This window comes from Melospiza melodia, chromosome 24, assembly GCF_035770615.1.
Source record: "Melospiza melodia melodia isolate bMelMel2 chromosome 24, bMelMel2.pri, whole genome shotgun sequence".
Classification (NCBI taxonomy): domain Eukaryota; kingdom Metazoa; phylum Chordata; class Aves; order Passeriformes; family Passerellidae; genus Melospiza; species Melospiza melodia.
Window position 1 is genome coordinate 8,168,533 of NC_086217.1, and position 122,329 is coordinate 8,290,861.

At 45.3% G+C, this 122,329-nt stretch overlaps 3 protein-coding genes and 2 long non-coding RNA genes across 6 annotated transcripts; 3 read left to right on the forward strand and 2 right to left on the reverse strand.

Annotated features, from left to right (window-relative positions):
• The first annotated feature begins 2,670 nt into the window (after positions 1–2,670).
• HLF (HLF transcription factor, PAR bZIP family member) lies at positions 2,671–39,046 on the forward strand. The gene is made up of 4 exons (XM_063176023.1): positions 2,671–2,896; positions 4,104–4,439; positions 31,774–31,994; positions 34,872–39,046. Exons 1-4 carry the CDS (start codon positions 2,791–2,793, stop codon positions 35,085–35,087), a joined length of 879 nt encoding a protein of 292 aa, XP_063032093.1. The 5' UTR covers positions 2,671–2,790; the 3' UTR covers positions 35,088–39,046.
• Positions 39,047–46,352: 7,306 nt separating this feature from the next.
• MMD (monocyte to macrophage differentiation associated) lies at positions 46,353–64,411 on the reverse strand. The gene is made up of 7 exons (XM_063175934.1): positions 64,314–64,411; positions 58,225–58,306; positions 51,395–51,555; positions 50,206–50,280; positions 49,708–49,809; positions 49,251–49,320; positions 46,353–48,515 (listed from the first exon to the last, which is right to left on the reverse strand). The coding sequence occupies exons 1-7, from the start codon at positions 64,340–64,342 to the stop codon at positions 48,315–48,317; spliced, it is 720 nt and encodes a 239-aa protein (XP_063032004.1). The 5' UTR covers positions 64,343–64,411; the 3' UTR covers positions 46,353–48,314.
• A 409-nt stretch (positions 64,412–64,820) lies between these two features.
• LOC134428756 (uncharacterized) lies at positions 64,821–66,672 on the forward strand. 2 transcript variants are annotated; one of them, XR_010030452.1, is made up of 3 exons: positions 64,843–65,972; positions 66,071–66,379; positions 66,464–66,672. It is a non-coding gene; the product is annotated as an uncharacterized LOC134428756 (long non-coding RNA). The 2 variants fall into 2 exon arrangements; XR_010030451.1 differs by having other exon boundaries at positions 64,821–65,972; positions 66,071–66,672.
• A 10,762-nt stretch (positions 66,673–77,434) lies between these two features.
• On the forward strand, positions 77,435–83,057 carry LOC134428907 (uncharacterized). Its single transcript, XR_010030500.1, has 2 exons — positions 77,435–77,752; positions 81,927–83,057. It is a non-coding gene; the product is annotated as an uncharacterized LOC134428907 (long non-coding RNA).
• A 5,327-nt stretch (positions 83,058–88,384) lies between these two features.
• On the reverse strand, positions 88,385–88,669 carry SMIM36 (small integral membrane protein 36). The gene has a single exon (XM_063176094.1). The coding sequence runs from the start codon at positions 88,667–88,669 to the stop codon at positions 88,385–88,387; it is 285 nt and encodes a 94-aa protein (XP_063032164.1).
• Between the last annotated feature and the right edge of the window lie 33,660 nt (positions 88,670–122,329).

A 122,329-nucleotide genomic window follows, 5' to 3' on the forward strand; every position in this document is an offset into this window, starting at 1 on the left:
AATGCAGGGTCTGTAACTACACACAGTGCTCAGAGAGGCTTCCTTTTGTTCCACATTTGCACTGATCTACCTATGATTTACCCCATTCGGTGAAGCAGTGAAGGTTTCCTGTCCTTCTGTGGTGTTGAAAATGCTGTTTCTTTCTGTTGAGTTGGGTCAATAATCATAAAAGCACAAGTAGTTTAGCTTCCACCAGAAACTAATCTTGTTACGGGTGTTTCCCAGTATCCCCATTACTTTTCCATCTTCTGTTCTATTTACTCTTCTTTGCTGCTTATCGTATCTCCCAAATGTAAATCGTATCTCTATTTTTCTTTAGGCAGCAGAGAAGAAACATTCTGTACCACATCTGCATATGGATTGGCAATCTCCCTAATCTTTGTGTCACTCATCTGTACCTCTGTAATTAAAGGTTTCCACTACCCAGCAATTTGGCCGTCTGAGGCAACGTTGGTACGTGTACAGTCATTTAATAATCCACAGCTTTTTTCCTTGCTTGGGTGACACCTAAAACTCCTGTGCTGCTGCTATCACACCCCTGCTCCAGTTGTGAACCATGTGGCATCTGTGGCATCCCAAGATTCTCCCAAGCCCTGCTCAGCCGTGCCCTGAGTCTGTTCTGTCACTTGTCTCTGGTTCTGCAGGGCCTGATGGTCACAATCCCCAGACTTCATGTTTTTGGTTGTGCCAGTGCAGTTTTATTGATTTGAGTGTACTTTGGACTTCCATCAGCTTGTTTTAGGCAGTTCATTTAACAAGACACCTAATAATAGATGATAGAATTATAGAATCTCCTGATTTGGAAGGGACTGACAAGGATCATTGAGTCCAACCCCTCTGCACAGACACCCCAACAATCCCACCCTGTGCATCCTGAGAGAATTGTCCAAAGGCTCCTGGAGCTCTGGCAGCCTTGGGGCTGGGCCAGTTCCCTGGGGAGCCTGGGCAGTGCCCAGCACCTTCTGGGGGAAGAACCTTTTCCTGATATCCAGCCTAACTAACCCTCCCTGACACAGCTCCAGCTGTTCCTGTTCCTGTTCCTGGGCACACATGTAAAAGATACAGTAGATACACAAGGGGAGAACATAACTGTTCCTCAGGCAGCTTATATTTCTAAATACTGGGCAGTTTATGCACATAGCTTATCTTTATTTGCTTCTAGAGAATATTTATGATTATTTATATTTGTTGATGGTTAAAAGCTGACTTTTGAAGAAAGAGTCACAAATAAACACAGATGGTAAAACTTTGCAAAATGCGATTCAAAAGAAAACCCAAATGAGGATAAGGGAGATACAAATGCCCACAGGCACCTGAAGGGTGAAGTTACTCTGGGTCTAATGCAGTTCTTGCACAGCCTGCATGGGCTGAAGGCCAGAGCAGATGGAAAGTCATCCGTGCTTGAATGAGGATCATGGTGAGTGGGGAGGAAAGTCCCACTTGAGCAAAAACGGGGCCTGGGAGTCTTAGTGGATGACAAGTTGACCATGAGCTGGCAATGTGCCCTGGGGGGCAGTGGTATCCTGGGGTGCTTTAGGAAGAGTGTGACCTCTCCCTCTACTCGACCCTGATAGGCACATCTGCAATGTTGGTTCTCATCCTGGCTTGCTCAGGACAAGAGAGACAAGGAGCTGCTGGAGAAGGTCAAGCACAGGCCCAAAGATGATTTGGGGTCAGGAGCGTCTCTTACAAGAAGAGTCTGAAGCAAGCTGGGCCTCTTTGGTCTGGAGAAGACTGAGAGGGGATCTCATCAATGCCTGTAAGTATCTCCAAGGCAGGTGCCAGGAGGATGGGTCCAGACACACCCTCCTGGCACCTGCCTTGGTGGTGCCCAGTGACAGGATGAGGAAAAATGGCCATAAACTAAAACACAAAATGTTTCACCTCAGTGTGAGGAAAGCTTCTTTCCATGGAGGTGGCAGAGCCCTGGAACAGCTGCTCAGGGAGGCTGTGGAGTCTCCCTCTCTGGAGATGTTCCAAACCCACCTGGACACGTTCCTGTGCCCCCTGCCCCGGGTGGGACTGGCTGATCTCCAGGGGTCCCTTCCAGCCCGGAGGATTCTGTGAGGCGGTGAGAGCCCTGCTCGTGCTGGTGACAGCGCTGTCACCCCAGGGTGACACCTGGCAGAGGGGCAGGGGGAGCTCGGTGGGAGACGCGCGCAGAGCCCACGGCCGGTTCCCTTAGACACTGCTGGGACCCGCCGTGCCCCGCAGCCCGGACCCCTCACACCGCGGCAGCGCCGGGTCCCGCTGCCCCGGGGGAGCCGCCGCGCTCGGATGCCCCGGGCGGGGTCAAACGTTCAGGCTCATTAACATGTCATTAACACATTCCTCCCGGTTACCGGGGAGGCGCTGCGGCCCGCGGGGGGTTCGGGGCGGGTGTCCCGGGGTGCCCCCCCGGTACCGGCCGCACGCGTGCCGGGGCGGGGCGCACGGGGGGCGGGGCCGCTACCGGGGAGGGGCGTGGCCGGCGCGCCAATGGCGGGGCCGCTCTCGGCCGTGACGTCAGCGGCGGCGGCGGCTGCACGTGGGCGCGGGGCGGGCGGGCGCAGAGCGGCGCAGAGCGGGCGGCGGGAGCGGCGGCGGCGGCGGAGCAGCTGCGCGGCGGAGGGGCCTGACCCGCGCCCGGTCCGCGCCCTGTCCCGCGGCCCCAGCGCCCCTCGCCACCGGCGCTCGGTCCGGCCCCACGCCCGGCTCACCCGCGCCGCGACAGCGGCTACAGCAAGGGGGAAGGAACCGCTCGCCGCGCAGCTGCCCCCTCCCCGCCGCCGCGGGCAGCCCCCACCGACCATGTCGCGGCCGCTCCCGCTGAACCCCCCGTTCCTGCCGCCCACCTACGGCGTGCTGAAGTCCCTGCTGGAAAACCCGCTCAAGCTGCCGCTCGCTCACGAAGACGGTGAGGCTTCCCTGGGACCCCTCGCAGTGCGCCTCGGTCCCGCTGTCACTCGGGGCCGCCCCACGGCTTTCCCTTTCTCCCGTCCCTCTGCGGCCCCCCCGCCCCGGGTGCTTCCCCGGCGATAGAGCCCCGGGACGCCTCGCTCGGGGCGCTCTGCGGGAGTGGCGGCCGCCCCAGCTCCATCTAACGGGACGCGCTCGGTGCTCCCATCGCCGGCCCCGGTGGATGGACGCCAAGGGCGCTCGGTGCCTCGGGGAAAGGGGGCCGGCATCCCCATCCCAGGCCCCACAACAAACCGCTCCCGGCCCCGCGTCCCCCGGTTCACCGGGAGAAAGTTGTGGTTTCCCCGGGAAGGGAGGCAGCTCGGGAATACCCGTACCGCGTATGGCGAGCGGATCGAGCGCGCACGAAAAGCAGAAACCCAGGGAAGGTCTCGCAGTTCTGCCTCCTCGTCTTTCCGAGTTCCACTGCCAAGCGCCTCGCAGGATTTCACCGGGGCTGTTGTATGAGGTTAAAAATAAAATGCTGCGAAGGCTTGGTAGCTGACAGGAAGCTTTAGGAGTTCAGATTCTTGCAGATCTTGCAGAGAAATCAGGCGTTTCCCTTCCAAAACATGCATTGAAATCACTGGGGGCTGTAGAAATGAGGAAGCCTCAGTTAAGCTTTTTTTTTTTACTTCTACCTTTGAATATTTTGTTGTGTCTTCTGCACATCAAAACTGTGTTCTGTCAGTTTTTGCCACTGCATGTTAGTAGCATTTAGAAGTGCAGAATTTGAGGACTATTTTGCTTGTGCCAGGGCTAACAAGATTGGGATCTTAGTTTAGAAGAATGATAGGATCCCAGGGATTTCAGGCTAAGACTGTTCCTTTTCAACAGAATATATCAATAGCTTCCAGTTTGCTGGAATACTTAAATGTTCACTTTTAAGTCTGTTGAGTACTTTTTGATGCTAGCATTCAAAGCTGTGCATGGAGTGGAACTGTTAACTAAAAACAAAGGGCAATTTCAAAAATGTGGCTGGCTCCCACAAAAGTGCTCAGTGACATGACCCCTCAATTCTCTTCCAAGCAGAGTGAGTCAAAGGAGTTACTTTTTGAAGAGAATATTCCTTTCTTACATCTGAGAGTAGAGTAGAAATAATGGAAGTAGTAGTAGTTAATGTTTTAATTACTGAATTCTTACATGTTTATGTGTTTTTGTTTAAGCATTCGGTAAAGAAAAAGACAAAGAGAAGAAGTTAGATGATGACAGCACTGGTACCACAGTCCCTCAGTCAGCTTTCTTGGGTCCAACATTATGGGACAAGACACTGCCATATGATGGAGACACTTTCCAGTTGGAATACATGGACCTGGAAGAATTCCTCTCAGAAAATGGCATTCCACCCAGCCCAAACCAGCACGAGCCTAGCCCACACCAGTCAGGTCTCCAGCAAGCTACCTCAGCATCACCTTCTGTCATGGACCTCAGCAGCAGGGCTTCTACTTCAGTCCATCCAGGCATGGTGTCGCAGAACTGCATGCAGAGCCCGGTCAGACCAGGTAAATCCGCCCTCAGAACTCCCCTGTGGAATCTGGCATGAACCCCTCCTCCCCACTGTAAATCACTGCTTCTCCCTGTGCAGCTGACAGGCGGCTTAGAGCCCAGAGGATTCCTGTCACTCACACCCCAGCAAATAAAAGCAAGAGCTCCAGTTATCACTAAGCTTCTCCACCAGGATTTTTGTTTAAATTATTGAAGGAAAGCTCTGGGAATTCCATGGAAACTTGGCTATCTTAGTTGGTATCTTAGCTGTTAGCAAGTAAAAAGACCACAGACAGAATGGCATAGATGCCACAGTGTTAAAAGAGCAGGGAAAAGGACTGTGAAAGAGAATATTCCTTCAGCCAATATTTGATGTGAGACGCAGGAGTGGGCAGTTACTCTGGAGTTAAAGGTTAATGCTTCTTACTTGAAATTTTGGCCGTAATCTTACTCTCTACTGAGCAAAGTAAAATTTGCCACAGGAACTGAGTTTTGGAACAACATTATAATCTTGCTTAAATTGGCATAAACTGAGTGTAACTCTGACCTGAGTTCATAACTTGCATCTGTAGTCACCTTACGCTTAAGAAAACACCATGGAGTCCAAGGCCTGGTTGTAATGCACAATTCCAGCCTGTCTGATGTCAGTGGAAGTCTTTTATTATTTTATTAGCACTTGAGATCATCCCTTTAGAGACACCAGTTCGAATCCAGAGTAACTCCTCTGGCTTGACACCAGCATGGCTGAGATCATGGGCAGTGGAAGAGTGTCAACGTTGAAGTTTGGGAAACATGGAGCTTTGCCTTTTTCCTTAAAAAAAAAATACAGAGAGTGACTTATTTATTGTGCTCTTCTGCTCACATGAGGTGTGCTGGAGCAAAGTGTGCTCTTGGCAGCAGGAAACCACTCCTCTCCCTTCTGCTTGATCGTTTGCCATGCTCAGTGTGCGAAGTCATTGTCAGAATCATCTGATAAGGAAGCTAAATAAATAAATAGAGAGGCAAAAGTTGTGGAGCAGGATGAAATAGAAATGTCTTGTAAGTCTGCAACATTCCTATCTTGTTAAAAAGAAATAAAATACTCCCAAAAGCTCCCCAAACCTGTCAGCATACTCCTTGGCCTCCCCATCAGAACTGTGTGTTTAGTCATGGATTTCATTAACTTACTTTTACTTTGTGTGGATTTGACTTTGCTTTGTGTTTCAGTTTCAAGGCTTTTCATGGTTAACTAATAACTAATAAGGGTGTCCAAAGTTAAAATATATTTGGAGTAGGCAAGAGCAGAACATGAAACCCATTGCTTTTTCTGAGCCAGCTTTAAAAATAGTGCATATGTGCTACATCGGTTTTTGTCACTTGTGCACGCACAAAATTAAAAGCAGATAATCTGTCCCCATTCTCTCTGTTTTTCAGAGGAGCCTAGTAGTGAGCCAGGCTTTTAATGATCACCTGTCAGAATTTATTTGTAATCAGCTATCTGTGTGACTTTTCAACTCATTGATTTTTTTCAGTTTATCCTGAGCCCTTTGCAGCTCGGGGTTACAAACTTATCTCACAGTGCACTTTTTTACTGTTGTAAAGGACATTATGTCTCTTGGGGTAGGATAAAACAGCTAAATTTGCAGGTATTTTTCCCAACACCATCTTGCCTTAACAAGAATAGATTTTTTCATTAAATGTTTTGTTCTTAAATAATATTTTCTTGTCCCCCATTGCAGATAGGAAGTGTGACTTCATTAACTGAAGTCTCGTTTATCATCAGATTGTTGAAATTTTTATGTGCTGTCATGTGAAAACCTTTCTTTTACAATCAGTACTGAAGAGAAGACCATCTCACAGTTTAGCATTCGAGCAAGTTTGAGAATATGGGAGCATAAATTTTTTTTTACAATTTAGTAAAAGTAAAAACATTTAAGAGTTATCATAAAAGGGCCAAGGCAAATGTGCTGCTTTGAAATAGGGAGGTAAATGTTAAAATCATTGTAATGGAGCCTGTTGCTTAATATATCTTAGAGCATTTAAAATAGATTTTTAGACTTTTCACATAAAGAAAGGTTTTTAGTTGGTGTGAGCTAGCATTCCGGTATAGTGTTGTGATCTGTGTTACGGTAATAAAGCAAAGAACAAGTCGTAGTATACTTCCAATATCAACAATATACTTCCAATTTCAATACAGATGAATTCCATGTGATCCTACTACCTCCAGGAAAAGTGACTGTTTTAGGTGATAGTAATTCTAGAATATTCACTGGTGTGTTTTCTGAATTCTGCCTCGCAGTGGGCGCCTGTTTGAGCGTGTGGGGCCAGAGGGAGGGTCCGGCCCTGTGCTGCTGCTGTCCCTCTGGGCTGGCACCGGGCTCACGTGCCGGTGGTGACAGCTGCCAGCCTGGCTGTGCCCTGCCGGGGGGGACATCCCTGGGGGGACACATCCCCCTGCACGTGGAGCCTCTGGGACTCGGGGGATGGTCCATGGCAGAGCAGCATGAGGAGATTTAATTGCGCGCATGTGTTCCAGCACAAGCCTCATCTGTCTGTAGGAGTGAGTGGTGCTGCCCAAACGTGTTTGCTGCCGTGTCTGGAAGAGATCAGGAGATCTGCACTGGCATTCCCTGAGTGTCATCAGGCTCAGCAAAGCTCTGCTGACCCTGACTGTGGACGTGACATTACCAAAATCCTCACAGATTTGCTTTCTCCCTGCTAAAAAATGTAATGGCAACAAAAAGGATTCTCTATTTTCAGCTCAGATTGTCTGGTCGATGGAAAGATGTTTAGGCTCATCAGTTTATCATCCGCGAAGAACAGAGCCTCCGCCTACTTCCCATACATTTCTGCTCAGGGAATATAGTTACAGAAATTTCTGGCTTTGTTTTGATGAGGGATACAGGATAATGACTTGCAAGAGTGAAACCATGTATTTATCTTTCACAGTGCTGATTTTGTTAATAAAAAATAGTATTTTAATTTATTTTTAGCGTTGCAGACCAACATTCATTGTCATGGGTAGATGCATTTAAAACTCCTGTTTTGTGTTGGTATTGGATGCTGGTAGGTTGGTTGAAATCTGTGGTCTCCTCAGAAAAAGGTTTTCAGATTTTTATGAAGCTTTCAGAGTAACCCATTACTGCAAACACACTTTTGTGGTTCTTCATGTTGTACACCTTATGTAGTCTTGCAGTGGAACGTCAATCTCCATTTTTAAATGCAGAGTCCTTAAGGAAATTTGGAGTAATTTTTAGCTGTTTGTATGCAAAGGGAGGATGTATATTTTGCAAGTAACTAGTTGGTTGTTTTCACCTGGCTCTTTCCCCCGTGTAGCCCTGATGGAGCTGGTTGGGGCAGGTACTGTAAAGAGTTTGAAAGGTGTGAATTAGAGAAGCATCAGCTAGATCTGGCAGAGAATACTAACTAGAAGGTTTTTGGGATTTTGTGGTTTAGATCTGAATTTTCTGTTTGCCACCAAAAAGCCTTGGATGTGAGGCTGTGTCACAGTGATAACCAGGTGTTGTTTCTGCCTTGCTCCAAAGGAGAACAGGACTGTTGGGGGCTCTGAGAGAGCTCCCTCTTTGTGTTCTCTGATGATGCCTGCATGGCTGGGTGCCTTAGATTACTTGCCAAAGATTATTTAAGGAAAGAAAAAAAAAACAAGCTTTGTAATCCACTGCAGAAATATACCTATGTGCAATATCTGCAAAAAAGTAAAATTAGGGGCACGTCAACCAAAAAGCTGAGAATTGTTTCCGTGTGAAGTGCACTTACACCTCCCACCCCCCCAAAGATTTTTATGAAGTGCTGTGGTGTATTTACTCAGTCCAGAAACTCTGTCTAGAGCACAGTATCCATTACCTCTGGCTTCTTGGGCAGGCACGGAGCTGCAGTGACTGACAGCAGGCACCGCTGGGTGGGTTTCAGTGTTTTTGGAGCTGGTGTTTGTGCCGGGCAATGCACCCACCTGGGTGGGTTTCAGTGTTTTTGGAGCTGGTGTTTGTGCCGGGCAATGCACCCACCTGGGTGGGTTTCAGTGTTTTTGGAGCTGGTGTTTGTGCCGGGCAATGCACCCACCTGGGTGGGTTTCAGTGTTTTTGGAGCTGGTGTTTGTGCCGGGCAATGCACCCACCTGGGTGGGTTTCAGTTTTTTTGGAGCTGGTGTTTGTGCCGGGCACCGCAGCCAGGGCACTGCACCCACCCGGGTGGGTTTCAGTGTTTTTGGAGCTGGTGTGTGTTTGTGCCGGGCACTGCAGCCAGCTGGGAGAGGCCGTTCTTGCTCCATGCACTCACTGCAGGGCACCTTAAAGGGTGTGTGTGCAGCACTCCCTGGATTGCAGCCTTCCTTCCCCTGCCTTCCTTAACGCGCTCTCCTCCTCCAGCACAGCTTGGCAGAGCCAAGGGCAGCATTCCCAGCTGCCAGCCTGTGCGTGGAATCCTCCCCTGAGCTTTAATCATTGTTTACAAGCCGTCCCCGCGCGTTGCAGGAACCCCTTCTCTCCTGAGGCCGAGGGCTCTCGGCGGGAACTTCCCGACCTTTGGCCTCCCACGTGAGGGTGGCGATGAGCAGCTCCAGCGTGGCCGGGCTGGTACCGGAGCTGCGCTTCACATTGAGCCTCACGTGAGGCCGGGCTGCCTGCAGGACCATGTGCTCCAGGCACGTGTGCCTGCCCTGTGCCGCCCGGCTCAGCCCAGCCCAGCCCGGCCCGGCCCAGCCCGGCTCCGCTCCTGCCGCCGCCCCGGTGGGAGCGCTGCGCCGCCGCTCCGCTGCCGCGGCAGTGCCATCCGCGGGCAAACCTCGCTAAACTGCTCTCCGGATCAAAGGAGGATGCGAAATATATTCAGGCAAATATTAAAAATAGCCTGTCACATGATAACGGGAGGGGGGGGGGGAAAAAGTGCTGAACGCACAGGCTTGTTAATGCTGGAAGCAAGAACACTGTGTCTCCTTCAAGAGAGCTAATTTTAATATTCGCAGTTAAATGTTGATTATTGGTTAAATAATTGCTTGACTGCGTGAAAGAACTTGAAGTTAGTTCGGAGTTCAAACAGTAAACAGCGTGAAATAATCTTGGGTGTACAGGGAGAGGTCCTTGTGCAAGGAAGGGCTATCCAGACTTAGGAAGAAAGCACAGGGAAGACCTAGGATTGGGGGTTTTTTTGCTCCTCTAAAGATATTTCAAGGATGTCTTGAGTGTCAGGCTTGTTACAATTAATTAGAAAAGTACAATATATTTTTCAGAGCTTTGCTTCCCGTCTCAAAGTGCATTGCAGAGCGATTGGTTCTCAGTGCAGTGATTTGATTTTTTTAAGGAGCAAGTACACCCTGAAGTCTTTCCTAAAACAATATATTATAGTCAGGAGAGAAGACCTCATCAGGAGACGTATACAAAGACACCACTATTATCTGATTAGATGAAGCTACTAGGAAACACATTAAATTGTTCAAGCTCTACATATTTTTATGACAGCAAATTGGCAATTGTGGGAGCTGCCGTGGCCAGATTCTGCCAATTAATCTCAGCAATAAGTACTTTGCTCCTCATGTGGTCTCCCTGATTTCTCTGTTGCTCAGCAGGTAGGCAGCTTGTTGACTGCTCTCCGTCACCTCCCAGGTGGAGCAGCAAAATGTCACCATTCACTCTCTTGTCATTCATCTTTCTGGAATTTTTTTAAGGGGGGTAACAATTCTCAGTGGCCAGTGGAGTTTTCACAGGATGAAAGGACTTAGTCACCATCAGTGAAAAGGACTTTATGCATTATGAAATCATTTGGTTGCCTGGCAGTACACTATGGAGGTGTTTAGTATTTATATCATGCAAAACTTGAGCATAGGTTTCTTTTTTTTTCCTTTTGTTTAGTCTTTCTTTCATAACAAATAAAATATATTTTCAATATTTTGTCTGAATTTCACAGAAGACTGGTGATCAAAAAAGAATATTTCAGCTAAGCTATTTTCAAGAAAAACTGTGGGTTGATCTTAAGTAGATAATGAAAGCTCTGTAAAAAACCATTTACTTAAACCTCAAATCTATTCCACTTAATGGACTAAGTTATACATAATCACTTGGTATAGAAAATGAGTGTAAAATGCACAACTGTGTCAAAATGAATTTATGGCAAATGGGTTTTTGCAGCTTGTATAATCTTTTTTTAAAAGTGAACAAATGGTGACAAAGAAGCTCTGTGTTTATCACAAAGCTGAATTTGGTCCTGAGAGCTTGAGAGTTGCAGTGTGGAGAGCTAACACAGGTGTGTAAGGCAGCATGTGTTGCAACATTTCTTTTCTTTTTTTTTTCTTTTATTCTGGTGCTCTTCATAGCACTTCAGCTTTGCATGACTGAGTTGCTATCCATCAAGTTTTAAACAAATGCAAAATATTGTTCAGCCTTTCACATTTCTAACACGCCTCAAGCTGTGGCACAGTCCTGTTTCCCTGTCCCATCCTCTCAACTAAGTTTTGGCAGGGCTAAATTTGGGCCAGATTTTTGTTGTGCACCCTCCAACACCATTGCTTAGCTCCTCTGATGTGGCAAGCTCTTGCTTCAGGGTTCTCTGCTCAACATGGAGAGAAGCAGCTCTAGCTCTTCGTCCCACTGGCATTATTCTCTCGTTCATATTACTTGCAATTTAATGAAAACAGGCACTGAGCATCTTGGAGCTCTTTGTTTTGGTGTATGGCTGTTGTAGGAGGAAATAAAAAAATCAAATTGCATTAGGGTTCTAGAAAACTCAGCTCCTTGTTAACTGGAACACAAATGTAGATTACTACTCAAAACAGGAACCCACAGATGGGTTCATTAATATGTGTTTCCTACAAGCAAAAGCAACAGTGAACTGGTGCAATAACTCACCTGTAACCAATTGTTATCCTTAAATATGTAGTTATAAAGCAGAGAGGCAAAAATACAGAGTTTGGCGAAGATTTGTTGAAGATGGAGAAAGAATGGTTTAAAAAAAGCATTCTTTTCCAATTAGCCTTAGGGAGCTCAGCTTGCTGTAAATTCTTTGTTCTGGAACATGGCTATGGACAATAGGTCAAAGATTAAGTAATTCATTACAGAACTGGTTGGTTCTCCTGAATTTAATAAACAAATGAATGAGTAGGGTTCTCTGTCCACAGCAAGATCAATTAATTTGTGTGGCAATGACTGGATCTTAAGTTTTATTTAAAGCACTTGCAAGGCCTTCCTGCTAACATAATGTCTATGTGACTGCTGCTGCCTTTGAGGTGAGCTGGTCATGCAGCACTCATGGCACAGGTGAAAGCTCTCCAACAGAAATTAAATGTGGAGAGGAAGTAAACTGTAAATTGCATGTGGAAAAAATGGAGGAACAGTAATGCGAAACTTCAAAACACACAGTACTGCAGAAATGTGTTTAATGGAGCAATCAATATTTTTAGGACAGCAAGCTTATTGAAATACCAGCACCAAACCTTCTTGTAGAAGACCAAGGCTGCAGAACGTAAAGCACAGGCTCAAGGCTTGCGCTGAAGCAAAAGTGGCTTAAAACAATTCAGTCATTTTTACCAACTCACCATTGCAGCTTTTGGAAATTTGTCTTATTCCACCAATAAATCTGTTTAAAAAAACCAGCTGTGTTATTAAGTTATTAAGTAGGAACTGAGCACTGAAACCCAAATCCTCCTCCTCATCGCAACAGAGAGGGTTAAACTGAATTTGAAGGGCCCTGCAGCAATCAGCCCTCAACTGCTGCCTCTCTTGGTGCTGCATAGTGGAAATATGGATGTTGGTGACATCTGCAGTCCCTGCAGCTGTGGCCCTTGATTGGGGCACTGGCCCTTCTAGGCACGAAACTCCTGCAGCATTTGCTTGCTGTGAGAGATGAGCATTGGGATATTGTTTTGTTACCGTTTTTCTGTGAAAACAAACCAAACATGCTAGGCGTGTATGGCCTCTTGCCTGTTCCTGCTTGGTGGTTTTTGATTATATTGTCAGATTTTAACCAAATGTATTAAGAAAGTTGGGATTTTGAAGAAATGATTACAGTCCTAAAATTTCATGAAAATAAATGAGTGGATGTATGATGGCATATAGGATGGGACTGTGTTGCTGAGCATGAAGAATAATGCAAATGTGCATTTTCTACATCAGAAAAGGTAAATAAGACCTTTAAAATGCCTGATCTGTGTGAAATGCTTTTTGAAAAGCTGACACCCTTTTAGACACCATGAAATGTCAATTCACTTTGAGAAAAGAATCTGCCAGAAACCAAATTTAATTGGTTTAGTGTGTGTTGGAGGGAGGGGAGTCAAACTTTTTCTGCCATTCTTCTTCCTTGGAACTCCTCAGCTTCTCAAGTTTTGGGATTAGATGGGACTCTGGTATTTCATTTATAAAGAGAGTTTAGAAAAGGAGCTGTCAGGTTTGTAAGCAAGATCTTGAAAGTTCTGATCCCATGCAATGGAATGGTCTTGATCCTCTCCAAAGCCAAGCGCAGTTATTTTACTGAAAAAATGTCTCGACTTTATGCATCCTTGCTGTATCCTTTCCCAGAGTCACCCCAGTCACCACCCTGCTGCCTCGTTTGAAACTCCCTTGCAGTGATCCAGGTTCAGATTTGGTGGCTCTTATCACAATTATTGCAGTGTCACACGCGGGTGGGTGTCCGAGCGACCTTGTGCGCGCATCGCGCCGCTCATCCCGCCCTGCACGCCGAGCTGTGGCACAGGGAGCCGCCTCTGATCTGGGACATTTTCCACCCTGCCACCGGGGTCTGGGCTGCAGCGAGGTCAGGAGCCAGAGAGGAGCAGAGGAGAGTGAGAGTGGGCTAAAAATGTTGAGGGATCAAAGAGGAAAAGTAGGTCGTGGCAGGGTATGTGCGCTGGGAGGAGGGCTGGGGGAGCGCAAGCGAGGAGGAAGATTTGTTTTGCTATTGGCTTTTCAAAGTTGTGCAATTTAAGAATTGGATTAACCTGATATGACTTTGTTTTTCTGCCAGATTAGATATGTTGAGTTTCTTGGCATTGTGAATTGTACAGTACATTTTGTGCTGTAAAATATGGGTGTGTCAGGATAGAGCTGTAGTGACACAAGCTGCTCTTGGTGTAATGCAGCGCTGCTCGCTGGACTTCCCTGCTCTTTCTGCCCCAATACATCCTTGGTAGGGCATTTACAAACCTGAGAGAACCTCTCTGTGTCCCTGCAGTCTGTTTCCAGCACAGCATGAAGATATTTTAGTACAATTTCTGGTAAGGTAGCATTTACCTGAGTTCTAAGAATCTATTTGGTTTGGCTGTGGCATATGCAATATTAAATGTCTCTAAATAAGAAAAAATCTGTTTAAAAATACACTAAAGAGTTTCTTCCTGCTTCCTCAAGATTAAGTTGGAGAAAGTTTATTGGGAAATGCTGCAATTTTTTTTGTCTGCCTCTGCCTTTTTTTTCGAAGAGTGAAAAAGCAGATACAGATCTGAAATAACTGCAGGTGCTGAGCTCACTGTTGTTTGAAGTATAGTACAGCAGCATATCAATGTCAAAATAAAATTTTCACACTAGTATGTTTGCTCAATGGTTTTGTCTTTTTGTTTTTGTTAATTTTTGGTGCTGCATTCATCCTGAGGTAATTTGATCTGGTGTGTCCTTTTTATACACTGGGCTTGCCCTGTGAGACAGCCCAATTCTCTCAGCTTATTGCTGGGTGAGGGTGGAGTACTAAAAAAGGGTGGACAGAATCACAGCCCTGTCCAGCTGGGTGATCACTGCTCTGATTAATAAAGAATGTGAAGACTTTGGCAAGTGAAACTACACATACCTTGGGGCACTGTTGTTTAATTCCTGCTCTGGTTTTCCAGACTTTTCCAGGAACTTGAGGCACCCAAGCAGGTCAGTCATGAGGGACTGACCACAGCATGGCCTTTATGCCCTCTGTACACTGAAAACTGAGGAGTTATATCTCAGCCCATGGTGAAGATTGATTCTCTTGGAAGAGAAGAGCATAAATAACAGATCAGGTTAATAAATCACATATCTAGATTGTGTCATGATCCTCAGCCATGTGTTGTTAATGTGTGTTACTCTGCTAACTCATAAAGGCAAAAAGCCACAGGGCTTGCTCACCAGGTGAAGGTGTTTCTGGAGTGATAGAACATTCTTTGAATTGTTTCTGGAGTGATAGAGCATTTTTTGACACCAATTGATTAAAAGGGAGCAGGAAGCTGACCTTGTGAGCACCTGCATCACTCAACTCTATACTTACATGAGAGAATTAGGGAAGAGTGCAGCATATTTAAAGTTAACCTGCATGTCTGCCTTCTGAGGAGGTTAAACCACTAGCCTTCAGTAAGACATGTGGGACAGCTGTGGTTTGGGTATCTGCTTGCCTGTGGGTGCCTTGGGCCTTAAAAAATCAGGGCATGGATTGTCCAGGCTGCAAGGCCTGATGTTGATCCGTCCATAATCACGTGGCTGCTCTCAGAAAGGCTGATTTTTCAGTTGGACCATGCTCATCACCAGGTTTAAGAAGCACTTTTCCAGAGTCTCTTATCTGCTCAATTTTCTCAGTGCGATACGGTTGATGTCATTGTTGAAAATTGTGGTAGTCTCTGTCTGGAAGCAGCTCTGGACATGTGAAAAGGAGTCATTAGGCAAGGAGAAGGAAAGGGCTGGAAGTGTAATTGTCAACTCGTGTGCGTCTCTGATTTCAGCAGGTGCTGCACGTGTCTGGTTTATCAATTTATTTCTGTTAGAAAGTAAACAAATCTCACTTTTCTTACATACTCTGGTGGCTGCTTCAGCCAAGTTGCTGTTATCTGCAGCAGGGATGTACTTCTGAGGTCTTGTATCTGGGGGCTTTTCTTTCTGCATCCACACGTAATCTGCTCTCAAGGATCACGTGCAGCTCTGACACTGGCCAGGGATGCTGTTTTTCTGTCCCTAACTCATTTATTTAAAAACATTATTATCACTAGTATCAAAATACAGTACCTGATCGTGGGGGCAGCTGTTATCCTGTATGTTTTTCAGGTTGAATCCTTTGGCCAGGTTGTGTCTCACTTGGTGGCTGTTTCTCTGTGTTCAGCAGTGGCTGATCAAGGGGTGTCTGCACAGTCTGAGCTCTGGGGGCTGTGCACCATCCGTCCTGGACCACATCCTGTCAGGCCTGAGCACCTCTGAGTCTCCTCAGTGTGAACTTCAGAGCCACCCAGCATTTTGCATTTTTGAAACACTGATGGGTAGCTCTCAGTCCTGTCCCAACAATGAATTTCCAGTGCCTTTTCCAAGCCGGGTTCTGTCATCCTTGCAGGAGCTGGTGGTGTGTAACTCCAGTGGAGATCCAGCTGAACTGGATGCTCAGCCCTGGGAGCCCAGTTAGCACCTCATTAAAATCCACCACTGGCAGCCCAAACCTTTAAGCAAACTCAAGTAATTTTTCCTGCTGCCCTTCAGTTTGCAGCCCGTGGCTGGTTGTTTTCCACTTTCTCACGTTTCCCCAAGCTGCTGGTGTGTACAGTCTGAAGATCACATTTAACCAACACAAGGAAATCAGCTTGGCCCGACGGGCTTCTCCATCACGTGGCTGCAAATGTGTTCACTCTGTTCTGCCAGATTATGGCTGGCTGAGCAAAATACAGTGAAGCTCTGGGCTGCTGGCCAAGCTTTTATTTCAGTTTGGAGCTTACAGCCACATATTTGCTCTTTGGCAGGACATCCACTGGGGTATATTTGGATAGTAATCTAGCATTGTTTTGCTGCCTTTTTCTTCTTTCTTTTCTTTTTCTTTCTTTTTTTTTTTTTTTTTTTTTTAATGCACACAGATAGTATAATCCCAACACTTTGCCCAGTCTGTATGAGATTTGTCAGTGTGCACTGTTATGTGTGTGCACTCAGAACTTGTAGCTGTGACCTTTGATAAATATAAGTCAAAGCAATTAACTTTCTTTTATTGAAAAATGCTGGATGTCCTACTCTTTTCCCCCTCTGTGCTGATAACAGAGCTGTGTTGTTACTCTTTCCAAGATCAAAAGCTTCACTAGGGTTTGATTGAAGTCCAATTATGGAAGGAAGTAACTGTGCTGGAGCCCTGAAAATAGCAGTAATTGTTAAAATAATAAAGTGTGTCCTTGTGTGTCTTTATAATATTTAAAACTTCTTTTGGGGTGGAAGGGGGTGGCTTTCCTCTAGCTTTAAAATGAAAATATTCACAAATGTCCTGGGAAAATAGGAGTGTGCTGTTAGAAGAATTCCTTTTCTCTGGATTTCTTCCTTCAGTTCTCCCCCCCAAGCTGCCTTCCTCAGAAGCTGTTTGCATGCAGCCTGACTCATGTAGGAAAATAAAGCTGGATTTGATTTTTAACTGTATGGGGAGCTTTGAGTTTGGTGGGGGGGATAAAGGCTTTATGATGCAAGCTCCTTTATTTCTCTGTGAAACAAAAATGGGCTCTTCAAAATGCAGCGTGTTTTGGAAAGTTGGCTCTGGGTTTGAAACCCCAACATCTGCAAGGGCACCCTTGTATGAAAAGGCAGTACAAAAAGACAAAATGCTTGGGGAAGGGGCAGTGTTTGAGGGGCAGTTCCTGTCATCTTCCACAGGGACACCTCTCCTCCAGTGTTTGTGGAGGGCTTTGGTTGGTTTGGTTTAGATGGGTGGTATTGAGCCTTGAATTGTGGCTTTTGGTTGCTTGATCAAAAACTTTGAGCTGTGTCTGAACAGATCAACACTGGCAAAGCTGAAATACTTTCCCCCAAATCTGTATGTTGTTGTTTAGAATATAAATGCATTTTTGCTTCCTCCTAGTCTCTTCTGCATCCTCAGAGGGGAGGGAACCTGGGAGACAGCCAGTGGTGAGGCTCTCATCTGGATTCAGCTGGCAGAGCTTCAGCGAGGGAGAGCTGCGAGTCTTGATCTTAAAACCCAGCATGTCTAAATGCCTGCTTGCCAGTTGTAGTGTTGAGTTAACTGAAACTCTGATGTGAATAAATAGAAATGAAGATGATAATATGGACAGTGATTGCCACAGGGGCTGCTTTGGTGATTGTACAGCTGGGACTGGTTTGAAATTACAGCAGGATTTTGCCAGGGTTTGGTTCTGTTTGTTTTTAGTTTTTTTAACTCACGTGCTTGCACACACATCTGATACAGGTAGAACAAGATAATCCTTATGTGAAAATCAATCCTTGCGTGCTTTTATTTCAGCCAGGTGGACTCAAAATCACTAAGTACTTAAATAAAATCTTTGCATCATAGATACATGGTATCAAGTAATAAGCCCAGAGGATTGTACAGAGCAGGACTAGAATTTTCTTGGCCCCTTAAATTCTTAGGACAGAACCCGTTAATTTAATAATCTGAATTTTACTGCTGCACTCTCTCCACTGCAGTAAAAATTATTTTAATCCCCTCTTTTTGCTTTTAAACTCATCTATTTATTCTGACTGTTAGACAGCTTGATGTATATAACATCTGTAAAATACTCTGCCTTTTCAGCTCTCTGCTCTTACTGGGTTTGGATGGATCTTTGGAATACAAACTGCTTCATTGCCTTCTGGAGATTTTTATTTATCAGAAGCCTTAGCAAGGGGTGCCCTGTTGGTGTTTATCCAGTTGGCAGCTTGAGCCCCTCTCAGAAGCAGCCCTGGCTGATCTGGAGGAGCTGCTGAAACTCATCAAGCAGGTTCCTGCTCACCAATTACCCAGTTGAGCAGAAAGAGGAAAGGTGTTTCTCTTGCCTGTGTTTTTCTTCTTCGCTGAGTTTAACCCGTTCTTCCCCAGGCCTGAGTGGTTGTGGGTGTGTAACGTGGCAATAGCAGCAGGGAGAGCGCAGGGGAGAGGGGCAGAGGGGATCTCTTACACACTAAAAACACACCAGGATTGCATCCCTCAGCTGGGACAGACAGGCAGCTTCCAGCATAAATCTGCAGCATTCTGATTCTCAGCTGAGTTCTACCCAGCCAGCCTCAACCAGCGTTTTGTCCACATTTTAACATACTCTTAGGAAAATAAAAGAAATTCCTTCCCCTCTCCAACCAAACCCCTCCTTACTTCAAAGCCAGTAATGAATGTTACATTGCTGCCAGAGCAAATTTGTTGATTCCCAAACGCTCCTACTGTGTCTTGGTTGGAAGGCTTAAATTGCTTGCATAATAAGTGCTAGGGATAATATAAAAAAGCTCTTTCTAGCAGAGTTCTGGTTTTCAGTGCATATTATAAGAATAAATAAGTGCTCAGATGATAGCAGACAGCTGGGCTGTCCACATCTGACTCTCTTCTGCATTGATTTTTAAGACAGACCATGTGCATGGCTGCTTGCTGGCTATCAATACCAGATGTGTCTGCTTGGAATTCAGAGGGATTGTCAAGTGACAGTGCAGTTGTGAAACAAATAATTTTGCTCTTGATTACTGAAAATAGTAAATGAGTGGCTAGGATAAAGTGAAGAGATATTCTCAATTCCAGTAGCCAACAAGAGGATGAAATGGCTTTCATGACTGCCATTAACAAACAGCGACTTGGTGAATATTTTTTGTTTTTTCCTTTCTACCTCCTGCCCAAGGAATTGGCTCCATGAGCAGCACAACCTCCGTGGGTCCTCTGGTGTGCAAGGAGGCTCCTGCAGCCAGGGAGGGAAGAGCTGCTTTTGTTGACACTGTTTTCACAAAGCTTGTTGGTAGCACTTGGGGATGCCTTGCTGCCAAATTTGCTGGGAATTGGCCAACAATTTCCCAAGCTTTTGGGAGGGGGCTGGACAGCAGGACTGCAGCAAACTCATTTCTCTGAAATCAGCTCAAGAACAGTTGTCAAGTACCAGGGGCACTGAAATGAAGTTTGCAAAGCAATTGAAGGAGCTGAAGGCTGTTTGATATCTTAATTCTGTAAGTGGCCATTAACCAGGTGCACTAGATACAGTCCTTGCCCACAGGTAGGATCCACACTGGCAGATTTCTATCTGCCCAGGACCTGTCTGGAGCAATGAAGTGTAATTTGGTGACTGCACTGATTGTTTTGGAGGTGGCTGGAAATGCTCAGGAAGAAGCGGATCTAAATACTCCTCAGCAAGAAGCAGATCTAAATACTCCTTAGCAAGAAGCACATCTAAATACTCCTTAGCAAGAAGCACATCTAAATACTCCTCAGCAAGAAGCAGATCTAAATACTCCTTAGCAAGAAGCACATCTAAATACTCCTTAGCTTAGGCTGTGGCAGAGATTCATGTGGATGTCTGAGCTGTGCTGGCTGAGAGGTCTGTGAAATAACCTTTGACTATAGGTAGGGCTTTTCTTTTGTTTCCTGAGTAGCCCAAGGGTGTAACTGAATATTTACTACTGTTCCACATTGCTTTTTGTATTTTTAAAAGGAAGATCTGTGACTGCACGCATTGGAATGCATGTTAATAACAAAAATGGAAAAGACCCTTTCCATAATCAGAATTTTATTGAATTTTGCTTGTGCATTGAACCTCAAAGACATTTTCCAGGCAGCAAAATGGAGGCCAAAGAGGTAGAGCCAAATTCTGGGGTTACTGAGCAAGGCAAAGCTGGGTGACCACCTCGTCCCAGCAGCTTGGACAAACCCTCTGGACCAGGTAAGGGCGGGTTGGGATTTCTGCTTCAGGAGGTGCCTTTCCAGGTCAAGCAGGTGAGGGCTGGGGTTGTGTTGTGGGTGGGCAGCAGCATCTGAGCTGGGTGTGAGTTCTGTGGAATGCAGGTGCATAAATAGCCTGGGCATGAGGAAGCAAAATGTTTTCACCTGTGAATAGATGAGTTACTTCTGCTGAGGTGCACAGGAGCACGGGGTTAGCTTCTGTAGAGAGAACATTAAAGGTGGCATGAAACGTCTTCGTTGTGAGACCTTATCTTAATTTATTTCTGAAAATCTGGAGCACCATAAATCTGCCAGGGCCATTTTCTTTATTCCTTATGCATTTGTAAAAGGAGAACAATTAAAATGTTCCATAACCTTTGCTACATTAAAAAACCCAAAAGAACCACATTTATATGACACAGCTCTATTTTGTATAATTTTTCATATCCAGAATACAGAGGGCTTTAGAATAGCTGAAGAAAAGCTGCATATCTGAGTTTAAGATAAAATAAGATGATCCTTGTGACAGAGAAAGCAGAAATGATGTGATACGACAGTTGCTGTAGCAACACCACCTACTTCATGAAAATCAGAGTTAACAGGAGTGTAAAAGGTAAAGCCCACATAATTTTCCAAGCCTATGAACTGCTGCTGCCCTCAGCCTGCAGTGCTTTCCAGCTGTCCAGTGCTTCTCCTTCCATGTGGACACAGAATAATCACCTTTTTCCACATGGCCAACTCCTGCAGACCCCATCCTGTGCTGGGCAGGGGCACGCCATGGGAACTCTGCAGACGACCTGGAAATAGCGGGGAAAGACCATGAAGGATTTTGTCCTGTCCTGTCCTGTCCTGTCGTCCCCCCAAATCCTCCCAAAAGCCCCAGATCACAGAGTGCTGTGAGGCCTGTGCTGTCTCTGCAGAGAATGGGACAGCCACCAGTATAAAAAGGAAGCCAAGCAGTCAATTTGCTTCTGTGCACCTCAGCTTGTAAAGCACTGCTGTGTTTAATGTGCATTGTTAAGTGTTTTAGACATAGAAAGTCTCAGGGATAAGGGCACTTCTCCCCTCCCAAATAAGCTTAAAATAGTGGTTCTCCATTTGTCTGTGTTTATAAAATGCTAACTCCCATGTTCAAATGCTCCTGTATGCAGAGAACTGATCAATGATTTGTCACTGCATGCTGGCCTTAAGGTTACATTAAAATATATTATTTTTAATATATTGAAATTTTAAAAATATATTGACTTAACATATTAATGGGTTTTTTTTTTTTTGTCATTAATTGGCAGTGGAGAGCTATGCTGTGTGTGAAAGCAGGAGTAAAATCTGTATTACTTGTGGACTGGGGGAAGAGGGTTTAGAAGAAAGGGCAGTCTCATATGGATCCCTTTTGCTGACATGGCTCCTGAAGGCATCACAGTAAATGCACTGCGCAATAAATGAAGGGAGCTTTGATTTTTGTGTCTTGGGGCATTTTGATTTAAGTTTTGACATGGATCACAATCTTCATAGGTTCAGCATGCCTGTTGCATTGAGGACATGCATAGTGGTGTGTTCAGAGGCTTAGTTCAGGGCTGTGGGCAGTTTGCAGAGGAGGTCTCAAGAAGGAATGTAAGTACCAGAATTCCAGGATTTCTTCAAGGGATATTCCATCACCAGCCTTTTTCACTGCCTCTGGGAAGGTTTTGGTGCATGTTGAGCTGACTGGTCCATGTGAGAGCTGTTATGAGGCACAGAAGTCTCTGCAGGCATTACTTTGGGATTGGAGGCTCCTCAGCAAAGCATTTCTTGCCATTTTCTGGTGCTCAGTGACTCCCTCACATTTAGAAGTGAATTTATCAGTGCCCGGTGTTCAGTGCTGTAATATGTTTTAATTAGGCCTGCTTTTTGAAGTTACCTGATTTTCCTGTGTCTGAAGTGCACCAAAACCTTTTTTATGCAGCTGCAGTAAAGTAGTTGCAGACGCAGGGGTAGTGTCAATATTCAACAGCCTGTTTTCTGGGAATTTTCCCTCAGTGGCTTCGTGTTGCCTTCCTTCCTCTGCCCCCTTTTTCAGGCTACCCAGGCTGATGCATCTGTATGGTTTATAAATGGAGATGAATGCAACAATAGAGAAAAATCTACAACCACACAGACATTATGTGTGCTCCTTGGCAATAAAGCTAGTATATAAAAGCAAGTTAGACCTCTGCAGTTATTGGGCTGTAACAACCCAAATATAATTTTTCGGGTTTTGCTGTTTGTTTGGAATTTTTTACTCCCAAAACATATTAGGGGATCCTAATTTAAGGCAGAGAGAAAATAAAATGTACTCAGCCTTCCTTAGATTATGGGAACAGTGTGTTCCCATTCTGGCAGCTCTAATCCTTAAAACGTGATTATTTTATACAAATCACCCTCAATAAATTGTCACATAAAAAGTATGCTTTGTTTTAGTGAAATGTAAAATGTAAAAAAAAGTAAGAAGTGACTGCAACAGATAGTTCAGATTTGTGTGCACGGAGCAGATCAAAAGAGAAGAGGAGATTTTCAAGTTCTGTAACTCTGCCCAGTGACCTCTTTTCCTTCAGGGATGTATTCCAGTGCTGCTGATAGCATCTGTTGTCTGTCTCTCAGGCTCCCCATTAGCTGCTGATTGGGAGGCAGAGGAAATGTACCTGTTTCACGTGGCCTTTCCATGCCAGCCGAAATCTCCCTTGGCTGTGTTTTGATAACACACCCAGGCAGGCAGGGCTTGGGTACCAGAACTGGGTAATAGATCCATGAGTCATGGGTGGCATGTGCTGTCAGAGCTACAGGAGGGCCCTTTGCAAGACCTGTTTACTGAGAGCGTGCTGTCCTAGATAGACAAATAAACACAACAAAGGGAGAGGGACTGACTTGGTCTGCAGCGTTGAAAAGCGCATTGGCAGCGGCACAGACACATCCTGGGGACAAGTGTTGTCTTTGTTTTGAGCAGAATTCCTCATGGGGGCACATTTGTGGATGGTGAGGGTCTCCCAGGGAACAAGGGGCAAGGCAAGAGCAAACAAACAGCCTCAAGCTGCACCAGGGGAGGTTCTTGCTGGATTCCAGGAGAGTTTCTGCTTTGAGAGGGTGGTTTAGCATTGGAGGGGGCTGCCCAGGGAGGTTTGGAGTCCAAGGAAGGCCTGGATGTGGCACTCAGTGCTCTGCACTGCTGGCAAGGTGGGGATTGGGCACAGGTTTGACTCGATGATCTTGGAGATCTTTTCCAACCTCTGTGACTCTGTGCTATATGAGGCTGTTACCTAAACCAGGGGCTCTGTCTAAAATCTACTGGTTTATTAAAGTTGGGTACATAATTGTCCAAGGAAAGGAAAATAGGTGGTTTTGTCTCCTTCAGAGCAGGTTGACAATTCTGATGCTTCTCTGGAATCTTCCCTTTAAGAAAAGAATTACTGTACTTCTTGAGGAATCTTGCTATATGTGAATTACCAGGTAACAAAAATATGCCAAAGGATGTCAAGAAGCTCCAAGATACCAGAGAACATAAGCATCTTGAACTGAGACATGCTTCTAAGCCCAGTGTAAATTAAAATTAAATACCAGTGTGAACGTTCTTCCCTGCAGCTCTTCTTCAGGCCCTGTCCCCACTGAATTCTGTCTTGGCTGATCTTTGTAAGGAAGGCTGCATCCTACAAAAAATCAGAAAGGTATTTCGGAACACTGTGGATTTCATGCTTTCAAGATTTTATCAATTAATGATTTCAAGAATTTTAAAATCCCTGTTCGGTGTCTTGGGAGCAGAATCAAACCCTCTGTTCCTCCACGTAGCCATTCTGCGAGGGAATTGTTCAGAGCAGGAGCAGCTCCTGTCAGGCATCTTGCAGGGGTAGTTTGGAAAGGAAAAAAAATTTGATTTCCTGGTTGTTTTCAGAGATGAGGCCTCATTGAGCTCATAAGTGCTGCTGCCTTCACGCTGGCTAAATCCGAGGAGGCTTTCAGAGTTTGGGTCTTACAGAAGAGATGAGTCTGAACTCCAGGAGATGTTACTGGCTGATTTTACCTGCTGGTTCCTCCTATTTGTTTGTTTATTGTTTTGAAGGGCAGAACATTGCTGGGCCAGCAGGCAAAGTGTATTCCAGGCACTCCATGGTAAGCACAGGCTGAAGGCCGCGTGTGCAGCCTTGGATAGCAGAGCCTGTCCCTTGGAAATGCAGGCTTTAATTACATTATATCCTCTTCTTCCCCCCCTTTTTCCCATTTTGCCTGCAGCTCTCAGAGCAGCTCTGGGCTGAATCTGGGCCATTTCAGGAAGGAAGTGGTTGTCTGTAGGATCTTGGATCTTGACCTCATTTACTGCAGATGTGAGAGGATGCAGGGAACAGCAGGAGAAGAAGGGAAAATCTGGCAGGAACGACCAAAGTATTTTGTCTTTGCTTAAAGTTTCATCAGAATTATGAGCAATTAATTTGATTTTGTGGATGTGTCCCACCATGTGTTTGCTTCCCTTTCTGTGAGGAGCCCAGTGTGACACCTTGGGTGGCTCTCACCTGTGCCCCACAGCTGCAGAAGCCCGTGAGAGTCCTATTTGAAATGCAGCCAATGCCTACCGATTTTTGCTAACCTGAGAGAGTGACGATTTGATTTAAAATATCTGTACTGCTTCATCTGCAAGGGTAAGTGTTGCCCCTTCTTTCATGGGAGTCTTGTGGGGAAGAAGCTGTTTCTGAAGCACACAGATGCAGTGGTTGTCAGTGCTGGAGGGAACTCCTGAAATTGTTTCTCTACAGGAAGTTGGAATAATTTATGGCAAATATTGTATGGATTTATTTGGGTAAATCAGAATGGGTGAAACAATTGTCTCCTTAAGGAGGAGAGAACCCAGGTGAAGGTAGTATGTGAAACTTGGAAGATTGTTGCAGCCATGACTGTACTTCTGACACAGCTCTTGCACTTAATTTTAAAAACAGATTGAAAAGACAACCTAGACTTTCTCATATCCCACTCTTACAACAGGCACATTGGAAATGAGTAGAAATGGATCTGACAGCACCCCACAGTGTCCTGCTGGTGGGACTGAGTAGAGGATGACAGCTGACCCTTGCTGTAAGGAGCTGAAGGAGGACAGGGAGGTTTGCCAGTGTTTTGTTTGTTGAAGAGAATCTGGCACTGAAGGGAATCTGGGGCTGTGTTTGTACCATCAGCACAGGCTCATCCTGCCCTGCTCCCTTCAACAGTGCTCTTCTAGTGAATGCATTCATCACAGCCTTTGCTGGAACAGCCTTCCCCTTCCAGGCTCTCTCCCTCTCATCTGCCAGTCTGCCATCCTCGCCTTCCTCACCTCCTTACCCCCTTCTCAGCTTTGAGTCCCAATCACTCAATGAAATCCTCCCCTTCTCCTCCAGCCTCAGCATGCCCGCAGCTGGAGCACGTTGCCCAGAGAAGTGGTTGCATCACAGCTCTGGAGGTTTTTAAAAAACATGGAGATGTGGCACTGAAGTCATAGTTTCGTGGTGGAGCTGCCAGTGCTGGGTTTGTGCTTGGACTCGATGATCTTGGAGGGCTATTCCAATCTAAACTGTTGTGTGGTTCTCTGAAGTAACACTGACCCAGGGGCTGCCCTCTCTTCCAGTGCACAGGCCACTAGCACACTGCAGTGAGAAGTCTGCCAGAAATTTTTAACAGGTTCAAAACAAAGTATTTTTTGTGGAACCCCTTTCGGGAAACTGTAGAACCATTTTGGCAGAAGCAGTTGGCGCACAAGAAATCCAAACAGAATGGTTGAAATCTGGCAAAGGCTGAAGGAACCAAAAACAGCATCCTCTAATGGGAAGTGTTAGACAGTCTTAATAAGACTCCCAGTCCTGCCTGGAATAATGCTGTAGAGGCCTGGAGCAGGAGGCACACAATGCTGAGAGGGGAGATGGCAATTCTTTCATAATTAAATGCACAAGGTTTGTAAACAATGTTGATATCTTCAAAAAGTACACATTTTATAAACTCTTTTGTGTACCAGTCCTATATATAGTGTGTGTTAAAACCAGTGAATTATGTTGTGGTTGCACTGGGTTGAGATCCTTCTTTCTGCAGGAAGTGTTTGCAGTCACCCCATGCTCAGCAGAATTGAGTTTGTGTAAGATAAGGAATAGGGGAATGTCCATGCCAGCTTGGAGCCCTGGTCAAAATACACAGATCTCCTGTTGCTTGGGAAGAAAATAAAGCTCCTATAATTGCTTGCATAAACACACCCGGAGGTGAAGTGTCTTCTTCACCCCAAGACAGAGAGTGGTTTGGTTTGTCCTTCCATTTGAGGGCAGGAGGATTCCAGCGTGTGGCTTTAGTCCTGTCCACCTAAATGGTTTGGTTTCTGGAAAACAGCTACAATCCTAATAGCAGGGAAATTACATAGAATAAGATAGGATAGATAAAAGGTTGCTTGTAATATTGTAGGTGAGGAATGATTGCATGACATGGTGCTGCCCTTAGATAAATCCTGACCTCCAGAATGCCCCTTTTACTTTGCCTCCTGTGGGGATTTTTGCCTGTCTTGATCCCTGTGCTCTTGCTGTGGGTTATGCAGTGAGAAAACTTGAGGAGGCTGAAGGAGTTAATGCAGAGTTGGATGACAGATCAGTCCAGGACAGGCTGTGATTTGGAGTAAGGGAACTATCCCAAATAGCTGGCCAGCTGCCAAGGGGATAGATGGCTTGGAAAACATACAGGGAGGGCTCTGGAGTAGCTCTGGGTGAGGATTATCTGTCAGTTTAACCACTGTGCTGCAGAGCCTGACTGACACACACAAAGTGCCTTCCGTTTATATAAAGAAAAATGATTAGCAAACACATGTTTTATCTCTGGGCTGCTAATAAATTGAGTAGGAAACTCCTCTTTTATTTCCCTCCAATGTGTGTAAAAAATGGGGAAAAATATTTTGATTAGAACATTTTCACTCCCTTTTCTTCCTCTCGGTGCTGTTCTCCAGCCAGCTGTTGAGCTGATGAGGAGTGTAGAAGGGCTGTGAGAAGGGAGATTTTCTGAAAATCAGACACATTTCTATGGGAGTTGAATGATTCAGAATTGTGTTCCACATAATTTACCAGGGATCTCTCGCAGTACAGATAAGAAGTCTGCCAGGCAGTAGTGCAGCTGAAGAGGTTATTTCCGTCCTCACTCTCCTGGGCACAGCTGGTAGGTGGGATGTTTCAAAAAGGGGAAATTAAGAGTCAGGATGTGGTGATTGAACTCCCTATGATACCAGATCAGCATTTGAGGTTTTGTAGGCATACAAAAATGCTGCTGTACTTTTGAACGGGGAATTTTAATTATTGCAATGAATTTAAAGCTTCTGTTTTTTTTTTTACCAGCAGTCTGGTCACCTAGATGACACAAGGGAATGGCCTCAGTCCACTTCACTCTGAAAAAGGAATCACACTGAAAATACTGCCATTACATTGGACTTCTCACTGGCAGTCTCTGCTGGGAGGAGGAGGACGATGACTGAAAGGATTAGAAGAGCAAACTTTTTTTCAAGTCCTCTTTTATGGAAAATTTTCCACTATGCTAATATCTGCCAGAGAAACACCAAAAGCGTTAGCAAGGGCAAGATGTTAGGGCAGCAGAATTGCTGGGGTTGTCAAAACCTGCTGGTCCCTTTGCCAGGAGACACCTGGAGCTGTGTCTGTCCTGGCATACTCCTCCTTGCTTGAGTGGAGTTCTGTAAGTGGGAAAGGCTCCAGACAAAAGGCCAGTGTTGACACAGTTGTGGTCTCTCCAGGCCATGGTTGAGACACATCACTAGGGTGGTATGAGGGGAAGTTTCCATTAACAATTGTTCCCGGCTCGCTTCCACCACCACCACCACCGTGGAGCTCTGCAGCTGGATTTCCAAAAGAGCTTAATGCTCAAGAGTTCTCATTTCAGCAACTTAAATAGAGGGGCTAAGTTCTTTCCAAAACACTTGGCAGTCATCATCCCCCATTGAGAACAAAGCTTAAGCACATTAAACAGTCCAGCCACTTCACTGTTGTGAAAATTTGGCCGCTGTTTGTGAGCACAGAGTGTTTAAATAATGCAGAGCGTGGCAGAGGCATCTGGCTCCCGTGCTGGGCACTGAGGGGCCTTACCTTGCAGAGTGGGTTTCCTCCTTGGCCGATTCCTTGTGCATCCGAGCCTCCGAGCAGCCCTTTTGTGGCTGTTGTGACAGCTGGGAAACTTGCTGATGCAAGGATTAGTCGGCTGCTGGGCACATGACATTCAGATTGCTGTGCTTATTTGACCTACCTCTGATTGCGAGGAATTCAGCGCATAAAAATAACACCCCGAACAAATTTGGCAGGAGGATGCAGAGCGAAAGTGCCGAGCACAGGCGGGGAGAGGAGCCCGGGGAGCGATGTGAGGCGAGGCCGCGCTCTGCGCTCCCGCAGCGACAGCGGAGCCAGGGCCAGCGCGGCCCACGCTGTCCCCTTGGATTGTGACAAGTTCCAGCGCCGCAGAGATGTCACGGCCCCTGGCCAGCAAACTAACGAAAACGAAGACAGGTTCCTGGCTTGCGCTATTGGCGAAACTTGATAGAATAAATAAAAAGGTCCCGGGTGCCAGGAGTTGCCCAACGTGAAATGCTGGACAAAGCGTTTCTGGTTTTTCTGCCTGGGGCTTGAGGTACCCTTGTTAAGTCTGTTGTTCTTGACAGAATTGCTGATCATTTGCAGGAGCGTGACAGAACAGAGACTGGCAGAGGTGTGTGTGCCATGTGGGTGTAGGAGATCTCACAGGGCAGCACTCTTGGGGCTCCTCATGACGGTGGTCAGACACATGGTTTGTTCAGGCTTTGGTGGACAGCATTCCCTTTGAACGAGCCTCTCACTGGCACTGGAACATCTTGTGTTCGCTGAAGGGCCGGGTCTGTAGTTGTGAGAGCTTCCTAAAGCAGGGGAGAGGAAATGTGTGCGTGGAGGGAGCAAGGCAGGACCTTGCCTGCCGTGTCCTCTCCCGGACCGCTGTGGAGGTGCGTCGCTCTTTGTTCTGCTCTTGTGTTGCCAAGATGCAATGCCTCGATTTCCCATGTCTAAAAGGAGCATTTTTGCCCCGTTTTTAGGGTGATACTGTAAAATTTCTTGCAGCCGGTGTCAACAGAGCTCATGTAATTGTGTAATATGGCACGTTATGGATAAATGATAATATGCAAACTGATCCTGTATATCAAGAACTTCAGCAATATTTAAATACGTGGGACAACTAGAAAGCTGGGTCAGATTTCACAATCCATTTTACTTTTAGAAACACCCTGCAGGCTCACCAGAAATATTATAAAAGTACTCAGAGCCCGTGTTTTGCTTCATTTTTACCAGTATTACAGAAAGTGCACATTTGTAGATGCATCCATCTATGTATTTGTCTGCAGTAAGGAATACCTGGCTGCTGCGGAGCAGCAAATTTTCCTGTGTTTCGTCCTTGAAAGGAGCCCGTGGCAGCCCATCCATCCATCCATCCATCCATCCATCCATCCATCAGCGATGGATCGGCCCCACGGCCGGGTGCGCGTCCCTTGACGGGAGGTGACACCGGCGGGGAGGTGACACCGGGCGGGGAGGTGGCTCACACCGGTGCTCCGCCGTCTCCAGGAGGGATGGAGCGTGGGGGAAGCCGCTCGGGGCCAGAGCCGTGCGGGCCGAGCCTCCCTCCCCGCGGCTGTCCCGGTAATCCCGGAGCGCTGCGCCGGGAATGCGCCCGGCAGGCCGGGGAAAGGCCGCCGCTTCCCGGCTGTGCTAACGGGGTGACTGCTGGAAACGCCGCGTTCCTGGCCCCGAGAGCGGGGAGCAGCCCTGGCACCCCGGTTCCCGGCTGTATTAACGGGGTGACTGCTGGAAACGCCGCGTTCCTGGCCCCGGGAGCGGCCCTGGCACCCCGATTCCCGGCTGCATTAACGGGGTGACTGCTGGAAACGGCACGTTCCTAGCCCTGGGAGCAGCCCTGGCACCTCGGTTCCCAGCTGCATTAACGGGGTGACTGCTGGAAACGGCACGTTCCTAGCCCTGGGAGCAGCCCTGGCATCCCGGTTCCCGGCTGTTCTAACGGGGTGACACCTGGAAACGGCACGTTCCTGGCCCCGGGAGCGGCCCTGGCACCCCGGTTCCCGGCTGCATTAACGGGGTGACTGCTGGAAACGGCACGTTCCTGGCCCCGGGAGCGGCCCTGGCACCCTGGTTCCCGGCTGCATTAATGGGGTGACAGCTGGAAACGGCACGTTCCTGGCCCCAGGAGCAGCCCTGGCACCCTGGTTCCCGGCTGTTCTAACGGGGTGACACCTGGAAACGGCACGTTCCCAGCCCCGGGAGCAGCCCTGGCACCCCGGTTCCCGGCTGTATTAACGGGGTGACAGCTGGAAACGGCACGTTCCTAGCCCTGGGAGCGGCCCTGGCACCCCGGTTCCCGGCTGCATTAACGGGGCACAGCGCAGCGCCGTTCCCAGCACCGCGTCCCAGCCCAGCCGCTCCGCAGCGGCACCGTGCGAGCAGCAGCATCCTTTCCTCGCGCTCCCTCTCCTCTCCCTATCTGTATTTTGATAACTTTGATCCTCCTTTTCTCCTCTCCCCGGCCCTCGCCAGCCTTTCCTGGAAGCTGATTTTATCAACTCTAAAATAGGAGTTACAAAAGTTCTCCCTTAGCAAGCCCTGCGCAGTGCAATTCCCCCGGTGCGTTTTCCGTGCAATTCCCATATTATTAAAATAAAAACTGCATTGTTAATGCTGGCCTTGGAATTAGAAATGACATGTAATGTTTACTGTTTTACACCCTAAATATTGCAGAAGTGGGCTCAAGTAAGGAAACATTACACAGCCACAGGATGTTTTTGTAGTTATCATGAAAGCCGTCATACTGCTAAAGTCAAAGTGAATTAGCAAATAGCCAAAATGATAAAAGAATATCTGCTTCAATCAGAAGGCCTCCCTCTGAAGTCTGTGAGGCTTCTACTTCTGAGGCATGTGAAAACTTCTGAAAATTCTGCCCCCGGGGATAGTCCATGTTTAGGCAGCTGACTTCAGGATCCTATTTTTGGAGCCTTTGGTTGAGATTTTAAATTGGATTTTTAGTGGGAATGATGCCCAAATTGGTGCTGTAGGATCTTGAAGGCTTTATCTAAAATCAAAAAGAGAAAAATGGGAGGTATATCACTCATTTTCTGGGGATATGCTCCTTTGTATTAGATTTTATATACCACAAAAGAGAAATGCAACATCGATAAGTGTCTTTTTAATTTTTGCAGAGCATCTTTAAGGAATCATTGTAGCCTTCCATATCACTGGTTTCCTTCACTGTCTTTTAGAATGTCCCTGGTAGGATTTAATAAAGTATAAATAGCTGTCTCCTTGGAGTGCTTCAGCACAGCTAAAAGTACATTTTTATAAGATCCTATTCGTGGCATGTACAGTACATTGTTTGATTGTAAAATAAACATACCCTCAGAGATATAACTGTGAGGGGTTACAGCGTGCTGATAGATCTGAACTAAATGACAGTACTTCTGATCTGTTCCAGAGGATGGGATCCTGATGAAGTGGTTCAGGTTGGAGCAATATATCTTCTGCCTGGAGTCCAGTGCAGCTCAGTGTTGGATTCAGTTGGAATCCAAGATTAGCAACCAGAGTTAGGAACAGATTCTGAAAATAAAGGCCATGAGCACGTCTGGCTCAGAATATGCACCTTGCAGAATGGACAACCTAATATTCAGTAAGCATAGATACCAAATCTGAAGGGAAAGCTGGAAGAATTACTGCTTGTAAAATACGTAAAGATCTTCTAAAAACCTTAGCCACAATTAACGTATTTTCCTAACCCAGCTGTATTTGTCCTGTATTTCTGCAGGTCAGATCTTGCCAGCAAACCGGAACACACCAAGCCCCATTGATCCTGAGACTATCCAAGTTCCTGTGGGCTACGAGCCTGACCCTGCAGATCTTGCTCTGTCCAGCATTCCTGGCCAGGAGATGTTCGATCCTCGCAAGCGCAAGTTCTCCGAGGAGGAGCTGAAACCCCAGCCCATGATTAAGAAAGCTCGCAAAGTCTTCATCCCAGATGACCTGAAGGTAATTTGGAGCTGGTGACGAGGTGATTCCTGCAGGGTCTCTGACATTGCTCACTGAGGTACAGATTTGGAGCATGAATCTGTTTTGTCATGTAAGGTGGATCTTTCCATGTAAATCTGGCTTTGCTGTAGAATAAAAGTGTTCAGGGTTCTGGATGAGACTGAAGGGAGGATGTCCCTTATTAGTTATGCAACAGTTGAAATTCATGAGCTCAGTATTCATTTCCTTTGTATGCCAGAAACTTCCTGCTTGACCTTGGACAAGCTTGCTTTGTCCCATATTTCCCACTTATGAAACAGCCTGATCGTGTTTCCTTTTTCTTCATCCTGTCTCTATTCATATTTCCTTTTTCTTCATCCTCTGTCTATTCAGCACAGGCTGTGAATCCTTCAAGGAGAATGGAGGACCCTGATGACATACTGAAGTATATTGTGTCTTATTGGGAAGTTTCTGTAGTTCTGTGTTTAATAATGAATGAGAGCACTATAGTAAAAGCTATTTCATTAATATATATTCACTAATCCAGGTGAAAGAATCTAGACAAGTGGTAGGAAAACAGAAGAAAACAGAATTTTTCTGCTGAGAGGTGTGTTTTAATACAATATGTAAAATACAACATGACATCAATATTTTAGAAGAGTCTGTGCCACTCACTGCTTCTGAGATGTGAAGAGCAAAGTGCATGAAGATAGCAAGAAAATTAATCAACTGATCCAGGTTATCAAACACTCTGAATATTATTTGCAAAGTTGTTTTCCTGGTATGTGCTTTCCAAGAGGATCTCTTTTATCAGAGGCAGTCAGGGCAGAATTTCATTCCGCTGTTGCTACTGCCCCCAAGAGACACAGCCTGGGAGCCTGTTGGAGTCAGTGGGAATCCCTGGCTGCATGTGCAGGGCGCCTGGGATGCCATGTGTTTGCACCAGATTGATAGCATTAGGGAAAGAAGCTATTTTTATCCCTAAGCATGCTGTGGTGCGAGTTAAAAGCACAGAAATCACAATTGCAGTCGTGTTCAGGTTGCTGTCACTCAGCTTTCCTTTGCAAAGCTTTGCCTGCGCCTTGTTGCTTACCTGGGCAAGTTCTGCTGCCTGTGATGCCCTGTTGGGGTGCAGTGCCCAAGGGAGAGGTATTTGCTGCAGGAATGGCTCGAGTTTCTCCCTTTATCACGTCTCCCAGGTGCCCTTTTTCATCAAAGCAAGCTTTTGGCAAGCTGTTGGCCAGAGGTGGAGCCCAGCAGTGCAGCACAGGAGGGAAGCAGGAGCTCAGGGTCTCTCATTCCCTCAGGATCATCCCATCACTTGCCCTTGACTCGTTTCAGAGTGCTTGACCCAAGTGCTGCTCCTGCCCTGGCATGTGGAGCCTCTGGGTTTTGGGGGAGGGTAAGCAGATTAGAGCAGTCAATCGTCTCTGGGCTGCATGTGATTTGGAAATGCCAGCCTTACCTCTTTCAGGCCTGGATTAAGGGATTTGCCATAGCAATTTGTTAAAATAAAGAGGGATGAAGCCTAGGTGGCACACTAATAAATTGCTTAAAGCTGATTTTTATGGAGTGAATTGAGATGGGAAATTATAAACAAGATTTGGGTCACAGCTTTTTGCTCCATGCTTGTTTTTTCGGAGGATTTTACTGGGGCACATCTACGTACAGGTGAAGAGCCATTTAGAGATAATGCTGGCTCCAGATCAGCATTCCTGCACTCTGTGTTGAGCCAAACTGATAGAAAGCAGTTCAAGAGCCCTCCTGCCAGCAGTTGTTTTGCTCCTGCTGTGCCTTGTGCAGCAGCAGAAGGTGCAGAGCAGCAGGATTGGGCTGGCCACAAGGACCCAGGAGTGGTGGATGTTTGCTCAGTGCAGCAGAGGAGCAACTGGGTCTCCTGCCCTGTGCTGGTCCTTGGGAGCTGCTCAGGGAAATGGAAGCATGTTAGGATGGAGAAAGAGGGAGTTTGAACTCTGTGACTTGGCCAGGCAGAGTTTGAGAGTTGAGTGCTGCATCAGTCATACTCTGCAGGGGACAGAATTTCACTTTTCGCAACAGATTCTACCTGCTCTGTATTTCCTGAGTTGTTCCAAAGTTCTAGAACTTAATTCAGTTATGAAGCAACGTGAAAACTGCCATTTTGCTGAAGGCCACTTCATTGGAAGAGTGAAAAAATCAGGTGAAATTCAGTCCTTACTTCACGTCTTTGATACACCAATGCGGTAAGGTAATCTAGAGGCAAATCTTCAGGGATAACACTTTGGGAATGTGTTAGCTTATGAAACCTCACGGAGTAGTGGACCTATTTCTGTCCAATGTTTTTTTTTCCACAGCCAAAGCCTATTGCACTAATCTCTGTGGTTGGTCCCAGAGCAGCCATGATCACTGTGCCAAGGAATCCTCTTGTGGTGCAGACAGGAACATTTTGGGGCTCTGTAGAGTGCTTTGAACATTAAAAAAGAGCAGAACAGTGGATGGAATGGGTGATAGCAACACAGAGAGTGGACCAGGTGTTGGCTGGCAGCGCTGAGCAGGGCCAGAGGTAACTTAGTGCTGCTGCAGCCGCTGTTCAGGGTGAGTCACGGCACACGGAGGTGGATGTGCTAACTGGGTCAGCCTAGATGGGAGATGGATTGTACCTCCGGAACATTGCTTCACTTCTCCTGGGAGGAATTCCCTGTCAGGAGGATGAGGGGGTTAGTGTAAACATTTTGACAGAAGCATGTGAGGGCACCTGCGCTACCAGGGCGGATTGTGCCACACAAAGCTGCAACTGCGGCCCCGCCGTGCCCCGGGCGACGCCGCGGCCTGCGCGGTCCGGAGCGGCTCCCGGCGGGCAGCTCTGCCTCTAGCCCAGTGTAACACCTTTGTTTGCCTCTCTGTGTGTCTCACGAGCAGGATGACAAATACTGGGCCCGGCGCAGAAAGAACAACATGGCGGCGAAGCGCTCGCGGGACGCGCGGCGGCTGAAGGAGAACCAGATCGCCATCCGCGCCTCCTTCCTGGAGAAGGAGAACTCGGCCCTGCGCCAGGAGGTGGCCGACCTGCGGAAAGAGCTGGGCAAGTGCAAGAACGTCCTGGCCAAGTACGAAGCTCGGCACGGCCCCCTGTAAATCCCAGCTGGGGGAGGTGGGGTGTTTTGGGTTTTTTTTTTTTTCTTTTTTCTTTTCTTTTTTTCTTTTTTTTTTTCTTTGTTGCGGGTTGGCATTTGACTAGATGGACAATGTGTTTCCTGTTTGATAGCACCGCACCCAAACCAACCTTTCTGTCTTCAGCACTTTACCAGAAGCAGAAACAAAACTGACTTAACGTTGGTTTTTTTGTTGTTGTTTTTTTTTTTTTTTTTCTTTTTGTTTGCGTGTATGTGTCCCTGCGTGTGTGTGTGTGCACACGTGTGTGCCCAGGTCTGTGTCTGTGGGTGTGCATGTGCGTGGCTGTGCGTGTGCGTGCGCATCTCAGCACTTCCCATTTTTATCAGCCCTCTTCAAAGGGTGCCACATTTTTACCTGGACTGTTGAGAACCGCCATAGTAAGCTTTTTATTATATATATATATATATTTTTTTTTTTTTTTTCCTTCAGTGCTGCTTCAGAGTAGGGGTTTTATGTTCTCGTAATCAGTTCCATCCTCCTGATTTACTTGGAAAGATCCCGGCATAAATTACAAAAAAAAAAAAAAGAAAAAAAAAAAAGAAAAAAGAAAAAAAAGGTAGATCTCAGTTTTTTTCGAGAGTAACAAGCTATCGTTTTAAGTCTGTCTAATCAGAAAAGTTAACATGCTAATAAAGTGCACAAATAATAATTTAGTACTACACTGCAGAACTATTAATTTATAGATCGCTTTCGTTGTATTTTTAAGTTTTGGTAATAATTGTCTTCAGATTTAAAAAGTGCTGTTAGCCTGAGTTTAGCTATACTCATGATAGATCCCATAATGGCTTCTCTGTAGCTACTAAGGTTCCTTTTCTCTCCACGGACCCCAGGTAGGTAGGTAGGAGTTGTTGGTAGGGCGCAGAGCGTGTTCCTTGCACTGCCTGTACCTGAAGCAATAATCCTGCGTGCATGCTGCCCGGATGTTCCCCGTGGGCGTGGGGTGGTTCCCTACCCAACAGCAGCCTCCATGTCTTCAACAAGGAGTTCCAAAAAGTCCCAGACGCGTTCCCATGAGCTGGGACACGTCCCCGTGCTGTGCTGGCTGTGTCCCTGCCGTGGGGCAGCGCATGTGTGAGGAGCAGGATCGTTGGTTGAAAATGAGAACAAAATTCAATAGCGTCAAATCAGATCTGATGTTGAAATCAGAGGGGCTTTTTCTGTTTTCAGTTAGTTACTCCATTTTGTGATTAAAAGTTGAATAAATACCTAAATTCAGTTGGTTTTTTCCCACGTTTTGTAATATATTTTCTGTGGATTATATCTTGCTGTTTTAAAAAAAAAATCACTTTTATTCAGTTAGAAGAAGTCACTGGTTTGCAAAGCCCATTTTTCCTTAGTGATTGTTGTTTTGAGTGTGACATGAACTGATGGTTCTGAACTTCATTGTTTTAAACTGCTTTTGAACATGTATGTTCTAATATAAAGTGGACTTCTGAAAAATGAATGTAAGAGACACTGGTGTATTTCAGAGGGGGATGGTGTTGTCATATACTGTGGTTAATCCGATCAATCTAAGTGTTTACTCTAGACCAAAAGGATAGATATTATAAAATGTATAAAGTTTATACAGAATAATTATAGTATGTTCGTTTTGTACAGTATTTTTCAAGTACAAATACTGACAATGTATTTTGAAAGACATATATATAGCAAAAAGAAAAAGCTGTTCCATGTTTAAAATATATAGCAAAGATATATATTCTCCATTATTGTATAGAAAGGAAATGCTTAGGGGTTTGTTGGTTGTTGTTTTCTTCTTTTTTTTCTTAATCCATAATTTTAAGCCTGGCACACTGGCATGTTCTGTGCTTTAAATTAAATTTTTATGGAAGTAATATGGCTTTCCAGGATTTTCCATATTACTGAAAAAGAGAGACTTTTTTTATTTTTCATCAGAAACACATAAAGAAACTGTTTAACAGGGACAAAGCACAACATGGATTTTAGTCAACTATTGATTGGACATTACAACATTTTGTAACAGCAGAAAAATAATATATAACACAAAACCACTCATCGTAATTTCCAATCTGCTGCTGCTGCTAGAATCTGTTCCCAGCTGAATTTTTTTGTTACAAACAGCTGAGATCCTGTACACAGCTCTGTGTACTGCACACAGTTAGTAACGTGAGGAAAATACGGTGCTACGTCTTGCTCTCAGTTTTCTAAGCGTTCTGACTTTATTTTCGAATAAAAACGTTGTTCATTCCATTAAATCATTATTCATGCTTCAGGAGATGGCTGCAGAGAACTCAGCATTTTGGGTCAGCATTAAAGCACCCTTGCATGGATGGCATTTCTCCAGTATTTTTCCACAGACATACCTGGCTCGTCGGTGTCCTGTAAGGTGCAGTGCTTGCCCATTTGTGCAGCAAATCGAGTTTCCACGTGCTGCACAAGGTCTGAAAGGCAGTGAGTTATCCCCTGAAGGTTGGCAGGAGGCCCTGCAGGGTCAGGAGGGCCTGGCACAGGTGGGGTCTCTGCTGCAGCCCCTTGGGAATGCCCCTGGTGTTCCCTCTGGAAAGGGAAGGTGAAGGCACCTTCAGCAGCAGCACAGCAAACTGCAGCGGGCTCCAGCCACCCCCACAAAGGGGGATTTTGCCCCAAGAGCAGGGTGAGGTCACTGGTGCCACTGCCAGGGCGGGCTGTGGCCACAAAACTTTGTGTGACGTGCAAAAGGCAGCTTGGGAAAGGAAAAAGAGAATTCTTCTGTTTCTTAGGGCAGGGAAGGGGTGGGAAGCGGTTGAAGGGTGGGTATCAGGTTTATTGAGGCAGGGCCACGGAGGAGCACAGGGTTCTGGCTCTGCCTTGCCCAGCAGTCCCAGAGCCACTTTGGTGCCTCCTCATGGTCCCATCCCAGCCCTGGGAGTGTCACGGCTGCCACAGCCTCTCCTCTGGGACGGGGAGAGAGGAGCCCGTGGGGCTCTCCCCATTCCCCGTGGGCCTCGGGCACTCTGGCTGCTCTGGAAAGCTCACCTGGGAAAAAAAAAAATTTAAAAAAGGCAGAATGTGTGGGCTTAAAATTTGGAAAATCCCCAAGTTCACTATCCAGGCTGTCTCCCTGAAAAAACAATGAAAATAAATAAATGGAAGTTCAGCTCATTTTTCAGTTCCCGAGGACGGCTCAGCTGGGCTCATCACACCTCTGATGGCTTCGTTGCTCATGAAGGAGCTTTTAGGTATAAGAAATTGTAATTTTATAAAAATAGAAATATATATATTTGCAGAATAATTAATAGCTTATCTAAATAATTCACTGACCTCTATTACACTATAAGCATTGGTAAAATGCTTGTCTTCTCTTTCATTTTTTGCTGAACCTTAGAAGTGGATTTTTTTCTTTTTACAAAAGAATGCCCTCTAGAAATCAGTGGGACTGGAGATGGATTTGTGCATCCGAGCACCTTGGGGCTCTCTGTGGAAAGCCCGTGGCACAGGAGGGGGGGTGAAGTCACTAAACCAAGCACCATGGAAATAATTTCTGACTTGAATCCACAAAAGCAAGAAATTCAGAGTGCAGGGGAGGAGCCGGAGCAAGCACCAGGGATGGGATCAGTTCAGACCCCTCTCATTTGAATATCTTGCCTCTGTGGGTTTGCAATACCCCCAATTATTGCTTTAAAATTATTTTTGCAGGTAATTTTACAATAGAGATGTGCAGTTTATTTTTATTTTGTTGACTTTTTTATGTGAAGAAAAGAAAATTATATTAAAAATTATATTAAAACTTATATGTGATCAACCATCGTATTTCTGGCAACACCACAAGACAGAATTAAATACAAGTTTAACAAATAGATCAAATTATCTGTATGACAAGAAATGGTTTGCATCCTGTATGCTGTTCAGCCCAAATCTTTTTTTTTTTTTTTGTCTGTTATTCTTAATGTTTAATAAACTTTTAAATTTTTCTTCTCTCAGCTGTGTGCTTGTTTTGGTGTATCAGGGCTTTTGGGAGGGAATTTTATCTCCCCCATCCTCTGGTCTGTCCCACCAGGGGATGGATCCCAGCTGCCACCAGGGTTGGGTATAACCACAGCAAATGCGCATTTACAGGAGATCAAATAATTCAAATTATACCATAATTAGTACTGTTTACTATTTTAACAAACATATATTTATATATAAAAGTAATAAAGTGGTACAGTGGAAGCACCATTTCCATATATACATTATACACTTTATATATTATGAGATGTGATCATGTTTTAATTCACTGCAAATTCATACAGTAAATTCATAAAAATGCTGCATATCAAGGAGAACTTTTTATTGTAGCATGCAACATAACCTATTAATTTTACTCTCCATTATAGGTAATATTTTATATGGACCACATGACATACGACAGGCTTTTAGATATCTAGTTTATAAAAAGATACAGCCTGAGAGAGAAAAACTATAATTCAGGACTAACCCTTCCTGTATACAGGTTATTAAACATGTGTGCATATGTATCTGTATATTTATAGCAGGGTGTAGAGCATGTTATATAGGCACACCTAACTATAAAAGTCTGCATTTTAAATACACAGTACCTATTGTGCACAAAATGTATGTTTTAATAATACACTGACTCAGTCTCCCCTCTGTGTGCATGCTTTCATTAGTTTTAAATATATAGCTGTAATATAAATTAATATATTTTAATACACACATTAAAGATATGTGTGTGTCTCTAAATTTATAAATATATAAATTAAAATTTCATTTTCATATGCCATGTTTATAATAATTGCTTTTAGCTTCCTACTTTTATACACCTTTATAAATATATCAATAGCTTTATTAATACAAAAGTTTTTAATGAGACAGAGATTGTATTTGATCCAGTAGCCACACATACGTGCACCTGCACAAGCACATTCATCTCTGTGCATCCATAGAGTGTGCACTGGCTAATTATACTTTCATAGAGAACATTTAACAGCACTTATTTTATTAATAAACCTTTATAACTTTTGAAAAAATACACATTCATTTTATTGCTATAAAGTATGGTTTTGCCATATATGTTACGCACAAACTATAATTGCTACAATACACAAACTCAGCGTGAGCACACACACCCTTGTAGCTCTTTCTCTCTATGTTTTATATATTTACAAGTTTAATAACTGTATCTCATTTAGTCTACCACAATTTACTACTTGAATAAAACTTTTTAATACACGCAAAAAATATTTTATTGTTAGGTCTGAATTATGCATAAGAGATGTCCTAATATATGTACACACTCAGCAGTGTGCCCATGTAGCTCTGGGTGTCTGTAAACTGTGTGTATGTATATATATATATAGAGTTTATATACATAAAAAATATATATCTATATGTATATATACACTCTACATATATATATGTAAATATATATATGTAGTATGTCCATATACTGTCGTATACACTGATATAAACTCTGTTATATTTTCATACCGCATACTTAGCAGAATTTAATAATCTAGGTTAATATTTTTATATAGATCTATATGTATATACACTCTACATATATATGTGTAAATATATATATGCAGTGTGTCCATATACTGTTGTATACACTTATATAAACTGTTATATTTTCATACAGCATACTTGGCAGAATTTAATAATCTAGGTTAATATTTTTTGTATTTCAAATTGTGTATTTTATTACTGTAAAAGTCTGGTTTTACTGCACGTTCTATATTATGCACACACACATATATATACACACGTGTGCACTCCCCTTCCTCTCAGAATTTCTGTCTAGTCAGAAATTTAATTTTTATTTCCACATAGCATATGGAAAAGAATTAACAAGGTTTCTGATATTTTTGCAAGAAGATTCATCTAAAAATTATCATCATTAACAGGTAAAGATCTGAGTATAAATATTGAGTATATGTTGTGCACAAAGATGTGTTTTAATAACCCTGAAACGCTTCCTGTGGCTTCAGTGTACACACACGTGTCTCTGTCACTGAGGTTTCCATGTACACACTCAGCACAGGTTTAAACAAAAGGGATTTATTTTTACCCAGAGACACGTGTATAAAACGATGTGATTTAAAGGTTAAAATTCATATTTTCATATTGTGTTAAAGGCTAGATTTATATATATTTTTTTAAATATATGAAGTAGATTTTATTATTATGAAGATTAATAAATGTTATATGGGACATGGCATGTGTTTCTTCTAATACACACACTCACCCTGTCTAGGTGTTTGTGCACATTTATCTTTACATGAACCCAACTAGAGACATTTAATAATTATATTTCACACTGCCAACTCAACAGCATTTTCTTCATTAATATGGATTTAGAGCTTTTTGTATCCACATTTTATTGCTACAAAGATTATATTTGCCATATATGTTATTTTTTATGTACAAAATATAGTTGTTTTAATGCAGAAACACATAAGACCTACTTGACTGCCTGTGTGTGCTTTTAGTAGCCTTGTTATAATTATATTTTTATATAACATATGGAACAGATGATACATAAAACATGTTTTTTGGAGATGTTTTATTTCTTATTTACTTTATATGACAGGATTTTCACATATTATGAGGTATTTATTAGTACACGTTTACATATTCAGAGAAAATTTAAGAGGTCTTATTAATGCAGCATAGTTAGTAGCATAAATATACTTTAATATGTAAATATTTAACATAAACCATCTCCTCTCCACCCCAAGCCCAGGAGGCACATCCCAAACACATCTTTATGAGGAGCCAAGGGTTTATTTGGAGTAGTTTTGCAGAGTTTTTGCCTCTTTGGGGTCTTAGTGCTTTTGTTTTAACCCACCTGCTTTGACTTCTGGGTAAATTTAGTGGATTTAACATTTCTGGGGTCATTCATGGATGAAATTATCCCAGAAAATTCATGATTTCAAAATTCTTAAAAAAGACTGGAAAAACTTAAAAAAGACTGAGGTGTTCCCTTGGCCGGGCACAGCCCCAGCCTTAGGGCTGGCTTTGCTGTTCCTTTTTAACTCCTTTTACCCCAGTCCCAATTTTCATGGAACCTGTGAGAACTCCAGAATCTTCGAGATGCTTTAAATCCTCTATCACCCTTGCCCAGCTGCTTAAAAGAAATTAATCCAGAGCCTAATAAAGACACAGCCATACCCATGGCAAGTCTGGATGGCAAAAAACGAATCCTTGATACTACATTTAAGAGGAATAAATAGGATTTGTCACTGTGACTGCGACCGGTGCGTTTCCGCGGCGCATTGGGATTTTTTAAAATATGTAATCGCTCCTAAATGCAAATGTGGGAAATGGCAGAGATCCCTGTGGGAACGCCGGGAGCCCCTCGGAGCCAACAGCAGAGGTCACACGAGAGCCGTGCGCGGCTCCGAGCGCGGGGATCGCTCCAAAGCAGCTCCAGCCTTTCCTCCGAGCATCCCCGCATCCTCCCTCGGTGTCTCTGAGCCTCCCGCCCCGGGGCAGCCGCTGCAGGTGGGACCCGGGGAGACCCGAGCCCCGGTGGGACACACACGGTGTCAGTGACACACGGTGCCAGTGTCACACAGCGTCAGGGTCACACAGTGTCCGTGTCACACAGTGTCCGTGTCACACACAGTGCCCGTGTCACACACGGTGTCAGTGACACACAGTGCCCGTGTCACACACAGTGCCCGTGTCACACACAGTGTCCGTGTCACACAGTGCCAGTGTCACACACAGTGCCGGTGTCACACAGTGTCGGTGTCACACAGTGCCAGTGTCACACACGGTGTCAGTGTCACACAGTGCCAGTGTCACACACAGTGCCAGTGTCACAGTGTCCGTGTCACACAGTGTCAGTGACACACACAGTGTCCGTGTCACACACGGTGTCAGTGTCACACAGTGCCAGTGTCACACACAGTGCCCGTGTCACACAGTGTCAGTCACACACAGTGCCCGTGTCACACACAGTGTCAATGACACACAGTGTCCGTGTCTCACAGTGTCCGTGTCACACAGGGCCAGTGTCACACAGTGTGTCAAACAGTGTCCGTGTCTCACAGTGTCCGTGTCACACACAGTGCCAGTGTCACACAGTGTCGGTGTCAAACAGTGTCGGTGACACACACAGTGTCCGTGTCACACAGTGCCAGTGTCACACACAGTGCCAGTGTCACATGGTGTCACACAGTGTCAGTGACACACAGTGTCACTGTCACCTCAGCAGTGCCACTGCTCTTCCCGAGCCCCTGTCGGACACCTGGGCAAGACTGAAGGGACTGAGTTTGTTGAAGTCCGGGGCAGAAGGAAGCAGGGAAGAAGTGAGACTGCAGCTACAGAAAACCTGCCTGAAGGGCTCTTCTCTGAGCTGCTGCACACAGGACAAGGAGTAACGAGCTTAAAGTACAGCAAAGAAAACAGTGCTTGGGCAGCCAGAAAAAACCCAAAAATCAAAAGGGCAGCGGGTGAAACATTGAAATAAACTGCCTGGGAGGATTGTGAAATCCCCATTATTAGAGGCTTTTTAGAACAAGCCTGTCAGGACTGACAGGCAGACTCCATCCTGCCTGCAGGCAGAGGAGGGGCTAAAAATATCTCACAGTCCCTTCAATCTTTATTTTCAGTGTTTGAGCAGAAGGCAGATTGAGCTGCTCAGCACCACCATCAGCTTCAAGACAAAAGCCGTTTCCATTCAAACAAATTCATCTATTAAGACACATATTAAAAAAAAAAAAATTAATATTCCCCTCCTGGACCAATCCTGAGCTTCCCATGTTCATGGGTTTTGATTAGAGAAGAGTTCCCACAGCAACAACGTTCAATCCTCCAGCATTTAAGATGCTACAAAATCCTTGCTGGTTGAATCCAACAGTGCCACAGGTTCCCCATGTTCAGTGGGTGTTGTGGGTTGGGTTTCAGTGTTTCAACATCCAGAATAACTACTGCTCTCCATCCAAACATCCTGTGGGCTGCTCTGAATGTCCTGCTGGCTGTGTCACAGCAGCCACATCTGGTCACACCCCTGGGCCACCCACCCGACAGTGAGGAGGTGCCTGCTGCAGCTAAAGCCACTCATTCAGTCAGTCTCTACCAACAGCTTTGCACCTCTGAAAATTTAAGGGAGATTTGCAGAGGCACCTAGAGGATTTGGGCACTCAAATCCATGCCAGCAGGGCTGGGGCTGCTGAGCAGAGACAGCTGAACAGATCCCTCTGAGAGCACATGGGCTTCATTAGCCAGTGATGTGACTTATGTTATGAAACCGGCCTCTCTGCCAGCCTTTTGCAACAGGATTTTGGTTCCCCAGCTTATCCTCAGGAGCCAGCACCCTGCTTCTGCAAGGGAAACAAGCACTGCCACCCTTCCTGCCCAGCACAGACAGCAGGAGGATGCCTGGGCTGGAAACAGCCCAGTGATGGACACCCAGCTCAGAACCAAAACACCACCCAAAGGGGAATCTGAAAGCTTTTACCAAGAGAGCCCTGCTCTCCCTGGGGCTTTGACCTGTGAGTGGAACTCCGTGTGTCCAGCTCTGTGCTGAATTGGGTGTTTAGCCCCAGGACAGTGTCACCATCCCACTGCTGCTTGTGCCACTTGGGCAGTGCTGGCAATGCCAAGGTAAAGGCATCCCAACACTTCCAAGGGCCAGGATAAGCTGGGGAACCAAAATCCTGTTGCAAAAGGCTGGCAGAGAGGCCGGTTTCATAACGTAAGTCACATCATTGGCTAATGAAGCTCGGTGCTCTCAGAGGGATCTGTTCTGCTGAGAAATCTCAGGTGTCTTATGTCCATTCCCTTCCCTCTGAGAGTGGTTGGTGAATTTATTCAGACAAATGATGACTGAAACACCCCCAAGCAGCAGGATGGAGGAGCACAGTGGTCAATGGCAAGGCTGAGGAAGGGAAGGCAGAGAGCACCCACAGCCTGCAGGCAGCTCTGCTGCGCCATCCTGATCACTCTTTTGTCAACTATTTTTAGCTTTAACCTTATGGCACCTATTGATGGGTGAAAGCAATCAGCAGCACGGCCCAACATCCTGTGCTCTTTAAAAATAGCAAGGCATGGAGAAAAGGTTTAGTCAAGCATATGATGTGACCATGACAGCCTTGGCCTTCAGGGACATCTTGTGGCTGAACACACCAGACCCAAGTAAAGAATTGTGTAGAGGTTCTGAGCAGGAAGGGCATTTGAGCAAGGGAAAAAAGCTATGAAAAATTGTAATATCTTCTCTTTAACTTGCTCATTCCAGCCCCAAGAATGTGCATTTTATAGAATATCCTGAGTTGGAAGGGACCCACAAGGGCACTCAAGCCTCCTTGGAAAGGACTTCCTCACCCAGAACTGGGAGATTCTTATCATAATCACAAATAATTCAGAGCAATGTGGAGCAGACAGGATTGGAACAGGAGCCCACCTACCTTCAGATCTCTTTTTGTTAACAGGAAGAAAAATTAGTATTGTCTTTGGGCATTCCTCACTGTTTATTTTAAACCAGTACGATTCAAACAACCACTCTAATGTAAATACTTAAAGGTAGCCCTTCATTTAGTAGAATTATTTTTTGATGCAGAGGATATTGTGTTATAAAAACATGATCTAAGAATATATGCAGTATTCAAAGTACCTGCTGCATCTCAGACATTTTCTGGAAAGGTCCATCTGAAATGTTTGCTATCTCTGCTTTATTTAAATTCAGCCTACTTGTTGCACTTCTAAAACCTAGAGGCATCGAAAATACAGAAGCAAGTGCTTTTAAAAACATTTGCCTTGGGAAGACAAAGAAATCCCATCTCTGCACTGCAGCATGCATTACTGGAAAAAGCACTATCCTTACTCCTGAGAGGAATCAGCCTCGAGAGCTCCAATTAGATGGAGGGAAAAAAGAAAAGACTAATTGATATGCTTGCTTTCCAGACAGAAACACATTTTTAGTTCAGCTTGTCTGTATTTTATGCAATGATACTCCTCCAGGGATAAGAGCAAAATTATGTATTTCAATGTTCTAAGCTGAAAAAAAATCCCAATATATTCTTATATCCCAGAACAGCAAAAGGGAAAAGCAAGTTCCAACTACTTACCAAAATTTAGACAGAAATATATCTTTTCCATAGTAAAAATTGAGTATTTTGGATTACAGTCTTACTGTTTTTAAAGCATTGGCTGAGCAGACATGAGGGTCCTAAGGTTCAACTCAGGATCCCTTTTGTCAGGAGTGGCCACAGTGTCAGTCTGTGACTGCCCTGCCCAAATGATGGAGAGGGAAAACAACAACCACCAAGAAAACAAGAGTTTCCAAATTGCACCAAATGTTTATTGTTAGTCTAGTACATTCAATATCATATTGACTAGAATACAGTAATTCAAAATATTTTTGGCGAATTGAAACTTTTTAAAAACCATTTCAAACACTCCAAAAAGCAAATGCCATGAAAAATTAACTTAAAATTAAAACAAACACATTCAAGCAATAGTTTAACTTTCGACTACAGAAAACCTTTACATGTATTTTAGTGGTTTTAGCAGTACTGCATTTCAACAAAATATATGGACTCACAAAAAGTGGAAAATATTAAAATAGACACAATGTTAAAAAACTGAGGCATCCAGATCTGCAAGACTGTTGTGGTAGAATCACCTGCCCAGCTGCTCCCTTTGCTCTCCTTTGGGGCAGTTTGAGTTTGCTGTGGTGCTGCCACTTCTCTGATCACCTGCTACCACCACAGAGCAATTCTTCAATGTCTTGAATTGAAAGTTTGTCCCTCTGGTAAATTCCCTATACAAATGTAAATATTGTAAAACTTGTGGCCCTCTGGCAAATGTGAGTGAAACAGGACCTTTGAAACATCCCTATTGTTTGCAGACAGGCAATATCCAGAACAAAATCTGAAAAAGGCAACACATTTTGGTTTTGTTTTTCAATACTGACATGTAAAACTGACTAAATTAGAAAAAGGATAAAGTCAATCTTAATATAAGACATTCATTACATAGTGGGACAGGATACAATTACTGGACAAACAGGATTACAGGGACTCCTCTACACTGGTCATCTGAGCACGCCCTACAACCACGCCTTGCTACCACAGCTGCATTTCCTGGACAGACAGACAGACAGTGACAGAGACCAGCCAGGCTCTGTGTGAAGCCCCAGATGACGAGTGACACTTACCACATCCTCCAAGCTGTGCCTCTGAAGGACCCTGAGCTCCAGGTGCTCAGCAATGCTCTGCCTGCTGCTCCCACCTGGGTTTCCCAGCACAACCACCCCACCAAACCCAGTGGGCCCAGTCAGTTTAAGCCCCTTTGGAAACCCAGGTCCCAGTGCCACATGTGTGTGTGTGTGTGTGTGTGTGTGTACAGGGGCTGGGGAAATGAGGGGCCCTGGCCGGGATGGGGGATATTCCACACAGCCCCCACCCTGGGGACAGCTGGGAACTTGGAGGAGAAAAATCACCCTCAGCTCTTCATCACAAATAAAGCCAGCTTAAGGTCTGGTTCAGTGGTATTGTAAATGAGCAGAATGCTGCCATGTTAGAAGTCAGCAGAATCGCATTTAGGTTTTAGTTTGTAAAAGTGGTTATTACAATTACAGCTGCAACACAAACTTCAGAAGAGGTACAATGTTTGCTCCTCAGAACAGGGTGTGGAATGTAACCATTTCTTGCAAGAGTTTGCAACATGAATAACTGCATAGATGACAGTTGTGTGTCTTCAGTTCAATAAATGTACTTTTAAAGTTTACAAAAAACACAGAAAAGTTTCTATAAAAGTCACATTATACCAAGATAATGGGTGGTAAAAGTAGATTAGTTGTCTCTGATTCATGTTTAAGAAATGACTCGTGGAAAGGTGATAGAAACCAATTTCATGTCACGAGCACTACATTTTCACTATTGCACTGACTTCACCATTAGAATCACTAATTTAGAAAAATTCACGTAGTTAAAAACTGTAAAATTAAACTAGCATACAAAATTTGTTTGTAAACATCAGGCAGCCAGTTCTGCTAACGTGGAATGGACTCTTGGTTACTGCAGTACAGTATCTTGGTTATTTACAGCACTTGCCATGTGATGGGAAATGGCAGGACACAAACATCAGTTCACAGTAATTGTGTTCACAGAACTACCAAAGTCAGTGCAGTTTTGCTGTGCAATTTTTCCAATTCCCCCCAATTCTTTAAGTCAAATAATACTGCTACAGAGGCCAAGTGCAGATCAATTTTTTTTTTTTTTTTTTTTTTGTAAGATCTCACAAGTGACGGATGATGTCTGCAGGACTTCTGTAAAGGTACTTCCAGATGGCATAGTAATGGACAGCAGCTGCTGTGGCCACGAAGAGGTGCCAGATGGCGTGGGCAAAGGGGATCACTCCATCACTCTTGAAGAACACCACGCCCAGGCAATAGATCAAACCTCCCCAGGCCACCTCCTGCAGCCCCTCCGTGTTGCTCTGCCAGGGAACAAGCACAGGGCAGGGTGTAAAGGGGGCAAAGAGCATTTATGGACAGAATGCACAGTGCTTTTCTCCCCCAGGCAAAGGGAGCTGGCTGTGACAACTCTGAAAATGTTGGGTGGGACAGATGGACAAGTGAGAAATGCATGTATTTATATTACACTTTGTGAAATGCACAATAATGTGCTCATATACCATGTCCCCATAGCACTAGAGAACTTATACTGGGACAACTCAAGAACTAAAACAAGACTGATGGTTTGCTTCATCAGCAGAGCAGACAATCATGGAGACAAAGAAAACCACATTACTCTGTGAAATGTGAGTTTAATGCAGCTCCTCCCAGCAAGAGTTTGACACAGCCAGTTAAGGCATTAACCTGAAAATGTGTCACATTTATATTAGCAGCAGAGATGGTTAATCAACATTATTTAAAATGTGTAACTATAAAACAGTTTGGAGTAGGATGCTTTTCAAATGCACCAAGAAACCCAGGCTCTCTTTATCTACACAATGCAGCCCAGATTGAACAAAACAAGGCAGCATTTCACTGAAATGTGAACTATAAATCCAAACTATGACAGGTTGTATTTGGTTGTTCTGCCAAGAGCATTTACAAGTATAGTGTACTAAAATGAACATCTCTGCAGAGGAAAGAGCTGCACTGGAATTCAAGCTGGTTATAAAAGGCAAGTCTTGTTTGTTTGCACTGTTCAAAGTCACATTCCTTACCATGGATGTCACTACCAGAGCAGGAGAAAATCCCATCGCTAAATAGAAAAAGAGTTCAACGATCTTATACCTAAAAAGGAATGATTTGAGCAATTTAAGGTGGTGTACAAAAGGGTGAACATTTCCTTCAACAGCAAAAATGAATATTTTAAATTATCTGTTGGTATTGGGTCATTATACAAAAAGCTTTCATGCAGATAGGGAGTTGTAGTGTTTTATGACAAAATTAAAACTAGCATTTATCTCTGCATTGTAGAGTTGCAGGCAATACCTTCCCTAAATACTGCCCAGACACTTTCACTTGCAGTAAGTACCAGTGAGAATAAAACACTGAAGCAACTTAAATTTTCTTGTTTGATGAGAACCTTGGTAGCTCATCTCCAAAACAAAAATAGTTTGGTCTTGTACTCTGATGATAATTTTCAGTTTAAAGTTAAATGCAAAGAATAATTCTTACTTTTCATGGTAGAGAAATACATAAAGGGTTCCTCCAGCAGCCATCAGCCAGATAAACCATCTCATGTGAGATGCCAGAGGTCCCAGCTCACGGAGATTTAACCTGGAGGCATAAAGGTTCCAAGAGACAAAAGTGGTGAGTAAACTAACACAACAGCAGCGGGGGTTAATAAAAACAAATAAATACTCAGAGCTGTAACTACAGAACGATGAGGGAACAAACAAGGACATTCTACCCACAGGGAGGCAGAAGGTGCTTGCATTGATGGGGGGAAAGCATGAACTGAGGTATGAGGAGTATAAATAAACTACTTTCTGATGTTTTCTAGCATCACTTTCTGCTCAGCAAGGCCCAGGAGATGACATTGCAATGTCTGTCACAACACATAATGTGGTCAGTTGCATCCAAGAAGGCATCTATAGATTTTGGAAAGCTGCAATGATGAACTCCTTACTTTGGAAAAGCTTTGATTCTGCAGCTCTGGTCCCCATTTCTTACCATGGTGCGTAGGATGCTGCAATGAAGACATAGATCATCATTCTGTCACACATGTGAAAGCAATGCTCCATTGTCCTAGGGACAGAGAGACAGAACAGGTCACCATGACACATTTTGGGAAGATTTTTGCATCACCTCACTTTCCTGACATGCTTTGGAATTACTCTGGAGAAAACACCATCACCTCCATCCCTCTTACAACCATGTGGAGGAACTGAGACACATAAGAGCTGGGCACTTCTCCACCTTGCACCCCTGTCACATCAACTCTGCCTAATCCAGACACTGTTACTATTTAGTGATTACTGCCTATATCCAATTTATGGCCCAGAATTATTTAGGGAGTCTTAGAAGGGATGGATAAATAAAATAAAATTAAAAGAATAAATCCCATGTCAGTTCTGCTATTGCTGCCTTGGTCCCAAGGAGGTTTCCTGCTGGTTAGCTGGGCATTGGCAAAAGCTGTGCTCCTCAAAGCACCTGAGCATGCCACAGTCCCAGACAGTGTCTTCACATCTGCAATCAGATATTATCCATCAACCACCTACATTAAGTTTTTCTCATTCTGCTTCTGGATTAAGAGCCACTAGGGCTACCAAAACACATTTTCTTTGTGACAAGGCAGCAGACATTCAAGTTCACTGGTACATGAGCTTGGCTCACTATTCCTTCCAAAAAATCAAGGATGTTTATAGGAACCAAGGCAACCCCTGTGGCAGGGAGAAATGGTGCATCTGACCCCACTGATATCAGAAGGTTAATTAATTACTTTATTATACTATATTATTCTATATTCTACTGCATTGTATTAAACTGAATCTGCACAAGCACCCAGAATCTCGTGGCTGTCAGCTGACAGTCCTGACACACACACACACCTGGCCCTGATAGGCCAAGGAAACAAAACACCATCACTTTGTGTGATAGAATGCAATATGGAGATTGTTTACCCAGAGTGATGGGTAAACAAACAACCTCCATATTGCATTCTACTTTGGCACAACACAGTGATAAGATTTGTTTTGATCATTCTTTTCTCTGCTTCTCTCAGGTTCAGAGAATGTGAATCCCACAGGTGTTTTTATCACGGTCCAGTAGGAAGTACCACTCCAACCTCGGGTAAAATTGGTTTGACTGAGAAGCACAAAGGGCAAACATGCCAAGGAGGTGCAGCACTCTCTCCTGCTACCTGAGGTGACTCTTCTTCCAGGAGACGATGTGGAAGACGGTGGAGACGATGAAGAGGGCGCAGAGCCCCACGCCGTACATCCATGCCGTGATCTTCTCCCAGCGGTCGTCCGAGAGCCGGTGCAGGAGGGCGCTGCCCACGATGGCAGGGACAATCAGGAGCTGCCACAACAAAAGCACACTGTCGGCTTTGTGCTGTGGTGCCACCCACAGAGCAGCACCAGCAGGCAGACAGCCCAGCCACAGCCACAGAGTTTTGTCTTTTAGTTTTAAAGCTGACACATCAGCACCAGAAATTCATCGATGTCTCAGGCATGGGTTAGATCTGGTTTTGCTAAATTTCTCCCCCCATGGTTACCAGGGAAGGTTACCAACTCCTCTAGCCATGACAGCAAATTCTTTTGTCGAATTTTCTAAATATCAGCAGGTCTTATTTTCACATTCAGCTTCATGTTTTAAAACCAAATTGATCTTACTCTAGGCTTCAATTTAAGCCACATCTTGTGCATAGACACAGAGCACAAGATAGACCAAAATAAACCCAAATCCCAAATGAAAAAACAAAGCATTTAGCAAAGTGCAGTTGCAAGAATTAAGCAACAGTTTTGCAGAACTTGGGTTTAAGCTACCATAAATAAATTAGCTGCAAACTTCTCTCATGAATAGATTTTTAATGCACAAAGATGTTCTTCTAATGCAGCATATCCAACTCTGTTTTCCTTCCCACCTCCCTCTCAAAGCATTTCTAATTCACTTCCTCCAAAACAGGCCCTGTTCAAACATCATTATAAAATTATGCTTCCATGAAGCATCCAAGAAGTGATGCAGGCTTTAAATGCATACATTTAAAACCAAACTCCCTTCCAGAATAAAATACCTGATGTACCTCTATCTCCTTCAGGAAAAGGCAAAAAGAAGAGAGAGAGAAGAAGAAAAAAAAAAACCAAAAACCCTAAAAAACACCCTAAATCCAACAAGTATTTGAAGAAGAGAGCTCACCGACTCAGCTATTTCTACCCATCTCCATCCACTATCAAGTCAGCCTTCTAAGTTACAAACACTGCACAAATTCTCTTCCAGGCCCTACAGCATGTCTAAAATGCTAATTTGTTCCCTTGAATTGCAAATAAGCTCCTTAGGGTTAAACTCTTGGTAATTTAACCCAAGTCTCATATAATAAAGCCAGGAACAAGCAATATTTAAACAAACCTGGCCACTTTGCATTAGAGGTCTGATAGCTCAGACTGCAGAGTTCTAGTCTAGCCTGACCTATCTGTCCTTTATCTAATTTCAGACCAGAGGAAATCGAGGTTCTGCTCAGTGCAGAGGATGCAGAGCAAACTGAATGGATGTGAGAACAACAATAACATGAATGGATCTGAGAATAACAATTTCCTTCTGACTTTGAAGTGTATCAGCTGTAGCTTCATTACTATTCAATTTCCTTATGTTTTGCAAAATTCAGTGTATTTGTGCCAAAAGCTGTAGAGCCATGGAAATTAAAAGCATGGCACTGATACATTGACAGCATTTGGACTGCAGGTGAAAACACTTCCTGAGCTTTGTAATGGAGCTATGGAAGTTGACTTGGTGCACTTTAAGGCCAGCAATAGTCTGCCAGCCTGGCTTCCCATTTATCATCAACCCTAAATTTCCTGCACACATCCCGGATAGCCCCCAAACTCAGGGAAGGTTGAAATGTGCCACTCCTCAGGAGATCAGCCACTCCTGCTCTCCACACGTGAGACACAGTGTGAATGAAGTGTGGCTGGAGCCCCTGGCACAGCCAGGAACTGACGAGATGTGACAATTGTTTCATTTAGGTTTTGCAGGGGACAGGAGGACACACAGCCCCAGAAATGGAGGTGTAGCCACGGCCCTAAGCTGTACAGTCCCAATGCACCCTCAGATTCCTTCCCAATTTTTGGTGCAAATTCCAGTTTTGACTATGCTTGACAGAGAACTGAAAGGTTTCAGAGATTAAATACCTATAAATACCAGGAAAAACAGCAAATTCCTACTAATTCCCTGTAACAGCCTAGGCATGAGCTGCTCAGGGACTCTGACAGAGACCACAGGAAGAGAGCCCTCTTTGGGCTTTAGATTTAGATATTACACAGAATAACCCACCTTTCTTACAGAGACCCCAGCTTTTCATTAATCTCCTCAAATAAATATTTCACAAGCTAAGCTGTGACATGGGATGCTCAAATGAGCCAAAACAAAGTTCAGAGTCAATCCCTCTTTCCAGTAATTATTGCGTATAAAGTGATAGAGTTAAAACAAAGAAGCAATTCTATTATCACCTCTTTATTTGCACCTTCAGAATCAAGAGTACAGCACATGAACGAAGACTTTAATCCCTTTTTTGCCTTGTCCTGCTTTAAAGAACAATTCTACCTGTCACAGGGAAGAGCACTGTATTCCATGAAAAGGACTTATTGTTTTTTCTAAGTGTTCTTTTTGGAACCATTTTCCTCTCCGTGCTTGGTAGGCACCATGGGAACAGCCAGACAAAACAAGAGATGTTTTATTACTTTTTTTTTCTTGGCCAAAAATAGCTAGATTAAATACAAATTCCAGAAATGATACCCTGCTGCTCCAGCCAACTCAATTAAAGTTCTTCAGATGGCAATGCCATAACAGGTAACATGTGGTACAATGGGCTTTATCCATCTTACAAAAGAAATATGAAACTTCAGCTCACAAAAAAAGGCAAATTTTCCCACGTTCATTTGAAAAAAATCACAAGCACACGAACTGCATTTTAATCTCCGGTTTTCAGAATGGAAAAGCCATTAATGAGTCCTTTAAAAGAAGGGGAGTTCACCAAAAAAGCAGTCAGAGAATCAGAACTAACAGAATGAGTGGGATTGTGCTGTGTCATTTTACAGCATGACAAAGCATTTCTTAGTTGCCAATATTCCTTGAAAAAAACTCCAGCTACAAGTCACAAAATCTTTGCTTATTTCATCATGGAGTGCAAGTCTTCCAAGTGAATATCATCAAACCCAGCAACTTAATGTACTGTGAGCAAACCCAGAGCTGTGATGTGCAAATTTACTAATTTTAGCACCGTGATTAATCCTGGCTGCATCAGAAGTGGGGCTGGAAGGAAGATCTGCAGAACAGGAGAGAAGGCAACAGTTTCCTAAGCTTTCTAGAGAAATGTCAGAACAAAATAAGAGAATGAAGTTAAAAGCTCTTTGCAATAAGGAGGAAGATAAAGGATTAAAATATGTTCGTTTACATCTACAGGTGGCAATCTGTCAGAATAGTCTTCAGCACAACCTTTGTGTGGTGCATTTTGGGAAACCAACTACCACAAACCCTGCTGTCACAGCAAGTAAAAACCCTTATATGGCACAAGGGAAGAGGCTGAGACAATACTGTGAACCTGATCAGGGTCACTTGAGTGAAACGACACTCTCTGGTTACCAACTTACAGCAAAATACCCAGTACCTTCCACCTGTCTGGGGCTGCTTAGGATACAGCTCCACTGGTCAGCATTTTACCTGCATTCTTTCCATACTTCTCCAGACAATCTCTGTCACAGACAGCTTCAAAAACCTGTTGGAAGTTTTGCTTTTGTATCTAACATCCCTGGAAAATGAAGTTATTCTCCTTGCACATCATGCAGGCAGCAGCGCTGCCCTCTGATGCACGAGCCACTGCAGCAGTGTTGGTGTCACTGCTGCAATCTCACGAGCCTCTCACTGGGAGGGAAACATTGAGGGCACAAAAATGGTCCATGCAGTTCCTTTTTTTTGGAAAGGAAGGCAGCAGAAACAGCAATAAAGCTGCCAGCCCTGTCCCCCTTAGATGTTAGATGGTCAAGTGGCTGTGTCTTTGCTGCTACATTACAAGGCAAGCTTTCAATTACACATTGATAATTCTATAGAACAGAATTCAACAATGGTTCTCCAATATATTTTTATTCCAAACTTTTATTGATAATTCAGGAAGCAGTCAATTTCTACTTTATGAATGTGGCTGTACTTCTCAATAGGTACCCCATCTGGTTTTGAACTTAAAAATACACAGGAATCAGTTTATGGCAGCTGCTTAATAAAAAACAAACAAGCAACAAAAAAAATAAGGATAAAGGAGGGTATGGAATCCCAGGTACAACCTTTTGGTACAATACTTAAAAGGTAGTAGATGTGCCACTTAGAGGGAGCCATGGAGGGCTGTGCCCATCCCCAGCTGCCTGCTCCGTGAGCACACCCCTGTTACCATCTCTCCCAACTTTTCAATTTTCCCCTAGTTTTAGGAGACCAGTAAGACAGAGTGAGAGGCCCACAAGCAGCTTGGGTTGTGCAACACACAGAGAGCAGAGAAACTGCTTATACCAGTCAGAGGGAATGGAGACATTTTCATCAGAAGACTCCTTCTGAAATTTTGATCACCCCTTCTCCCCTGCTCAAATGGCCACCTAAATGCTCCAAGTCTCACTTTTTAAATATTTATACTACTTCTGTTCTTCCATGCACTTCACTAACCCAACCTGGAATACAGATTATAACTAATTTTAAGAATAGTTACTCCTTTTAAGGCAGTTAGAAGAAACATTTAAAGTAGTATAAAGCAAGGCATGTCTAAATCCTGAGGTTTTAACACAACAAGGTCTGATAAACCTTACATACACCAGAAAGCTTTGTTATGAAAGTTATCTCTCCCCTCCAATTCTCACAACCCCTGCTTTTCTCATGCACTGTTTCCTTCCTGTTCCTTTGAACACAGAGAACAGCTTTTTCTGTTTTCAACTACTTTGCTGCCATTCCTCTCCCAGTGTCTGAAGGCAAGTCAATGCTTCATTTAAAGCTAAAAAAAAAGAGCAAGACATTTAAAATAGCCTTACAAGTAAGAAATGTGAAGATACCTTACTACCTTTTAAGTATTGTACCAAAAGGTTGTACCTGGGATTCCATACCCTCCTTTATCCTTATTTTTTTGTTGCTTGTTTGTTTTTTAGTAAGCAGCTGCCATAAACTGATTCCTGTGTATTTTTAAGTTCAAAACCAGATGGGGTACCTATTGAGAAGTACAGCCACATTCATAACGTAGAAGTTGACTGCTTCCTGAATTATGAATAAAAGTTTGGAATAAAAATATATTGGAGAACCATTGTTGAATTCTGTTCTATAGAATTATCAATGTCTAATTGAAAGCTTGCATTGCAATCTAGCAGCAAAGATACAGCCACTTGACCATCTAACATTTAGTAAGTCTGCAACACAAAGGAGATGAAAACATCCCCTCTAGCTATTCTGTGCTTTCTCAGCTTAGACTCCCATTTCAAGACTTTAAATGTTGATGAAAAAATATGGCATATTTATTTTAACAGTTTATTGTAGGTTTTAGCAGATAGTTTGCTCAGAAAGTAATCAGAGAGCTCCACCACAAACTGCAGCCCACCAGAAAACACTGATCCACCTTGGCTGTCACGTCCTGCTAACAGGCAGGAGTAAAACATGCCTGTTTTTCAACTAGGTGAAAGCTGAAATTGCTTAGGAGCACGGCAACATCTGCCAGATATTTTGAAATCTAACTTTTTGGCCAGAGCAAACAAGATTTGCACAAGGATTATGAGATAAACTACGCATTTGTGTTAACTAACAGAATGTTGCTTCATTCCCTAGGCAAATAAGCATATATTTACATAATGCTGTACATGAGACCTTTGGCTTAAGAACACAGAAGCTTCAGTCAACTTTATGTCTACATGCAAAACCAAGGTGATTCTGTTTTTTCCAGCACCACGGAGCTGTATGTTGGTTATTTATGAAACACACACAAGGGATCCTTAAAACCAGAGCTCCTTAAGAACTGAAGAGTTCTGGGCACTACTTTGAGCTTTCCTATCTGCAGCTCACTCAGACACACTGGAGATAAGAGACTGAGGACAAAGTCAAACATACTTCAGATGTTTGGAGTTGAGGGGTTGAGGAGACGCACAAGCTGCTTTTGTAAAAGGGCAAATGCTATCTTAGAAAGCAAACAAACACATTTTTAAGTCCTTTTCAAAGTGCCAGACAGCAAATTAAACTTCCTAATTACTAAAAGAAAAAAAAAAATCAAAGGGGACTGCTTTTGTTCTTCTTTATGTGAATACCACATACTCAAATCTACAAAAAGTCCGTACATTACAAAAATAAGGAAAGCTTGAAATTTCAGCAGGGCAGTCAGCATTATCAGGGCCTCTTGCAAAACAGCAGATTTCTTGAAGAGTCAGTAGGTATCAGGATTAAAACATTCCAGCTCATCCCTCGAAGAGTTCAAAAAAAGACTGGATGTGGCACTTGCTGCCATGATCTAGTTGAATTGTTAGAACATGGGTTGGACTTGATGATCTTACAGGTCTCTTCCAACCTTGAATTTCTGTGATTCTGTGATTGTTGCCCATATCCACAGACAGTCTGATGAGGCCTTCCCATTTCTCACATGGATAAATCTTTCTTTTACTTCCAGTTTACAATTTGCACAATATTATGTCAGGGCAGACCTGGGAAATCCACCTTGCAGGCTAACTAGTAGTGGCCTAAAGCCCCTTTACTGCAGGCATCCTTTGACTGGAACACAGGGAAAATATCAAGTTAAAGACCTGTAACATTGGTGAAAATGAATCTTGTGAAGTGTCTGGAGCTCTAAGAGATTCAGAATATTACCAAACATCTAATTTTCTGTACTGTTACAGTTAATGCTTATATGCACAAAACCAGAGAGAGGCTGTAGATATGAACACAGCAAGGCAAAGGTAAGCATTTAGCAATCCAAACAGACAAAAATTTATTGAAACATCTGGTTAAAGAAGGCAGAAAGGTACTTACTGCATGTGTGTAACAGTTAGCAGCATGTTCATAGCAGGTGGGTTTGTAGCGGCTGTTGGCTGGGGCTGGGTGGTTCATGAACCTGTGGAATAATGAAGAATACTTTCAGGAAAGTTGCTAAAGCATCTCTCAGAGTGTCATGAAGGAAATGAAGGAATACTTCCGACTTGGTAGTGTTAAAAATTCTAAGTACAGACATGTTCAAAGTAACTGTGATTTGAATTGCAAGTTCTCCCAAGTAAAGTCTCTTACCAGACACACATGTTAAATAAATTCCTGTGACTGCCTGATGCAGGATGATGAACTCTTTAATCAGGAGTTCACATACAGCAGAGTCCCTCTTTTCTGACAGTTTGGTCAGAGGAAGAATGAAACATTTCCTATTTAAATTACATGGCAAGAACTCAAATTATTCTTAAAATATGGAGTTGATCATAGCTGTCATCATAGCTTCTTCTTTAAAGAAGTTCTTGAAACTGCAGCAATATTCCATTTTGAAGCACTTGAACACTGATTTTTGACTCCTAAAGGAAGCAGTATTTGCATCTCTGGAGCATGAGGTGGCTCATTTTTTTAATCCTATGTCTGTAACTGAGATCCAAACATCTCCTACATGGGCATGATGAAAGGAGACTCTAATGGTCAGTTCTGAAGAGGAAATATTTCAAGAGCTTTGCCATAGACATTCCATCTTTTTATCTAAGAATTTCCAAACATTCTAACAAACAAACAAGCACATCAAATGCAGTCCATGCAAGCTGAACAGAATATGATGAAACCCTAGAAAGTTTTGGAAGAATTTGCCAATGCAAACGTTTCATTTACATGTATTAAAAAACCCAAACGCTTGAGCTGTTTCCTGTGAAACTCAACAATTTAAATCTCTGCAGGAACACCCGTAAAAGACAGCACACACCTATATGCAACAGTCAAATGAAAGCTGTGAATTTCTCCAGCTCCAGTCTGTTATCCCAGCACTGCTGAGTGTCCTGCAAAAGTGATTATCTCTCACCAATAATTCCAGTTTACTCCAGATTTTTCTAAAACTATGCACTGACAATCAGTCAGGTATCCAAGCAGCCAGGAACAGCTTCACAAGAAATACAGAACATGTTTGTATACTCAGAACCAAGAGCAGCTTTGTTACCTAGATTTATACAAAAAGCTTGTTAGACAAACTTTGGTCCTTCCCCATGTCCCCCTGGTTTAAATCAAAATGAGTCCTATTTTTATGACATCTATAAAATACTGCCCAACCTCAAAACAGGCGAAAACAAACAAACAACTAAAAAAAAATCCAACCCAAATCTTACAGTTGACATAAGCAGTTCCAGATTTCTGGAATATTTCACTTGGTTTTCTCGACTGATTTATTAAGTGACTTGTGAACCATTTTTTCTAAACTGATAGATGAAAATGTAGCAGCACTGGGAAAATAACAGTGTCATGATCCCTCACTAAACCATGGCAATTTCAAGAAACAGTTCCATTGGTACTAATACAAAGGCTAAGAAAAATGTGGATTTAATTCACAGACACAGAACATAAATGGTTGTTAGCACATTAATAACCCTGCAGGAGTTAATGTATGGTTAAAAATGGCAATTCTTTTGTCAGTGAGAAATGGCACCTTGTTCTCCTCTCCAAGAAGACAATGACACTGTCATCACAAAGGCTTGCAGAATATTTGGAAAATTACTTTATTCCCAGTGCTTGTATGTCTTCAACAGCTGCTGAACACCATCTCTGCATCCTCTAAAGATGGAACATTCAGTTTGCTCAGTTCTGCTTCCAAGTCAGGAAAATGTTTAAAAATAAAAGCATCTGTTGGCTCAGTGAGTGGCCAGGCTTGGACTGCCCTTGTCCAACTCCATAAATTCAAAGTCATGGGAAACTTTTCACTTATCACATCTAGAATATTATTGCTTTTCTCTGTGGTGGTACCTTGGAAGTCTCACAAGAAGTAAAAAAATTTTTAAAAAGTCAAACTCAAACCTGAAGAACCAAAAGGAATAATTTTATACTCTGCAGTAGCTTTATAATTTCTGGTGTTCCAAATTTCTATGTTAGATACTATTATCATATACAAATCTATAAATAATTGATGCCTCCTAATGGGATCTTCTATTATCCAACATTAGCCTACTTTTAATTTTTCTCCCCGTTTTTTTCCGTAGGAAATACACTGCATCTTTCTAAAGCAATCATATTGGATCTAGGGGTAATGTTAGATTTTAGAATTATGCACTAACACTTCAGAAATGAGGACCTCTTACAGTCACTAATTTAAAGACATTTATTAGCTGTAGGACAGAACACAAAGACAGCAACAAACCTATCCTTGCACTGTTACCTACACACAGAGCTGGGTTTTTTCCCTGTTTTTGTTTGTGGCAGCACAGGAATGATGCAAATATTCTGTGCCAGAGCTCCAGCATTAGCAACACCTCACCCATCCCCTTCACCTCAGTGTTTACACCAATAACACAACACCTCCAGTGTGTTTTGGCAGGAGGGGAAGTGCTCAGTTTTACCTGTCCCCCACAGAAATGGGTCTCACAATGCCCCAACATCTGACAGACCTGCACCTCTCCCTTCCCAGAGGGATTGCCTCCATCCAACAGGCTGCAGACCCTGGAAACATCTGCTCAGGTCACTGCTCACAGGCAGCAGTCGTAGTAAAGCAAACTTTGAGTTATTCCTCCTTGCCTTTTGATCATTAACTATTTATAAACGTTATCAGGAACAGCTTCAGAGGAAGGATCATTAACGAGGTGGCTGGAAGGGCAAAAACGCCAGCCAGAGCTTCTCATGAGTTCCTTTCATTTCCAGTTTGACAGTTTAGGCTTAATGTCTTAAGAAACAGACGTGGATTTTGAAAAGAGCTGCTCTGTGATATTACTGATGTGCTCCTCAAACCCAGGAAAATTATTCTGACAGACACAGTTAAAGCCAGTCACATACTCCTGCAGTTATAGACACATATGATATTGCAACACAAAGGCAGAAGAATGTGGTTGTTTATTCACATTCTAGAGGCAAAACAGCTCTGCTCTTTCTTAAAGATAAATAAATAAGCAAACAAACCCCATGCCACCACCAACAATGGATGCTTGTTTCCTGCCTTGTGAATACAGCAGCACAGGGACATTGTTCCTCCTCCTATCTACAGGTCACATTTGCCTCTTCTGCAAAAGATAATTGTGGGAATTATAATCTCACCTTCCTAATAGTGGAAGCTCAGTAAAGAGCATTCAGATGCTGTTCACTCCTATACAAAGGCTCTCTGTAACACAGCCATTAAGGTTATTATCAAATGCAGGACAGACTGACAATGCCCCACTGAACTGGGCTACAGTTTACAGGAAATGTCTTTAATTGAAGCCTTTTTGATTCTCTAGCAAATCTCTAATGCATTTTTTACTAGCAGATCTAGTGAAACCAGAATCATTTAATCAGAAGATATGCAGCACATCTCACAAGGATGCACAAATACTTGTCCATTTAAGGTACTGACAATCCAAGATATCCAAGATAAAATATTAATGCCTTCAATATCAGAATAAGAAATTTCTGAAATTAAGAGACTGAGAACGGCTTGTGGCCAGCCAGGAGAGAATGCTTTCACACTGAATTGAGCTGTGAGTTCCTTTTCACAATTTAAATTCTCAATGCTCAGAACCTGCTCAAGGCCAAGGAAGTTCAAGACTCAGAATTTCATAGCAAACAAACAACTTTTGATGGACATACTCCCAATATAAGCAGACAAAAAGTACTGAGAGAGAGATACAGCAATTTAAAACAAGAGGGAAGAAACTCATACCCCTCCCTTCACGCTACTTGATCTTTGATCTTGAAATACTTTAAATATTTTAAATTCTAAACATACAGACTGATCCATCCTGTGTGACAGACCCTAATCTCAAGCCCCTATTCATTTCCAAGGAACAGATGCTGTATGTTTCCCAGAGATTCCAGAATTAAGAGAAGATAGTATCTCAGAGACAAAGCAGAAGGAAAGTCCGAGGGCTCTTAATGCTTTGTCTTTGCATGCAAAGTCAGCTTAGAAAAATAAATTATAAAACCCCAAATCCATTGCACATATCTGTATGACATTTGTCTGGCATTACTACAAGCTTAGACCCCAGACTGCAGAAGGGTAAATAAAACCTTGCCCTATTGATGATTCCCATCTGCTGAATGAATTATTGTTTTAAGCATAAAGCAAATTGTCATTAAAAACAGCAAGCACTGATAATGGCCTCAAATATCTGGATTTTTTAGTCTTTTCAGGAAGTATTTTTCCTTTATTCAGCTCAAAAGACCTCATACTTCCTTTCACCAGCTTAAAAGCACATTCCCTCTTTTTGTGCCTTTCTTTCTTTGTGCTTTCCAGCAGCAAGAGAAGCCATTTAGACCTAATAAACCACAAATAACAGCATATGAGAAACTGCAACAACGTGGGCGTAACTCCACAAAACCGGCAGTAGCATAAATCAAATGGGGTTAAAAATTGCTTCATTATCTAACCATATGCTTCAGTACCTAGGATGTTTCCTAAGCTCTTTGTTTTCAAGAGGAAAACAAAAAAAAAATACAAGCAGGTCAGAACAGATCTGATGACCATTCAGATTAGATTTTGAAGAGAAACAAAAGGATTTATTAAAAGCTTGCTTGGACCAAATTTGGCTTTGACCAAATTCATTCAGTTAAAAGTAGATCCATCTTCCTCCACAGTAGGCACCTTCCTTCCTGGATTTGACAGTATCTAGCTGTGGTTTGTAACTGCTCACATAATCTTTACTATCTCTCAACATCTGAGGCACAGAAATAATTCAGATCAGTGCAGAAGCAGTTCCCTTATTTGGAAATATCAGTGAAATCCCACGCTGTGTGAAGGTTCACGTACTTACAGCACGATACTAAAGATAAAAGGAGACCTGCAATACTCTGAAAACCCACAAACAACTCTGCTATCATACATAGACTGTGTCATGGAAAAAAGTGTCTGTGCATCCCACTGACCTCCCCAAAGCCTCCCCAGCCTTCTGGCAAGTATGAAAGGCAGCAATTCAAGCAAAGAGTGGGCAGCACTCACAAGTCACCCCAGGTGCTGCAGCACATCTGAGCTCAGGGGCAAAGGACCAGCCAGCCAAGATGTGGGCTAGCACAGAAACAGCGTCTGACCGCATTAATATTTTTCTCTTTCAGTTTTATTTCCCTTTTAATACTTAGGTCTCAGTTTTTAGAGCAAGTTGGTGAAAGGAGAGCAAGGCAGGCCTATGGCAGGTACCCGGTCAGGTAAGCCCTGTGCAACCGGCCTCACCCAGGAGATGGGCTGTCCATCAACAGTTACTGGCCCGGCATGTGCACAATGGAGAACCAAAGCCCACAGATGCTTATCCAAGAACCACGATTGCAGCTACCCGAGCAGCATCTTAAAGCTGAATGAAGGCTGATTTTTAAGATAAAAAAGCATAGATTTAGATTGGATACTAGGAAGTAATTCTTCCCTGTGAGGGTGCTGAGGCCCGGTCACAGAGAAGCTGCGGCTGTCCCGTCCCTGGAAGCACAAAAGCCCAAGTTGGACAGGGCTTGGAGGAAACTGATCTAGTGTAAGGCATCCCTGCCCATGGCAGAGGGCTGGAACGAGACGAGCTTTAAGGCGCTTCCAACCCGGAGCATTCTGTGATTCCATGATACTCAATGCGCCCTCGGAGGCAGCAGAACAAGGAGCTCCACGGCCCCGCGGGGCCACACGGGGCCGGCGGGCGCCGACCCAGCCCGGCCCAGGAGCCACAGGTCGGGCCCCGCGGAGCGCCGCGATGCGAGGCTGTGACACAGGGCCGGATGCGCGAACCCTCACCCACTGAACGGCGGCGATGAACAAACACACACACAAACAAAAGACCCTCCTCACCCCCGCCCACTCGCGCCCCCAGGACCTCGCTGCACACCCCGCCCGGCACCGGCGAGAAAACCTCGGCTCCCCCACCCACCCCTCACCCCGCCCGGGGGTTCCATCCCGCGGGGAGCGCCTCGGGCAGGAAGGAGGATCCCATCCCCGCCGGGGGTCGCGGCGAGCTCACCTCCGGAACCGCTCCCGGAGCCGCCGCATGGGTCCGGGGCTGGGGGTCGGGCCGGGGGGCTGCGGGCGGCTCGGGCCGGGCTCCGGGCCCGCATTGGCGAGCGCGCGGCCGCGGCGCGCAGGACGGCGGGCGCCGGGCGGGCTGAGCGCGGGGCCGGGCGGGCGGCGGCCGCTTTAACCGGCCCTGGCTCCGCGCAGCCCCCGCCCCGGCCCGCCCACCGCGGCCCGGCCCCGCCGCCGAGCGCGGGAGGAGCCGGCCCGGCCCGGCGCGGGCACCCGCGGCATCGCCGCTGCGAGGTGGGGCCGGGGCACCGGGGAACGGGGCCGGGGGAGCGCCGGGGTGGGAGCGGGGAATGGGGCTGGGGGAGCGGCCCGGTGGGAGCGGGAGCCGCGGCCTGGCTCCCGAGGGTGGCCTGGCCGGGCCGGGCTCCGGGCAGCAGTGGGAGGCAGCGGCCGCGGCGGGGCCGGGGCTGGCGGTGCCCGGGGCACGGCTGCAGCTCGTCCCGCGGCCCCGCAGGGGATGGAGCAGCCCCGGGGCGCTGCTGGGGACAGCGCTTTAATCGCCATTGTCTCAGCTCGTTCAGCAGACAGGAGCGCTTGGCGTTGGCAGCACGCTTCCTCTTCCCAGCGTGGGAGCTGTGGGAGCCTGTCTGCGATGGATTCGGCACGGACTGACCCGGGTGACTTCACCCGCCCGCCCGTGGGGTCCATCCCGGCGTGGCACAGGAGAGCACAGAAAAACGCCGTGGCGTTGCTGTCACATAAACCGGCACATGGGATCATTAACTCCGCTCCAGATCGGGGTTACAGTGGCCAGACTGCTTGGCAGAGAGAAACTGGCTGGCGGGTTCCCGTCTCTGTGCCCTAATCTTACTTACTCAAAACTAACTTTGCCAAGCAAGGGTTATTTCACTAAGTGAAGCGACCATGTCAAGCTTATTTCTGTAAGGTGAACTTGGCGTTGCCTTGTACAGTACAAACAGGGCGTGAATTAGGAGAATATTAATATTATTATTATTAGAATTCTATTTATGCTATTTTTCTAATCTAATATCTTGTTTACAGTGGGATTTTGAACAGTTCCAGCCCTCAACAAAAGCGATTAGTAGAGGCACACCAAGGCCATGCACGGGTTTAGACAAATAAACCATACTCAGTGTCAACATCTTTTGTGGTAGGACTGATGCAGACAGGATCTGCTGGCAGCTGTGCCATGGTTTGTAAGTCATCTCCCAAGCTAAACGTGTCACCTCTGCCAGGTAACCACCTCCAGCACAGGGAAGTGTGAGCGTCATGGCTTGGCTGCATGTCAGGCTCAATCTGACTGTTCATGGCTCTCCTCCTTTACCAGCTGTTCCCTGGTGCCAGCAGCGAGCAAAGGATTAGGTGGCAACAGTTTTGTAAACTGCCATGGCAAGACTTGCCCCTCAGCTTCTGTAGTTCCAGTAAAGAATAAGCTCTTCTGATACAAATTGCAGATTTTGTTCTCCAACAGGGGCTTGCTTGTGCTAGGACAGGCAAAGCTGGGCCAGAAGACTTCTGCAGACAGCTGCTCAGCTTTTCTGAAAAAGAAGGGCAGAGCTTGATGCTGGAAAGGAGAGCTCCTGAAATGCAGATCCAAGCTAGTTCCCTGAGAAATACTCCCGTTAATTTCAGTGAGGTATCACTGTTAATATATTGGTATAATCAGTCATCTGATTTTGCAGTGTCACTGGTAATAAAGTTTCATATTGCCTATGTTATCTGTTAATCCAAAAGGAGCAAAGTTTGAGGACGCTGCTGAAGAGCCCAGACCTGCACACCAGCTGCATTTCAGCAGCTGAAGTGCCAGCACTACCCTGGCTTTATATTGAGGTAGGGCTTGTGGTGATGCAGCTGCCTTCCTGCTCAGTACCACACGCCCATCCTTGCATTCCCCTGTAACTCCCCAGTAATTTGTACTTTCGGGTTGTAGAAATGTTCTGGAACACGTGATGTGTACGCCATGACTGGAAGGCTGGCTGCTTTGTGGTTCTGGCAAAAAACTGGGCTGACTCCTGTAAAAACAGTGCACTGACACCCTCAAAGGTACACATAGAGGTGTTGCATCTTGTCTCCATCTCCTCTCATTTTCTCTGCTCCTCTTTGACTCTTTCTTCTGCCTTCTCCCAGGCCACTGTCATTTTCATTTCCTTCCCTGCTGCCTTGGACATTTGATCTAGACTCACAAATGTGTCAGAGTTCTTCTCCTTACACTTTTCAAAGCCTGTTTTTCCACCTTTGTTCTGTAGACACAAATCTGAAACCAGTGTAACTTCCTGTTGCTGGAGCATCAAAGGTATACAAATTCAAGATACAATAAAAAAAAAATACTGTTCAGACTTGTTTACTTTGAATGAAAATAAGAACATTCATATCATGAAGCTTGACTGAGTGGAACCAGGGTAAGAATGCCCCAACCATCATGACAGTGGTGATGAAACTGGAAGATTTTTTACTGGAAGTCAGTGTTTATTAAGGAGAGCACTAAATTACTCAGCACAGGTATTGTTAGAGCAGTCCTGACCAATAACATATTTTTAGTACCAGTGACTCTTGTTGAACTCATCTCTGTAATTGTTTTTGATGATAGAATGAATCAGAGTGCTTTAAAAACATGGCAATAAAATAAAGCCCTAATTATGGACCAAGGAACCATTAAGTCTAAATCCTAAAAATTGGCATTCAGTATACAAGATTAAGGAAGCAAAAACCATGTTAGTTTGGTTACTCATATTTACAAAGTAAGGAAAACCAGATCCTTCAAATACCTTAAGTAGTTTTGATTTAAAACGTTCTTAAGACTAGAAATATGTCATTGTGCACTCAGCCAGAAATGCATTTTAATAAATGAGTCAGGGTTACAAGAAGGATGAAAGAACTTTTCTTACTGAATGCATCCCTGTTGTGGGGCCCAGTCATGTAGTGTGCTTGGAAGGAGCAACATGCTGAACATGAACAGCCAAGGGTTGGTTAATAAGACATTTAACCTATTATTTTTTCATGGGACAAAGAGACTTTAGTTCTGTAAGGCATTTGTAAAATGGGTTTTCAAAATGAACCAGGCAATCCCAGTCTGATACCCAGCAGACACCCATTTGGTACCACATAGGCGTTTGCATAGCAAATCTGTTACTAATTACAATTTTTGACGCTCAGGAGTACATGAGCTGTGTGGTTTGCCCTTATTATTTTTAGGTCAAATTGTGCCCATGTACAATCTCCTGCCCACCCTTCACAAGCACTGTCTGCTTGTCTAGAGGTGGAGGAGTTTGATGAGCATTAAACTGTCACATAAAGCCATACTGAATTCTGAAAGAGACATTGAATATCTGTATAGGATTATGCAAAGAGGGACACAGAAACAGGGTCTGTAGTTTTCCCTGCATTGCAAAATTGTCCTGGGTTGTACAAATCCATCAAATGAATAGGCAGGCTCTGAAAACTTCCTTTTCCCCACCCCAAGATGAAAAATGGAATTGCCACTGGGATGCCAGAGGTGAATGCGATTCTGTCAGGAGGTTATATTGATAAAAGTAAACATCCTGCACAAAAGCTGAGTTTCTTTTGGCTGCTTTGCACAGATGAGTTCTTATTGCAAGCCTGCACAATAACCAGTCCCCCGACTGGTTAAACAGATAACAGAGCAGCAGCTCCTCAGTTGCCAGCACGGATGTATTAGTGACAAGACACGGCTCATGCTCCCAGCTGCTCACTTTTTGGAGCTGGCAGGGGTGATGGGCTGGCTTCAGGGGCAGAGAGCAGGACACCATGGCTAAATGCAGTTAAATGCAGCCGGGAGGGAGCAGAGCAGCAGAGTCTTAGCGAGGCACAGGAAATGGGTTTGGCAGGTGAAACTCTTCCCCCCTCACCATCTAAACTGCAGAGTAAATCAAGCATGTGGGGTAAATAAGGGGGAGAAAAGTAGCCTTCTGCTTTCTTTTGACTTCGTGACAAACACAATATGAGGATTTAGCCTTCTTGTCTTAGGGGTGTGCATGATAATGGAGGAAGGTGGTGGTTTCAGTAAGGTTTGATTTAGAAGCTTTAGTGGTAAAGCTCTTTCCTGTTTTTGGATTTAGAGAATACAGGGTTTGGACTTTGTTAGCATGTTCAAGGACATATGGCAGCAGAACTACCCTGTGAAAAGTTTATGCTTTGTGTCCTGCAGACAGCATGGATATAGCTTTTTTTTTTTTTTCCTTGCTGCAAACTGACCCAGATTTCTGCCTCATTTGACAGTCCTTTTGAGCATAGTGTGAAGGAGAGGCATTGCTTCTGGAAATGCATGTCAATGGTCTTGTGAAATGAGCGTCTCTCCCTCCCTCAGCCTTCCCCCAATCTAATTAATAAGGTCATCCCACTGAAGGCAGGCTTATAAATAGCTTTCCAAGCACTAATGGAATTAGTTCTGGCCTGGACAACTTTTCCAGGGTGACACAGGTATCGAAGAAAAGCTTGCTCCTTGACATAAACAGCCACTTACAGCAGGAAATGTTGAAATGCAAACATTTACCTGATGTCCCAGCTCTTGCTGCCAGCACTAAACCTGAAATGGGATTACAGCATTGCTACTCACAGTGTAGAAAGACTTGCAAGTGAAACAAGGGACTTTAGAGGGATGGGCCTTGTATTAGATTACACTAGTCTGGATAATGAAATGTCAAATTCTGCTGAAGGTTTCTCTTTTGTCACTATTTCTGAGGAAAGTGTATTTTTCATGTCCCACAAACCCACAAGATTTTGTGAGGATAATAAACACTTACCATGGGGAATAAAATCGAAGTACTTCCAGTCGATAGGAATCTTCACTGTGACAGCATTTAATGGGAAGGGAATAGCACAGCTATAAACTCTCAAAAGAGAGTGATGATTGAAAATTGACTATTTAAATCATCAGTGAATGGAGCCATAGAACCCCTTCAAAAGCAATGGCTGAATTATTAACATTTAAAATCTGGCGTGAGACTGGAATTTTATAATGAAAATAAAACCCAAATGCATCACAGAAAATGTAAGCTCTGATTGTTTAAAAAACTTGAACCAAAATGTAAAGAAAGTGTATCTGATTCAGGAACTTCAATAAGCATGAAGCTCCCAAAAACATGAGACAAACATGAAATTATATGAAATATAATGAAATATGAAATTATATATGATGATCTATGTGACTAATGAAATTTAATTATAGTTAAATAATGGAGAAACATTATTTTGCAGTCTGTTCTATTTGTTCTATCTTCACAGTCTGTTCTTCTATTTGGCCTATGTATTGCAATAATCGTACCATGTATTGCATTTCCAGTAAACAAAAGGACATTTCAAAGATTTCAAAATGCTTATTGGGAAAACCGATGAAGGTCAAATTTTATATTAATTCATCTTTTCAATCAAATTCTTTGCTGCTACATGCTCTGAATATAACCTTCTCCTTAAATGAAGTTGACACGAGGGCAGGAGGTGCTTCTTCATGTAACTGAGAAAAGATCACTTTTTTAGAGAAGGAGAGAAAAGCAGCACTTTTCAGTCTCTGAAATGGCCTTGGACCAGCTGCACAAATTCTGAGTCATCAGATGAATCAAGTCTGTTAATGACTGCAGAGAACTTTTACTTCAAAAAATGCAGAAGCATCCTGCTTTCAGATATTGATTCTGTAGCGCTTCCTTTGGGAGGCTTTAGTCATAAAGGTGCCAGATTTCAAGGCTTTTTTAGAAATAAAAAATGTGAGAAGGATTTGGCTTTTAATAATTGTACCATAAAAAAGATGGTGGCCCACAGCCCTTGGAACATCTATCAGTTTCTCTAGCAGAAATCCGTATGGAATTTTGGCTGACAGGCAAAGAGCAAGTTATTAAAGGTAAAATTCACTCATAAAGAGAATTTTATATGAAAGGCCAAATCAGGAGAACCTGACTCAGGAGCTAAGCAGCTGCCATTGCCTTCAGCTTCAGACTGGAGAACACCTGAAAAATCACAATTCAGTTTCTTAAACCAAAGGGATAAGAGTCATGAGGATCTGTGTTGTAGCCTGCCTTTAGGAAGTCTACAAGAGAGAATAAAGAATTACTCTATGTAACAGTATATCCTCTCAGTGTCATTAGATCCTGGGACATGAGGTCTCTCACCCCATCCTCCAGTTGTCTCATTATTGTGGCCTGCAAAAAAAAGCCCCAGCTGTACCCCATCCTTGGGGGGAAAAAGACCATTTTTGCCCTCCCTCAGAAATAGGATTTTAGCACCCAGAAGTGGAGGCTTTTGAAGATTTTTTTAGCATGTGTTACATGTGCAGAACTAAATTATTTCTCTTTGGACCCAATATTTTAATATATCCTCAAATTCTTCCCTTTAACAGAAGTAAATGAAAAATGTTCACCCTTGTACCAAAGCCAAAATAAAGCAGTTCTGTGTTTGAATCCTGGTACAGAGTGGAGCATCTTTAACTGATGTTTATAACATCCATACACAAAATCTTTTCCCCTCCTTTCTTCTCCCCATCACTGGGATTTTGCTCTGTGAATGTCTGCCATCCACTCTTAATGTGCCAATCACTCTTAATTCCTCATCTTTGACTTCACAATCAATGAAGGGAAATAAGCTGTTACCTAATGGGGCTGACACAAAATCCATTTAAGTTAACGGAAAGACGCTCATTGTTTCCTATCAGCCCTAGGTCAGGCCAGAGTGAACAGAGTGGGTGGAATTTAGCCTGTCATTTGTCATCTGAGAGGAAATGATTCCTACATCCCATTTGGACTGCTTAGAGATTTTAAACATATTTAGCAAAAGAAAACATTGATTTCTTGTCAGTTGTTAAATGGTTGAAATTTTACGCTGGTTGGATAGTCTCTCAGTTTAAAATGATACTTCTCTCAATATTTTAAAAAAACCCCAAATAGAGGAGAGAAAGATCAAGGTGAGTGTAAGTCAGTGAAACTGAAGAGGTGCCTGAGTGCCCTGTGCAGGTCATGAAGCATCGTGGGCACAGGAGCTCAGCCCTGCTGGCAGGGGCTGTGCACTCACCCTGCCCTTCCTGCCAGCCAGCTGACAGCCTCTCAGTGTTGTTTATTTTAGCTTTCCTAAATGCATTTGGAGAGGGACAAAACATCTGTACTCCAACACATAGCGCTGCCTCAGGTCTTCTAGGTTTTGTAAACAGACTTAATAAAATATGAATCCATTTTTCTCTATTGCTTGCAAATGTTTAGAAATATCATTCAGAAGCAAAATGAACATGTTCTTTAATATAGCCCAGCAAACATCAGACACACTGTCCCTACTATCTCCCAGTCTGAATTATGCTTGTTAGCCTTGGGAAGAGGGAGCAGAGTGCCTGGCAGGGACAAGAGGATATATGAGTGATTGCCTAACTTCCAATTCCCCTGATAAGTTTAGAGACTGTTTCTGCAGTGTTTCTGCAGACTGTTATTTAAGGACAAAAGTCAAAATGTTCTGTTTCTTGGTTATGGTGTGTTACAAAGAGTAAAGGGAGTTCTGTTTCACCATGTCCCTTCTGAACAGCAGGGAACTCTTGGGATATATCATTTAGTTGCTGATGGCCAGGCCAAGTTGCTGAGAGGTCAGAAGACTTGCAAGAAACGGAGACATCAAGAAGTTTGATTTCAGTGCAAATTTATCTACTCTTCTCCAAACAGTGATTGCAAAACAAGTGTTACTGCTGCTAGCAAGCTTTGTGGGGCCTCACATCCACCATCCACTTAGTTCTGTCTGTCCTTGAGTTATAAATGAGTTATAAATTGTGTTATCTTCGATGGAAGAGATGAGTTTTCAGACAGACTCTGACCTGACTTCTCTTTCTGCTGTGGTGGATGAAAGTCTACAGCATTCCAGTGATATTACTGAGGAATTGGACTCACACAAATGAGACTCTGACCCCTCACATAATTGCTGGAAGGACTAAAGGGGAAAAAAATTCTCTAATACTTGGGGAGTTTTTAGGAGCCATTTGGAAAGCGATTGGGTGAACAACAATCCAGAAGGGGCACAGGAGTCCCTCAACTTGGTTTTAAAATCCTTCAGACAGCAAATTCCTGTCCTCCAGATTCCTGGGTCTTGAGGCTCAGTGCAATATTTGTAAGGAGAGGCCGGTTGAACAAAATCAAGAAATAAACAGAGGATGCCCCTGATGAAGAGCTGAAATAGAGATTTTTGTGGGCACAGATCATGTCTTTCCAGAAACTGTTCCTTCCCTGGGGCTGTAACTTCTGAGCTGCTTCTGGTTGCCCACAGAGGGGAGTGGGGATCCTCACCAGGGCCTAACCTTGTTCTGCTGCACTGGGTGTTACAACCTCTTATCTGCTGCTTGTGGGTGCTAAATTGCAAGGCCAGATTTTGGGAGCAGAACCCAGAGCCTTGGAGGAAGGCCATGCCTTCAATCTCTGTTTCCTCAGTCGCTTCCCCAGCGCTGGGGCCGCGGTGCTGGCAGGGCATCAAAGCCCAGGAATTCCTGCACTGTGCTCCTGCTCTTCCTCCTGCCTGGGGTCACAGCACTCTCCTCCTTTCTGTATGGTTTCAGCAGGATCAGTTTTATAAATTACAGGGCAAGATGCAGCCCTGGTGTGAGAGTGGGGCACAGGGCTACAGTGTCCCAGACAAACCAGCGTGGTGGCATCTGTGCCCTGTCCTGCTGCTACCAACTGCCCAAGGCTCATTTCAAACAGCCTCACATCTGACTGAAGTAGGAATGGTGGCTTCTGAACTGCCTCCAATTCTTTGGAACTTTGCAGGAGTCTTGTAATAGCATTTTACTTAATTCTAGAAAACAACCCCAAAGCTATTAGCAACCTGGCACTGGAAAAACCTCTGTGGAGGTTTAGTCAAAATGACAAAAGTCTCTATCCAAAATTTATAAATTTTCAATTTTTCAGTGGAAGTCCAAATTCCCAGATTTTGGCAGTAGACCTGTACTGGGTACATTTGCACTAACATTAGCCATTTAAAAGCTCCTTAGTGCTATTAGAGACAAAAAGGAGAATGCTTCCTTTGAGGAAAGATGCCCCTTAGCAGAGGAGAGGAAACACTCTAGAGGAGTTAATCTCTTCCCTTTTGTTCTTGAGTTCTGAGGGGAGCAAAGGCTCAACTTTTGGATGGTGACATTAATCCCACACAAACTGAGCAATGGGCTGTGCCCCCACTTGCAGCTCCTGCAACATGGAAGGTTAAAATAAATGGTTGTTCAACTCCAGGCTGTATAGTGCACGACACATTAGTGCTGCTTTTAGCCATCAATATATTGCTATTTAAAGATGACTGAGATTTTAAAGTCTGATGATTATTCATCTTAAAAGAGTTTCTTTTTAATTTGAGATTTTATGCTGTCATGCAGACATCTCCATAATTAAATGTGTGCTCAACTCTTTCTGTCTCCAGTTAAGTAGATATTAATGGAAACCTACCAAAAACAACTGCCAGAAATGTTCCTGCACTTTAATTTAAAAAAATTAATATCAAATTACAGTGATGATAAAAGTCCAGCATGAGATCACTAAAGGGAATCAAGGCTAAATGGTTTTGGAATAATACAAGGTAGTTTGTTCAAACTGCTCTTTTTCTCACAGTTTTTCTATAGTCACAGCAGAGACCTATTCTCTTCAGCATAAGGAGGGGTTTAAAATTAAACACTTTTAAGCACAAAATCTCTCCACTTATAAAAGAGCAGCACTGAACTTGCAAAATCAAAGATCTTAATATTAGGGAGCACCAGAATTCAAGTCAAGTCTGTCTTAGCTGTCTCTGTCTAATATTGCACACTATTTAATGCCATAATCAAACAGCTTTTTTCCTGTGGGAAGAATCACACAACTGAATGGATTATGTTCACTTTGGGAGTAGCTGTGCAATATTTCATTTTCCAATGTGTGGCATAGGGTTTAATCCAAGCTGGGAGGGAGAGGTCTTACACAAGTCTTGATAATCTGATCTGATCCTTAGTCATTTACAGACCAGCCCTAATCTAACCTGGGCACTGAATGCTAAAATTTTCCTGTGATTTTTTTTTTGTCTTTAGAATTTTCTGTCCCTACAGTAAGAACAAATCACCTGCTGCAGTGCCTGCAGGAGGGAGCTGCCTCACTGAGTAAACAACCATGGCTTGATCCTGCCTTCCCAGGGAGCAGATGGATGCTTGAGATAACCTGAGCTGTAGATGGTATTGTCTCCACTGACTGGAGATCCCAAAGGTGCTCTTTTTACAGACACTTCCCAGGCCAAAGCTCTTCCCTGTGCAGGAGGATTTCCATCCTTGCAGCATTGCTCTGTCATGACTTTGCCTCTGTTCCAGGCTATGGAATGGGGCTGAGCTACACCTTACACAACCTGCAGACCAAGCTGGAGGCCCATAACACGACCAAAATTGGATTAATTCTTTTGTAACAAGTGAGTGGGACCTTAAATGGGTATGTTGTTTGTACTCATCTCTTTGCTGCTAAGGAGCAGAGAACAAATATTTGTACAACTGCCTTCACAAATCCAGTTCACATAAACCCTCTGCCCTCCCTGCAATAAAAAGCTGCCAAAAAAGATTGGCTGTTCATTAAATTTTGCTGTGGGTGATGAATGTGGCTGCCTCCAAAAGCAGTCCTGCCCTCAAGACTGAACACAGCCTGGCAGGAGTGATCCAGCTGTTCTGTCTGGCTTGGAGGGCAGATCCTCAGCCTTTCTTGGGAGCTCTGCCTCCAGTGCAGCCAGGGATGCTCTCTGGACCTTTATTCCAGCTGATTAGCTGCACAGCTTTACATCCCAAATCCTGCTTTTTATCCCTCAATGCGAAAACCCAAGCCAAGCAGCTCAGAGTCTCTGCTTTGGTCACAATTTACCCACTGCAGCAAGGGGTTGCTGGAGGAGGGCTGCAGAACAGCATCATGAAGATGTGTCTGCTCCAGCTGGGAATTTCTGCAGAGTCCCCAGCTTGGAGGGCAATGGGACAAAGCCCATCCTTCTGCTGGCAGTCTCACAGAGGAGGTGGCAAAGCTGCTCGTATTTGTTGTCAAAAATGGACATGCTAGCAGGGGCCACAGCCTGAGCTAAGCCTGTGGGAATGTGGGCAGCCACTCTGCATGCCTGCCCAGGGCGCTGTGCCAGCTCACCTCCACCCTGACCTCACACAGCCCCTGCTATTGCAGCTCTGAGTCCAGCTCTGAGCAGAGCCCTGTCCTCAGCGCAGGAGGAAGGTTTGTTTTGATGGCAGGATGATTAGTGAGCCTCAGCTCCACAGCTGTAAAATCCCTGGGGAGATGGGGCATGTCTGATTTGTTCTGTGCCACAGCCAGGTGAGCACAGCACCAGGCCCCTACTCGGGCATGACCGTGCTCAGGCTCAGGGCTTACCTGACTGCAAAAACTGCAGCTGCTTTCCTCATTTATAGTGCCAAAGCTGGTATCCACTAACCATTCCACTTGAAAAATACCTCCCAGCTCCCTAGAGAGGCCACAGGGAGAAACCATCAGCTATAGCAAATTTTTCTTATGGGATCAAGGAAATTGCAGTCACTTTCCTTACACTGGGACTTGAGGCAGCATTGAAGGAGTGAGCCCTGTCTTCTGCTGTCCTGCAGGTGAGGCAGTGAAGCTCATCTCTTTTTTTTATTAAAAAATGGGCTAAAACCAGTGTAGGAAAAAGCCATCCTCAATCAAAGAAGCCCTTGGCTGATGGCAGGTCCTGCCCTGCAGAGCAGTGCTGGCCTGGGGCAGCATCACTGCAAGGCTCTCATGATTTAAGGCCTGAGGGTATTTTGTATTTGCACATTCATTCTTCACATAACCATGTCCATGTTTACATATGGCTGATCCAGATTTTACCCTGATTTCCCAACCAACAATCCCTGTCATTTCCTCCTTGACTCACCTCAAAGCCAAACTGTTCAGTGCAGGTCTGGGAGTGATAAAAACACATTTATCCAGTGTTGGATAAATGCACTGAGGCAGCAGCAAGAACAACTTTGGTGACACTCTTCCCATATGGCAGTGTGGTTTATTTTATGTTCACTATGGTTTATTTTTTTATTTTATGCTAATAAACTCTGCAAATATAAATATCAAGCCAGACTGGTTTGTGTGGGTATTTGACATTGACAGAATAAATTACCTTTCCCACATACTTTCCATTATATGTCTGCTTGCATTTTGTGCTGCACATGGGCATGAGAAGGAAACCTTTGCCATCACAGCCCTTTGCAAACACAGTTCTCTTCCAAGCTTTTGGTCTTACTACTAAATAAATATGTATGCAAGATAGCCCTGGTGTAGTACTAGGAAACCACTATTATTTATACAGCTTTCAAACCTATACAAATTCTAATTTTTCACGCTGCAAACTTGTTCTAAGGCCTGGAGCTGCAGAGGATCTTCCACAGCTGTGCTTACACCACCTACAGGACCACAAACCCAAAATGCACAGTAGATACCAAACCTGTGGTTTTTTCACTGAACCCAAATGAAATGTCTCCTTACTTCAGGGGAAACAAAACACACCTGGGAGCTGAATTTCCCCTGGAGGTACCCTACCCTCTCCTTTGGCTGTGAAAGCAAACTGAATTTTTAATCTGGCACTCAGGTAGGTAAAAGAGGAGCAATTCCATAGCCATGAGCTTGGGCTTGAAATCTGATTGACCTCATAACACTGGTTCTGGAAGAAATCATCTCACCCAACAAAAAGGGTAACATTAAGAAATTTTTTCAATTCCCTGAAAGGCAGCAAGATGCCTGGCCGGTTTTGAAGCTTTTTGCTAAAAAAAAAAAAATACAGCTGAGTTTCATCAACTGCTGACAAATAGTTTATTTTCATTAACAAACTCCTGTGGGTACATAGTCCCAAACCACTCCCAGAGCAGCATCACTCTGGCTCCAAGGCAGCAGTCCTGTCCCATTCCCATCCAGGGTAAGGGCTGCAGCTGCTGGGCTCTGCCTCCACATCTCCCAGATTTCAAACCTGCCCTGAGCTCAGTTCAGACCCACATGGCCAAGAAGGGGACCCACAGGGTTAAGTAGAGGAGAGCCCCAAACCCAACATTTCCTGAACTCTTCCCATTCTCAGTCATTTCTGTTTAGTTCATTTTCTTCCACTTCACTTCTAGGATGGCCCTGCCAGGTTAGACACAGCTCCTGAAGCCTTGCAGAGATGTTTTTATATTGCATCTTATATAATTATATATTCTTATGCATTATATACAGTCTTATATGTATTTATACACACACACAGAGGCAGGTCAGCCCTGGTTTGCCAGCTGGACTGGACTGCAGGAGGGACAGACAGGGGAGCAAAGGCTGGGGAGATTTACAAATCTGCTCTATACATTGCAGCAAACCTCATGCAAAGTCAACATGGCCTTGCATCATCAAGCACAGGCTGGAGCCAGGAAACAGCTCAGCTGGAGAAGCCACAGAATGAGGAGAGAACAAGCCTGTTCAGGTAAGAGCTCTGCATCTAAAAACATGTCCTGACATATTCACAAGAGGAGGTTAGATATTTTTGAAGTTGATTTTTCTTTTCTTGCAACTCCCCAATCCTCTGAGCTCATTAAAATGAAGACACTTTAATTTCCAGGAGTGGCCAAGAGGGAAAGGTCAAGGAAGGACTTCTTTGTAATGTCGACTCTCAAATTCCAGGGAGAAGAACAGCAGGATTGTCATTAAACCACCATCAAATTCTAAATTACTGCACTGTCAAAGGAAAGTAGGACTGCCATTATACAAAAGGGAGTGAAAGAAGAGACCTGATGATTTATTGTACACAGGTCTGTCTGAAATGGGGTCTTGGGCTGACAAAAACAAGGGTCTGGTTAGGAGCAGCTGGTCCTGGCTGGATCAGTGGTGTCACACATCCCCCTGCACAGGAGGTTTTCTGGGGACACGTTCACAGAACCCCAGTTCTGAAGATTCAGAGTTACTCAAAGAATGTTCTACAGTCTTCAAAAGAAATGAAGCAGAAATTTTTTGCTGTTGCACCAAACCTCAAATAAAGAAAGCAAGGCCTGGGAGCCCAGTGAAATCTGTGGTGAACAGGACACTCAGTCTCTTAGGGAGGCACTCCAGTGTAAAATCCAGAGCTGTTGCTTGTTGCTTTGTGGTTTGTATTTCCATGGATAGATGCCAGAGGAAGACAGTCTGATCAGACAAATTACTTTTGTTCAAATTGAAACAAATATTTGATTTTATTAATCCCATCTTCACTTGAAAAATGCCATCTGTCCACTAAAAGACATCCTGACATCCAACTCAGCAAAAAACATTGCTTGAGGCCCTCAAAGGGAAAAGAAAGGGAGGAGCTGAATCTCCCAGGTGCAGCTCTAATGAACAAGTTTGGGGTGGTCAAACCTGTGGCTGCCTTTGTCCCTCAGGAAAGCTTTGCTCAGATCCATGGGTTGGATCTGAACACCAAGACACTGTCTTTTAACAGTTAATTAGCTGCACAATTAGTGGTCGCATTTTACAAAGTGTGACAAAATGAGTGTGAAAACCAACAGTAAGAGAGCAGCTGGATCTGAAAGCAGGGTGGAATGGCAGAAAGCTGGGGGCAGCACATCTGGTGTGACAGCCAAATAGAAATCATGGTTGTAGCTGTGCAGATTTGGGCCCCTCTCCTGCATTGCAGTTGCACTCGTGTCACCCCCAGGTATTTCCACTGAAATCCTGTTGAATTGCCTGGAGTGAGCTCCTGCCTGCAGCAGGGACAGGGAGAACAGAGCACAGCACTTGGGCTTCAGACCTGTCCAGGGTCACATCCCACTCCTGAGCCACAGAATGTGGCCCCTGCAAATCCAAAAACTGGAGCATGGAAAGACCACTGGTTTGTGGGGAGACACCAAGTGCACATCATGTGCTGTACCTGCATCCCAGAATGTGCTTTTTGAAAGTTGATGCTTAGGACAGCAGGTGCATGTCAATGTCAAACAACCTGCCCTGTCTCTTGAGCTTCTGGAGAAAAGGGGTGACCCAAGATGAGGTGAAGAATGAGAATCGAGCTGGGGTGACTTCTGTATTGAATTTAAGACATTGTAGTACAGGGTTAAAATAGAAGCACCTGCAGCAATTACAGGTTCTTTATGCAAGAAGCTGTAATTATGTGCACAAAGACAGGTCCCAGCATGTGGAGCTGTGTGCATGCATTATACATTAATATGGGGCTAGCAACCAGAGAAGCCAATAGGGTTGCTACAGTATTGCATATTTTATTATCTTTTATTAGGAGACACGCATTATGATGGTTTCATTTTTAAAATCCAAACATTAAAGTGTTTTCTGACTGCACCACACACAGGAGCAGCCTGTGCTGTGCCAGCAGCCAGGGCTGCACCTACAAACCCAATTATCTCTCTACAGCCTTGCCCTGCTCTGGTCATCTGGGGCACTTGCTGTCCCCATCTCCCAGGTTGAAGTCATGATCAGGCTCACTGGGAGTTCTTAGCCCAAAGTGCCCCTTTGAACTCAGGGCTGCTCTGAGCCCTCGGTGCCCTCTGGCAGGTTGTGCTGGGGGTTTGAGACGCTGTGATCTGGCCAGCAGAGGTTTATCTGCTAAGACAGAAAAGCTGTGCCCTGTAGGAGCACGGCTAATCTGACTGGCTGGCACTTCAGTCAAAGAGTGGCAAAATGCTTCTGGCCCGAGAGGATGCTCTTGAGCTCTGCACTGCCAGGAGGCAGCGACAGGAGCTGCCCACGCCCACAGCACTGTTACACACTGGTGGCACACATCCCACCTGGCCCTGCTCAGGACAGGCATTCCTGCCATCCAGCCAGGTCCTGGTGCCCATCCTGGGGGAACTGGCCTCTGAGGATGGGCAGGGAGCTGCTGAGACCCAGCTTCCACTTCCAGCCATCTGCACAGAACGGGAAGTACCTGGAGATCCAAGGTACTTGGATACAAGGTGCTCATTGCAGGCAGGTGAGTGCTGCTGCACACATGCCTGGAAAGAACTCATGGCAAAAGGCTGGCCCTGCTCCAGTCCAGGTAAGGGCAAGATTTTGCTGTGTATAGAAACAAAGAGAGGTGCTTCACCCTCATGTGATGAGAGCACAGCCTGGGCTTGAGCCTTTTGCCTTTATCCATTTCATCCAATAAGAATGCCTTGGCTTCTTCTGCTCAAAAAAATGGAAATGATCTGGCCTCTGTAACATCTGTGACTCCAGATTACCCTGAATGCTTCCCAGCAGAGAGGGCACAGAAATAACATGGTCATCTCCTCCCTAGCAGCTGTTAAACAAAACAGGAAAAGGCAGCCCTACAGCATGACTGTGCTTTGAAGCTGTGCGCTGTGGGCCAGGCTTTGGCCACCTTGGGGGAAGTTTAAACAGCACCATCACCCACCTCCCTGCTGGTGTGGGACCTCTCTTTGCCTTCTTGCCTCAAACATGACTGCCTCCCCTCAGGGAGCTCTATCCCAGGTTGGGGCATCCTCTCTCACTGTACATGAAGAGCAAACAGGCAACAAAAGAAAAGCGCACGTTCACCTTCAGCAGCTGAAGAAGGCAAAGCATTTTCTGTTTGCAAAAGGGGAAGAGCAGTGAGTCCATCTGCAAAACAGTTTCCCATTAACCAGCCCATGACAATATCTCACACTCTCCCAATGGCAGTTTAACTGTCACCCCAACAAACAGATGGACTTTTGCAATACTGAGAGCACAAATTCTCAAGAGGAGGGAAGCCTCGGCATCTCATGGCCTACAGAGTTGGCTGAAGGGGAAACAAAAAGGGTCCTTTGTCCCTTCAGCTCTCCAGAGGCTGCTGAGGGAGCAGCATGTCCCCTCCCAGGCCAAAACACCCTGCCAAGGCAGCTACAAAAAGACAAGGATGTGAAAATGATGATCCCTATCTCCTCCTCCAGTCATGGCTTAACACTCCCACCTGTCCCAGCAGTTCTCTAATCCCTACCACCAAGAATTGCTGAAAACCTCCCTCCTCCCAGGGAACTCAAACACCAGCACCTTTTGTAGATACACATCCCAGAGCTGTGGTGTTAATACTTCACAATGATTTCTTTCCATGCCAGAATGAGTTAAGGTAGGAGTCTCTGTCCTGGCTTCAAATTTCCTGGCTTTCCCCTGTCTGCGTCACGACATAATTCTTTCCAGCAGCCTTTTCCTCAGATGTTCAGAGTTAGCATTGGGATCCCTGCCAGTTTTCCTTCCCAAAACAAACAGGGAGCCTCCTGATGCCAAAGATTTGCCTTCTATTCATTTCTCCAGGGACTGAACACTTGGCTTTACAAGCGATGCCCCGATTTTCAATTCAGCATGTGTACATAAATAATAATGCAGCTTTCCAGAGCCTTGTCTGCACTAGAAAAGACTGGATGGCGTGCCCCTAACAAGCTGTCTCTCTCCATCAACTGTAAATAGAGCTTCAATTAATTAATGAGATTATCTGCCAAGTTAGTACACATTGCTTCAGCAAGGAAAATAAGGCTTATTGTCAAATTACTTTTTGCTGGTGTAATCATGTCAGCATCAGAGTTTTTGCTAGTAATAAAAACACCCACCCATTATTAAACCACCCTGGTTCCAGTGTAAACCTGGTCTAAAACTAAAGCCCTGAAAAGTGATAAAAATACCATTCCCATCTCAGTAAAAAAGCTTTTCTTTCCCTGCAGCGTCCCTGGGCTCACAACACCTCCCCTGCCCTGGTGACCTGCCTGCTTTGCCTGGAGGGCTGGAAATTGCGGAGCTGCTGGTGGCTGATGAGAAATGATTGAAAGGAAGCGTTGCTGTGAACCCTGCAGAGAGCAAAGCATGGCCCTGCACTGCTCCCCGCGGGGCACAGCAGCAACTGGGGAAGATTCTGTCTCACTAAGGGACATGTCCTTCAGGCTCAGGGCAGGTGCAGTGCTTGTCCTTCAGCAAGCCCAGGCTGCTGCTGTCTGCTCTTCTTTTGGAAGGAAAAAGGGTGGGTTTCCTCTTTTTGAGGAAACAAGTGTGTGACTTACGTCAAATCTGTGCTTAAAACGCTCCTGAAACAGGAGGAATGCTGAGAAGGGGAAAGAAATCACCTGTAATAAGCACTATTAATATCCCTCCATCAAGTATTGTCTTTTTTTGGTTGTTCTTGGGGAGGGTATGAGGTGCAGTGTCTGAACCCAATGGACAGAACACCTACAGACATTAAATCATACTGCTGCTACTCACTGATTTTTTCAATCCACCTTTTATGCTCACTAGATTCCCTTTATGTGTGCCCAGTTTCCAGCAATAAACTTAAGACAACTCCCATTAATCTCTCAGAAATTCAGGGGGTTTGTCATTTGAAGAAGGCAAAGGTGGATATGCCCAATCCCTGCCTGCCCTCCTCTTTTTTGAAAGGTTTAGCCCTAGAATTGACCTGAATTTGTATATTTATTTTACATGAAAGAAGTGGCAAAGATAAAAATAGAATGTGCAGAATATTACATAATGAAGTGATAAAAGGATATTGATTACTTAGGCAATATAATTATTACAAATAAAGGTGAATGCTAAGCCTATATTCCTTGCTCATGAAGAAGTCAATAGCAGTTAAATTCAGTGTATTTTTAGAGTAATAAAGAGCTATACCGTGGGCCCAATCAGCTTCAAATACTGAAGGAGTGCAAAATGAGAGTGTTTAAACAATATGTCCAAGTCTTCTAGGCATTCAGGAAGAGACACAAATATATAATCATTCATAATTAACAATTTCTCCATAGCACCACCCGTGAAAGGATCTCATGTTCCTTCATAAATATTAATTAAATCAACCCTACACCCCACTTGTGTAACAATTATTACTGACATTACCAGATGGAGAAACTAGGGCACAGCTTCATTGCCCACACAGAGCATCTGCTGCAGATCTGAGATGAGACTGACCCATCCCCAGCCAGGGCTGAACCATCAGATTCTGGATTCAGATGCCTTGTGACAAGGATCTGCCTCCAAAAACTGCCCCTGATTTGTCACATTGGGGCGGAAATGCCTCTTTGAAACATGAATGTCAAACAGTGTCAGTGTTAGACAGGGAAACCAAGGAGCAGTGTCTCCAAGGAAACCAGCATATGTGAGGAGGAAGAAGTAAAGAAACTAAAGCAGGAGCAGAACAGAAGCTTGGGGAGGCATCTGTTCAGATTTTTCTGGTTTTTATCATTCTGCTATGATTTTCTCTAGTTAATTCAGATAGCTTTTTGCTGTGGATGTCAGAGCAATTTATTTATAAACAATTAATTTAGCTTTCCACCACCCACTGTAGCACGAAGAGCCAGACCTTCACCTCAGAGCCCTGGGAGCTGCCCCAGGAGCCCACCTGCCTTCTTTGGGGGCAGCAGCCACCAGCAGGCTCCAGCACACGTACGTGCCTGCCACGCTGCTCACATGCCACCCTTGCTGAGGCTCCAGCTGTCACCTCATGCAGGAGCCCCTCAGGGACCCCAGCAGGACACGGGGATCCCGCTCAACCCCCAGGGCCCGCCTGGCAGAACAGACCCTGCACAGGGAGTCAGAGCCACAAAGTCACTTGGGTTGGAGCAGGGCCAGGACACGAGGGCAGTGCTTTGCCACAGCAAAGGTACACAGGGAGCTCAAGAGACGTGGGGCTGTGGGGTTTCAAACCTCTAAAAGATGACAAATGGGCTCCCCATTTGTCCCCACTGGCTCGTGGCTGGAAGAACAGTATTTCCAATTAAACTCCCAACACCAATTCTTACCTCCTGGCATTCCCACCAAAGCACCAGCATCACACAAGCTGAACGACTGGTGACTCAAGGTGATGCAGTTCTAGGCAGCAAAAATTATTCTTAAGTTCTTACAGCCAAGGGGTTTGACTGGGACATGTCACTGTGCTTCTACACTCAGCACTATCAGAGGATAAAAAAATGTGCTGATAAAAAAAAAAAAATGAGACAAGATTAACCCCTTTTCAAATTCAAAACAATCACTGCATGGGAAGGAATTCTCCCTGGCAAATACGGGTTAGTCTGTCTGGACTAATCCTCTACTCATATGTAGTGGCTTATTAGGGATTTTAGAAAGAAATCTGAAGGCTTAGACAGTATGTTTACAGTGGAACAGCCTCACATGAAAGATGAATTTTCAGTGAATTTAATGACATGTTTGACTTGAATTAATATTGGAGAACTCTGGAAATATTTTTTGCTGTTGTTTCTGTAAAACCCTTTAATAAAGGCTTTACAGAAGCAGTAATTTGTGAGTCTTAGAGCACACTAAGCCAACTGTAAGCAAGCCAGTGCAGACTGAATTCCTGCTTCCTGCACAACAGCAATAATTCCTCCCAGCACCCCTGAGTTCCCTTCAAATCACAGAGCTACAGATATCAGGGTGCCAAGGTGACCACAGCTCACCCAAAGCAGGTGTTGTAAGGCTGTGCCCAGGGTTTGCCCAGATTTAATGTGGCTTGTTCAGAGACTTCTCTGACCCACCTGCATTGTTGTGGGACAATATTTTATTTTGTTCTCCTGGCCCATGGGCTGAAATTCAAGTTTTGTAGTGTAACCCCCTTATGAACAGCATAAATGACTCAGAAGAGACAAACCTCAGTGCAGAGGGCAGAAGAGCAGAGAAAACTAACCAGAGACACATGGAGCAAAGCACAGAGGGGACAAGAGCTGCCCAGGGGTGCCCCATAATCCAAGGGCAGAATTATGAATAGAGCATATTTCCTTAAATCCTTGTCGCTCATATTGCTTATGAATAAATGTTAATACAATTTTACCCACATCTCACTCATTTGCAAAGGGCACCTGCTGCAGGACAGGATTTCTGTGCTGGATATCCTGGCCTTAAAATCCTGTCTAATCCTCTGGGCAAAGCACGTCTCCATAGGCACGGGCAGGATTAAGCAAGGCACAAACCCATCCTCAACTGAGCAGGGATGGAAGAGTCAGGTTCAGGGGCTCTTTCCCTGAACCCATGGATCCCCACAGCCACATCCCGGTGCTTCCCCACGTGGACAGGGCTTGGAAGATGCTGCAGGTGTCCCAGAGGGATAGCTCAGTCTCTGCAGAGCTCCTCTGCAAGGCTCAGATTGGCATAGAAAGCAACAAAGCCTGGTCCAGGATGGTTTGTACTGTGTGAATGCCAGCAAGGGATTCACATCTTACACACAATTGATGCAAACAGCAGCCCTGCTGTGGGAGTACTCATCCCTGTTTTCTCACAGCGATGCCAATGGCATGGCAGAGGACTGCAAGCACTCCAAGGAACAAAGCTTCAAGGCTGATTTCTGGCAAGCTTGGCCTGATAAAAGCCCATTTGCATGCATTAATCTTGACACAGTCATTAAGTAAAGCATGGCAGCAGAGAACTCCCCAAAGCAGTAATTTCACTCACAGGGCCTTGATTACTTGGAATTCTCGTTACACACTCAAGGACTCTCTCCCACTAATAATACTCTAATCCTGGTCTAGTATAAACAATATTCCAATATTGGCCTAGTAAGACAAATTACTCCAATATTTGTTTAGTATATAAGAAAGCCATTTTATTCCTGTTGGGAAGACAAAGTCCTGATGCACTTTAGCTTTTCATTTCCAGAAAGGGATTTGCCCTGTGTTTACCTTTCTGCTATCAGAAGGAAAATATAATTTGCTGCTTTTACCTCCACGTTTTGGATCAGAGTCCAGCAACAATCACAACTGACAAATGTCCTCATGAGAGAACAATGGAAACTGCTCCTGTGCCTGCAGCCTCCCCAGGCACAACTTCCTAAAGCTTAAACCAGAAAAATTACCCTGCCAAAATCAGCAGCTTTGCCACTGAGCTTCAAGGAGCCAGGGATCTGTGGTTAATGCACACAAAACTCCATATCTGGAGCATTTCAGCTATCTAAAAGTATTTATTAACATAGCCTTGCAAGTCTGTTTTACCTACAGAAACAAACACATGGCAATGAAATGGTGACATGGTGTCATTACATTATTTGCATGACCTTCAGCAAAGAACCACAGCTTCTTTGCTGGCACTGTGACATTTGGTGTCACACGAGCTGTGCCATGCTCTTTGTGATATTTTTGAGCTCTTTTTAGTCCCTCAAGACCTCTCCCAAGGTCTTATTAACAAAGGTTTTTATTTCTGTTCTCGAATGCCAGGGATCCCTTATCACCAAGAAGGCTCCTAGAATGTTAAATGATACATGGACACACAAAAAGCTTTAAAGAGCTTAGAGGCTGAAGGGAAGGCAGATGGGAGAGCCCAAGGAGAGATAACCCACCCTGGGTGGGTGACAGCAGCCACGGCATATGAGCAGCTCAGTCACTGCCACATTTTGCCAAAGCAGCTGCAATGAACTGCACTTTTCCAGTGCTAAATAACCAAAAGAAAACATTCAACATCGTTATTTCAGCATGATACATGGAAGAGGATCATGGCACCAACTTCTGATTTAGCAGTTTCATCATCAAGGGTTTTCCTCCAGTTTAAACCCACCCATCAGGAACCTCCCTTCCAATTCAGGCTTCCTTCCCAAACCAGGCATATCCATGACAAAGCCTTGAAAACAAAGCCTGGGTTCACCCACAAGAAACCAAAAGAAAAACCACTAACCATTCTGGCTCCTTTTCTTAAAATACAGTTAAATAAAAGGTACTCTTGAGATTTTCATTGCCAGAGCCAGGATGCTCTGTGGCTGATTCAGAAACCCCCAGCATGTCTGGGGATGTGGCACAGGCAGACTGTTCCTACCCAGCTGGAGTACAAACCATGCAATCCAGGCAACAGCTTTGTTCAATTGTGGTTCAAATTCACTGCAGTTTATTTCTGGAAGTATTTAAAAGGCCTGTCCTGAAGACATTGGGACCACTGCATCCAGTGAGTCATCCATGACACCTGACACAGGTAATAAATCTCACTGTGTTTACAAAAGCTTTCTGAAGGACTCTGTGGGAACTTCACATTAACATGATGTAAAACAGCCTCTGGGACAGGCACCTGCAACAGTCTGGGTCCAGTGCTAATTTTCCCTTAATACCCAGCTAAAATCCACCACTTAAATAATATCACACATAGGAACTTGAGCACTATTTAGGGGGACACAATAACCTAGTGTTAAATATCCCATGGAACACTGAGAGGGAGAAAACCAGCAAGATGCAGAAGAAACTTGTTAACCAAAAAGGCCTTTAGCTTATCGCTCTGGAATCATGGGAATAGCAGGTCCTGATGCAGATAGCATTAGATTTGCTGGAGATACAATAACAGCCTTGACGCAGCCCAGCAGGAACCTGATAGAGCTGAAGAAAGGCTCAGGGCAGGAGGCAGGGTCAGACACGTGGAGATGGACACTAAAATCAGAAATGTGGGGTCAGAAATTCCTGTTCCAGTGCACAGTGGTGACACATGTTTCACATTGCTGGTGAATTCACCTCAGCTCCCACTTCCCCTTGGGCAGGAGGCATTGTAGCCAGCTTTTCCAGGAAGCATAGCACTGTACCCTGCCAGGGGATCTGTGCAGGGCAAGGGCTGCTCGGCTCCCTAAGAGCAGAGCTTGTGTTCTACCCACAGAAAACAAGTGCCAAGACAGGCTTGGCACTGCCCTCAGGGGAGCTCACAGCCAACATGGAAAGTATTGAATTCTGATGGGAGCAGCAGCTGGCTTCCACAGGAAAGGCACTATCCCCATCCTTTGAAAATCCTCGGTGTTTCTGCTCTCCTTGGGGAGGAGGGAACAGCCTTCCAAGGTCATTTGCGTGACTGAGGAAGATGTGCCGAGGCTGTGGGGCAGCAGAGCTCAGCCCATTGGGGTGGGTTGCCCTGAACAACACTGTGTCCCTGCCAAAATAACTGCACTGGGCACAACCCAAGATCAAACCAAGGCCTCTCATCAGAGCCTGAGAGGATAACAGCGTCACTGCTGCCGGCTGCCAGTGGGCTGCAAGGCAGCAGCAGAAATGGAAATTGGTCTCTTTATGGCTGGCAGGCAGAACTGTGAGCTCATATCGATGCAGAGCACAGCTCAACACCAAATGGTCCCCTGAGCAATGGCACCACATCAAATAAATCTGAACGTACCTGGGGATCCCGCAATCCTTCTGCACACGGGGAGTAAACATAGCAGAGAGGCAGGGGCTGGAGCTGCAGGCAGGGTCCCTCACACCACTGTAGTCCTTTTCCCAGGCAGATCAGCAGGGTTCTCGTAGGCAGAGACGAGCCCCTTTGCCCAGCGAGTGCCAGGGGAGCCCTGCTGCATCACCACCAGCCGGATCGGGGGCTGGCTGTCTGCAGGGACCTCGGGAGCATATTCCTTGCTGGGATCCTTCCCTCTGCAGTCATAGAGCACGCAGGAGATCAGGAAAACCAGAAGCAGAATGACATAGCTAGATACCAGAATGATGAGATTCAAGGTAACGGGGTCAATCTCCAAATAAAAATCCATTTGGACCCATACTAGAGAGGGCAAACCCGGAGAAAGAAGTTTCATATGCACGAATGAGCAAGTGCTAACTGATCAGAATAGATGTATTGGCTTTGTGGTAAAAATACACTAATCCTCAGGTCTCCTGTAGCAATGGATTTCCCCGAACGGGACGATTAAAGCAGCTCAGTTTAATAACTTAAGCTCCTTCTTTTAATGCCACGTTGCCTACAGTGGCAGAAGCTAAATTTGATTGCTATATTGATAGGAAAACATGCCCCTTGCCCAGGGACCACCTTTTTTCTTGGTGGGCAGGTACCAAACTGGGTTTTCTCTAAGGGCATTTTACAGAGCCTCCCTTCCTCAGGTGGGTTTGGACTCATGGGCTGAAAAAACCTGAGCTGTGTAATTAGTAAATGAATACAGAAATAATTAGGAAGTTATTTGCAAGGTAACTTTTCTCAAAATCTCACATGCCTGATCACTGATTCTGACTAAATTCTTTCTGCCCTGGGCTAGTGCTACAGCAGTGTTTTAAAGTGAATTAAAGATGTTTATTGCCGAGGTCAATGTCAGTATTACAAGGACACGTCACACTGCTGTCACACACTGCCCAGCCAATCCTTGCACAAATCCCTCTGTAGGATCCTGCTTCCCACAGGTTGCTCTGTCTCATTTGAGTGTCCCACGTGTGAGAAGGTACAACAAAACTGCAGCATTTCTGCAGCCAGGGGGCTGCCAATTTCTTTCTGCTGTGTGGAACCTCGGCTGAGAAGAGGGTGAAGTCTGTGAGTACCTGGCAGCAGCGCCAGGCTCCTGACCACAAACCCTTCAAGTGCCTTTTGCACCTTCCAGATTTATGTCTCTGAAGCTGACAAGGGAGTAGGGACATAGAGAGCTGCCACTTGTCACCCACACAGTGCTTGGAGAGAGACCACCCCGGCTGCTGGAAGCCAGAGATGTCCAGGACACCAGGGAGGCAGCACAAAGGGATGGTGCCAGGAGCACCACAGACATCAGCACGTTCACCTCTCCATGCAAAACCCCAAGGTTTTGGTTACAGCACAGGAGCCTTTAGGAAGAGATTAGGCTGTCCCAGCTCTGAGCAGCGGCAGAGCTGTGGAAAAGGGCTTTACGTGTCAGCAGGATCCGATCTGGCGCGTCTAAGCCGTAAGAAATATGTCACGGGGCCATCCTGCCGCCCGGGCCTCACACATGGCACCCGCCGTGAGGTCAACAGGGCTGAATCCCCCACCCTCCATCTGCCCTCTCTGACGGCTCTTTAGCTGAGGAGAAGTTTGTACCAGAGGCTGGCACGGCCAGCGGCACCTTTGGCAGAGGGAGGGAGCCCCATGGCACCCGGGATGCACATTCGTGTGTCCCTGCTCTTCTGTGCCCGTCACACACCATGCTGGGTCTGAGGCTCAGCATTTGGCTGTCAGATGTTGTGACGGTGTTCACGGGGGTCTCAGGTTGAGAGAAGAGACAAGGATTTGACTCTATGTTTCAGAAGGTTTGATTTATTATTTTATGATATATATTACATTAAAACTATACTAAAAGAATAGAAGAAAGGATTTCCTCAGAAGGCTAGCTAAGAATAGAATAGGAAAGAAATCATAACAAAGGCTCTGTCTCGGATGTTAGTGAAACAGCAAAGAACCTCCCTACAATCAGAAAGAAAAAAGATTTTAAAAACAGGTTCTGTTAGAAGGGAGCTATAAAAGCTCTGTTTGGAGAGCAACAACAGCACAAGTTGCAGAGGAGTTGCAGGCAATGGCTGAAGAGGATAAATCAGTCTGCAGGAAACTCCATGGTCTGACCCCAGAGAGGAGTTCAGCACTAGGTCCCTGCTGTGCCATCTCTGCAGAGCAGCTCAGGGCCGCTCCACACGCACTTTTGGCTGGAGGACTGAAGCTCAGGAGGGTGACCAGCTCACAAGGCATCAGAGGGATGCCCAGAGCAGAATATTCAGGCTCTGCTAGACTCAGACATGCGGAAGCCAAGATCATTTCCCCTCCTTGTGCTCCCCAGCTGAAGGCTGAGGTGGCAGCAGAGCCTCGTGTGCTGTGGGAAGCGCTGGCACAGCAGAGCCCATTCCAGCCAGGGGAGAGTCACCACTGCCTGCCCTGATTGACTTAACCATGGTGTCATCACTAAAAACAGCCCTTCAAAAAGAAATCACTTCAATCTAGCAGCAGTGGGAAGGATGGGAATAGGGATGGCAGCAATAGCAGCATAGGCTGACAGAAGAGTGAACAGGCTGAGATGGGGTGTCAGAAAGGACAACACCAGCATAACACCTTGTCCTGCCAAGTCCCTGCTGCTCAGGACAGGAAAGGTGGACACTTAGAGGTTACAGGCAGCTGCCCAGCCCATTGCCTTCCTCATGCAAGTCATAATTTAAGAGGGAAATTGCAGAGATTCCAGGACCACAGGGAGAAACCTGGTGTGATCGGGAGCCACAGTTACCCCAGTACCTACAGTCCAAACGGAGTGCCCAGAGCAAATCCAGGGAAAGCAGGTCTGTTACCCACCCATGTGCAGCCACCAAGGGCAGAGCCACTGAGCCCCTCTGGGTGCCCAAATGCCAGTTTGAGCAGGGCAGGCTGTTTGAGAGGGGCCATACATGAGGGTTTGTGTGTGTGTGTGTAGCCCAGGCTTCTAAGGTCACGCACAAACCCTGCCAGGGTCGAGAAGCACCTGACCCCTTCCCCTACTCTCCCCTGTCTCCTATTGCCTATGTATTTCCCTACTGCAAGAATAATGCAATAGATCTGAGAACTTTGGGGAAAGGAACCTGAAATTCACCAGCAGCAAAAAAAATAACAGAAGGTGAGGCACAGACAGCAGCCGGCAGCACCAGAGACCTGAACTCACAGAACCAAAATGAACAAGGTGACAGCGCGGCTTTCCGGCCGGGTTCGCTGCTTGTCCCTGCAGGCTTTTCCAGCTCGGTTTTCAAGCTCCCAGAGCTCCCAGCCCTGATCGCGGCCGGCCACACGTAGGAGCTGTTGCTCTCCTGATGGAGCCCCGCGGAGCCGGCCGGGCCCGGCAGGTGGCACCGGGGCACCAACAGTGGTCCGAACGCCCCGAGAGAGCCGGCAGCGCCTGCCAGAAGGGAAACCTCTGCTTTTAACCTTTTCTGCTCTTTAACATCTTCTGCTTTTACCATTCCGCTCTGCCTTTAACCCCCTCTGCTCGCTGGGGCCTGCGCTGTGCCGGCGCCTGCAGGGGGAGCGCAGGCCCCGCCGTGCCCGCTCCGGGAAGTGTTGCCACAGTGGTTTAAACTCCTTCCTATTTACAGCTTCATTTGTTCTGTGTTCCATCTCTGCAGCAGCAGCAAAGAGCAGTGGAAATGTGAAACCCAGGGCACAGGGAATATTTCTCTGTCTGATCTGAAATGCTTGATATTGGATGCAGGTGTCGTGGAATGGGTAAAGCTGATTCAAACTGGGTTTCAATTTTTCTGTAGCTGGGCTGTTTGCTTGATTTGTCTTCTGTCCCATAACTCAAGAGCTCATCAAGAGGATGCAGATATAAAATTAATGATGTAGACATGCTTGCACCAAATTCAATGAAACCCTTTTGCTTACCCCATCTGAGTTTTCTATCAAACTCAAAATTACTCCATATAAACTATCCTGTCCTTTCCATTGCTCTAACTTGGAGCTGCACAAATAACTTCAAGGATAAACTTCCCTTCTTTCCCTGGCCCTGAAATCCATGCTGAGATGCCTTGGGAATGGTTTAGGTGCACACAGTGCTTTGCCCAGGTGTGTGTGTTGAGCTGAACAGGAGCTATGAACTAATTGTGACTGTCAGAAATCAAATTATTATTGTAGGTAGTAAAGCATTTAATCTGAGAAATCACAAAGTGAGAGCTTCAGCTTCTTGTTTTATTGCCTATGAAGAGTAAGGGTTATATTATTTCTCTCCTTATTCCTAGTAAATGAGGATTTTTCTGGTGGAGTGGTAGCAAGAGGCACTTGCTGTGCCCAGATCTGGGGGTATGCTGGGTTTGGTGACCTCCCCACCAACACAACTGTGGCCTGGAAGAGGAAAATAGGTGCTGGCACCCTCCCAGAAAAGCCAGGGGCTACAGACATCCAGGAGAAGCTGCTGTACCCAGGGGCACGAGGGGAAATGAAGGCTCCAGCTTTGGGCAGTGCTGCTCACCAATTTCTGCCATTGCAGACAGAGCTGCTGAGCAGTTCCTGGTTCTGTTTGCCACTAAATCTGTGTGTCCTCCCTCAGGGTGACAGAGGTGTGTTTGCCTCTCTCTGTTTGCCTTGAATAAACCTCCGTGGGGCAGGGTGTCAGGAGTACATCACTATTCCTGGGCACACCGGGGTGCTGCTGTGACTGTGGTACCAATCTGTGGGCAATAAATCAGTTTTGCTCCTGAATTCAGTCTGCTTTTTCTTGATTTGCATTCAAGACCCTGCACCCTTGGGATGACTGGCAACATGCAGCTGCTTTTTTAGGAACCAGGGGACTTCTGTGAGCTGGGGATGGGTAGAGGGTCTTTGCCCTAGTGAGCAGATTTGCAGGCAGAATAAATCATAGGAGTCATTTCCTCCAAGCCAGAGGTCTCCAGGCCAGGCTCCTGACTGCTGCTCTGAGTAAGATGTTGGGTGAGGGAGGCAGAGGGGAGTTAGATGATGAGAAAGGAGTCTCCAAATTAACTTGGCAAGATCTGTCAAGAGGCCCTGCAGAGTTCTTTGCTCAATTCAGCTGGGGTGCAACTGGAGGGAAAAAACCCTGAGCTTTCTGGAGCAGCTTTTCTTGTTTGTTTTGCTTTTTCGGACTTCTTTCAGATTGGCAAATCTGTGTCACATCATGTGTGACGGCAGCAAATAAAGTGAATTCTGAATTAATTTTGGTTTTGTTGTGTTTTGTTTTTTTCAGGGAATACAGGCCTCTCTCAAAAGAGGATACTTGAATACCGGTCAGACACCTGGTGAGCAACCCAGCTGTTCTCAGCTGTTCTTTCCATCTCTCTTTTTCATTGTTTGCAGAAACAATGAAGTGATCGAGGACTAAGAGGGTTGAACTGAAAAAAAAAAAAAGAGCCCCAAGTGCCAAGCTCTTTAGTGCTCTTTGTAAAACCCAAATAAATGGAAAAATAAATCAAGCTTAGACACCAACAGGAAATTGAAAAGTTACATCAATGGAAGGACAGAAATGTATACGTCAATCATTTGGCTGGAGATGTTGTGGTATAAACAGATTTTTATCACTTATAGCTCTCTATTCAAATAATTCTGTCCCAGAGTTCTTTTGTAACAGTACAGATCACAATTTTGTCAACAAGCCTCTGGGAACAAATATGAAAAATAGAGCAAGACTGGCTTTGCTCTCCCTCAGTTCAAGTTCGCAAAGTTTTTACAGCATTGGCTTGATTCAGAAAAACAGAAATAGCTTATACCTAAACCTCCGTCGAGGCAGCAGGACTTGTTTGATGCCCAAGTGGGCACATCCCAAAGTGTTTTGTTGAGTAGAGTTGGACTCCTTGAACTGCTCCATCCGCACTGTGCTCACACCTCATTCTCAGTCACCTCTGGTTTTCCTTCTTCATAGCAAGACACATTTCTGTGAGTTGGTTCATTTGCCCCCAGGGAAAGGCTGGATGTGACAGCAGACTGTCCCCATTCCAACACCCCAAGCTGCCATTCCCATCCCTGCACAGGGTCATTGTGCTGCAGCTCCATCCCAGGGACGTGGTCCCTGTCCCTGCTGCCCTCGGGCGGGGACAGCCGGCCAATGACGACAGAGCCTCTGCCTTCCTTGGGAGATAAAAGATATGGGGACACAAACAGCGATAAATAACTGATGTCACTCCTGTCCCCTGCCTCACCCACTTCCACTCTGTTTACCAGCAGGAATTGTTGTTTTGTCTCTGCTCCCTCCACACCCGCCGGTTACTCTGTGTTCCTTTGGACAGCAAAGGAGTCCAGCCTGCAGCAAGGGCCTTTCCTGGGAGATTTTCCCTCTGACCAGGCAGGAACTCTGTCCCCCTGCTGTGGAGACATTTAGGCCTCTGATCTCCTCCTTCTGACACTTGGGCTCTCCCTCTTGTCCAGACCCAGCAGTTGCACTGCAGTCACTCCTGCCATATTCCTCAGGTTTCTTTCCTGGCGCCAGACTTGGTTTTCTGCTACAAGTTTAATCCAAATAATTTTGCATTGTTCTTTCCTGGCCACTGTCCTATCATCTCTTCACTGTTCCCTCCTGGCTTCCTCTGTGGTTCCCATCTGTCTGCTTCAGTCAAGTTTTGATGTCATTCATTGGACATCTTGTTATTACTTGTCTCAGCATTCTGGTTTTTCTCTGCTCTTGTGAATGCATTCCATGTATTTCAGCCTCTCTGAGTGAAATCTTGGTCCAGAGTATCCAAACTGAACTCAAGTCCAGGGTATCCAAAAAGGCCTGAGCTGAAGGGGAAGGCAGGATGCTGTGAAGGTGCCCATGAAAATGTTCACAAGCACAAGGTGAACTGAGCTGAGCCCAGCTGGCCAAAACCCCTGAAATGCTCTACAGACCTGTGTGAACTCTGCTAAAATACAGTTCTGTTCTGAAAGCAGGCACTGCTTAGGGTTTTACATGATTTGCTGGAGAATCACGAGTTTCCTGTCTCCATGTGACTGCTGAGGACCTGGTTTGCCAATCTCCACACAAATGGGCAACTTGATGCACATGGGAATGAAATTACTTCATGCTCCCAGGTAAGTAACTACCTATCTGGTAAGCATTTAACTACACCTTGGGTCATTCACTGGGGACAAATAAGAAGCAAAATTGACATAAATACATGATATTCTGAGAACAGTTCCAACACTTTTAGAAGCTCATGCAGCAAAAGTGGCCAAAGAGGAAATGTTAAAAGTTTAAGCTTTAAACCACCATTTTTGTCACCCTGTGAAAAGGGAGGGTGATACAACAATTTATGCTCTTGGGCTGAGTGCCTCACTGTACAGGGACATCTATTTTCAGTTTAATTTAACAAACCTGTCTTTTGGCTAATGTTCAGCAGTTCTTGTCACAGCTATGCTCAAATGATCAATAATCCCTGGGGACAGAGGTGTTCTGGTCATACTGTCAGCAATGTGCCATCTCTGGCCATGAGTCAATGACATTTTCCAGCAGCCCAGCAGCTGCAGCCACCACAAAATGAAAGCTTTGTGTCATATGAGACTGGGCCATGCCAACCTCCCCTTCCCTGCCCACACTTCAGTTCACACCTGGGCAGGGCAGGCTGAGCCTCCTGACAGTCACCAGTGGGAACCCCCCATCAGCACTGCCCTGGTTTGGGCAACACCTCAATAAACTGAGTGCAGCCAAGAGTTGTTTTCATTCTTATTCTGACAAATCAGCTAATTAGAGTACAAAATAATATTCTCAGGCTTGGCAAATCCTTTTGACTTTGAAAGATTTTAAAATTTATTTTGGTTTTTCTTGCTCAGACAACATGGAGACTCAGTGCTAAACTACACAAAACAAACTTAATATCCAATTACAAACAGTTGGCTCTGGTCTGGAAGCACTTCAGTTAACTGCCATGATTCAAAGGAGAAAAATTATTTCATTTTGAATACCGTAATGCTTTTTAAACACAGCACATTGGCTGACCCATCCTGGATCACGACCTCAAGAACTTCACAAACTTGTTTTTGAAAATGAGGTTCGTGCCTTGTCCCGTTAAATGGATGTTCAAGCTGCAGTGAGGGGAGAGGAGATGCCCATCTGCCCTTGGTGATGTTGTGAGGTTTCAAGGGAGACACACAGAGGTCTAGAGTGACCCCTGTGTGTTATCCCAGGCCTAACACCAGTCCTGACTCCCTGATCCTGGCCCACAAAGGTGCAAGAAACCCCCAGCAGACACAGGCAGCTCCTCAGCAAGGAAGGGAACAGCTCACCTCTATAAGTGTGTTTGGCAGTGCAAGGATTTAAGGGGTGTTACACCCCTGAGTCTTCCATGGCAATACTCACTCAGTCCTGAGGGTGCTGCCTTCAGGGATTGACAGAACAAAGCCATTCTTTTGGGTTGGATTCACACCAAAGTGTTTTCTTCAGATCCAGTGCTGAAATTTCCTAAGAAGACACCAATTCTCACAGCTCAGGTGGACATTGGTACCTGTCCTCCAGTACTTGTCCTTCAGCTTCACAAAGGGCAGAGTTTTAAAGCAGCACCACGTGCCTTTAGGAAAATCTGGGGGTGTAACAGGAGGTGAATGAGGTGCCTGATCCTGTACAGAAGGTATTTGTGCTCAGAGGTGTGTTAAGTTTCACAAGACTCAGTCAATCCCCGGGGTCCATGTGGACCACCCAGCTGCATGGCAAGAAAACCATTTTTTTCCTCATGGTTTTGTCCATACTTTATGTGTTTTGCAGCTTTTACAGCTCTTTTGTTTTCCCAGCTGGTTTGCCGGAGATCAGGTCACAGAAAGCAAAGGGCTTGGTCAGAATTTAAACAAAAGCTCTTTCAAATTTAAAAAGAAGAAAGAAAGAAAAAAACCCACTTGAAGAGAGACCCCTTCTCCAATGAGGGAGTTTGATTTGAAGGCTTTTCTGCAAGAAAACCAAGGCTGAATTGAATCATGACTAGCACTGCCAAGGTATGTAAGGTGGCTGAGATTTGATTATCTCTGTAAAGGAAGGGAATTTCAGGAAATCAGAATATTTTAGGTCATAGGTTGGACTAGATGATCTTAAAGGTCTTTTCCAACCTAGTTAATTCTGAGATTCTGTGAAAAGACTTCAGCAACAAAAATACATACCCAGGATTTAAGATAAGGGATAAAAACTCCTTCCTGATAGGCAACCATCAGAAAAACCAAGAAGGATAGAAGGGTAGAAGATCAAAACCTGAGATGGGTGGATGGATGCAAAGCAGAGAAGCTCAGCCCCCAGCACAGCCATGGATGGATGCAGAGCAGAGAAGCTCAGCTCCAGCACAGCCATGGATGGATGGATGCAGAGCAGAGAAGCTCCCAGCACAGCCATGGATGGATGGGTGGATGCAGAGCAGAGAAGCTCCCAGCACAGCCATGGATGGATGGATGCAGAGCAGAGAAGCTCCCAGCACAGCCATGGATGGATGCAGAGCAGAGAAACTCCCAGCACAGCCATGGATGGATGGATGCAGAGCAGAGAAGCTCCCAGCACAGCCATGGACTGGGTTTGAGCACAGCCCCTGTGAGGGTGAAATCCCAGCCTGACTGAGGGTCCCAGGGCAGCCCAAGCACAGCACAGCAGGGCTGCAGGGCAATGCTGGGGAGCTGAGAGGGGCAGGTTTCCCTGGGCACACAACAAATGCTGCCAGTTTTACCCTTGGTCAGATTTCCAAGAACCAGACCCTGTCATCAAGTAATTCAGTGGCAGCTTCTTTATGTTCCTGGAACACACAGATCAAGATTTCTACTTGCCTGGCAGGAACTGAACAGGCTTTGAATGAACCAGAATTTCTAGAGAAAAACATTAACTCTTTCATTTTGTATATGCAAACCCCACAACTCCAATTGTCTGTGAGCTCATTGGGGTGTCATACATCTATCACTGACATTTTATGCCCATGCAGACAGAGTATCCTGCATTTTAAACAACTGCAAGGACAGAAATTTTGTTCCCATGGAAGCTAATTTTTTTATTACTCTTCTAAACCTAGTCTTAATACTTCCAAGTGTACTTTGGACAGTGGCCAAGCTGTGCACGTGTGGTAGGAAGCTGCCTGGCACAGCTCCGTGCAAAAGGGACCAGGGAGAGTGGCATCTGAGCCCAGGAGAGGCAGAAGGCAGCAGCAGCAGCTTGGCTGGAGAGGGGATGGTGAATGTCACCCCACAGGGGCCAGGCAGGAGGCTGCTCTTACTGTAACAGGGTGGAAAAGCAACATGTAGAGATTAAAAATAAAAAAGGGAGAGCGAGCTCCTTTGATAGCCTCAATATCACAATCAGGAGAGACTTCCTGGCCTCATATTTTCCATATAAACACTCTTCACTGGATAAAGTTAATGGTTCCCTAACTGCAAGGCAGAAGGGCTTGATCAGTTTAATTGACGTCACAGATTGGGTATTTTAATGAAATGTGCTGTGCTTCCCCCATTTATATGTTTGACCCTAACCTTTACCAGATGTTCAATTCCTGCTCCCTCGCAGACACTGCAGCTCTGTGTTTGGGAGGCTCTTGGAAAGCTGGAATCAAATCCTGTGACAGGAACCCTTTTGTTTGAGCTGCTCCCTGCCATGGGGATGGCTGCACAGAGGGCTCTGCTCAGCAGGAGTGTGCCCAGGAGAGGAGGGAGCACAGCCAGCAGGATCACACTGTGCTTTGCCTGCCTGTGTGGGAGGGTAAAGGACACACTGCTGCTCCCCTGCCACTGCCAGGGATGAAATCACAGCCTTCCCTTCCAGCCCCTCCAAACTGTGGCCCTGAGACCAAAAGAAAGAGCCAGAAAGCCTGAACTGGGGATTTGGCTCTGCCACGTCCCCTTGGGCACTCTGTTCCTGCCTCTCAGCCTTGTTTTCCCAGGCACAAAACAGGACAATGTCCCTTTGCCCAATTACATCCTGTGTTTATCAGGGGCAGGGCTGGGGAGAGGCTGCAGGCTTGGATTAGGAGTGCTCCCTCCTGTCCCCTGGGACAGCCCAGGCTCTTCCTTGAGAGGAGCCAAGAAGAAAACAGCACCAGCACCACAGATCCAGCACCCCTGTGTTGCTCTGGATGCAAACCTGCTCCAGGCTGAGACCCTCAGAAGTTATATCCCCTGAGCTCTGCAAGACTGAAGCCAGCTGGAAATAAATCACCAGGAAAAGGGCATGCCATCAAAAAAGATGCCATCAAAAGTTTTCCAGTGTTTGATGGTCATTTAGATCGTCTCCTGCTTATTCTTTTTTCAAAGAGAAGACAAAATGATGGAGCAAGAGAGGGTTAAAAGAATATCCACATTCCCAAACCTCAGCTTTGGTTTTCAATCATTTTAGATAAATTGCAAGCTGGACCCCAGCCACCCTTTAGTTCTGGGTTTGGATTAGCAAATTGAAAGTCACAGATGAGGTTTTGCAAAACCAAACCCATATCCTCCTTGGCCTGCTCCTGGCTGAAATTGAGCTTGCCTTGAGCAAAAATGAGTGAATCACTCTTTCAAACACATACACCAAAAATGCTGAACTCAACAACCACAAACTGGGAGTACAACAGCCTGTGCAAGGCACTCATTCCTTTTAACCCCAGAGAGACTGAACTTGCAGCACCAGCACTTTGCAGCAAATCAGGCAGCAAAAACATTTGGAAATGTCAAAAAAGGAAAAATGGATGGTTTTGTTTTTGGTAATTCCGTGCACACACATAAAAACTATGTATTCTGTGGCCAAACATTTGTTCCTGAGCAGATGACAGTGGCTGTTAGCATGGCAGCCTCAGACCTGCTGGTGTTTTGCTTTGGCATTGATCCTGCAACAAGGTTCATGGATTTCACCAAAGTGGGTCTGGGGTCCTCCTGAGCCCAGGATAAAATCCAGTGCAGCTGCCCTGCCTCAAGCACACCCCTCACTGTAACCCCAAACAATACTCATGTGCAGGTTGAGTCTAAAGTGCTGATTATGTTTTTGAAAGTCACATCTGCTTCTCAGCCCATCCTATTGCAGAGGAAATCTTCCTCCTGCCTGGTGTAGGCACAGGATGAAGACAGGATCATGAAGGACAAGCCCTGCCCTGTCAAGGAGCACAGGACAAAACCTGATGTCCCTGCAGCACTGCCCATGTCAGCAGGGACTGTCCCACAGCACCACCAGCCTGGGGTTTTGTTCCCAGGACATGCAGAAACAAGTGGGAAATATACAGGAAATCAGATCCCATCTCCTGATCACAAACCCATTAACATCACCACACTTTTATTAGCAGGAAATCCTAAATCCAGCCATCAAGATGTTCATGTAATTGCAATCTGATAAAAACAGCAGGTAGGGCCTCTCTGAGCCCCAAGGTGGGTGGAGGGGCTCCTCTGAGTTCCCAAATTCACACAGAAAACACAGCCTGAGCACCAACAGTTAAGAGTATTTTACCAGTGGTAATGAGAGGGATTCCAGCAGAGTAGGAAATAACATCATTTTCATTTGAATCAGGGCTGAGAATGAGACCAGGCTGTGTTCCCTGCCAAAATTTACACATCCTCACAGACAGACATATTGCAAGTGACTTTTCCAGCCAGCCAGGAGACAGCCACACAACCCACACCAGCTCTGGCAGGGCTCACATGCCACAGTGTCCTACAATGTGTCTGTCTCTCTGGAAGAAGCATGGAGAGGGTTGTTTTTCTACTTGCTGGCGATGAATTATTCCACTTCTCCTGCTCACCAAACACAGTGTCAGGATCTGAGCTGATCTCAGTTAATGCACAGCTCCTCTTGCTGCAGCCATCTCCCTGGGAGGCTTCACTCAACTGCACAAGGAAACTGCCTCAAATGATGGAAAGTGGAGCCAATGAAGCAGCCAGCATATGAATTATTTTTTTTCTGTTTTCATAACTGGGGACCATAGATGGACAGTCTGGATTTATGGCAGAGTTCACAGCTCTGCTGCCTCCCAGCAGCTGCTGTGCAAAATAAATCATCACTTAAAAAATCACTGAGTCAAGAGACTGAGAAGGAAAAAGTTCAGGTTCTTCTCAATGAAACCAATAATTGATAATTAAATATCCAAGAGGAAAATGTTCTTTTCCTCTTCTCACTGAAATGTGTCACTCCCTCCTTTCTGTATCCATGAATGCATTCACTCAATGGCATGGATAAAAGCAGGGTGACAGGGCCAGGCTGCAGGGAAGTGCCACCAGCACCAGCATGGAAGTGACAAGTGCAGTGAATTTGGTGGCTCTGGCGCACATGGGAGGGGAAGGAAGAGCAGGAATCTGAAGATGGCTGTTGCCTTGGACGTGCTGAAGTCGTTGTTGATTTCAGGCCAGGGAAGAATGATCGGACCTGCTGCGTTCCCTCGTGGTCTTGGCTCCCACTCATAAAGGCACTTAAAAAGCTGTCTAGCTTCAAGTATGTGCTTAAGTGCTGAATTAGTGAATTAGCATATTTACTTGTCTGCAATCTCTTCAAAAGCCAATTGGAAGCCCTGGGACTTTGATGAATGTTTTGGATGGCCCCTGGGACAGAGCACAGGTCCCAAGTTACCCTCCCTGACCACGCTTCTGTGGCAGCCCTGTCCTGAGGAGCTGCTGTGTGAGAAGCTGAGCTTGGATGCTCCTCTCTGGTCATCTCTAAGCTATACTGATGTAATTTTAGGGATCAGTTTCCTCCTGCCACTTGCCACACTCAGTGCCTTTTGGAAACTTCTGGTTGCATGGAGCAGAGTTCACTGTCCCCCTCCAGAAAGGAGCTGATATTCTTGTGCTGAGAGTCTGCTTCTCCTGCTAATTGAGGTTCTGAATGCAGTGATGCTTTTCCTTTGAATTAATTAGGAAGAAGCAGTTTCCTAGGAATGCTACCCACGGCTCCCATCAAAGGCTGCAGGGGCAGTGATGCACCCCGAGAAGCAGCGGATGTGACGCAGGGGCCAAATGAGTCAGCCCTGCACATCCTCCTCACAGCCCTGAGCCCTGGGGTGCCCTGGCCATGCCAGCTGGGAGGAGATGTCCCCTTGCTCCTCAGACCACAGCAGTGCCCCATCCCCAGCACTGTCCCCGTGGTCCTGCAGCTCTGCACCATCAAACTCCCCAACCGGGAACTTAAAATCTTTCGTTTGTTCATGATGCCCACAACAAATAAGAGCTGCATTTCTGGTGAGTGTCAAGCCTGGGTGCAGAAGACCTCAAGTCTTCTCAGCTCATTAAAAAACAGAGAAGCCAATTCCAAAGGAACTTGAAGCCAAATGAAGTGCTGAAACCAGCAGTTTCTTTTATAACTTCTGTGGGAGCAACATCTTTGTTGCTGCAGCCCCGGGGGAAGATCACAGCCCTGGCCCATGTGCCCCTTCCCCTCTCCTTTTGCCAAACTGCAGCAAATAATGGATTTTTAGACTTCTGTGGAAAGTCTAAGCTAAATTCTTGACGATTCCTGTAAAATCTGGAAGCTGAACAAGCCTGGCTTCCCCACTCACACGCTGTGTAATTTGTGGCGCTGCTCTGCAGTGCAGGGGAGGGCTGTGGCCATCTGTTTTTCTGGATGGGAGAGGGAAGGAGCCACAAGGAAAGTTCTGGTGGGGCAGCTCAGCTCTGGGCTGTGATTTATAACTGCAAATACAACAATCCTCTCCAACTGCCCTGGTGTTGCTCAGGAACCAGAGTCCAGCTCAAGAGCAGGCTCAGGTCACCCGAGTTTAATGAGCACTGACTTGGGAAGGCAGATAAATTGCTGCCCTTGGTCCAAAATCCCTGCAGCTGACTGCAGCTCTACAGCTGACAGATGGGATGGTGTGGTGGGCACTGCCCCGTCCTGGTGACCTGAGTGACAAAACAAGGCTCAAACTGCAGATGGCAGGGCTCATCCTCTTCTTCCCATCCCAGGGGCATTGCTGGCACCAACAGCCACAGCAGCTCCATCCTGGCAGTTTCAGCACCTCCACTTGAAAAGAGGAGGCAAGATTGAAATTTTATTTTTGATTGACTGAAAACATAGCTCAAAAATTCTTTTTTTTTTCCCACATTTTTGAGGTTTCAATTTTTAATAATTTTTTTTAGTTTATTTCCCATTTGGAGGAAATGCTGGAACTATTTCCAAGTCTGTTCTAAGATGGGGCATCACCTTAGTTTTGAGAATGTCAGAAAAGGTCATTAAAGTTATTCTTAGAGGAAAATATGAAAATGTAAACAAAATCTTCAGCAAAATACAACATAGGCTCAGAAACATCCTAATATCTACAAATCTGTACTTTTCACTGGAAAAAGATGCATGAGAAACTATTGCCTGTGTTTACAGAGAGCTGATGGGAAGAGTCTGGTCGCTGCTACCCCACAAGGGCCTGTTCCTGTCCCATCCCATCCCATCCCATCCCATCCCATCCCAACCCATCCCATCTCAACCATCACTTCCAAACTGGGAACCCCCAGAGCCCCTCATGGTACAAAGGGCAGCACCAGAGTCAAAGGGATGAGTCAGAGGATCAGCAAGGAGCTCAGATTGCCCAGAGTCCCACCAGCTGCTCTCTCTGAGGGCCACACTGGCTCACAGCACATCCTTGAAACCACTGTTGGAAGCAGCCAGCAGGAGCAAAACCATCCTGTATTCTGTGAATTCCATGTCCAGAACAACTGGGTGTGTTATTTAGCTTAAATGATACACTAAATACTCCGGGCTTTTTTTCATATCCAGCAAGGCAGAGCAGGTGAGTCAGAGCTAGGGAATTCACAAGTCAGTTCCATTGGAATAAACAGCTCTTCCCAGAGCATTTTCCAAACTGCAGCAGAACTCAGGGAGAGCCTGGGCTGGGGTTCCTCACTCTGCTGCAGTTGGGTGCTTCCCTCTGTGGCTGTGCTCCCACAGGAGAGGGATGGACACAATGGAACATCCTTGCACACAGACCTGGCACTGTGAGTGCCTGGAGCCTGTAGGGATGCCCAAGCAGAGGGATAATGGGAACACTGATAGAAACCAGCAAGAGGGGCAAAATCTCAGACTCTGCTCGCTCACCCCTGCTGCAGATAAATCACTGCTTTTACAAGGCATTATTGAATTCTTTCCAGGCTGGCCATCCAGCCCCTCCACCACCATGGAGCAGACTGGCACAGAGCTGTCCAGACAGGATATCCTCCAGGGAACAGCCTCTGCAGAGCACAGAACAATAGAGCCCTGCCTCTGGAGCTGTGCATACACAACGTGCCCAGCCTCTTCTCCCCCAGCCCTCAGCTATCTGCTCCCAGCACAGCACCAGGGGATCACATCTGCATCAGCATCTATTTCCTGTTTGTGAGAGTCCCACCAGTGCTGCAGGGAGCAGAGCAGGCTTTGTCCTGCGCCTCTGCCCACCCTGTGCATGCTGCAGCTTTTGGGAGCTCAGGTGTCTCCACGTTTGCTCTCTGAGCACAGGAACCCACCAGCCAGTCCTGCCCATGGCAATGGCAACAGGGCTTTCTGCAGCTCCCCTTCCATAGGTTCCCATCCCTGTTTTGGGATCAAGCACATGTACAGAACATCATAGCAAAGTTTCTCATGAGGGCTTTGAAGAAACCACAGGACTGAAGCATCTTCCAGTCACCTTGTGGAGAACATTTCCAGTGGTTGTCAAACACCCAGCCAGTTGCTCACAGTCTCCTTGGTTAAGATGCACTGAGTCAACTGCTGCCAGCTCAGCTGCCTGGCCCTATTCTGCTCTCAATTATATAAATTTGGCAAATTTGGAACAACTTCACTTTCACAGCATAACCTGGTTTACTGGAGAGCAGCATCTGCTGTGCATTCGAGGTTCATGCTGTGTAATAGGGAACAGACTTTGACTTCTGACTCATCAGCAAGGGAGCATACATTGAAATTTAGCTCCCAATAGGTAAACGTCTCTTGAGCACAATTTATTCTTGCCCTGGTTGTGGAAACAGTGTGACTTAGCACTGAACTGCAGCCTGACACCCACTGCATGCAAAGGGCAACTTCTGTAGCACTGAAAAGTCTATCTTCTGCTTGACAGTGAAATGGAAAAGTCTCTTTAAAAGCCATTTCAGACTTAATGCAAAGCCCTGACATCCTGCCCCTGGGAGCAGGAGCATCCTGGTGGGCCCAAAGGGATGGCACAGCACTTGCTCCAAGAGCCCCAGGGATATTTCTCATGGTGCATCCCACCTGGCTCTCCCTAGTGACTCTGCTGAAGCTGGGTTTGAATTGCTAATGTATTCATCAGCATGGGAACTGTTTATACAGGATTGTGGGAAGAAAACCCTTCAGAGAGGGGTTTGCTGCCATGGGTTGGCCATGTGTGGGGCAGGTGGCTCCTTGCTGGCTGCCAGTGTCCCCAGGCATGTCCTGCCCTGCAGCACCCACATCTTCTGCAAGCACCTGAAGACACAGAGCACGGAAAGAAGCTCCTTTTCTCACACAGGGAAAGCAATCCTGTGCTGCCAGCACAAGCAGGAGATGCTGTTGGGAATGCCCAAGCAGGGGGGCTCCGCCTGGATTTCTGCAGTGCAGCACTAACTGGCCCATGATCACTTTAATCCCAAGACTTGGCCGTTGCTGAGGATTTTGATCCTGTGGGATCTTTGTCATCTTGAACCATCCCTCAATTTCCCAGCCTCTGCAGCAGACACTGTAGAGCATCATGGAAGGGTGTGAGAACAGAATGGAGTGAAAGCCCTGTGACTGAGGAACAGCTCCCAAAAGACTTAAAAGAGGCTCAAGCAATTTTTTTAGCACTTGTTCTTGTCTGAGCCCCAGCAGTCACTGTGTCTCAGGTGTTCCCAACTGTTTCCCCATTCCCTTGGCATCCCAAGGGGGAGCAGCCAGACCCACTCTCCCCACAGCCCCTGCTGTCTGAAACTCAGCTGCTGCTACTCTTTATGGGCAATTTTTTAGAAAATGTCCTTTTGAAAATTATTCTTCTCTCACAAACTGATTTCTTTCCATGTGCTGAGTACCTAGGGTATCACAAATAAGAAGCAGGACACAAAAAGAACCTTAAAATCCCCTAAATAATCCCTGGTGTCACTCCATGACAAACAAGACTCCCAGCCTGTGGTGCTGGATGCATTTCCCAGCAAGAAGAGCATTTTGAGCATTCCAAGCAGGAAACACCCATTCCAAGATTTGCTTTCTTTGCTGGGTGCTTGTCTTTCATTCTGCATCCCTGAGCTAGTGCAGGACTTGCAAACATTTTGTAATTCCAAGAACAAGCACATTAAAGCCTCAGAGCAAGGGGAAAGCCCTTTTCCTGCCAACGAGGCACTTTATTGTCAATACCCCATTGTTGTGCTCACTCTCACCACCCCTTAAAGCAATTAATGGATAAATCACGGATTTTTCTGTGGCATTTCTGTGGGTGGAGTTTATTCCCATCCTTATCTGAGCAGTGGATCTTTCCCACCAGTAACCTGGTGCCAGGGTGTCCCACAGCCCGTGACGCCGGTGCACGCTGCAGAACAAACAAACTCAATTAGGGGAGGATATTTACAATTGCTGACCAAACTCTCGATTTCCTTGGAAAGCTCCTCCAGACAATGTGCTCCAGCCCCCAATTGTACTGTCAAAAATTCATACAGGCCCAAGAATGAGAAAATATTGTGTTTAGATTGGCGATAGGCAAAGCAAAACAAGGGAGTGATGTTTTTGGAGGGTTTTCCCCCAACCCCACGTGTTTGTTTATTTTCACAGCCACAGAATGGAGCAGGATGAGTGCAGAGCCTCCCCTTGCCCACTGTCCTGCTCCTGTCCAGAGCCAGCCCTCAGTGCTGGCAGCAGCAGGGCAAATTCCCTGGGAGAACAGAGCTGCACCTTGTGCATGAGGCTTGTTGTGGCCCCAAACTCCTACTGTGCCTTCACTGGGCTCATTAAAACAGCTTTTCCCAGATCTGCCAGGATTCAAACAGGAAACTGTGCTGCCAACATGCTGGCATTTGCAATGGAGGATAAAAGAAGCCTTCACCTCTCATCACAGCTGTAATTCCTGCTCTTTCAAGGGGAACCCTGCAGGCTGCAGCTCCCAGCCCCATCCCACACAGCACTTACAAGCTGAGATAAAACACCCATGTTTGCAGGGCATTTCCCCCCTCTGGGAGGGCAGACTTTGCTCCCTTTCAGCCCTGGTTTGTGTCAGCATCCAATCCCCCTGCAGGACACGCTCACCTCAGGCTGCTCTCAGGAGTAAACTCTGAAATCCCTGAACTGAGAAGTCCCTCCTGAACTGGAGCTGCCCTGGGACAAGCAAAGTGTCCCTCCTGGAGAAGGTCTGGCAGCCATGCCCAGCTGGGTGGTGCTGTTCCCAGAGCCCTGAGCTGCTGTGGAACACAGCCTTGCAGAGGGTGATGCATCCCTGCTTTATTCCTCTGCTGAACAACCTTGCTGGGGCCTTCCCACGGGATGCTAAAAGGTGCCACATTAGGGGCAACATCTTTGGAGTTTCCAGAATGTTTTCCTGTGAGGAAAGTTTATCAGAAGATAAACACAGAGGAGATCATGTTCAGCCCTTATTTTTGCCCCAAGCAAAATTCAGGCTTACACCTTCATTAACACAGACTAACAACAGAGCTTAACTCTGTGTGGGCTGATGGCTCAATGTTGGAACCAATTCTGTTTCTTATTAAATGAAGAGCAAATCTTGAGTGATGGCACTGCAAAAAGTGTTTTCCATATTTTCACCAGTTTAATGAAAACCAGAATTTGGCTCTACATCTTAAGAGATAACACTCTCTGTACTTGTGGCCAATATATGAATGTCTTCCAGCATTGTGCATCTCTCTCCAAAACCCTTGCAAGCCTTCCTTTATAGGTTATCCAGGGATCAAGGTCTGAAAATCCATAAAATACATGGGCTGTGCAAGATTTGCATTTAATTTAACATGGCTTTTCTTATCTTGTTTCACTGAAAACCTCCCTTTGTTATTTAGGGGATTAGGAGTGTTCAACAAGAGAGGAGGAGAAGGGGCTGATGGCTGTGGGACTTGAAGTCAGTAAAACACAGAATTATAGTTGTTCCTTCAGAGTCACAGCAGACTAACATCAACCTCTGCTTCAGAGAAGGGATATAAATTAGTTGGTTAATAAAAACTGGATTCCAACCAGCTGGATTAGGGTCCTGTAACACTCATGTATTCTACTTCTCTCTCCTTGTCCTGTTAATTGACTGCAGGCCACCCAGGGTAACAAAGACATATGCAGAAATATAGTGTATATTTATGTTGGCTCCTCTTGCTGTAATCTCCTTCAGGGTATGACCTGATTTTAGTAACTCAGACTTATCCTATCACTTTCTGGCTCATTTCTTTATGTGCTTAGAGCTTGTATAGTGCCTTTTGGTTTATTCTTTCAGCACATTTGGAAAAAGAATTTTTAAAAAGAAGCAAGAAAATAAAAGGAGAGAGGAAGAGGGAACATGGCTACAAAAAAATCATTAAAATCCATCTCCATCCTAAAAATATTTATTAGCACAGATCCCCTCCTGACAATGTTTTCCCACAGCCAGTAAGAGCATTTTCAGAACAACTGGAAGATGTGAGTGCTGCCATCTGTTCCACCCTCAGTGAACTGAGAACTGTAAACATCTCCAAGGCTGGGTCATTTATCATTACAAGAAAGTATACAAAGAGGCAGGAGTTGAAGTAAAATTGGTCTCATTGTGGGAAGAAATCTGATTGTAAAGGCACACTAAAATATCTTCCAATGTATCAGCCTTCCTGAAAGCTTGCAGTGGCTTGTACATTCAGTTATCTGGAGTAGAGACTGCTTAAATTAATTTAAACCTGCCTGTTTATAATTCTTTGTGTACTTCTGATATTTTAGTTTAGATAGTTGTGTGGTGTTGATATAATTATGCTGCTGGAGTACATTCAGAGAAATTATGAACTTTAATGGGAATTTCAAATATGTTACTGAGATAAAGAGGAAGAAAACCTACTGAGCCTCAGTTGTTTAGGATGGAGCAGAGAGGTATTTGGGGTGGAAGTCTCCAATCTTTGATTTTACCTCAAGACATTTTAGATTCCACATCCTCTGTTCCACACCATTTGTTCACCCTGTCTTAAAGCAGGTACTTCCTAAAGCTGAGATTAGAATAATTAGAGTATGAAGAAAATTTCAGACAAAGGTAAGCTCATCCCAATGAGAGGAATGAGAACTGCCAGCCAAAGAAAGAGAAAAAGCAGCTGAGAGCAGATTGAAGGAGAGATCCCCAGGCACAGTGGTGCCTCCACGATGCAACAAAGGATTCAAAGGAGCCAAACATCTTGAGGAAAGAAAACAAAAGAAATGGCCTCACGTGAACTTTAATTTTGTCCAGAAATTCCACTCTGGATCAAAGAGCTACAGTGAAAGTTTAGTTGGAAACAGCATTTTCCTGCACACAAGTTCAGCTTCAGCTAGTGGAAAACTTTTCCCCTCCTCATGAAAGACTAGTTTTGTCAAAATCCTGGCCTGTTCTAGCCTAAGTCCAAAGGCATCTTTTGAGGAAAAAACAAGTGCAAGCCATGTCTGGGCTGTTATCTGGGCAGGCAGGGCAAGGCACAGAGGGAACATTGGGACACCCCTTCAGCAACTGCTCTGCCAAAAGCCTGGAAGCCAATTATGGGTTACAAAGGCCAAGAAAGAGAGAGGCTGGTCCACAGGGAGATGTGGACGTGTCCCTGGGCCTGATCTAGGAGGATCAAGGTGACCTGGAGACAGAGTCATGAACTCTGAGATGTGTCTGCTGAGCTTGGTGCTGTTCCTGTGAGGAAAGGAGCTCCTGGAGGATGCTGAGGGAAGAAGCTTCTGCAAACACTGAGGAGAAGAGAACAGCAAGCAGGGACAGCTGTCTCTTGTGTGCCTCCTGTTGAGTCATTCCAGTACCACTGGGGCACATGGACACATCTGTGAATTGTGTTCCATTGTGGGATGAAATTTCACATTTCAGAAAAGCAAGAGCCATAGCAGCTCTGAGTGTTAACCACCCATGCTGCCCTCTGATGAGGATTTCATCATTTGGTTTACAGAGATCAGACATGATAGATTTACTGCCTTCTCCCCCTGCCAGTTTATTGTCTATTGACATGGTTTTCTTTGCAAATTTTAGTTTCCAATGACTTGCTAGTATTAACACTGGAAAAGCAAAGTGCAGAATGATGCCAGTGAGCTCTGCTAGATGTGCTGTACATGACTCTCTGGCTGCTGCTCTCAGTTCTTCTGAATAGATTCAAAAAGTTATTGGAAATCCAGCTTTTGTTCAAAGCTGGAATTACTATCATTTGGGTTTTCAAGGAACTGTACAAGGAGTTGTTTATAAAAATTAACTGACAAAAATCTGCCTTTATCCTTTGAAATAGGGGCACAGCTCAGGAAGGGATCCTCAGCACTGCAGACACTAAACTGTTCATATCCACCTAGTAAACTTCATCTTAGGGGGGCAAAAACCCCAACCAACAGTTCCTTTCCCACACTTCTTGAATGAAAGAAATACTCTCTGATGGCTAGAGAGACCTTCTTCCAAGAATATTCCACCAAGAATATTTATGGCCAGCCTACACTTATTTGTTCTTGTGCCAATGTTTCCCCGTTGAAACAGCTCTTTCTCCCTGGTGCTTTACCCCTCCAAAGCATTTATTACCTTCCTGATATAATCCAGTGAGGATGGCTTGTACTCAGAAAGCTTTTACATCTTTCCCATTGGTTTCTCTCTTGCTGTCAGAGATTGTCAGTACCTGTCCCAGAGTTATTGAACACTTTTTAATGTGAGTTGCGAGTAACTGTGAGTTAAAAATTTTTAATTTAACTGTGAGTTAAAAGTTTTTAATCTGTGAGTTGTGAGTAACTGTGAGTTAAAAAGTGTAATTGAACATCTTCCTATAATGTCCTGTTTGTTCCCTGTTAACTTCTCTGAAAATGGATACAGGAAGAGGAATCTGACTTTTAGTCACAAGGCTACCAAGGCTACACCTCAGCTATTGGAAGCCAGGACAGTGAGACACCAGCATATAAAGAATCTATGGAGGTATAAATGCACATCTGCATTAAAAGTTAATTTATAACTTTTTAAAGTTAATTTATACCTTCACAACAGTGGCCACAACTGGAGACAGGACCTGATGGGTCAGTATTCCAGCCCACAACCCCTCCCCAAGGTGCTGCAGGTACTCAGTGCTCACACAGCAGCTCAGGGCTCTGGCAGATGTGTCATGGCATTCATGGCATTTCGGAAGCCAAGAAAGTGATTTGTCATCCTTGCAAAAAATAGGTTACAAACGTAAAGAAAGGCAAAAAAAAGTCACACCACGCAGATCTGAATATTGGTTCTGCCCACCTCAAGATCTGTGGGTGTTTGCTCCTGAATGTTTTTGCTCAAGCTGAGGTTGGAAAGGAATCAGCTTGGCACGTTCACACTTGATGTCTTTCTTTTGCAGTGATCCCATTGTTCTGAAACATAATGGGGCAGAGTTTTCTATAGTCCCACTGGGACTGTATCAAAATTGAAATCAGCACTGAAAAGTGTGCTGTGTAATGCTGCTCCCTGCTCTTAACACCATGATTTCAGCCAAGAAACAGTAAGTTATTCACATTTACGCCCAGTGAACTGGAAAGTCTTTTATCCAGGCTCCACATTAAATTTCAGCTGCCAAAAATGGTCTCATTCTTATTCAGGTCAATACTTTTGACTTCTTAGGCTTGTGCAGTTCCCAGGGCAGCCCAGGCCTGCAGCAGCTCTGAGGAGCTCTGTTCTCATGGTGTTGTTACTTGACAGCATGTTGATTTTAGGGCACTGGCTTCCTTCAGACTCCTTCAATCAATACCCAGTAAAGGAGTATGGAAAACAAGCTAGTCAAAGGCATTGTATTCACCCCAAAATTCTGAATTCTTGTCAACATCCTCACCTTTGACATTAAATCTTGAGGCTTTGGGCTAGACCTGACTGCAGAGTATTTTGTGCTTTTCACCTTGCCCCAAACACATGTACAGCTGAGGTGCAGCAGGTCAGACTGACCAACAGCCCTTCCTCAGTACCACATTCATAAACCCTCTATTAGTGTCCTCACAGTGCCTCATTTCACAGATTACATTTCTTTAGAAGAGCCACTGATGAACCTTTCCCCTGCCATTTACACTGGTGACATTCACTCAGGGACTGAATTCGTGCTATGTGCTGAGGGACAGAAGAGCACCAGGAGCCCAGGGAGGATGCTGGGGAAGAGATGCTATTCAGGGCTCCTACCCTGGTGAGAAAGGGCTCACAAACCTGAAGAAGCTGCAGGTGCTGTGGATCTATAGGAATTTAAAATTAAAATATTAAAAAACTACCAAAAAATAGGGTCCATGGAAATAATGATAAAAGATGAAAAATTATCAGACTGCTTATCCCTGAGGAAATGATGTTTCTTCTCAGTGATTTGACCTTCTCACCGAATCTGTCGTCAGAGCCGTCCGAAAGCTCCCGGTTTCCGTCCAGCAGGTCACAAGAGAAGCACCAGGCCAAAACTGAGCAAAATCCACAGCTCACAGCAAGAAAGGGCAGAAGGTGCTTTGCTTCCTTCTAAAGATCAGCCAAGGTGGCATTTGAAACCCCACCCAATGATGTGTGACACACCTGCACAGGATGGAACACCCACACTCCTGAGCTCACTGCTCTGCCCTCCACAGCTTTGGGTGCTGCAAACCCCAGAGATACACACTGAGGAATTTTGGGACCTGTGGATGTTTCTGCACCTGTTTGTAAATGCAGCTAATCCAAAATTGGCCAGGAGAAGTGGAAGAATCATTTGTCAGCTCCTGGTCTCCTCAGCCATCTTGAAAAAAATGTCATAGATACATTGACACTTCTGCTGCTGATTTAAATAGCAGCCACCGGCCAGGATCCACTGCTGGGTGAGGGCAACGTGGAGCTCCTGTCTCAGGCTCCTCCTGTATCAGATGACTCACCAACATGCCTGAGAAACTCCCTTGGACCACAGACTCCAGTAGCAACCCCACAACAAACACTGTGCAGGGCTGCAGCCACCCCTGGCGTTTGGGACATGGTCCTGGCACAGCTCTGCTCCTCCTGCTGCTGCCCTGGGCCCACACTGCTGGGCTGGCACTCAGGGACATGGAAACCACTTGGCCACCATTTCCTTTGCCCCCTAGTAAGGTGTTTAGTCTCTCAGACCTGTTTTTCCATGAGTACATTTGTGACAGTAAAATGTCCTCCCCAACCCTTCCAGCCTTTCCTGTGAGCTCCTTGAACAAGAGGACGCTCATCCATGCCCACATTTAACAGAGCATTGCTCACTGTGCTGGCCGGGCCCTTGTGCTGCCCCATCTCTTGGACTGTGACGGCTTTTGTGGGGCTCCACTGAAGTGTCCTGTGCACAAATGCATCCTCGGAACACTGGGTTTGTGAAGCAGAAAAAGCCATACCCCGAAGCATCTCCCACAGCCCCCCAGTACCTCAAAGCAGCTCCTGCAGCCCCCCAGTACCCCCTGTGTGCAGAACAGGCCAAGGAGGGGTTTGTGCTCCAGCCCATGCTCTGGCAGCAGGACCTGCCAAGCCCGCCTGTCTCACATGGAAATGGGAGCTCCTCGGAGTGACTTGGAAAATCATTTCCCCTCCGCCTCTCCTATCACACTGAGGGCAGGAGTGCTGATTGCAGAGCTCCCAGCCCTACCCCAGGAGAGCTGCAGCTCTACCTCCAAAATGCAAGTTAAGCATTCTGCCTCTGTGGCTCCCCAGCTCGGAGAGGACACTCCTAAACAAACACTTCTCATGTGCACCAAGAGAAACTACAGAGCTTCCTATGAGCTCATTGTGATCTGCACCCTGACCCTCTGCAGCTGCACCAGACACACCTTCAGCCTCCTCCAAAAGCAACTCTTGTGCCCAACTCCAGCTTTACTCACAGGAGTAATTTCTGCTCATTCTGTTTCACCAGAATTAGTGGGGCTGCACACAGTGAAGGGCAGTACTTTAATATGGATTTACAGGCACTTCATGGTTTAAGCTATCCCAGCAAAACCTTAGCACACTAAATATTTTCTCTTCATCTGTCAAGAGAACTTGACCAATATCCAGGGATTTCCCCAGAAAGACTTGGAAAAAAACCCTGGAATACAGATGATGTATAATTTTCAATACAAGAGTGAAACTATTACATAAAGGACTTCAGAGCCAATACAAGTCAACATCCTATAAGGTTCTCATATATTTTCCAGATGAGTTTCTGCTCTGGCCACATCAGTTCTAGTTGGTTTTTTTTTTAATGTTGGGATTTTTTTTCCTTTTAAGATGCTAGTTAAAGCAAGGAATTACCTACAATTTTGGTAGAAAAACAATTGCTGAAAGAAGCAGCTACTAATCCTAGAGTATAACCACTAAGCTGATGATCCTTCTTAACAAGAGAAAAAAGGGCAATCTTTTGTTGAAAACATTACATGTAATTTTAAAATTGAACTTTTCCTGCTGTAACTTCACTTGTGCCATCTTGCCTCCACTGGTTATTAATTCTCTAAACACACATTAACTCAAGCTATTACAGTTAGAAAGTTACTTTGTGGGAGTTTTTAATGCTCTGACGATAATGCGTGTTTATATCCAAAATCATGTCTTTATTTGGAACCCCACTCTTCAAGCACATAATTATGTAAACAGTTCTTGGCCAGGCAAAAAAGAGAAAATCTTGTCTTCAGGATTTGTCAGCTGTGAGCAAAAACCCCAAATCTGCTGTGGCTTTGCTAGGAGGGAGCCTGCACAGGCAACAGGGCAAGAGACACACACCCACCTTGGGCTGGGGGGCCAACATTTGGCTGTATTTATTATTCCCCATGCAATGCTCACCTTTTTTCACACAGTTCAGGAGTCTGGGGTGAGCCAGACACCATCACTGAGTGTGTCCCTGCCCACCAGAGCTGCCATCCTTGCTGTGCCAGGTCAGACACAGGTCCTGCCAGCCCAGAACCCATCCCTGGTACCAGTGGCTGTGGGGTTTGATGTCAGCAGCCCAGGAGCCAGCCCTGTAGCTCATGATATATATAATTCATTGTTCTCACAGACCCAGGAGAGGCCCAGGGCTGTGTGTACATCCAGATGGAACCACAACCCTTCCCCACTGCTATCTGCTGCACAATGTTTATCAGGGCTTACAGACCACTTCCTTTTCAAAACCCTTATTGAAATCTGCACAATAAACAATTTGCCCAATTGGGTTTAGGAAGCCCTCAGCCCTTTTCCTTTTGAGGCAAAAGAAAAGAGATTTATTTATTATATAGAAGCAGCCTGGACTCTGGAGGGGCTGGGGGAGTCAGGCAAGAAGGCTCAAGGCTCTGGATGTGAGCACAGACATTAAGAGGGGACAGACCTGCCCCAGGAGACTGTAGGACCTCTAGAGACAAGAACAGATAGTCTGGACAGTAAAGGTCACCCAGATCAGGGGTTAAAGCCACAGTGCTGGAGTGTGGCAGCAGCACAGGTGTCACACAGCAGGGTCAGGAGTCACACAGAGCATGGCCTCAGCCCCTCTCTTCTACAGGAGCCCGCCCAGCAGGAAAGTCTGAGCTCCTGGGGACCCCATGGCCCAAGTTTGCTTAGCCAGACACAGCTCTGCCCTTATTTCTGCTTTTGGTCCCTGGATTTTGGTTTTGCCCCCGAGGAAGCTCTGGAAGGCAATCCCAGGAACACAGGGGCTGCCAATAAATCATCTCTTATCAAATATGGGTGGCACAGGAGGGAGCACAGGCACTTCCCCCTTACTGGGTTCAGCTTTCAAGGGTCTTCCACATCTTCCAGGTGTAAAACTCAGAGGCAATGCTGCATCCCATAGGAATGCCTATGTGCATGAAGGATTTGAAGAGCAGGCACTACATGCCAAGCATGCACTGCTGCATTCAGGGCATCAAAAGGGAGCCTGAGAGACAAAGGAAGAATCTTCCTGAACAGAAAAGGTACATTTTTAACACCATTCCTCCAAAAATAGGGGCAAAGAGAAACAAGGTAATGCTTGATTTTTGGGAGAAGATGCCCATTCAAATGAGATTTTCTGAAAGCCACACAGATACGAGGAGGACTGAGGAAATCTCAGTGAGAGCTGCTGAGACCAAAGCCCTGCCCCAGGTGAGCTGTTATGGGGCAGAGATGCCAGTGCAGGAGCAGGGGAAACTTTGAGCCTGCAGCAACTCCCAGCTACAGAGGATTCTCAAAGGGGAACAACTTTTCTTATTCTTTTGATAAACCAAGGATTTCTACCAGCCCAAAGCCTGAAGAGTTCCCTCTCCTTTTTCTAACATGAAAACCCCTCTGAAAATCCTCTGTTGGATTTTTGGTGGGATTTTTAGCTTTTCTGTCTCAAGCTGCTTGTAGTACAGAGTACAGTGGGGAGGAGACACAGCTATCACCCAGGAACAGTAACTTTGACGCAAGATAGAAATAATTTCTTTTCTTCTTTGGACTGCCATCATCTGCAAGGGGCAGCAGAGCCTGGGGAGGGCAGGCAGCTGCTTTGGGCAGGAGCTCCCACACTGCCTGCAGCAGTGGGGAAATGCTGACCTTTCTGCAGGGCAGGAATTCAAGGCAATGCTGAGAATATGAGAAGTGCAGCAGCACTGGGTATGAGCTGCCACATTAATGATCCACATAACACCTACAGAGGGGCTTTCATGTTAAAGAGCTCAAATGCTTCTTTTAATGAACTTTACACCATGGGCAGATCTGGAGGGGAAGGAGTTAATCAGCCAGCATCAGGCATGCTGCAGATGAGAGAAGTCAGGGATGGGCGCAGTGGCACCAGGCATGCATCAAGTGCAAAATCATTAGTGCTTTGAAAAAAAAAAAAAAGAAAAAAAAGGGAGTAGAGCACAGATTTCTGCTGGAGTGCTGGGTAGGAAGTGTCACAGCTGGGGCTGGGATAGTCCAGTCTTGCAAAATTTTATTTGTATTTTCTCAAGGCAATGAGTATTTGCTGGGCAAGCCAAATGCAATTAATTCATGGTAAGAGCTGGCAAGTACAATTCCAGGACCACATTTCCACCCTTCCTGTCCATCCTGACACACACATTCTGCCTCCAAGAAGTGTACTCTCATCAGGAAAGAAAGTGAGGAGGAGTTCTCTGTTCTGGGTTCCAGCTCTGCCTCCCAGCACTGAGCTCCAACCTCCAGCCTTCCCAGGGCCAGTCATTTCTTCTGTCTGCTTTGGCTGTGGTTAGCTTTCTTTGGGGAGGGGATGGCAATTAAATTCACAATTAATCACAATTTTAAAGCACTTCTCTACTTTTCAGAAGAGAGATTCTGCAGATGGGGGAGTGTTAGAAGGGAGCAGTGAAAGGCTGTGATTAAGCCCCTGAAGGTCAGGGATGGCCTTGGCGAGGAGGAGGGAAAGCTTCCTCCCCACTGCCCCATCCCTTCATGATAGCACAAATTAAAAACAAAGACAGCTGTTCAGTCAGGAGTGACTTTAGTTTAAATCTTTCTGTTTCTTGCTCAATAACTCTTTCATTATGAGCTTCCTGCTGGGGGAGTTTGTGAGCCAAGGCTTGCTACTGAACGCGCAGCACTCGGGGGCTGCAGAGCACAGCACACCCCTGTCCACGCCTCTCGGAATCATTTCAGTTTCTAGATATGATGGGGCAAACCCACAATTAAAAAATAAAAATATTTAGATACAGGCTGTTCTCTGAGAAGCTAATCCCATGCTGGAAAGTTCTCTAGCAGCTTGAGGAGGAGTCGAGAAAACAGAAGCAGCTCAGGGATTTGTGTGAAGCAAGTTGTTCCTAGCCCTGCACAGATTACATTAATAAAATAACTTTTCTAATTGAAACAGTTTGATAATTTATAAGCTAGTTCCAAAGTCCTTTGAACTATGTAGGAAATTCCCAGGATCTTGGATGGGCTTTTGCTCAAATTCTCCATTGTTTGCATGAAGGGAAAAATATGAATATTGATATAAGCCCAGCAGCTTGGAGGCCTTGCTAACAAACAGGATCTGAACAAGGGAGGATGGAGACAAGTTAAACACAGTCAGAAAACTGACCTGGTCCACCAAAGGAATGTTTGAAATGGCTGTTAACGGCTCCGGAACGCTTAAACCATTTATATTTGGTATGTAGATGCAAATCAAAGAGCATCCCACAGTGCTTCCAAAAAGCTTCCTCTGAAGCCCTGCCCTCAGCAGGGACTATATCAAGATCACTCAGGAGTGGCTGGGTGATGTGACTGTAAGTTTACTGGGCAGTGTTATTTTCTGTGTTACCTGCCTGCCCACATAACTCCAGGGGAATGCACAGAACCCAGACAACCCAGTGTGGGCTGTGACCTGATGGACACTGCAGGCAGGGACAGCTGCTTTGTGCATCCAGAGAGTCCAAATATCCCCCCGGGCTGGGAGCATCCAGCTTCAACCTTTCCAGTACCCCCAGCTCAGATTTTTCTTCAGCTCAGATTTTTCTTCTGCTGAACCATAATTGAAGTCAATGACCTCTTCTAAGCTTCAGACCTGTCCACACAAACTTTGTTTATCCAGGCTTGTCAGCAGTTTAGCAAACCATATTAAATTGGGCTGGCTCCATCCCCACAAGAACACTGTGGCCATTCTTCCCCCTTCCAAGCCCTCTCGACCCGCACGTTGCCGACACCAGAGAGCCCAAACCCTGCTCCTCCCCAGCCCTGCAGTGTGTGCTCCATCCCAACAGGCTCACCACCTTCACCCCAGGGCTGCCTCTTCACCTCACTAGGTCACTCATTTTGGGTGTATTTATTTGCCCAAGGCTGAATATCCCGTGTCAGCTGCCGTAAGTGATTGCACAGCAGCAGAGCTCCTCTCCCACACACAGAGTGTGCTCAGGCTCTTTTGGGGTTTGCTTTCACCTCACAGGCAGCTGGATCTGTGAGACATCAATCAATCTTTTGACAAATTTGTTTTAACCCAAGTCTCTAGCCAAAAAATCCTACTGCTCTTCTACTGCAAAAGTTAAAGGGGATTTTTTTCCCACCTACAACGAAACCTGAATACCAGGCCTGTTTCAAATTATAGAAAACATGAAAGTTGTGATTACAGAATTTAGCTCGCAAGTGGAAGAGGACACTGCCTTCCACCTCAGAGTGAGATTCCAGTGTGCAGCTACAAAAACACACAGGAGAAGGTGAAGGCAATGCCAAGCCCTAATGACTTGCAGTAGCTCTGCAGCAGAGGCAGATTGTTCCTCCACAGCAATGATCCCTCGGGAGGGGAACACGCTCCTCTAAGATGAGCCTGAGCACAGCCCCATTCCCAGGGTTTCATCCAGTAATTTCTTCAGTTTTCCAAAGGCCTAAGATAGAATGTAACTTTACAGATAATCAAACCTACAAAAGCTTTAGAGCAGTGCCCCAGTGGGTTTAATCTCTCGGAGAGGCAGAACATTCATTAAATGAGCTCGTAATGTGCTAATTCGGGGAATATCTTTTTTCCGAAAGGCTAGCGTTACAAAATAGTGTCACCAGGCACTACCAGGAAAACAATCCAGTCCTCTCTAAAGTTCAGCAGTGCTCATGACGACATTCCTGTCCCGAGACTGCCACCAAGATGTTCTCAGACAGCCCAGGCATATGGAAATCATAGCTCCCACAGAACAGCTGTGTTTTTTGGAAGTGACTTCATATTTTTGGATGTTGTCTGCCACATGGAATCTAACATCTTCAACAGCAAATAAAGCTCTTCCTTTCATCCCCTGCCATGTTTCCTTCATGTAGTAAAGGTGGCAGATGATTTTTTAACTCCACAATCACTTTTTTCCCAGCCTTTCCTTAGAGCACAGGGACTGTAGCTCTGTAAGTGCCTTTGCAAGTTTCGGGTATTTCTAACAGGAATTGCACTGAGATTTTACCCAAAAATGGAAGGATTCTCCTTTCCACTGGCCTCACATCTGGGCTGATCTACTGACTCACTCCCAAACAGTCACTCTGGAAAGTAAGTTCCTTTCCCAAAACCCTGTGTTTCATAATGGCCGTTCCACCACATGTTTGCCTGGCAAGCCACACACATTGTTTGCTACCATCTTCAGGAGAGGTCCAGGCTCTGTGGGACATGCCAAAACCCACCCTGGGCCGTGCCATGCGAACCAGCAGCTCAGGAGGCTCAGGGGCTGCTGTCGGCCAGCACTTCTGCAGCCTCTGGTAGTTAAGGGGTGGTTGACAAGTCCTGTAAAAGGGCAGTGAGAGAGGAGATGCAGCAAAAGAAGGGATGAAGGGCTGGGTTCACCTTCTTTATGGGTGGAAAATAGGAAAAGCTTTGTTTTTGTTTTTGCTTGGCATCTGCCCTTCCCCAGCTACTCCCAGCAGGTGCTGTCCTTGGAAGAGGAGGCAAAGCATCCTGGAGGCAGCATTTGTCCCCATGCCCTGGGGCAGGCAAGCACAGGTACAACAGCGCCTGTGGAGTCACTGAGCAGCCCCATAACCATCAACCAAGGCAAAACCAAATGCTCCAGCCATCCCTCCTGGCCTGCTTTGTGTGATAACCAAGCCCCTCCTCAGCCCTCCCTTCCTCAGTAAACAGGGCTCCAGACTCACTACAAACAACTGGAATTGTCCTTTCGTCTGCTCACGAACACACTTGATAAATAAACCCCAAACATTTCCATTTGCAGTGACAGCCAGCTGCACGGGCTCCTGCAGTGGAGCTGCCATTCCGTCTCTCCAGGCAGCTGCTCACCCCTGGAAAGCAGCTGGATCTCCACAGGAGCCAAATGGACGAGCACCAAAGGCAGCTAATGAAGCACAGGGAGTGCTGCTCCCTGCCCCTGCACTCAGCATCTGCCCCAGCTCTTCTTTGAGAAGCTGTGCCAGGGACTCCCAGATCCACTGGCATGTGGCTCTTATCAATTCAGTTCCTGTAGGTGACCATATTTACTCCCTGGTGTGCCAGGAATTGACCAAAGAGCATCTGACTTAAGCATTTTGGAATAAACTCCAGACATCCATCAGGATGTTCAGCTGTTCCAGGCTCAGCTCATTTTACCTCTTCACTCAGATCCCTCAGGCAAACTGCAGATTTCACAGAAGGGTTTGAGGATCCAGATGCTCAAAACAGCACCAGGTTCCTAAAAGGCTTTAGAAAAACATATTTTCTTTTTACGTTTTAAATCCTTAAAGGCCTTATATGTACATTAAAGTGCCTTTGAAAGTGGGAGGTATGTTGGTGTAAGCAATTAAGGCACTATAGGCCTTTACTTCAAAAGGACAGACCTAAAACATCAATATTTTCCCTCAAGATCTCCACTAGCTGCCTTTGCTTTCCAGTTTCCTTGCACTGAGAGCACTGCTCAAGGTCACAACTTGGTTAATAAATCAGGTTTACATTGAAGTTCTGCATATAATGCTGCAAAAGTCCAGAAGTGATTATATATATGTACCTTAAAAAAAAAAAAAACAAAACAAAACCAAACACATAAAACATATTTTTATCTAGCTTAAAATCAAAGGCAGCAAGAGAGTGTCTTATCAAAAGATAACAACTCAAATAGATAAATAAAAGTACCCAACAGAGCCCAGGTGAGGAGTCAGACAGGGATTTGGAAGAGCTACAGACTGTTTTGTTCTCTTGGGTAAGCCCTGGGTGGCATTGAAAATTTGCATGCATATATCAATATATATACAGGCTGCTGCTAGCCAGGAGGGAAACAAGCAAGGAAGTAGTCAGGAATGGGGAATAGCAGGGTGTCTTTTAGTTATTTAAGGTATTAGCTGAGCCAATGGGCACGCTTTTCCTGTTTTAAACAGACACAATAAGATAAAGGTCAGCAGGGGAATTGGTTACATTTCTCTTTCCCACGTATAGGTATGGCTGAGGAGGATGTAATCCTCCCAGAACACTTCAAAGATACAGAATAATTTGGAGATTTTATAAGCAATACATTGGCTTCCTCAGCCCAGAGCACAGTGCATTACAGGTACCAATTCCCTGGGAAAACCAGAATTTATTGGGCTTTCTGATACTAAACAGTAAAACTAAATCCTGTTATACAAATAAGGGATCCTGTAGGAAAAATTACTTAGCATAAAAGCTAAGTGCCCTGTATGCTTATCTTTATAAAAGAAAACATCACACTGTAGGTAAAGAATATTTTCTAATCCTCTTTTCTTCA

Excerpts from the sequence above, each read along its gene's own strand:
- HLF (XM_063176023.1), top strand. The coding sequence starts at position 2,791 with ATGTCGCGGCCGCTCCCGCTGAACCCCCCGTTCCTGCCGCCCACCTAC. Across the intron at positions 4,440-31,773 it reads GCAGAGCCCGGTCAGACCAG|GTCAGATCTTGCCAGCAAAC; the intron begins GTAAATCCGCCC and ends GTATTTCTGCAG. Across the intron at positions 31,995-34,871 it reads TCATCCCAGATGACCTGAAG|GATGACAAATACTGGGCCCG; the intron begins GTAATTTGGAGC and ends TCTCACGAGCAG.
- MMD (XM_063175934.1), bottom strand. The coding sequence starts at position 64,342 with ATGCGGCGGCTCCGGGAGCGGTTCCGGAG. Across the intron at positions 51,556-58,224 it reads CTAACTGTTACACACATGCA|CTCCTGATTGTCCCTGCCAT; the intron begins GTAAGTACCTTT and ends TTGTTGTGGCAG. Across the intron at positions 50,281-51,394 it reads TGGAAGAAGAGTCACCTCAG|GACAATGGAGCATTGCTTTC; the intron begins GTAGCAGGAGAG and ends CTCTGTCCCTAG.
- SMIM36 (XM_063176094.1), bottom strand. The coding sequence starts at position 88,669 with ATGGATTTTTATTTGGAGATTGACCCCGTTACCTTGAATCTCATCATT.